The sequence below is a fragment of the Pteropus medius genome, unplaced genomic scaffold (assembly GCF_902729225.1).
Source record: "Pteropus medius unplaced genomic scaffold, Ma_sr-lr_union100, whole genome shotgun sequence".
Classification (NCBI taxonomy): domain Eukaryota; kingdom Metazoa; phylum Chordata; class Mammalia; order Chiroptera; family Pteropodidae; genus Pteropus; species Pteropus medius.
The window spans coordinates 1151069-1295247 of NW_024351731.1; the positions used below are offsets into that span (position 1 = coordinate 1151069).

Consider the following 144179-nt stretch of genomic DNA (forward strand, 5'->3'; position numbering starts at 1 on the left):
CATGCTTTCTCCAATTTAAATTGAACTTTGGGATCTTAAAGCTGCTTTCTTTAGTTGATCTGGACCCTTCCCAATGGGATTAGTTCTTAAACAAGCTCAGGACACATGGGCTGGCAGCATCAGTTTCTCGTTCTTTCCCTCACCCATTTTTAAAATGGCAGGAATCAGCAGACTATCTATTTACAGAAAAAAAGAAAGGATTGTTAGAAAGGAGATGTCATGAGTGAAAACTACACTACAAAGTTTGTTCCAGGCCACCACTTCATGTCTGGATCTGGCGTGCTGAAATCTGTCTTCCTTCTGTTCTCCATAGATCCTAGGATAAAGACCTAAAGACAGGGAGTCACACAGACTTGAACAATTTGGAAGAGCACGACGTGAGTGTGAGGCCAGGGAGAATTTATGCAGTCTCAGCAACTTCATCTGTAAAAAGACGAAATGTTGGTATGCACCTGCCAAGGTTGCTGGGAAGCTTAAAAATGTAAGTACACCTAAGAATGCAGGTAATTCCCTGAGCATCGTGTCTGGCTCCTTACAAAGTGTGTGATCAACGTTAGCTTTGATTATCGTCACGTTCAGGGCAATAATGGGAGCAATGCATTCTGCTTGGGGCCTGTGCCTTAAGAGGGACACAGCAAACTGTGGAACTACAAGAGGAGGAGAAAAAGAGGAAGGAGAAAGAAGCAGAAGTCAAAGAAAAGGAGAAGCTAGAGGAGGGAGAAGAAGGTGACCAGAACGATGAAGGGCTTTGAAATAACGTCAAATGAGAATTCTGCAGGAAACAAGACATCACACCTAGAGAATATAAAGCATAAAGGTTGTGAGAACCCAAATGCTTCGTGGTTAAGGAAACAGACATTGTTAATTCAATAATTACGTGTCGAATGCTTACCTGGTCCCAGCAAGCTGCTAAGCATTGGGGATACAGATGGGGTCCCTGCCCCATAGAATTTACAACATAGCAGAGCTGACAGCTCATTGAAAAGGCCCCTCTGTCCAGTATGTTATGGGACTGTGACACTGATTGGTGGCCGTGATGGAACACAGCAGGGACAGGTAAACAGCTTTCGGTGGCTAAGGGCGAGGAGGCAGGTGTCTGGAAGGACTTCTGCCTACCACGTAGGAGGAGTAAGGTACTGGAGAAATTAACCATTCAGTCTCAGATGCTCACCTGACCATGGGAATAACGGCAGGACTTACCTCACCGTGGCGCCATGAAGATTAAACATGACCATCTTTTACAAGGACTTCCCTCTGTCTAGCAAGGAACTCATCCTGGTGGCCTGGACAGCAAATTAACCCCAATAAATATTTAGTCAGTGACTCAAAAATCAAAAAAAAAATAAAAATGATGTGGCTATATTTAAAAATTGGGGAATTGGTATTTCCAGATTCTCATGAAAAATAGGCAAATCTGGCAGCTCTGCTTTCACGGTTCCATATGGCAACAGTTGGCTGGATCTGGGTAACAGCTGCCATTTTGGGCACAGTGTCCGCCCTTCAGCTGGCCAGCGCCACAACAGGCCCCTCCCCTCCCGCGTGTTACCTGCCTGGGCCTGCAGGCTTCTGCATTGGCCACTCTTGAGCTCGTAGATGCAACTTAAACTCCTCAGCTCAGTCTGTCTTCTCCCTTTTCAGTGCAGCAACCTAAATAACTTCACAATCCCCCGGGGCTCTCTACGCTTCAGTGCTCTTTTTACTATTGTTCTTTCTGCCTGGAAGAGGAAGAATAAATTAACTCTTGCTGGGGTGGACTCGAATTATATTTTCAGATGTGGAAGGATCTGCCTGGACAAAGCCATAAGACAAATGGCACACTATCCTCTGGGTAGTTTTAGCCTAGTCATTCAAAAGAAAAAATAGGGGGTGGCGCTTATTGTTATCGTTAAAGGGGGAACATTTCTGCTTTACACCTGTTGTTTCCTTCCAAGTGAAGGGAAATCCATTAGAGTCACACACCAGACTTCTCTCAGCTCCACTCACTTTCTTTGAGGCAAGAGTGTCTTTCAGCGAGTTTGGAAGAATTGGAAATGCACAGCCTAGCCCTTTTGTCTATCTTTTTACCAGTTTACCTATAAAAAGAGCATGTTTACTCTTGTGGTAAAAGGAACTTGCTTCCATAACAGAGAGTTGCAGGGGGTTCCAACTCCAGCTGTGTCTAGACGGGGAAGCCTGGGTGGTAGATTATTTGCAAAAATGGTCACAATTATCCCTTGAACCCAGCCCTGTTAAGGAGTTCATATAGCTGCTTCTGGGGGCAGCGACGGGGGCTGGGGAGGGAAAGTAGACCTGGGGGGCAGGAGAGGAATCCCAAGGTGACTAGACATCATCTTTCAGCTCTGACCGCCTTTCTTTTTCGGCCACTTTGCATTGTTAAATCCCTCATTCTGTAGTGGACGATCTTCAGTCTTCTCTGATTCGGCATCTGACCTCACCACATAGGAGGCAGAATTCACCTCCCCTGTGGAATCTGAAAGTCCAAACATTTATTTTCCTGGCCCCCTCCTGCAGCAAGAAATGCTCCCACTCCAGAAATGCTCTTTCTGGAGATTCACTGCAGAATCCGAAAATAAGTTCCCTTTAAGCGCAAATGTTCTGCCAGAAGATCCGTGAACGTTCTAAATGCCTCCGTCATCATCAGAGTATTACATTTAACATGACCTCTGAACAAGGATCTCATTCTACAGTGAAAAGAAAAAAGCTGTGAGCTCACAGGATTCACTAATCTTGTCATATACCCCATCACCCAAGGACTCCTGGCCTTCTAGAACAGTGGGAAGGCTTCTTGAAAACTTGGTTATGATGCCCAACGGCTGCTTTGCTGGGCTGAATTACAGTTATGCATACAGAATATCATATATGCTCTGAGCCCGTTAATAATATGTAGGCTATTTTTTCTATTACCAGAATACATTGCATTCCATTCCCACAATTGTAAACTTTAAAGGTTTAGAAAATTTAGTGCCCAAGCAAAGAATGTTTCCTTTGGGATACATAGCACTCCTTTTTTTTTTTTTTTTTTTGAATGGGGAACACTGTTTTCTTTGAATGGGGGCCTGCCTCTTCAGACTCCTCCATTAGAGTAACAGGGGAACCGGGCGCTGAAGTGTTGCTTAGGATGATGAATTCTTACCAGCTGGGAGAGGCTGGTTGCTTACTCCACAATGGCAGCATGGAAGGCTATATCTGAATCCCAGGAGAACTCCTGTGATGGCCTTTTACTATTATTGCCTCGTCGAGTGGCAAAAGTTAGTGGAAGATAACAGGAACCCCGTGCGGGCAGAACACAGAGTACTTCTGCTCAGGAACGGAAATATGGGTCACTCCACCAGGTAGAGGACCGCAAGATGGCTGAGGAGCTGGCTGAAGTCAAACGTGGCCAGAAATGGGTAGTAGAGAAGTCATAAATTCATAAATACCAACTGCAGCCTTAGGAATTAGCACTCAGCATCTACGGGCATGTTCTTCCTCATTGTCCTGCAGGTCCACAAATGTATTGACTAATCGTTTTTCTCTGGCCTGCTATGTTCCACAAGGTGTTTCGGTAGTAGTTAATGTCACAATTTATTTCTGTAGACTACAAAATACTGAGATGGGGTTGTGACTGCAGTAGAATAAGAATGGAAAACACTCAGATACCCTGAAACCTGGGGCTGGATTTAGTAACTCAAATGACTTTGTGTTGGATTCTTTAAGGGAGAATCCAAATATATAATATATATATATATATTTTTATTTTATGAGACATATTTGCATTATATTAGGTGAGGGTTTTATTGATTGTGTGTGTGTGTGTGTGTGTGTTTTGATCATGTAGATATGGGAAAAATACAGTGGCCATGCAGTTGTTGAACAGCCAAATGAGCATTTGCCATGATTTTTGGCTGCCCAGCATCTAAACCCCCTTCCTATGTGTGGAAAGTGTCCCCGGTAAGGCAAACCCACCTCCTGCTACTGTCTGAAAATTCCATCTGTTTTCCCACCCCTTCTTGCCGCTGGGTACCTGACTTGATCTTGCCTACCAGACACCAAACTTTGAATTGGAGGTTAGTGAAAAAGAGCAGGACCTCACTGAATCTATGTTTGGGAAGGGCAGCAGTGGTGGCAGCAGTAGGGGCAGCCCCCCCGAGTTGCCAGAGGCAAAAGTAGCAATGTCCAAAGTCATTGAGAAGTGCCAGTAACAACGGTGTATAAGAGTTGCAAACGGCAGCCCAGTGATGCTTCACTGACTGGGTTGGTGTGACGTGGCATGTTGTTCCTGGCTGTAACCTCTGAGCTGAAAACCTTAGGCTCCGTGATAACCCTGTGAGATACTTGGTTCTCTTTTAATGAATTTCTTTTCTCCTTAAATCAGTCAAGAGTTGATTTCCGTTGATTGAAACTGAAGCCTGACTGATATATCATTTATTCAATGAATATTAACTGAACTTTTACCATGTAAAAGATACTGAACTAAGTGCTATTAGGTACCATGGATACGATAGTAAGCAAATGCAGGTATGGTTTCTGCCTATATAGAGTTTACAGTCTAGAGAGAGAGAGACATTAATCAAATAATAGTGAAAATACATTTGATATTGATTCTGTTGTCTTTTTATCATTTATACTTTCTGAAGTCCACGACACGACTTTTTCCAGATACTAAAACAAAATGTTATTTCTGAGTAACAATTAGTCATAACTAAAATTTTCTTCTTCAGAGTTTTCCAGATTCTCTCTAATTGGCATGTATGTCTTTTAAAAACATATCTTTCCCATTAGACAGATTGTAATTAATTCTCCAGCTGGAATCATTGGAATCTGCAAAAATTTTTGGTTAACGCAATCAGAAATATTTTCTATTATTCTGCATCATTATAACAGCATTTAGAAAATATATTTGGTTTATGTGAGATATTACCAAATTTTATTAACATAACATGCCTCGATATGATTGGGAAGATGTGCTTTATTTTATTCTTAGCACAATTATAAAACAAGTAAAGCAGCCCAGATTATGTTAAGAACAATTTTATTGAATATTAGAATAAGTACTCATGGATAGAAACTATTCTTTAAAATCTTTCGGTTAAATTAGGCAATTTTAAAATTGACTCATAAAACATCTAAACTCCGGCACCTGCCTAGTTATGTAAAATCGTGTTCCTTTACCTTGCAGGTGAACGAGCAGTCATATCTGCAGAAGTTGATGACAGTTTTCCCCCTCTTCTTCCGCCACACCTCATTTTCATGCTGTGTTTGTTTACCTGAGTCGTGCGATGGTCTGCGTCATGCGATGGTTCAGAACTCTACATGCACCAAGCTTACCCGTTCAGGCACCGTTTAAAAGTGTACAAACTTCACGGTGGTTTTAGACAATTAGTCTGAAACTAAGTTTAATAGCAACGTGGGAAATTCTATTTGCCATATTTCATGAATCACTGGGTTTTCCTTTGGCCAACTAATCCCTTCTTTGGGAGAGTAGATTCCTCCTCATTTTACTCCTAAATGTCTATTCTTATAACCATCGCTCCTTCTCAGTTTGTTTCTTCTTCATTTCTTTATAAAATACATACTCAGTGAAACATACTCTCTCTACTATTGCTAGTTATCATTTATCACCAAACTCAAGAACTTATCTCTTTCCCCATTGAAGACCTCTGTAAATTAGTAAGATTGCCTTCTTCCTTAAACAAGCAAATTCCAAATCCTCTGAGATTGAAAATTGGCGGGGCAGGGGAGACTTCACCAGGAAAGGGAAGCTGGCTCCAGAAGCCCCCACCTTTGTCTCCCTGAAATTCACTTTCCTCTTTGAAAGGTTCTTGTTCATGACTCCTTGTCATAACCACCACAAAGCTGGCAGGATTGAGGGTACAGTAAAAGAGGGGGGATGTTACTCAGTTCTAAACTTTAATACACGTGCCTTCCCTTACATTTCTGTAATACTTCACATAGGCTATTAATTTCTGCTCCAACTTTTGGCTTTTTCCATATCTCCAACTTGAATTCTGGATGAAGAGCTACGCTGATCTAGGATATGGTGTCCCCAGTGTCCCTTTCAAGAGGTGTTGAACTGCCCACACAGAGACTCCTGTGTATTGACAATCTGGGTGGCTCTCAGCTGGGTTTTCATGCTGTTCTTGGCTAGACTCATTCTTGAATATTTGCAGAGCTGATGGGTCAGCTGGGCTGGCTTATCTGAGACGATTGGGATGATGAGACTCTCTCTCCAGGCTTCTTCACATTTCCTATGTCTCTGCTTGCATAATATTTGTCACCATGCCGGCGGTCAAAGCCAATCACAAGGCCAGCCCAGGTTTAGGAATGGAGAAAGCTTGTATCTCTTTCAGGCGTCGTAAAGTCAGCTGCAAGAGTGTGTATATGGCCAGGGAGAGAAATCAAGGCCGTTTTTCCAATCTACCACCTAAAGCCTCTTCCAACACTTTAATTTCCTCTCCCTCCCTGTCTTCCTCTCTCCCTATCTTCTGCAAAGGTTTACTAAGCACCTAATGTGTTCCAAGAACAGGGTATAATGCAATAAATAAGATTTGATTCCACCTGTCATAAAAGACTTGTAAAAGACCTCACTACCTAGAATGCCAGTATATTTAAAGGAGTTTTTCCCTCCCATTAGCAGCTCTACTACACCCTGAGATAAATGCTAAAGCCAGCTAGCGTTTTAGTAAATAACAATGAGAGATCGTGCTTTCCTTTAATTGTTTAAAATGATAGTGTTTCTAAAGAAGAGTTTCCTGCTGTTTTGTCTGATTCAATCAAGAACATTTAACCTTATTATCTCAGGATTTTGCTCCCTATCCATTTGTAATTTTCTTTATAAACCATGGATGACGGTGGCATTTGGCTCGCAGGGTGATAAGGAACGTGTGCCTTGTGCAGCGTCCTAGTTGGCACAAAAAGGGTTGGGTAATGACCTTCTGGATCAGAGGGCCTATTCTTTTCATTTGTTCACATGAGTGTTTCTAACTACTCTGGCTGGCGTGTGTGTGAAAAAATTACTGTGGAATTCAGAGTGCAGTGATGTCAAAATACAGGAGCTGAACTGGCAACAGAAATAGCATAATGAGGCATATGAGACTCTGAACTAGAGCCTCTTTCTGCTTCACCTCTTTCCTAAAGCAATGAAGCTTGACCTTGGCCGCACAGAGAAACAGCTGAGGAACTTTTAAAGCAAGTCCAAGGCCCAGGTCACACTGCAGACCAAATTACATCAGAATCTTGAGAGTTGCCTTGAGGTGACTCGGAAAATGTCACACTATAAGGAGAGGAGAGGTTTCTCGATTTTGAAATTGAGGAAAATTAAGTCCAGAGAGGTCAAAGATTGTCAAGAGGCCAGGTAAGGGAGAAAGCAGGATTCAAACGCAGGTTTTCTAAGTCCAAAGTGTGTGCTTTTTTTTATGCCTCAGAAGAACCGGAAAACCCCAAGTCACTATTAACCAATGGCAGAAATAAGATGGAATGAAATGACATAAGAAAGGCCTATTACAGATATAAATATTTAGTGGGAAAGAAAACTAAGCAATAAGAGCATCAAATCGCATTATTATGACTTTTTGGGAATAAACTTTTGGAGAAGTAAATATTCTTACAATTATTTCTTATCAACTGTAAGTTTGCTGGCAATTACCTTTAAACAATAAAATGTGTGATAATTTAAAGCGAATCTTCTCAGTGCCTGACTTAGAAATTGGAACAAATATTAGACTTAACTGGTAGCAGAGCTTTTTGGGGCAATTTGGGATAAAAGCTAATAATGCTCTAAGTCTAATAGGATGTTGACAATGATCTAATAACATTTTAATCAATATTTTCAGGCAGTCATTCTTTTTGGAAAAGGGATCTAGTGGCCCATCTCTGTGTGGCCACACACAGCGTACAAGGACAAGGGCTGGGCAGTGTGGGGACTGACAGAGATGGATAAAGCCCAATTCCTACCAGTCTAAATTGGACTTCAAGAGAGGAACACTAGTATAGAGGCGATGGGAAGGGTATTGGCAAGAGGGGACAGAGGGAGTGGTACAGGACAGGCAAACATTCTTAGATAAAATACAGAAGAAGGTGTGGAGGGAGAGAAAGAGGGAGAGGAAGTGGGAGGTGAGGGGAGGTGGAGGAGAAAAGAAAGAAGGGGAGGATGAAGAACCAAACTTATTATAGATCAAACTATTGTGAGCTCTTTGGAATTTGCATCTTTTTGACTAAAGTCATATCTTCTCTTGGCTTCTGGGGCACTAAGCCCTCTGGAACTATTTCTATTTCTTTGGCTCCACACCCTCTCCCTGCAGGCTTTCTCTGACTCCTGGCTTCAGCTTCTGTTCCTCTGCCAAAGATTCCCAAATCTTTCACCTTGAGTTCCCCCTGCCTGCCTTCAGCCTGATATGCCCAGCTGTCTTTGGATCTATTCACTCAGATGTCACCCTTGGGTGTCACCCTATGCTTAATATGTCAAAGACTTCCTCCCTCCTAAAACACATCACACTCCCTCCTAAAACAGCGTTCTTTCCAACTTGTCTGCTGCTCTCCCCATCGGTTTCCTTATGCCGACCTTGAGTTACATAACTAACAGATGCCATGTTTTTGCTCCCAAGTCAGCAGGCTACAAACCTCACTGATTCTTCTTCTGCAGTAACATTCAGCTCTTCGCTTTTCTACAGCCACCCTCAAGACTTGGCACTAACACTCCTCTCTGTAGCAGTATTGAGGCCTCCTCTCCTTGGTTTCTCTGCCACACTGTCCACTCTGCAGAGTCCTGCTTCTGATAATTTAATGCTAACTGTCCTGATAGAGAACCTGGAATGGTTTCTTAAAAAACTAATTCCAAGCTTGTATGTGAAGTTGTTAACTATTTATGTTACCTGTTTTGTTTTCCTATTCATTGAATAAATATGTACTTATTTATTTATATAGTTATTAAATTAAAATGCCCTAGTCCCTTACTATAGGCCAAACAGAGATACGTAAACATGAACAGAAAATGGCTTTCTGGAAAGTGTATAGTCCAGTGGTGGATTACAAATACTCGGGGCAGTTTAATTAAGATTCAAAGGGAAAAGTGCTACAGTAGAGGCAATTTGGAAGTCTTGAGGAGAAAACTGGGAGTGGTAAATATTTTATAGATAATAAAAATATGCAACAGTGTGTTAGAGAATAAGTGTTGGCCAACTACTTTACCACCAGCAAGAGACACTCACTCACACCAGCTTCTGTGACTAACTTACCCTCCACCCTCCACCTGCCTCCTTTAAGGGCTCCCTAGGACTTTGCTAATTCAAATTCTTTCTTCCAAGTACACCTTAAGAAGTGAATTTTCCCCAAGCTCTTCCTGGCTCTTACCTTCATCTTCTTTCTCTTCCCTGTTCAGTAATTCACAGTATATTTTTTAACCAGAATGTGAGTACTACTTTCTAGGACAAAGGTGCTCAAATTTAAATACTTATTTGAGTCATCAATTGTGATTCAGGTTTAGCTCAGGACCTGGCCCATCTGCTTTTTAACAGGTTCCCAGGTAATTCGGGCACAAAAGGATCCTGAGGTAGTTCGAGAAACAGTTTCAGACGTCTGTGGCTTCCTTCTATTTCTCGGTACGAGCTGTCCACAGCCCACAGTGCCTAGCAAAGTGCATGTGAGTTGCCATATGCTCTAGCCTCCAAGTGTCCGCTTAGCTGGGTGACTATTAGATACATCAATTATTAATGGCCGAGACAAATGGCTCAGCCAAGTGGAGGGCGCTCTCTGGAAGAAACTTAACTCCTGAGGTGTAAAATCTCTTTGAAAGTCACCAGTAAATCAAGAGGAAATGACACTTTGTCCTCTACAAAAATTCGCAGCCATCACCCCAAATGACCTCAGCGCGTCTCAAAAAAAAAAAAAAAAAAATATATATATATATATATATCATGCTATCAGAGAACACAGAAAGCACTGCACGTTCAATAGCTCATAAAAAGAAAAAGCCTACAGTAGGTCCTCAGTGCACTGAAAGCAGTCATGCTCATACTCATAAAGTGGTGCAAATGTAAGACACAAATATTGCTAATGCACTTCGAATAATGATTAATAAAATCAAATATTATTCAGATCACTAGGGTTTCATAACAAAACGAAGCCCGAAGTTGTTTTAGACGCTGCCCTCCCGCAGCCCCTCCGCCCCAGCCCCTCCGAGCCCCACGGCTCAGGCCCCTGGGCGGAGCTCCGCCACTGGTGGGGGCGGGGCCCGGACGTCGGCGACGTGTTGACGTCACGGCGTGGGGACGCCCAACGCGTCGTCCGGCGCGGAGCTGGGCAGACCCTGGCAGCTGTCTCCGGCTTGGTTGCGTGAGCCGCGGGGTTCGCGTCCATTCTCTCCGCCTTTCGCCCTTCGCCTCGTCCCAGCCTCCGGGCCCGGCGCCGGCGTGTCATGGTGCGGTCGGCGCGGCCTGCGCGGCCCCGCTGAGCCTCCGCGGCGGCGAGCGCGGCTCGGGGTCACCATGCCTACCCGTGAGTGGCCGGGCGGAGGTCGGGCCGGGTGGGGGGCGTTGGGAGGCGGCGGCCGGCTGGGCGCGCACTTCGGGGGGCGCCCGCCTGGGTGGCGGAGAGGCCAGCAGGGGCGGGGGGCAGCCTGGTAGGTTTCGTTTCCGCTCAGCCTTCCGGGGGGTGGGGCGGTGGCGTGAGCCCGTTGCACTGACGGCAAAACCGAGGCCCGAGCGTTAAGGACGCAGCGTTAGTCAAGCGGCAGAATTGCTAGTAACCTCTGCCGGGGGACTCCAAAGCCCAGGCTCCCTTTCCAGTCTTCTCCAGAGCAAAGTGGGACTTTACGGAAACGCTGAGAACGACTGCGGTCCCGTCGCCATTGCCTGCTCACTTCCTCGGGATCAGGGCTTTCCCGGTGGGACGCACCGGCTCGGGGGGTCCGGGCTCCACCCAGGGTGGTCCCCGCGTCCCTGAAGCCCCAGCAGGCTCGACTTGCTCGCCGTTTGTAACACGTCCGGAGTGGTGGGAGTAGGCGTTCTTTGGGGAACTCGTTAGGCTTAGATACCCTACAGTGTGGCTGTTGGATCACCCGTTTCAGTCACCTGGGCTCATTAAAAGTGTTGGTTTAGGGCTCTTCCCTAAGACTCTTCGAATAAGTTTCCAGACCTTGGCCGGAATCTGCGTATGTAATAAGTGTCCTGTGTATTATTGAAGGACCCTGAACTTTGAAAATCACTGGACATCGGAGGCATTTTGGACAAACGGGGTAGTAGAATACTACTAGTGACCCATTTTAAAACGACCCAGAGAATCGCAATGTGACTTGAAACTCAGAGGCCCATATGGATATGTGCAGACCACCTGATCTTGGACAGAGAGGAAGCATGATGATTATTGATTTGAGATAATTTTCCCGTAGGGCTCTTTTGAGTAAGTGTTCTGTAGAAGCTTTAAGCCCTCTTCACTATGTTCCTAATTAGCTCATATTTCTTAGAATTCATAGCTTTTCCTAATTGTCCTTATTTTGGTAGACATATGGGAGACTGGATTTCCAGGTCAGCTTCAGATGCATGTTTTGTCTAGTGGTGGATAAAGCGGAATTATTTCCCGATATTTGAAAGGTTTGTAATGCAGACAAGTCTTTAAATAATCTAAAAAAAAAAAAATCTTTAAATAATCTTGATATAAACATTACTTCTAACTCATATATGTGTGGGTGAGGAGGATTTTATTTTCTTAACACAGTACTGTGTATCCTTAAATCTTGTTCTTGGATTTTGTATCCAGGAAATATGTCGGCGGTTTATATTTTTAGTCCTCTTGATTGGAGGAATATCATCATCATCATCATCTTTGTCAGTTTATTATTTCTAAATTTATGTTGATGTTATTCTGTGAATATTTGAGATTAGCACTGTACTAACCTTTTACTTTCTGAGAAAGCAAAGGAGAAAGGATAAATGTCTTCTTGAAAGTTAAGGCTTCAAGTGGAATTTATTGGTAATCTGGTGATATAAAGATCCTTTGAAATTAAAATTTTAGTTATGTTCTAAGGTTATCTAGCTTCATAGAGTGCATATAGAAAACTAATTTCTTTTAAAAGGTATGATTTACAGCGTAAAATGATGTAAGGATGAGCCATGCTGTATTTTGCATAGTTCAGAATGCAGATTTCATGTGTCTGGAAGGCAAGTGAAATGTTTGAGTTATTATTATTATCGTTAATATTTATTATGGTACATTTTCTATAACTTTGTGGCCAAAACCATCAAAATTGCTGGGATAGTGCAGTGGACAGTGTAGTACTTCTCAGAAATTCTGAGTGTAGAGTGAATTCCCAGCCTGTTAGGTACATAAGCAGAGAGAGCAAAATTATTACTTTCTTAAGGGATGTTTTTAGGGAGAAAACTCTCTCCAAATATGTTTAGCTTGTTTTTTTTTTTTTCTCCAATGTCAAGTGAGTTAAGAGGCTCATTTACAGCCAGTTAATCTTTAAGGGTTTAGTGAGATAAACGCAATGCTTTTCTGTAAAGTGGAAGTGTTGGAGATGATCTTGGGGTTCTCTCGGACTCTATAATTAGGAGAGGGACCCTTGCTCCAAGTCAGAGAATTATTCAGCAATTGCTATTTTGTTACTTACTTGGAAGGTCAATATTCTCAGTGCCTGGAAACTGGTACTGATAAGTAAAGTCCAATGGAGCATGGAATATCCTTGAAGCCTAAGCAGTTGTGTATCTCATGACTTAATAGTAGCGTCACTGGGGTTTTTTTGGAAAGCCATAGACTTTTTCAGAAAGCAACTACCTGGAAGTATGCCTGACAGGAAGCTGCTGAGACAGAAGAATAATTCTGTGGTCCTGTCACTTACATTCATCTAGTAGTTTTCAACAATCACTAAGTATAGACTTCAAGACTTTCACTAAATAATCTTTCAGACCTATAATTTGACACAGCGTGTCTGTAAAACCCTTTTTTTCATCTTTCTCCCTTCAAAGGATCATTAAACATTTTGATCTTAAAGATTTTCAAAGCCTGAATCGGGATTCGAGTGGAAAAAATGTCAAAGCTTATTAATCCAATCATTTAATTTTATTTCATATATCAGGAAAATGAGTTTCAGTAACTTGACTAAGGTCACACATGAAGTAGAACCAGGACTTGAATACAAATCTGGGCCCTGTAATCTGTAGGGCATAGATAATGTTTATTTTTCCCTGGCATTCCACGAGTGTGCTTAACAGATGCTTAGTTATATAGGCATGGACTTAAACTGTTTAATAAACTACTTATATGAAAGGGCTCCTTAGTTGACAGATAATTTGCCTCAAAACAGGTCCAGTGAAATGTGCTCTTTTATTATATCTGAAAGATTACTGTACATTGGCTAGGGTATCCTGAAACTCTTAAACATTGTTTGCTGTTAAGCTGTGTTTTCAGTATAAGTATGATTTGTGGTTAATGCTTTCTTTTCTTGTTTAGATATTGGCATTGGTGGCTAGCCAGATTTGTTAGGCTGTGGTAGTGTGGTCACTCCATGTTTGGTTTTTTTTTCTATTGATGAAGCTATTATATTTGACTTATTTTTCAATCCATTCTTCTGAAAGAAGTGTAGTCTATAAATGAATTTCGAAGTAAAGGATGGATGCTGGTTGAAGTGTTTCTGTTTAGAAACACATTACAAGTAAACTTGACCTATTACTGACTGTTGCGCATTTGTGTTCATCCATCCTCTCTCCCCACCCCCCCCTTCCTCTTTCCCTCTCTCCCCCTCCCAGAATTATAGATGAAGACTTTTCTTTCTCACAGTGACCTTTGGCTTGACACTGTTTTGGTTACTACCAGATCTCATCTTTTAATATTATACATTTTAAAAGAAACAAGTTTTCTCTATCTGCTCATGGGGACATAGGTCTGCATTAAAGATGACATAGGTGGTGGGAGATAAGGCCAGAGAAGGGAAGAGGAGCCAGAATTTGAAGACTTTCTATACCATGAAATTTACTAAAATTGTGTTCCAGTTATCACAATGACAGTAGGCATATTAGCAGTTTCTAACTTAATGATTATTTTATAAAAACTTAAAATTTACACTTAGTAATAGGAATTATTAAATACTGATTGTATGGCAGGCTGTATACTTTGCGCTTTATATGAATTATCTTATTATTGCCCACTTTGAAAGAGGCCCCATTTGACCTACTATAGAAATGGAGAGATCGAAGTTCAGGGAAGTTAAGTAACTTGCCTAATGACAGTGGTAGCGCTGGGGTTGGAACTCGATGGAGCTGAGTTCAGAGTCCTAGTTCTGTTTCCATCCCACGCTGCTTGAGCCAGGCAGGAGTGGAACCTGCGGCCATCGCATACGACCAGGTTCTTTCAACACTGTCACTGTTGATTCGCACAGTGCCTAAGTACATAATGGGCGCTTGGAAAATGTCGAATAAATGATTGATTGAACCTTAACTAGAGGCAGAGAAGTTATTCTTTGGATATCACAATCTGAAATAATGTTTTTTTCCCATAAAAAAGTGTTATGAAATTTTTATAATATAAGAATAGGTTCTTTGTAGGCCTGCCTGTGGCATTTTCAGGGCATGAGAGACAACCGTACACACGGAGGCCTGCAAGTCATCGTCTAAATCAGGGTTTCTCAGCCTCTGCGTCCTCGATGTCTTGGACCAGACAACTTTTGGTTTGGCGTTTGGGGCCTGTCCTGTGCATTGGAGAATGTTTAGCAGCATCTTTGACCCCTACTCACTAGAAGCTAGCAGTAGTCCTCCCTGTCGTCCAGAGTTGTGACAACCAAAATATCAGACATTGCCAGATATCCCCTGGGGGGCAGAGTGGCCCCTGGATTGAGAATCACTGGTATAAACACTTTAATGTTATAGATGAAGCCGTGCCCACAGCCTGGCCTGCTGTTCCATCCAGGGTCCCCGCAGGCCACTCCTCAGAGCTCGCCTTCTCTGCCTGGAGGTGCAGGGAGCCTGCAGGCCTTATCCAGTCAGCAGTGACCCTGGACTCGCATGGACCCTGTCGATCTCCTTCAGGAAGCCAGAGCGGGCAGGTTCCCCTCCCCTTATTCCTTACTTTTTCATCTCAGGAGTTCCAGACAGTTCTAAGCCTCCCAAAACTGTGTCACCTGAGTGGAGGGATTGGCGTGAGGAGCAAGTCTGCTTCCCGGGGCACTCCCTCTGCCTCGACTCCCGCTGTGCGTGGTTCGCAGTGGGCAGCTTTAAACAGAACAGCTGCACACTTCTTTCTCTGGCTCTGGCTTGTGATTTCTACTGTCACCTCTCTGACCCCTCTCCAGCCCTTACATCCTTCTCAAGGGAAAAAAGCCCTTTTTTCCTGAGTCAGATAAAGGTACTAGTTCTTAGGAGAAAGCCATGTTTACCCATCACATAGCTCAACTTTGGTATGCACGATCGAGTTATTCAGTGTCTGTAGTAGCGGGATGGATGGCGGCGGACAGATCTGGCTCCGTGTAGTCTCCCTTTGGCATGTTTACTGCTCTCTGTCTTCAGGGATTCTTAGATAGCAGGATTCTGATTTTTATGAAAGAAGGGATCACTCCTCAGGTATTTTTATCATACCTCTGACTCTTACAGTGTTTGTTTCTGTATGAACACCGGTTCCATTACAAACTCCACTTTTACAGGTCAGTCGCTGTGTTCTCTAGAAGAGTCCCTATGTAGGAAGTGAGTACCCTATTCAGTAAAAAGATTTTATTGATATTGAAGGAAACCAGTCCCTGACATTCTCAGAAATGGAGAGGAGGGCACAGAAAATCCCAATATGCCCCCCGCCCTTCTGAAGGAGGAAAGGTTAGACCAGTAGCTAAGACGTGAGCTGTTTGTCTAGGCTGGAGGTTCTTAAATATTTGTGCAGAATGAACCCTGTTTAGAGTCCAGGGAAAGTCATGATTATTTTTCCCTGGAAGAATGCAGATTTTCACATGAAGTTTCATATGGAGTTTTAAGAGCTTCAAAGGCGCACTGAGATGTAGCCCCAGGAAAATGGAGAAGATCACCAGTGACGGTTGTTCTTTGACCAGAGCATTGTAAGTCAGGTCGTGGAAGAGTAATCATCATTTGCCAAATATATCATGCCATTCTAGATACGTCTTTCCTCTACTTTTTAATCAGCCCCCCCAATTTTTTACATTTTATTGTTTTTTTCTTACATCTTTGCTAGCCTACTGAAATCTTGGAATTACAATGTAGATGAATATTCAGTAAGGCTTTTCTAAAATCCGTATCCATGAAGAGAATTAATTTAAGAATCTTATGGTCACCACAGAAGGAACTTAAGAAAGGGAAAAATGAAATCAAATTGAATTTAGTGGCTGAAAAGACTGTTTATTCCAATCATTAAGAGGAGGACAAAACCAGGTGGGTTGCGTGCCATTCAGCTGGGCTGTGGTGTGGCACTGGAGTCCTGAGTGGGTGTTCTCTCCACTGCATACTTCAAACCGCCTTTATGGGGGATGAAAAGGGGGTGGGATAGAAGTATTATAAAAATCTGTGGCTGAAGACTTGAAGGATTCTAAATTAATGTCAAGTATAAAAAATATTCGCAGCATTTATACAAGTCAGAAAGCAAACCGCCACCAACCTGCTTGGTTAAAGTGCACTCCTACATCTTTAAAAGTCTTAAATACAAATGCTTAATAAAAGTTTAGGGGGAAATGGTTCAATTTCACTAATAAAGACATGCTAATTAAAAGCTGAGATCGTCCAGGGTTGTGCTACCATGCTACCCTGAACACGCTGATCCTGCCTGATCTCGGAAGCTAAGCAGGGTCGGGCCTGGTTAGTACTTGGATGGGAGACCACCTAGGAAGACCAGGTGCTGTGGGTGTAAAAAAAAAGCTGAAAATCATTTTTGGATTGTCAGGATTCAAAATTTTTTTTTTAGGTGAGGAAACCCTTGGTTTACCTCACAGATTGCAAGGACCTTGTCAGCTTACAGTCCCTTATTTTTTATGCCTACAGCACCTGGTGTTCCTAGGTGGTCTCCCATTCAAGTACTAACCAGGCCTGACCTTGCTTAGCTTCTGAGATCAGACAGGATCCGGCTTGTTCAGGGTGGCATGGCCGTAGATCCTAAAGACTTTTTAAAACAACAGACAAAGGCAGTGAGGTGAAGTTCAAACTGCAGAAGGTTAAATTGGTACAGCTTTTTTGGAAAATATTATGGCAATAGTTTATCAAGTGCTGTGGTAACGCTCCTACCCATTGACCCAGTAATTTCTCCTTGAGAATCTATTTTTGGGACAGATTAAAACAGTAGACCACCAAGATTTCTGTGCTGAGATGTCTATCACAGTAATGTTTATAAAATAGTGAAAACCCAGAAAATTCAATATCCAATAATGGGGAAGTGGTGCAGACTGAATATAGAACATCCTTACAACAAATTATCTTGTAACTATTAAAAATTATGAAGATGCTGGGATCATGAGTTTTTATTTTCTTCTCTATAACTGTGTTTTCCAAATTTTCTACAGTTAACATATATCCTACAACCAGATGCTTAAGATTTTCTATATAAATTTTTATTTTCTATATAAATTTTTCAAATTTTTCATAATTCTTTCAAAAACCTGAAGTGGAACATTAAAATATTACTCTGAACTGGTTCTTCCTTTAGCCCATAGAAAGGAATTTTGAGTAACTGATATAACAGTGTTGACCATTTACATGGCTTAGAAAAACAGTGCATATGCTGTCATTACTATTGCTGTCATGCCAGGAAATGTAAAATTCTGTGAATGGCTTTGAGCAGTAGTTGGTGAGTTATGTTGTTCCTGAATAGGAAGTAAAATAATGAGGCTTTTTTCTTACATTCATATTTTATTCTAAAAGTAGGAGGAAATAATTTCTGATTTATTAAGTGGTGGTTTCAGTCATAAAAACCTGAAAAGTTGAGATGAATCATTATGTGTGGGTTCAATTTATTGGGAGTTTGTAAGTTTTTTTTGAATGATTGTGTGTTGTAGAATGAACATAATTCTAGGAAGTATGACCACATGATCACAAATGAATGTTGGCAATTCCTTCTATGATTAATATGTCAAACCTGCCAAAATTCTTATCATTTGTGTTTACCAGCTTCATTCAGTTGTTGAAATGAGCCAACTCTCATGCTCTAAAGCAAACGAGAGCTACTGTTATTTTTCTTCTTTCCATATAGGCTTATTCTCTGTTTTGCGTATTTATTAAAAGCTCTCTAAGTTTAGGTATTATTAGATAGCAGGATTTTAATTTTTATTAACGAAGGAATCACTACTTAGGTTTTTTGTTGTTGTTGTTCCTCTAGATCAAAAGTTTGCTGTGTTATATATTTAGGCATTAAACTTTTTGTTCTACAGTCTTCAACAGGACTTCTGTCTCCCTATATGCCATTAATTTGTGTTTTTATTCTTAGTTGCTGAGTTATTTGGCTGTACATTTTTCTTTTCATTACCTGAACTCCAGGGTATTTCTGCTACAGTAATTTTCTGGATAATACTAAGTGTTCTTCACACCCCTGGTATTTAATTGGCTTTTTCAACAACCGTCTTGGCAATTTGCTGCAAAGTACTCTGCTGTGGTTGCACTTAACTTTAAATGGATCTCACTGCTGCTGGGCAGAGAAAATGAAATATAAGGCGTTCAGGTTTGCCATCGTCAATTGCTGGGTCCACCTAAGCTTTGCAAAAGGTCCTCTGCCAGGCTAACGGACTGGCCTGAAAGTTGAAAAGAGTGGCCCATTTATGACACCTGACTTAAATTGATTTATGAACTTAGTTATTTTTACTAGCTATTTGATCCATTAAATGAAAAATGATGATATCTCAGGGAAATTTAGATGCAGTAGAATTTATGTGCTTGGGCTTCAGAAGTGGAGATACTTTATAAACATGTTATTGGAATTAGCATGGTGTCAGGACAGGGTATTTGCTCCTTGGATTGTCGCCATCCGCTGCACCTAGTTCCCGAAGAGCACCTGCAGACAGGAGGGCACTCCAAGCAAATGCACAATAGCTGGGATTTGGGGTCTGAGTCCCTGTGGACTTTTCCTCTTAGCTGTTCTGGACTATGTGAACTTCAGAGGTCTAGTTTCTTTAGTTTACAGCCCAGGTTAGAAAGAGATTTAAGTGAATTATCGATCCATGCTGCCGTTTCCCTTGGTTCCAGCCTGGTTTTCTGCTTGGTCCTCCCAGGATGCAAACACCTTTGGGAAGCTGTGCGAGGTTTGTCTTACTGCACCAGCTTCACAAAGTGGAGCAGTTCAGGTCTACGAGAGAGAAGGGAGAAACATGGGCGTCTACCCAGGTCGGTTCTATTTCTGTTACCTGTGCAGAAGCTCCATTTCCTGGCACAGGATTCCCGTTGTTAGTTCCTGAGGATTCCATGTGGTCCTTGGTCCACCTGGAGGGTGGCACCAGGGATGCTTCAGCTCCCTTTAGAGCCAAAGTTTTAAAAATGTCTCCCATGGAAGCACAGCAGGGAGTGCCATGCAGAGAGGATGCTGGGAAGACGCGGTGGGCCCGTCCGTGTACCCGACTCGGCTTCAGCTGGAGTAGCGCTCCTATCTCTCTTATTGGTGGGATTCTGCATTCCATTTCAGTGGGCAGAGAACGGTGGGTACTTTTAAAAAGCTTGAAATTTATAGTCATAGTTATTAGGATATACCTTCTGACAAGAACCTAAGATGTTTTAGAAACAAACACCTAAGAACGTAGAGGCAAAACCCAAAGCCACCTATTTTGCTCTAATGGTCTCCAGAGGTGGAGTCATGTAATCTCTTTGTAGTCATCTCAGTTGTGATGGGCTCTGTCAGTACGCTCTTGGAGTCAGATGTTCTCTTTCAGCTTTTCTTTTTTCCTGTTGGATTTCTCTTAGGGATTCAGTCGTTCTGCAGATATTTTAGTGCCTACGTGTGCAAGGCACTGCAGGATACCGAATACAGAGGTGAAAAAAGCAGTCCCTAGCTTTGAAAATGGGCTGCAGTTTATAGAACCTTGTGCAGACGGCTGTGACACACATAAGTAAATGGCCAGCCCCCCAAGAATGGTGCTGCGGAGTTCAGAGGAGAGACTGCTGGGGGCGGATGAGTGGAAGACGATATCATAAGTGACCTAAAGATACTAAGTGATCAGAAATTGCGATCACTAGTATGGGACTGGTATGGGTTTGGGGAAAATGTTGGAAGTGAGTTGTACAGGTGAAACTAACCAGCAGCCACTTGAGTCTGTCAGTTGTGCTGGGGCAGGTGAAGACCTGGTATATGCGATAAAACTGTCTTTTAATCAGCAGATGCTTAGTGCACTGTCAGTTACTATGCTAGACACTGAGAATACCCAGCATCCTCCTACTGGACGTAATAGGTATCTGCATGGACATCGTTCCTGCTGTCATGCAGTTTAGTCTGGTGAGGAAGGCATGGCCCAGACGGGGAGCTTTGTGAGCACTGCGCCTGTTCTCTGGTTCTGTGTACGTAGCTTTTGATAGAGTGCTTGGCCCCTGGTGCACAGTTGGTGTATATTTGTAGCATCACTCAAATTACTGAAAGAGAAACAGAAATTGCTATGGAAAACATATGAGAGGTTGGAGGGAGAGGAGTTAGAGGTTATGAAAGGTCAGCTGTCTGAATGGCAGGCTTCGGACTTGGATGGGGGTAGCAGGGTGGATTGCTGTGGAGCCTGACTGCTGATGGGGAAGTGCAGTTGATGGGATTAACTGGATGAGGGTTTGGGGGAGAAGGAGGAGGTAGGATTCACTCCCAGGCTGCAGGCTTGATCATTTGGGTGAATCGCTCTTGTTTGATATACATGGACTTGTGTAGAGAGCAGTTTGGGGGACTTACGATGGAAGCGGAGTCCACCTTAGAGCATGGTAAGTGCGTAGTGCCTTAAGCACATTCAGGGTGCATTTTTCAGGAATAGCAGTGGATGAAATCACTGAAGGATAGCTTGTGAAGAGAGCAAAGAGGCTTATGGCAGATTCTAGGGGAACATGTTCATTTAAGCACTGAATAGTCAGGGGAACCAAAGAGGGAGCAGGTGGTGGGGCATTACTAAAACCAGTACCACTGCAACCGATGCTGGCGTGACAGGAATTATGTAAGGGTTCAAATGGCAGTGCATTCGTTTCTAATGTTTGAAACATTCTTATATGGCAAGTGAAAGAAAAGCCGGACAGTGTTACTGTTTGATGCTATGTCAATGATAATTTACGAAGTGTTAGGAAAAAATCTTATCTTAAAACTTTGGGACTTAAAGATGATCGCGTGTGTACTGTTCTGTACTTATGTCCTTAACTGTCTCATCACTGCTTCCTAGCACGGGAAGAAATTGTCAGATGATACTTGGTTGAGTGGATGTAAAGTGTTTTACAGCTCCTGGGTAGACACACTTAACTGTGCAGTTTGCAAGTAGAAATCAGGGCCGCTCCCCATGTGTAATCTAAAATATTTCAGTCAAAACTATGCTTATTAGTAACTTAGCATCTCTTTGCTGTCATAAACGTCGTCATTACGTGCGTCATTGAAAGAACTGAGCGATTTTCTGGCCGCAGGTACAATGCCTGTGTAAGCTCACTGAGGAACTGCTCTGTTTAAACAAACAACTGAGGAGCATTTAGAGACTCGACCTGAGAGCATCATTTAGCGCTGAGTTTTTAGCTCGACTTTCTCCCCTTACACAGCTCATGCTCCTCCTTTTGCTTTCCCTGTCCATTGGATTTTGTGTGTTTACCCAGCGTAATGCAGTAAATAGGCTCTGGTCTCTTTTTTCAACATTTCTTGTTGCTGCCCTGACAGTAGGGTACGGCGACATGCTGTGAAGGGCTGAGCAGCTTTAAAAGCTCCGCGTCCAGTGGTTCCAAGAACATTGGGGAGAGGTGAGTATGAGGAAGTTTGGTTCAGCTGCTGAGCTTTTGCTGGAATGGCAGTTGATTCCACCATTCTTAATTTTTTAAATTTAAAGTTGCACTGCTAACAACTTGAGTATTTGAATTAAAGCGAGATACTTTTTAAAATTGACCCTTTAATATTTTCAAGAGTAAATAAGTTTTTATAATTGTAATAATAACATGAATACTACAAATGTATACAGATTCCTAGGTTCTTTGTCTATAAAGCTGAAGAAAGTTGTGTTTTTTTTCCTTCCATGCATTAGTAGTAATAACTCTTAACTTTGAACTTGAGGGAAATTTAATAATACATTGAAATACGGTAGCATAAGATTTTGGTTTATGATTCATTTAACAATATTAGAAAAGATTCGATTGCCTTCCTAGACTCGATTAACGTAAAAATCAACAGTGTATACCATGACCGTAGTGTGTGTGATAGATAAAAGAATATCTGAAAATTGAAAGAATCCTTAGGCCTTTGATTTTTGTATCACCACAATCTCATGTATGATGTGAATACAAAATGTTTAGAGTCTTTGTGCTTTAGTTAGATATTTGGGGAAACTGTATCAAGCACTGAACCTCGAAGGCTTAAATCAGTAGCTTAATATTTTTTTAATTAAACTTTTTACGTAGCTAGGCTTACTCAAGTCCTATGTTATATTTTGCTATCTTCAAACTTTTGATAGAGAAATAATTTTAGAATATACATTCTGTTTAGATACATAGTTAGAATGCCACCTATCTTTTCCTTTACTCTTTGATCAGAAAACTTAATTATCTCTATTCAAATGAAAATCTCCAACATATGGTGTCAATACCGTGGGCGTTATGATATCTATAAGAAGAATCAATGCTGTTGGTACATTAAACATATTTGTTCTAAAAATAATTTTGGAAGTTACAGACACCCACACAGATTTAACACTTGTTACTTTGTGACTAATGAGATCAAAATTTGTTAAAATTTAAGTAATTGGGGAATTTTAAAGCTGTTTTAAATTTTTCCTGGAATAACTCATATCCTACTTGTGAAATATTCAGAGGATTTTAAAATAAAAACAACTCAAACCAACATAGGTAACTGAGAAAAGTCACAGTCATTGCTTATGCTCATAATGGTGACAAATTAACATCTTTTGATATCAGGGTTTATTTTCCCAGATTGTAGTGTCTTAGTTTGTTTAAGCGGGAATTTTGTTTGCTGGGCCTCATGTCCAGGTATCCATTTTGGACAATAGGGTTGCTTGTGGTCAGGTTTTAAACTTCGACCTTAGTTTTACAGCTACATATTAAGGTTACAATAAGCATAATGAAGGAAAAAAATGATTTTTAAAAACAGCTTTATTGAGATATTGTATACTATAAAATTTACCTGTTTTAAGTATATGGAAAGTACTTGCTTTTTATGTAAAACAAAAACTACCCTGGGAATTACCCAAGCAACAATTACAAATGTGAATTCTCAGATGCCTCATCTTTCTTTCCTCCCAGATTTTGATTCAGTGGGACTCACACTTCGATAACTATTAGGAGACTTTTCTAAAATTCTGAAATGCCAGTTCTTTTTAATTTCTTAATCGTTAGGAAGATATTTTTATGTTTGAATTTTCAGACTTACATGGTATTTTTTAAGTTTAAAAATCTGAAGTCATCTAGTACCAGGTTACCATAATCACAATACAAGTGTTTTAAGTTGTGGAGGGCAGAGTCCTTAAAGTATTTCAAACTCGCATTCTTTCCGTTGTTCACTCTGCCTTACATAGACCTAACAACAGCCTTTCAAAGGCATCTGGAATTTTTTTGTTTTTTTCACTTTCACAAATTGGAAATGCCACGTTCAGGCAACTTTTGGGGAGGAAGGAGGAATAAAAAGTTGTTACTGTGAGTCTAAGATTGAACTTTAAACGTTCATCTGATTTTAATATGAAGTGTTTTCTTTACCAAGAACTTTAGTAGACTTTCTTGTTACGTGCATGGCAGGTAAATTTGGAAGGGAAGTATCAAAGCATGAAAATGAGAAAAAATGGCAGCCTACATTAGCTAACCGAGGTCCAGGTTCCCTGCTTTACGTTCTTTGCCAGTGTGCAGTGTGGGAGGAACTGATGCCTTAAACCATCTGTACCTTCAGCTTTCCTTAGGAAGCAGCCTCCTTTGACTTATAAAGAAGTGGGAACAGTGGTAAGTGCAGATGAATGAAATTGACTTTCAAATAGTCATTGACAGATGTAGTAGGTGTATTCCTTCCTTGAGTAATTAAAAATCTTAAGCCTGCAGCACGATTTACATTTTGACGTTCAGCTTGTGTTCTGAGACCTTGTTGACTTACTTTGCTGCAGTTGGTGTGTCTTGCTAAGAGTTGTTATTCAGCTCCCCTTTCTTAGGCCATAAAAAGAATGTTTATTAGATTGTTTCTCATGAGAACTAAGGACCAATATAGAGGTTATTTAGTACCAAAGTATGATGATTAGCTTTTTATACCATAGGAATCATTTCCACAAACAGTCCCCAATAATTTTATAATACTCAGAAATAACATACATCTAATTAAATAAACTGAAACTATTTAATAGCAATATGAACATCTGATTATATTTTTTAAAACTTTATACTGTCTATACTGTCTTAAGTACATTAAATACTTTTAGGTACAGTCGTCTTAAGCCAGGTTTTAATTGAAAGATCTCCATCCTTTGTCCTTGATTCTGGATTTTCTCTCATAGCTATTAATATGATTATCTTACAGTTTTTCCCCCAAGTAATTTTTTAATCATTCGATGCAGTCAGCAGACTGAACTCATAATTGCATTATTTTCATCATGCTTCTGCCCTCCTTAAACATAAGTTGTTAACGTTGCCTACAAAGTGAAGTCAGAATTTCTCATCTGTGTATCTAAGATCTTCTAAAATTTTGAGGAAAGAGAACAATATATTTAATATATATGTCTTTACTCTACTGCTAATTTATCTTTCCAGTTGTTTTTTCCCCTTAGTCTCCAAAGCTATATTAGCTTGGCTAGTCATTTTACTCAGTTGTGCTTGGCTGAGCTCATTTTCACATCCCCTAATCAGTGGTTCCCAACCTTTTTGGCACCAGGGACCAGTGCTCCTATGAGAATCTCTTGAGGCAGGATGCTACTAGCTCTGGGGAGCGGCTGCAGATAAAGATGAAGCTTGGCTGGCTCTCTCGCTGCTCACCTCCTGCTGTGTGGCCAGGTTATAGACTGGTTCTGGTCCACAGCCCCAGGGGATGGGGTCCCAGGCGCTCAGTAGCTTTTCTAGACTTCTCTAGTTATGTGAATTCTCATTTTTCTTATGTTTTACTAATATTGCTTATGTGTGTGCCTTATTCCACCCTTTCAGACATATGAGTTCTTGTAAATAATATTTTCCATTGCTGGTCTTTTCTGTACCTTTCCTAGTACTTTGCATATTACTTTACATGGAGTTGATGTTCGTTAATGTTCCTTTGCTTTTGAATTGGAGTGTCATTTGCATTTAAAGTTAGAAGGAATCACGGAGAGATGACTTAATGTAACTTCTAGTCCGAGTCTTGACAGCAACTGGCAGATGATCCCGTTTGGATGCTCAGGGAATCCTCCATTCTGACTACCTGTATCTGAATTCTGTACTGTGAGGGCATCACAGACTAGGCTGTTTTGTATGTAACATCCTTTAAATATCTGGGCAATACCTGATATTTTAACATTTAATATGTGACACATGCTGTGCTAAGCATTTTTTAAAACTAAAAGAATGAAGATTTTTATTAAGCATTATGAATTGCATTTCGTAGCCTGCAAATATTCTCTACCACAATCCATCCACAGTTAGACCCATTAGCAATACATTTTTGAAGAATCCATGAAGTGGGGCAAAACTCCCTTCAATTGACAGTAAGGTACCTACTTAAAGGCAGGTAATGCATTGTACCTCATCTGTGACCGCCGATATGTGAAGAGCATCCAGAGAATTATATAAAAATGATTATGATGAAGTGATTTAGATTCGATTTCACAGTATGTAAAATATGAAAACACAAAAACATAAAAATGATATAAATATACCTGCCTATACAAAAATCTGAATGGAGAAGTTCTCAAGAATAAGTCGTTTCTTTCCTATGGCCAAAGGGAAGAAATAACTTAAAAAAAAAAACAAAAAACCAAAGTCCTCTTTCCTTAAATTTTGCTAACGATGCATAAAAAAGACAATAGTGATGTGCACTCCAGTGAACACACCAAGGTAATGCTGGTGTTCACCATGACTTAAAAAATATGCATGCTTCAAAAATTATGAAACATAGTAGGTCAGATACTAGCTCTGATGGCTGTTTTAGAGGCTTAGTTCATTGATCATGGATGCAACGCATTCACAAGGTTTCAGAAAGTATTGTGTTGATTTGAAAAGACCATTTGTATCTTCTATGCTTTCAGGTTTATTTAACTTAGTTGAACTATATATGATATACTATGTAGCTAAGGTGAACATACTGCAATATTACTTTTTTTAATGTTTAGCACATAGTAAACAAAAGGACCACATTAATGAAGAAAAAGTTAAGAAACTTGTACCTTATATTTATGTACGATCATGAAATCAAAGACTAAAATCTTTATTATGACAGTAGAACTTTCCTTTTGCTGTTGTCTCATTCTAATCAGTTATTTTAGCCTTCATTATTTATTCAAAATTATAAAACATACTAAATAGAAGACTTGTATCTTACTAAAAACTGATTAAAATAGTAGTGAAATATATTAGTAGATCCTTATAGGGATATTTGATATTATCCATTATTTTATTTTTAATAAGATCCTATAATCATTGTAAACTGTGTGACCAGTCTCTTTCTTTTTTTCCCCACATTAAATGTAGAGTCTGTAGAAGACTGATTTTCAATCTGGATTTTCTGAAACTGCCATTGCTTTGATTTATTTTGGGTCAATATAGTTAATCCATCTTGAAATTTTAATGTACCATAAAATCTGAGGTTTTCATGTTTTTGTTTTTTTTTAATGCTCTTAATTTCTTTTTCTGCTCTTTTCTCATTCTTGGAGTATTTTTCTTAAGTCCTTATTTCTTTTATCCACGTAAGTGGTTCTTTTGTAGAAGGCACAGGATTTGAAATACTCTTCTTCTTTTCTCTAACACTGTTCTTTTATAGTTTTCAGATCAGGGGTCTCCAACCCCAGGGCCATGAACCCATACTGGTCTGTGGCCTGTTAGGAACTGGGCCGCGCAGCAGGAGGTGAGCAGAGGGCAGAGGGCAAAGCTTCATCTGTGTCTGCAGCCGCTCCCCAGCACTAGCATCACCGCCTCAGCTCCGCCTCAGATCCTCGGGCCTCAGATTCTCATAGGCGCCCCTGTCCCTGCTGCATTAGATGTCTTCTCTTTCACTTCCTCCTCTACTGCTCATCCTGTAAATATTTGCTTTGCCCAAGATTTTCTCCCTAACTCCCTCCTGTTTTCCTTGGGTCACCTCAGCTACTCCAGTACCTGAATACACACACGCACCATATACGAGCAGTGGGAAGACCATCTTTTAAGACGATTGGAGCTTTAGTTCCAGTTCTTGCCGCCGTCCCCCTTCTCTCTCCCATGCTGTATGTGTGCTTGGGTATGAAGAGCAAGTAGTGACATTGAGAATGAAAGGAGAGGTGTAGAATTGCATGTGGAAAGAATCGTGTAATAAAATACTCCTAATGGATTAAACTCCTTTTAGAAGAAACACTTTCCTGAAGATAAGAATATTTTGTTCCCGTTTTTTGACCCCCTAATTAGTCACCAAACCCCTTTGATGCTGCCTTTGTGCCACTTACCACATTCCTTACTTTTTAAGCTCTGGGTCGTTAGAAAATGCATTTTGGTTTTTCCATGTGCCGTCCTCCATAGTGATGCTCACACTGTTCCATCTGACTGCAGTTGTCCTTCACTGTCCCCAGCTTATCCTTATAGTTCAGTCTGCTCGTTCTTCAGGGGAGCCCTTAACTCAAGTCCCACGTCCTCTCTAAAACCTCTCTTCACGTGAGTTTGAAGTGCTTTCTCTCCGAACTGCTGTGGCTCCTGCGACCGTGTGGTCTATTTGACATTGGACATCCCTTGTCTTCAAATGTTGTCCAAATATTATTTTAAAATTCAATTTTTAAATGTCTTTTCAAAAAATTCTTTTTAATATCCTGTAGGGGGTTTTTAGCACAGTGCCCTGTACATATGTGTCAGGTACAGGAATAACACCCATATAACAGGCTGTCTGTATAACACATGTATATGTGTATGGGGGGGGTGTGTGTATGTGTTTAGTATTTTGTAGTTGGGAGAATATGTGTGAGTGGAATTGATACTACTAAATCTTTTTTTAATTGTATGAAGCAAACATGTTATGACACTAACTATACGAATAACTTCACTTTTAATTTTAACCTTGATGGGAATATGTGATACAGACTCTTAAAGCTTTTTGGACACCACAGAGCTAGAATTCTTGAAGTGATGAATTCTTTAAAGTATTCTAATAGAAAAGCAGTCTGTCTCTTTTCACCTTGATGATTGAGGGCCTTCACTAGGCCTAAAAATAAACCACTAATTATTTAAAGCGATTCTGACGTCATCCATGTGTCAGAGAAACCGTCTTGTTCTGGCATTTATTTAGTGGACACTGTACTTCATCATTACTTTGATTCTTAAAGCACAGACTGAGCAGATATTAAATTCATTGTATCTGTTAGTGAACATTGCATCTACATTCATTTAGTGAAGGAACACTTTTTTAAATGTCTGCTTTATGCCAGGCATGCACATTAGTCCACTTAAAATTCAGCAGAATTCTCCCGGAACCTGTGTGCCCACGTGCCCGATCCAAACTGCTCTCAGTTCAGCTGTGAGGTTTCCTGGGCCTCTATTCAAGCTCTTCTGTGAATGAGTCAGGACTCGTTGGAAATTAATTCTAAACCTCATCATTGAAGAAAGGGACCGCTGGAGGTTGATCCGTCTCGCTCCTAGGTGAGGTGAGGACTAGGGGACTTCGGTGAGTCCACGTGAGAATGATGTCAGGGGAGCCAAGGAGGAGAATTTGTCTTGGGGTGTCTGTAAAGAAAAAAAATGGTGAATTTAGGAGTGTGCAAAACTTAGTGAAAATATGTAATGTTTTTAAGTGGCTTCTGCATCCAGGTGGTTTTTATGTTAATGTGATGCTCCTAACCCAGAGAGGGAGGGGAAGGATTTTCTTGGTTACTGAGCAGATGCCCCAGGAACCTGGCTTTTTTTTTTTTTTTTTTTGGCGCTAATTTTTCTCTTTCTAATTCTGCCCCAGTTTCATTTTCCCATAGTTGAGTTATCCCAGTCGAGACTTCACATCCCTCCTAAGTGTATCATAAGCACAGTTCTGAATTGCACATGCCACAGGAGTAGAGCAGTGGATTACCTTCCTTATGCGCTGGAATCATTTAAAGGAAGAGTTCACATTGCTCAGACTTGCCAGTTGTTTAAGGCTTTTGATGATACGCTTAGCCCTGTTTCTCTTTGGAGAAAAGAAGGTTGGGAATTAAAGGAATGCCTTGATGAAAAAAAGGTGTAAGTGGGTTTATTTTCTTATTTAAACTTCATGAAAATCTGCTTTTATTAAATTAGCAATACAGATACTGTAACAGTATCTTGTTTAAGCTCTTTGACCTTGCCAGCAGAATTCGATATCGACATTATCAAGTTCTTGATAGCTTTACATTTGATGTCAACAAGTTGGATAAGTTACAGTACATTAGTGCCCTCTGCTAATTAATTACAAGTAAAGTGAACCAGGCACGTCCTGAGCAATAGGTAAAAGGATGTAGGAGCAGGAAGACGAACTAGAAAACGGTCCTTGACAACATGAAGGAATATGTTCAAGTACCTGCAGCCGAATTCGAAAAGCCTTATGAATTGGCTTCGACAAGGGAGTCAGCCACGTTTCTCTGCCTAAGTAGGTCTGATGATGTCATTTTACTTGTTCTCGTGATGTTTATAAGTACAGTGTTCTCTTATTTAAAATAGTAGTTATTTCTTTTGTGATTACTATTGCCACAGTCGTTTTAACCTCGTATTATCTTCATATGTTCTTATTTTATAGAAACCTTAGTACATTGAGCTTTTTTAAACCTGGTTTCATGCATCTTCTCTGTAGTTGGTGGCTTTTCACATGTAGCAGGTGGTCAAGAAGGTGTTTTTGTTTTGTACCATTTCTGGCCTTCTGGGGAAACTCGCTGTGATCCTCTCTTTTTCCTGTACGACAGTGCCTTCCTCATTCATTAGACTCATTCCTGCTGCTGTCACGTTCGTTGGTCATGAGATGTGGAACGTGCAGATGTTTAAAGTGATTTAGAAATCGGCCGGTACTTGAATTTAGTGTGGCAGTTCCCCTTCGAAGTCATCAGATCTGGTTGGATTCTCAGCTCCTCTCCTCACCATTGATCGTTGAAGATGGGACCCGTGGGCCTCCCTGAGCCTCTGTCTCCTCATATACCAAACAGACGATCACAGCTGCCCCAGCGAGTTGCCACGGGACTAAATGAATAATGCTGCAAAGTGCTTAGGACAGTGCTGCGCGCCTCGTGTACAGGAAATGGCAGTCACCCCACTGGTACCGAGACTGTTATTGAAAGCTGCGAACCATCTCTAAAATTTGTTGTGTTTTTTAGATGATGAATTTACAGCAAAAGTTTTGCATTGTTGGGAACATGATCTCAAGGGCCTCAAGCACCTGCCTCCGTTAAAGTACTTCTCTCACTGCATTGCTAATAATAGATATCTTTTATTAAGTGTTTACTATATGTTACACCCTTAATAAGAATTTCGCATACAATTTTACTTAATTTTCCCAATAAATATGAAAAAGGCATGGTTATACCTATTTAACCGATCTGGAAACAGGTGAAGAGAAGGAGACCTGCCCGCCCAGCTGGACAGTGGGTAGGAAACCCCGAGTCCCCGGGGCCGACTCCGAGCCCGCGCCCCGCAGCACCGCCTGCCTGCTCCGCGTTGCGCTTTCTGCCTGGCTGTCTCCCCAGGAGACTTCCGCATTGGCAAAGTAGGAACTGAGATTGTGTGGATCCCGAGTTCAGAAAGTGTCGATGCAGACGAAACTTAATAGTTTTTTAAGAATCCTCTCAATTATTGAAAACAACATAATTTTGCATTCTGATGGGAAACTTCAGGCACCGAGACTTGTGTTTTAGTCCCTTCGCCAGTCTCTTTGCCATGACAGCAGTTTGGATTAGTCATGTGGCTCTGTGCTAGTGTCAGCAGAGTATATTCCTCTAAATCTTCTTATCCGGTCATCAGCTTCTTTCCCTCTGTCATTGCCGCAATGCCTAGCTCAGTGCCCCGCGTCCTTACTGATTTTTACTTATTTCAGTGTATTAACATTTATTCAAAGTATATTTATATGAGGTATAGTAGAAACAAATATGACTTTTGCTTATTTGACTGTTACTCTTGTTTTTCTTTCTAATAATCAGAACTGTTTCACTTTTGGACTCTGAGAAGTTCAGGTATTTTGGTGTTAGTATCTGATAAAAAATCTCCTAATGGACTCTGGAATTTTTTTCTTCTATTAAAGTAGAAAACATCCTGAATAATGGGTAGTATTTTATATTATCAGCATATAGTGCCTAAGTATATGCTGATGAATTATTCAGTGTTTTTTATAAGAGTTTATAAACACCTCATGGGTAAAGAACTTAAGTCTTTTATACTTTCCTGTATCTGTGGCATCCAGCACGATGCCACGTGGTAGGTGTAAATGAAATATTTGGATGTTGATCGATTTGACCACTCATACCTGTGGTGCTGTGGAACAAGCATGGGGTGTAGAGTGACACATTGGGGTCTCACCCAGCCGTTGCCGTTGAGTAATAAGTTCTATGGTCTGATCTGCTGCAATTCCCACTAGTTCGCAAGAGATGGTTAAATACTGTACGCGTTGTTTATGTATGTTTATAGATGTATGCATGTTTATGATCACTAAAGATGCTGTATAAATCTTGTCTTGTTTTTATCATTCCTTTAATGGCTCCACTCTACTGCAGATGTGGACTCAGTCTTACTTGCTTTGGCTTGTGCTGGGCACCTGGTTGGCATTTGGTGTATGATTGCATGTGGGAATGATGCATACTTCCTGAGCAAAGTGAGACCTGGAGCAGTTGTCTCTTGCATGACATTACTTGATAAGATAGTAGCAGATGTCTGCCTAGATCTGCGTTCTCTTAACTTCCTGCTCAAGTGTCCTCACATCCCATGTTTTTGTTTCTAAATACATACAAATGCACACTGAACAGAGATCCATATACCCTAGTTCCATAAACCATGAGAATAATTTTGTAATGGCTCAAGACCAACACACCTATTAAGTTATCACCCTGCAGCACAAGAAAACCTGTCCCTCTCACTAAACCTGGTTCTTTCCAGATAGCTGATGTGCCTCACCTAAGCTCATGGAGCCACTTACCTGAAAGAACTGGGATGAGCCCAGGTCTTTCTGGACCTAAATCCATTGTTCTTTCCAAAACACCAACAACTGAAAACATATAGACCAGCCTTGCAGCATTTTTTGAAATTCCTGAACTTTCCCCTGAGCTCATTTCCTCCTCTCTTGTGGTTCCTAGTATGATTATTGTGCTTTCACCGGCTGCACTAGGAACAGCTGTCATTTTAAGACCATTGTGACTGGAGCTGAGTGGATTGGGTCCGGCAGGGGGAGTTGGGGGAAGCAGGGTGGAGGGTGGAGAGTAGCACGAGATGGGGTGTTTGCTTTACAGGTGAATTCAGTAGGTTCGTATGTGTGCATGTGCATACACATGCCCTGGAACAGTTTGCTTTGGGACTTTGGGATAATTCATTGACCTAGTGTCTTTGGGTAGGGGGGAAGAAATTTAACGTTTTTATTTTTAATCGGTAATTGAATTTGCATGACTTTTTCTGTTTGTCAGTTTGAATTTTTTCCCTTTATTTTAAATAACCCATTAAAATTTAGAAACTTGAATTTCTAGGCGAGTTTGCAATATGAATAATCTCTGTACTTTGTGATTTTTTTTCTCTTTTGAACAGGAGTATGTTGCTGCTGTTCCGCTTTGCGTCCTCGCTACAAACGCCTGGTGGACAACATATTCCCTGAAGATCCCAAAGTAATTTGATCTACATCTCCTGATCCTTCTCTTTGCTGACCCATCCTTCCCCCCTGCTGACCTCCCCAAGGTTTCCCTAATTTCATTTCTCTACTTTACCCCTAAATCTCACCTGTACACGACTGATTTTATACTTTCTTTTACTTTTAAATGAGCCATGCTTGCTTGTGTAATCTTGAGACCCTTTTCAAATATTAGGCATAAATTTGGAATGATATTCTTTTGTCTGTATAGTTCCTAAATTTAAGTAATACTCATCAAACATTTATGAACCAGTGCCAGATTTTTTGTATGAAATACCAGGAATACAGCTGTGAACACAGACATGGTTTTCTGCTCTCACCGAGCTCATAGACAAGTAAATGGGCAATTGCAGTATTGTATTAAAGAGTGCCATGATAGAGAAGTGAGGTACGGGGTGCTACTAGAGTCGGAATGATACCTAATTTGGGTTCAGGAGAAGAAAGGCCTGAAGGAAGTGGAATCTAAGCTAAGATTCAAAGAATGAATAGGAGCACACAGCTTCTCCACGAGAATTGAGATATAAAATAAGAATACTCCAGGCAGAATTTATTCTCTTTTAACTTAAATTCTAAATTTTTTGTAAAAGTTACTTTTTTGTTGAAGATTACTGGTTTCAAAGCAGCTGAGTTTAAGTGGTTTTGATACTCAATTTTTCTAAGACTCCTTTAGTTTAATGTTACATGGATATAGACAAAAACTGCTACATGGGTTTGATTTCTAGAATTTGCTTTATTTTATAATGTAGCTAACTATGGAAACCTTTTGGTTATCTTAACATTAATTTATATATCTCATGACATATGAGATATATCTTATTCTTAATCAAATCTGATTTAAACATTCAGCTATTTAGAGGAGGCTAATCACTTAATTACTATTGGCTGCCAGATTCCTGTATAATTTGTGGCATGTAAAAATCCCTAAGGTACTGTTCTTGCCTTTAAGGAGCTTTTTATCCATTGACTGGTAAAAAGCAAAAGCATACAAATATTACATCAGTGCTTGAGTCAGTAAGTAGAATGTTAAGTAAAACAGGTGGTAAAGAGGTAGATCTCTGTGCGTTGGCAATTTCTGGGAAGCGTTCCTCAGAGGAAATGAGATTTGCCGAGCCTTGAAGGATGTGCACACCATCTGGAGAAGCAGAAATTAGCCTCTTTGTTGCAAATGAGGGGCCAAGCAAGAGAAAAGGCATGAGAGAGCACGAGATGCTTGTGAGATCAAGAACCTTCAAATTGGTAAAGTGTAATAGGTAGTAAACATGTTGGTAAACCACAATTTCTGATTTAAATTTCAGGAGTTTTATTTAATAGGCTGAATATTCAGATCATTATCCTAAGTAGTCTGGAGCATACAATGACTGAAGATAAAGTGGAGGCCAGATTATGGAGGAATGTGAATGGCAGACAGGGTGTCTGCTTTATCCACTTGAACTTGTAGGCAGTGAGGGAGCTTTGAAAACTTAATCATGGGACTGGTGACAGGTAAATTAGAGAATGGTTACAGAAAGAGTCTTTATTTTTACCAAGTATTTAGAATAGATGTATTTAAATAGCAGTCTGTAAAATAAGATTTTAAAAAAGGTTTACATGAACCTTGCAAACATGTGGCAACCACAACCCAGTTGACCGCATTGCTCATTTTTAACTTATTCAACAAAAAGAAAATCTTGTGTTATGTACAAAATTGATTGGACAGTAGGTGCCGATAGTGCAAAGGTCTGCGTGCCATAGTCCCTGCCTTCAAAGAGCTGCTTGGTGAGGTGACAAGCAGACAAACCATTTCTTAAGGTTACTAGTAATGTGATCCTGGGCAAGTCCCTCTGTTTCTCATTGTGAGACGGAAATTACAGATAGTACCTATTTCATAATCTCATGAGGACTCAGTGAGTTACTACGATTCTTTGCTGAAGTTGCATCTCGTGTCTGTTACAGTGCCTGACACGTGGTTAGCACTTGATTAGCATTTGCTTAATGATTGAAAAAACAGTATGGCAAAATACAACGGTAGACATAAATGCAGTGAGCTAAAAGAACACATAAGAACATCCCACCCAAACGCAGGAGGGGTGTTGCGAGGGCGCAGTGAAGGCTCCTTGGAAGACCTGAGACCTGCTGGATGAGTAGGGGTATCCAGGTAAACGAGAGAAGGTGAGCTGAGTGAGAGGAGTCATGCACAAGAGTCACACTGTGATTCCACCGACGCCTGCGGTTTACAGTGATGAAAGCAGAGCAGTGGTTGCCTGGAGAGGGAAGGACAGGAGGCCTCTTTTGCCAGTGAGGGATATATTCTGTTTCTTGTTTGTTCCTGGTGGTTTCACAGATATATACAACGGACACATTTCAAATGACATATACTTGGATGCAGTTTATCGTATAGAAATTATTCCTCAGTAAAATTAGGGCTAAAAAGCAGCGAGTGAGATGCAGTCATGTTTAGATGATGATGCAGAGAAAGCAAGACTAAGGAGGAACAGCTAACCGATGAAGCCAGATGAGGCCATGGGAAGCAGCAGGAGCCCAGCAGACCAGTGCCTGCCAGACAGAGATGGGGTCTTTCCTTTGCCTTGGGTAGTGTTTCTTAAGTTCTAGTGACATTTTGATTCAGTTAATTCTTTGCTATTGAGGCTGTCCTGTACATTGTGGGATGTTTATTAGCACCCCAGGTCTCTACCACTAGGTGCCAGTATACCCCCTTTCTCAGATGTGACAATCCAAATGTCTCTAGACATTTCTCTGGGCCTGAAGTCACCCCTGGTTGAGAACCACTGGCCTATAAGGCACTGAGAAAGCAGGGTTGTTTTTGCCAGTGAATTCTAATCTGATGGCTGCTGTCTTGTCTTCTCTGAGAAGGAGAAGAGCTCATTTGATGTCAGAGGGGAAGGAGGTGGCAGAGTAGTTCAAGGAACGTGGAGTAGTATGTGCAAAATAGGACGGCTCGACTCCGCTAGAGAAATGGCAGAATAGCCAGAGAACACTGAGGGGCCAGTCGAATTTGAAAAAAATTTATAAAACTTATTTGTAGATTCACCATCTCCATAGTTTTTCTGTCGCCCTTATCACCTTTTCCAACAATGCTAAGTTGGACTAAATGATGGACCAAGTATTTTAGAGTGATGATTGACTCACAGTCATGAGTGTGGGGAGAATCATTAGACCTGTTTGTATTGCATGCCACCTTTGAGAGGGCAGAAACAGATGACAGTTTGATAACCCATATCAGGGACCTGTTATCCTAGCTGCTTTTTTAATGCATTGGCTAAGCATAGATTTATACAGTTCTTAATACTTTCTCATTCATTAATTACAACATTGTAATGGTAACAGCAAATTCTGAAACACTAAAAAAAGCTAAATGTTCACTGTTGTGTATCTAAAGGAGTATAATAGGCTTAACAATATAACATTTAGATTTTTTAAATTGAAACAAATTTCATTTGAAATCTTTCAGTAAAATATACCCCACTCCCTATATACCGGAGTTAATTGAGCTATTTCTCTATATAGGTTGGACTAATTCATTGCTTATGAAGGTGTGTTTAAATGCTTTGCCTAAATAGAGCATTTGAACTTTTTGAAAATTTCATGTATCCAAAATAGTGACTGTTAGCACTAAGGGGGCTCTGTCCAGAAAGGTTCAGCATAAAAAGGGATTAATGACCAATCTAAAAAGGGGAAATGTGAAGCAAACAAAACTTAGAAATACAAAAAAAGAGAAAAGAAAAGAAAGCATGCAAATATAGATAGCCTGTTTACCTTGTTGTTATTATGTTTTAGGATGGGCTTGTTAAAGCTGATATGGAGAAATTGACATTTTATGCAGTATCTGCTCCAGAGAAACTGGATCGAATTGGTTCTTACCTGGCAGAAAGGTTGAGCAGGGATGTTGTCAGACACCGTTCTGGGTAAGGAAACTAATTGCTGCTAATATTGTATCATTGGGACATTCTTCATAAGCTAAATCATCTTATGAATTATTTTGCCATCTAGTTAGGCAAAAGTGATGTGTAGAGAATAAAACATTGTAAGATTTTACAGAGAAATGTGTAATGTCATATAGATGCTGCAGCTTCCATTACTTTCCCGGTGGTCAGATTTTAAGAATAGACTCATGTTAGTTAACGGAGTTGCCTTTAGCTCTTAAGCATCCCTTAAGTTTTGAATCTCCTCTAACGGAAATGGTGGAAATTGACTCCCTAAATTGAATCTCTTGAAAACAAAGAGGAAGATCCTTTTAAAATGATTTTTAACACAACTTATTAGAAGAGTAATAAAAGAGAACTATGTTAGGCTTGGATATTAAGGTTCAGAAGACATGAGCATGCTGATTTGGACTGGTGCCAGCTGTAAAAATGCCTATAAATAAAGCTCTGCCATCTTAATCCAGTCTCTGCACCTTGGATAATTTGGATTGCAAATGCTTTTCCATATTGCCATTTGATGATCCCAGTTTCTTGGAGTAATCCATTCTCCAAGTAATATTGGCTTTCTCTACTTGTGTTTTATTACCGCTTAGAACATTTTAGTGAGTTTGATACAAATAGTTTTATAGTTCATCTTGAAGCAGAGTTAGCCAAAGTTTTATTTTTAATTTTTAGTCTGTGCTTTAAAATTCGATACATAGTAAGGTAACACGTATGAGACACTTCCTTATTAACGTTCTCTTGTTGCCAATATTGTTTTACATATTCGTATTATAACAAATGGTTTATGTTGGAAATTTAGGCACATTGCTTGTATTAACTATTTTGGGTCAAATACAAAGAATGTGGTTAAAAGTCTAGAAAACAGAAAATGTCCATGTTTACAAAGGAAAATAGACACACAGGTAATGCTAAAGCTCCGAAAGAGTTTTTGATAAGGAGAAAATGGAATAGTATAGTGTTTGTATACTTCAATTTTAGGATTATTTTATAATCTAAGATCATTGTCCAGAAAATTAAGATTTCACTTAGAAACTACTAAATTTGCCTTTCTGTGTTTTGCGTATTTAAGTAAACTTAATTCTTCCAGTAAAAAACATTTAGAATTAAGAGAGTGAGAGATGTGTTGACATTATTCTCCTCTTACACTTAGGTATGTTTTAATTGCTATGGAGGCACTGGACCAGCTTCTTATGGCTTGCCATTCTCAAAGCATCAAGCCATTTGTAGAAAGCTTTCTTCATATGGTCGCAAAGCTGCTGGAATCAGGGGAACCAAAGCTTCAAGTTCTTGGAACAAATTCTGTGAGTAAAACTATTCTCTTAACTAATTTTAAGTTTTAATTAGCATATCCAGAATTAATCTCTTCCGAGAATGTCTTTACCTGGTAAAGGCAGATGCTCTGGTCAGGACATTTGGACAACCAGTACAGATGGAGGTGGTTAGAGCACTTTGTCTCTAGCTTTTTGTGCTACTCCAGTGCAATCTGGGCTATTAACCAATCGTAAGGAGCAACAGAAAGCCAACCGGCCATAAAAGTAAGAGTTTATTTCCCCAGGCCCTCTCATGACTTCTGAACTATTTCTGCTGGCCACATTCATCTTTTTCATCCTGAACCATATCTTGTTAAACATAAGTATCGGGCTTGGGGAAGGCAAATCTGAAAAGGAAAATAAAATACAGCGATAACTTTCCTTCTCTCGTCTTTAGTTTTATTATCCACAACTTCATCTCTTGAGGAAGTTTTCAGGCTTTCAGCCAGTCTGTACGTTCCCATCCAGACTTTTATCAACAACTAGCAGAATCGTGTATCACCTGCTGTCGTTATGGATAGTTATTGTGATGGTATAGGGAGAGGAAGCGTAGATGCTGACCGATGGCATGAATTCCAGGGTCCGACTGCCCTAGTTTGAATTATGCCTGCTCGCTTTCTGGCTGTGTATCTTGGGCAAATTAGTTAAACTCTCCTTGCCTCAGCTTTTCATCTGTGAGATGAGAATAACAATAGTACCAGTCCTATGGGATTGTTGTGTAATGTGAGTTAATGTATATGAAGCTCATATCATATAAGCGGTTATAATAGTACATGGCATTGTTAGTTATTATTGGTAATAGAATGTGAAAAAAAGCAAGAGCATCTATATAGAATCTTCATTAATATGATTTTGTCCATTTATTTAAGAGAGAAAATATTGCATATTTCCAAATGCAATTATTGGTATGATGGGCTCAGTTTCAGGCAACGTAGCTACATAGGCTTCTCCGATTTCCTTTACAATTAGTGAAGAAACTTTAGGGGACAGTTTTAGTGTACACACCCCAGAGGTTTCTCTGTTTGCAACCAGAAATGCCATTAGGAGGAAGTTCTTTAATGAGTTACTTGGACAAAAGACCAAATTCCTCAATTACCTACTTTTATTTGTGTGAATTGTATTAGATGAAGTGCTATATAATTTTTTAGACTTTTATTTAAGTAATGTATTCTTTATGTTCCCAATTGGACACCTCATTCTAGGCACTTACAAAAACTGCTGAGACATACGCTACAAGAAGAATTTAGGAGACAGAACATTTCACCACTATCCACACTCTCCTGAAACCAAGAAGTAATCAGACCGCCTTTTCCCTAACCAAGTACATTCTCCAAACAGGAGCCAAGGGTCAGCTTTCGAAGAGAGGGCGCCGGGAGGGGAAGGCAGCTAGGCTTCCACGGCGCTCTGCCCTGCCCTGCTCGGGAGGTTGCTGGGGAGCTGTTGGCTTCCCGCAAAGGATCCCTGAATCCATGTACCCACTATGCATCGTCTCTTCCTGATTTCGGAATCCACAGTTATCTGCCTTTTCTTTTGGGGAGGCAGTGGTGGACATTCCTCTCGGTCATGCTTTGCCGGGATTTGTTCCCTCGTGGTCACCATAGTTACCGTTTCCATTACAGTTGTCTGTGTCGGTGGTGGCTGAGTGGTGGTGACAGCCTGTGAAATCTGTGCTGAACTCTTTTCAGGTTTTTGGACTAAATTATCCCAGGGCTGGGTACAGTTGTCCGGCCGTGTTTCCGTCTTTTGGGTTACCGATGGATTTTTCAGTGTCAAAAGAAGGTCTTGGTTAAGTGAGCAGAGTTTGTCCACGATTTGCTTTTTCTTTTCTAGATCTAGGCGGCCAGTTTTCAGAGACTGGAAAACATTTCACTTTGATCCTTAAAGCCACTTGTGTGACTCTTGCTCACTGCATCTTCTTTTTCTGAAAGCCATGTACTAAAAAGGCTCTGTTCTTCAGGACGACGTGGCCATTTTAGAAGGGCGCATTGGACAAGAACCCAGCGACCCTCCATCCACCCTCGAGGTGTTTGCCCCTCGCCCTCCCTGGGCCTTAAGTCGTTCTTCCAGCCCCGTGGTTGCGTGACCCCCACTGGATTCATCAGCTGCCTCTACCGTGCTGGCGAGAGAGGACCCTGACTCGCTCCTGTCCCAGGCCTTCTTCAAGCACCTGTTGTTGTACTTGGCCTTTTAAGTCCTTAAGATCAAGTCCAGGGGGCTCTTTCTCCATTTTCCTTGTTTTCTGTTTTTTGTTAGGAGTCGCCTCTTTCAGTTGCTGATTCTGGAGATCCATTAAAACGTCTAGTAAATTGCTTTGCCTTTCCATACTAGCTACCCTGAGGCGTTCCCACCTGAATTTAGAAGGTTCATTTGTTGATCCATTTCAGTTTCTTCATCTTCCGATAAGTTCCCCGTTCCAATCAGTTGACTTTGCTGTTGTTGGACATTGCCTACCATCCCTGCCGAGATGTCAAATCCATCAGGAACCCCTCAAGAGTACGAAATTGTCTTCACTTTTACATCATTAGAAATCTCCCCCTGTGCTTGCCGCGTGTCCTCGGCTGAAAGCAGCCACGCGAGCACTTCTTCGAAAGCTGTTTGGTAGCTGTCCAGGTTTGCTTCGGTCCCCATCAGTGAACTGCCAGATGATTTGTCTTCAGGAGCTTCCGGATGCTGTTTAGAATAGTGCATTTGATGATGTCATTGCACATGTCCTTAGCTGGGAGCTCAGATAGCCTTGGCAGCACTTCCACTTCCTGGGTGGCGTCAGCGCCCACTCACTGAGGCAGAACTTGAAATGGTGATGCGACGTGCATTAAGATCTTAGGACTTCTTATCTGGATAAATGGTGACGACATCTTCAGGATCCAGTAGTTTCTCTGTGCCTCACTGATACTTGGTGATAAGGATGCGTGTTCCGGTTTTTGTGTGGCTGACTGCTGGCAGACAGGCCTGGCCTGTGACTGTGGATGAGAGCATTCCTATGTAATCTTGACCAATGTTATTTTCTAATATTCCCTGGAAATCTATACTGAATTTCTTAGGAGTGCCGAGTTTTCAAATATTGAAAATTGATACATTGAAAATTGAACATTGAAAAAATACGGTCAGACGTGGCTGGTACCGATATAATACTTTTGTATTTATTAAGGACTTGTACATTTTTTTAAAATTTGTTAACATTCTCTTTTTGCTGATGCTGACTCCGTATGACAGTGCATGATTTATTCAGTTGCTCCTTTGTTTTAGGAATTGTGCCAGATACCTTTCATTAGTACTTCCTTTTTGCTGTGAACTGTATCAAATACAGGAAAGTATAGAGCGTAATACACCATTCCTATATCTACACTGATTCAGGAAAGAAAATTATTAGGTAATATATCACTAAATTATAATGTAATTATCATCATAAGTAATACATAATGGTAATAAATATTAACACTGCCATTGGTTCAGATTTTTTTTAAGAAAATATAGCTACCCTTGAACATCACTTGTTTGAAATGCACAGGTCCACTTAGACATGGATTTTTTTCAATAAATATGAAAAGTACTATACATGTGTTTTCTCATGATTTTCTTATTTCTACCTTTATTATGAGAATACAGTATATAATATATACAAAATATGTGTTAATTGACTTGATGCTATCGGTACGGCTTTGGTGAGCAGCGGGCTGCTAGCAGCTAAGTTCTGAGGGATCCAGAGTTACACGCAGATTTTCCATCGTGTGGGGGTGAGTGCTGGCCCCGCCTTGTTTGGTGGTCAGCCGTAGTACAGCATGTGCTGGATACTTCATGTATGTTATGTCATTTAATTCTCTCAGATTACTTCAAGCTCAGAAATATTATTCCCATTTTATAGATGAAGAATCGAAGCTAAATGCCATGGCTGCAGACCCGCTGAAGTGAGGTCGCATCTGACGGGGACTTGGCGCCGGGTCTTCCCTCCTTCCAGAGCTTGGGTTTTGGCATGTAAATGCGCTGTCACCGTGGATTAATATCTAGGGAAAGCCTCGATTCCTTTCCTTTTTTCTTCCTCACGTATTGTTGATCCATCTCACTTTTTTCCAAGCTTCATTGCTATTCTTAACCTTTTTTTAAATACCGTTGCCAGCCGTCCGGAGGGACCAGCCATTGACACCATTCACTGTGCTACAGCGGTGACGCTCCACCAGGGCGCTGATGCCCGCTCTGTTCCTTTCCCGAACATGGAGCCGCTTTTGGTTTTTCACAGTGCGAGTGGGGAGCGGTAGTGGTATCCAGGATGCTGCTGAACACCTTGCATGTGATATATACAGGACTGTCCCCACAACAAAGAATTGATCAGGTCCAAAATTTGAATGGCGATTAGCGGGAGAAACTTGACATCTAAAGGATCGCATTGCTGCTGCCTTTTTCTGTACCTTATGAAACACACCTAATTCTCCACTTAAATTTTAAAATGAAAAAAAAAAGGACTTATTTTTTGTTGACTGTATACTGTGTACAAGGCACTGTGCTGTCTTCTATTTGGTTTCCATTTGAACCTGTCAACAACCCTGTAAGGTAAATGTTCCATTTCACAGGTTGTACGTTTTGTTTGCTAACCCAGGATCCACATCTGTATCACCCAGCGGAGTCCGTCCATAGTCTCTGCCCTGCGCTGTGTCTCATGCTCCAGTCCTGCCTGTGATAGGAAGGCCTCAATGACCATAGGTTTCTTTTTGTTGGATTATTTTAGCACAGAGTCTATGGGTTTCGAGTTTGTCAGAGCGGTCCAGAGTGCCGGCAATTAGAAGAGCTTTTCTGGAAAGTCGGGATGGAGGTCGCGCTGTGCGCACCCCGGCAGCCCCACTGCCCATTTTCTGTCCTGTCCTCTGTGCTCAAGGCCTCCAGCGCCGCTTCTGGAAGTGGTCGCTCTGCGGTGCTCTCACTCGTGATTCTTCAGGGATGAAAAGAGAACAGTTTCTCCTAAAAGTTTTCCCAGAACTTTTAGTATTTTAATGGCCAAATTTTTATTTGATTACTTTTTTCTAATTTTAAAATCCATGTTTATTGTAGCAAATTTGAAAAATGATAGAAAATATAAAAGTAAACAAGTTTAAGACATCTATAATTCAAACATTAGAAGTAATCCCTTAATATTTTTATTTCTTTTTAGTATATAAGCAAATAGGGAACATACTGTATATAGACTTTTCGTGTGTGTGTATTTGCAGTTTTGTTTTTTGAGCATTTTGCCATGTCATTCAAGATTTATTTTTATGAAAAGTATAAATAGTTTAGTATTTTCTGGTTAGTGTGTAATATGGGAATCTAGAAAATTGTAATCAAACCCCTGGACTATAATGCCAATTTCACCATTTACTAAGTGTCACTTTGGGCAAATGATTTAACCTCTGAATTCAGTGTTACTGTCTGTAAAATGGAGATAAACGATACATTCTTTACATGGTTATGGGAATGATTAAATAAGGACTCATGAAACACGTAGCACAGTGTATGGTGCAGAATGGGTAATGAATGTCAGTTTAAACTAGGAGTGGTTTTCGTGACCCTTTTCTAGATAATGTGAGTCATATGAAGTTTTTAAAACAGATTACTTAGCTCTGGCTGAATTAATTTAAAGTCTTTTTGGCATCATAATCTCATTTTTTTCCCAGATTTATTCTATGCTATTTCAGTTTTGTTTCCAGGAGAGTATCTGTAAATTTGGTTGAATAATATTTTGGGGTGTAGCCTTTAAAGCCATCAGTCTATATCCTGGCGATGGGTCTGTCTGTCTGCCTCTCTCCTCTCCTCTCCCCTCTCCCCTCCATTCCCCTCCCTCAGCTCCCCTCCCCTCCCCCCACCCTCCGTTCCTCCCCTCTCTCCTCTCCCTCCGGTCTCCTCCCCTCCCTCGGGTCCCCTCCCCTCTCCTCTCTTTCTTTTTTCTTTCTATTTATCAGTATTTTTCTTCTCTGCTGAGTTTGTTATGTTTCTTTTCAGTTTATGTCCCTTTTCTTGTCCCGTCTTATTTGTGGGAATGGTATTCATCCATGTGTTATGTAACAGCTGTCAAGGAAGAAATAAAACCCTTATAGGTCTGGGCTTGAGGTCATCAGTGAAGCCAGCACCGGGAAAGGTGGGCGGCGACCTTTAGAGTAAGACCTGTCTTTCTAGACAGTTGGCTCACTCACTCAAAAGGAACTGGATTACAAGTTGTAAAAATTTCTTTTGTATATACGTTGTATTTATGATATTTTATACCATTTCATTTGCTTCTTTGGATATTTCTTCTTAAGGTACCAAGTAATGAATGTAAGTAAATGTGTTTGGTCCTTACTTTCAAAAAGGTGATAACACATTTATGTTGTTTATCTTTTTAGTTTGTCAAATTTGCCAACATCGAGGAAGACACACCGTCCTATCACAGGCGTTATGACTTTTTTGTGTCTCGCTTCAGTGCCATGTGTCACTCCTGTCACAGTGATCCAGAAATACGAACAGAGTATGTAGTATTTGACATTATGATTTAAAGTTACAGAGTGGTTAATTGATGAATATCCTGTTTACATGTTCATAATGATTACCAAAGGAAATGTGAACTATGTGCTTTATTCCTGAAGTACAGCTTTCCACTGCTGTAAGAAGAGGTGACTGAAATAGCAAAATTGAGAGTGGTTTCCCAACTCACTGAGAAGTAAATTCAGCCTTTACTGTAACCCAGACCGCTCTGCCTGCTCCCGCCAGCCCAGTGTCAGGCCCTGTCATCCTGTCTGCTCTTCCTCCTTTCTCTCCGACCCAGCCACACGGTCTCCTTGCTGTTTCTTGAGCAGATCAGGCCTCCTCCTCCCCAGGGCCTTTGCACTGAATGGTCTCTGTGCCTGGACTAGCTCCCCAGATAGCCACCTGGCTTCTTACCTCACTTTGTTCAGATTTCCGCCAGTGTCACCTTATCACAAAAGTTCTCGCCCGGCCGCCTTTTATTTATTAAATATCAGTCCTCCCATCCCATCCCCAGTTACTCGGGTCTACTTCTTGTGGCTTTTATCTGTGCTTGCCCTTCTGTGGATGTGAACTCCAGGAGGGCAGGGGCTTGCTTCTCAGGACTGCTGTGTCACTAGCACTGTGAGTAGTGCTGGGCACATAGTAGGCTGTCAGTAAGTGCTTTTTGAAGGAATACACAGGTCAGTTGAATGAGTGGATGTATATTACTGAATCATTGTCAGTCTCAGGTTGTCATGACAACTAATTTGGGCATTTTAAAACATTTCTTCTAGATACATCATGCTGATAATCTGAAATCAGATACTTACCTGCAAACGATCTATAGGTCGATATCTACATGGAAACGAAAACTTTAAAGTTAAAAATTAAAGTCAAAATGACCTCGGTAAATATAGAAAGTAATTTAAGCTTTACCATAATACACTAAAAAGAAATTAACCTGAATTCAGAGTTATTTTGGGCAGCTTAGCAAGATTTAGCTTGTTTTATAATTTTTACTTTTAAAATAGATAAGGGAATGTGCAGAAATATAACTGACTAGCTTTTAGTAGGCAAGCTACAGTGTTGGTTTACACAAACAAAAACGTGTGTAAAAGTATCTTAACTTGGAGAAAGAAGCTGAGAGATGATTTAATAGTTGTTTTCAGATATGATTTGTTTCTGTCTGAGATGCTGTTAGTATAATTTTCCTCAAGGTCATTTAGATTCCTGATGTTACTCCTTTATTATGAGGGTAAAGCCTCATAAGATAAAGATAACTATCTCATAATAACTAATTTCCTGTTTCTCCCTGTTGCCACTGAAATCTCTTTTTTTCTCCCTAAAAGACATTTAAAAATGTTTTATAAAACTGTTCCCAGTTCTCAGGAGCTGACATTAACTTGTTAATGGGACAAACAAGTATGAAGATTAGCTAAAGAAAATAATTTTTTTTTTAAGATTATAACAATTTCTTTCTTTTAAAATAGAGAAAATATCCAGAATGTACTATATTTTTCAGTTTAGTTTTATAAGAATCAGTAAACTATACATGGACATTTCTCAAGTTTTGGTTTAGGAGTTTCACATATAAACCTAATTTAGGTGAAAAATGTTTATGGTATCCATAACATTTATGAAAGGGTGCATTTTAGAAATTCAAAAATTTATTACATAACTTATTTTTAGGTACTTAGCGCCCTCTAGTGAAAAGTCTTGCCTTTGAACGCACTTTCACGTAAATGTTTACAAAAAGAAACTTGAAATTTTCTGTACACAATTTAAAAGTTTTTGTACTACTTTTTCCTAATTCTAGGTCTTTATAATGTCATATAATATTTGAAATTCCAAAATAACATTTCATTTGAATCACTGTGGATCAAATGAGTTAACTAAAAAGATGGAAGATCCTTAGAAGGCTTGATACTTGTTCCTGCCTCGCCTTAAGTAAAAGTTCTTTTGATTTTCTTCAGGCATATTTATATTCTCTTCTGAGTTCTAACTTAGATGTTTATTATTAATCCCTTTATTTTTAGCAAAACTCTATTAAGTAGAGCTCAGGGCATGGTCAGTAAAGAATGGGATTAATAACTTAAAATTTCTAAAAATTATTTGCCTTGCAGAAATAGTTTCCACTTGCAAAGTCCTCCATAATAACATTAAGCTCTAACTCTAATTTCCTGAGCAATCATCATCATCATCATCATCATCATTATCATCTTCATCATAATGATTAACAACAGCAGCATATGAGCAACTAATACTTTCTGAGTCCTTACTTGGTGCCACATTGTTTAACACGTTGTTAGCTACACACTTTATATGAAGCGACTCAAAACCCTTACAACATTCCCATGCGTTAGGTCAGACAGTTGTTCTAGTTTACTGATAAGGAAACTGTAAAATTCCTTTGGGGTCTTGGCTAGAACATATTGGCTAGGCGGATATTAGATCTGAATTGGATGCCGCCTGTGTAGCTGCAGTAGCTCTCAGTTGTCCCCACGTCCCTGAACGAGGGCACCTGCTCTACTCCATGTAGGTGACTGCATCCCGAGGCATGAGCCACTGTTCTTGTGTCACCTCTGCAGTGACGTTAGGCTTGCCCCCTGTGGTAGTGGCACAGCGTCTCCCAACACTTGATGTTGTAGAAAGCAGCATGAGTAGACACAGCTTTGAAATAGGCAAACTTTGGTTCTGTGTCTCACTTTCTCACCTACTGAGCATCATTTTACCGACGCATCCCATTCTTTATGTGCCATTCCTGAATGTGTGCGCGTCATTGCCCCATGGGCTTGTGAGGCAGTATCATCCCCTTCCTTCCCCTCGTCTTCCCCATTCTCTAAACCCGTTTATAGGTTGGGGGAGACAGTGTTGGGTAAGCTGAATAAACCTTGAATGGTGAATATTTCCAGTAATAATGAAAAGGGAAGTAAATAACAAATTCGTCAGAGAGAACGTGTTTCAGGGTGAATGGACCGTCAGGTTACCTGCCCGTGAGATTGGTTTCCCCCAGCTTCTGTATGCTGTTTTCTAGTCACTTTTCTTCTCATTCTTGAACCTAATAGATTTCTTTTTTTAAGACGAGAGGAAGAGCTTGAGGAAATTGGGATGGGAGGATGGGGCAGCATTCTCTCACTATGTGGATAAATTTTAAGTCACAGATACACATGATAATGCATATATGTCACAGATGAATATATATGGCTGCGATTACCTGTACTCCATTCTGATTGCTCTCATCTGTCGTACCTTTGAAGGAACTAGCTTAGTCTTCCGTCTAGGTGGACTAAGGCAGGTAAGAGGCTCTCAGGAAGAAACAATGAAAGAAGTCTGAGGAAGCACTAAATGGTGTTCAGAAAGAATGAAGTTCTCTTTCGTTCAGCTTCTGTGACTTCTAGACAAGAAATGGAGAGAATCTAGTTCATATTAGATTGATATTATCATCCTCTTAGGAAAACCTATGCTTTTGACTGAATTTTATTGAAGAATAATATATGGACAAGATATTACTATATTTTGCAGTCCTTTGAAACTTTAAATGCTGATTTTAAAAAGATGATATGGAAAGTAATCCTCTTCTAGAATTGCCTTATTTCTTTGTCCATCTTAGTTTTTTGAGATTTTAATTTCTTAGATTTATTGTGTTATTTTTATCTTATTAACTTGAGATAATATTTATTTTACATTCATTCTCTTAGCTAAGCAAGCAGATTAGATTAAATAACATTTTTTCATGACTCAATTTCTTTTTTTATAGAATTCGAATTGCTGGAATCAGGGGTATTCAAGGCGTGGTTCGCAAAACAGTTAACGATGAACTTCGGGCCACCATTTGGGAACCCCAGCATATGGATAAAATTGTTCCATCCCTGCTCTTTAACATGCAGAAGATAGAAGAGGTTGACAGGTATTGAACGAAGGTGTTAGGGATGAGGCTGTGTTACGTTTGTGTATGTGTGTGATTGCTGGCTTCTCGGGTGAGAAAGTTTGGTCTCATAAACTTGAGTTTAAAGATGCGTCCTTTCTGAAAAATTATTTGTCTTTAGTGAGCACATTAGACCACATCCACTTAAGGTTTTGCTTCGGAATAATTTTATACTTTCCTTGCTGCTTATTATTGAGCCTCCAAATTGCTGTTTGAATTAATATTACTTAAAGTTGCAAGTGTAAGAAATAGAAATTACAGCCGAACTTCTGTTATTCTTTAGAGACCCAGTATGCTTTTTCATAGGGTGTTAGAACTAACTGAAATAATAAAAATAATAACTATTCACTTTATAACTTTTCAACAAAAAGGGTTAGACTGTGTTTATTTCTTATTTTTCTAAGATCTTTTAGGATAAATAGAAAGTGTCATTTTAACATTTCTGAGAAGCAACATCTGTTTAACTGTTATAACAAGTGCTAGAATTCTTGCATTCATTTTTCCCCTCTTTTCAGTCGTATAGGCCCTCCTTCCTCTCCTTCTGCAGCTGACAAAGAGGAGAATCCTGCTGTGCTGGCTGAAAACTGTTTCAGAGAGCTGTTGGGGCGAGCAACTTTCGGAAACATGAATAATGCTGTTAGACCAGTTTTTGCGTAAGTCGTTGGTATTTTCCTGGTTATTTGCGACTGTGCTTAATTCTGTGTTAATGTGCTTAGAGGATAATACTTTTTTTCTTGTATGAGTGAGTTATTAATGGGATCGTGCGGCATTGTGGGAAAAGCACAGGACTGAGTCAGGCAGCGCATGTTTGAGCCTTTTCCCCTTCAGAGTTAAGCTACTTACATACATTCATTCCTTTTCTTCTTCGTGCTACATTCTAGGACGTTTCTTTAGATTTAGTAGTAATGCTCTCTTTATGCCCGAGTTGTTGTTTAAACTGGTAGTGTTTCTAGTGAGAGTTGTATTTAGTTGTTTTTCAAATCTATGTGTCATCTTGGGTAGATTTTTATTCAGTTGTCAAATTTTAACACCTTTTTCCCTATCTTAACCATAAAAATAAACTTATTTTAAATTTTGAATCCTTTAACTCCAATAATATCTGCAGTGCTTGAGGATCAGATTCTGCTGCCTGTCATTCCTAGTGGCTCTTCACTTTGTGTGTGGTGTGAAGTTTGAGCTCACATTGATTGTAACTTCATTTGTGGGAATTCTTTGAGGTCTGGATTTATGGATGTCCTCTGTAGGAGGCTTTATGTTGCTTCTCCTGAAAGGCTTGGGCCCTGCAATGTTATTCAGGCATCACACTGAACTACATTCCTGTCTTCAGTTTTTTTGAGCCTCACAGATTCTATGAATTTTGTCAAATCATGGTGAGAATCTGGGTGCTGGGTATATGGTTGAATTCTCTGGACAGACCTCTGTTTTTTGTGGTTCCCCTCAGAGGCAATGCCAACACAGGCTAGCTTCTTGACAGTCCTACAAGAAAACATTCTCCCAGATTCTCTGAGGGTATCATCTTTTAGGGGTCCCGAACTGATGCAAGGATTTCTGATCTCACAGCCTCCCTTTCCTGGGTGGGCTCTAAGCTTTGTTTCCAGTCCCCTGCGTGTACAGCCCTGTAAACCACTACCTCTTGGCCACCAGAGATATGATGGTATCTGCTGGCTTTCGTGTGTACTTCTCCAGAAGCCTGCCTTCTTTTGAGTGGACCGGGGGACTGTTTTTTCTCAACAGCTCATCTAGAGATTTAAAAGTCTTAGACGTATTCTAGCCTTTTATTGTTGTTTTGTGAAAGGATCTGGCTATTGGAAATATGTATCATATTTCTGGAAATGAAAACATTGACTTTCTTTTAGATCATATTCTTTTGATTGCTAAGCTTTGCATATTGTCGAGGGTTCTAGAGGAAGAAAGTATAATAAAAATAGGGATTATTAAATAATTTTCTTATTACTAATTACAGGCATTTAGATCATCACAAACTCTGGGATCCTAATGAATTTGCAGTTCACTGCTTTAAAATTATAATGTATTCTATTCAGGTAAGTAATTTTGTGTCTATATTGATAAGTGTGTCATCAGAGACATAGAACACTGTAGGATATAAAACATATTCTTAATGTAGTTGTCTCATTTGTTTTCATTTACCACTTATTTTCTTATTTGCCAAGATGGAAGGATATCTAATAAAAAACTAAATGATTTTATGATGGTGCCGTTATTGTGTATTTTTTTAGTACATTTATCTTGTATTTATATTTCACTGATAAATTGGTATTGGAGTTGATATTTCTTATCACCAGCATATAGCTGATGATAATAACTCCCACTTATTGAGTATTTACGGTGTGATCAGGCGTGTTTAACTCCTTCAGTCTCGATGGAGCTGTGTGATGAGACACTTCTATCTGCCACTGAGGAGCATGCAGTTTACCTCAAACCTGGACAGACCCCGTTAGCTCCTAATTCAAGTGGGATTTTAGATCTTCTTTTTTTTTTTTAATACCATTTACATTTTTAATGCCCTAAAAAGCCATCATTACTTTAAAGAGGACCAGGTAGTAAGAAGGAGCACAGGTTTTAGTCGAGGTCAGACCAGGATTTGTATCCTGGATGTGGTGTTTACTAGTTGTATGAACTTGGGCAGATGATTCAGCCTCTCTGAGCTCCAGTTTCCTCGTTTCTGAAAAGAAAACTTTAATGCATGTGTCAAATGGTTCATTTATATATTGAAATATATACATACATATATATTTCCATTTATTAAGGCTGGCTGTGCTTGCGACTATGCTGATAACCTTATATACTCTATCTCATTTAATACCCCTTCTTTTATGTTATATGTCAGTTATACCTCAATAAAACCGGAAAAAAAATTCAATTAATCTTTCTACCTCTAAACCAGCTTTCCAATACTACTATTTATTGAAAACCTACATTATGCTAGGCATGCTACATTATGCTAGGCATGCTACATTAACCTTAGCTTAATGGTTAATTTAAACTGAAAGTTGTGGAACAGAATTACCAGAATTTGAATCCTCGACTTCACTTTCTACCTGTGTGCCCTTGAGTGAGGTACCTGACCTCTCTAAAGGGCATTTAGTTTTCTGAGGTGTAAAATGAGTAAAATTACAAAGTTAAGGAATCAGTAAATATTTTTTCATTAAATGTTTAAGAAACTACTTCTGGTCCATAGCATTGCTTTGGAAATAGCTTTAAGTGCAACATATGTTTTAAGTCCATAAAACAAAAATTAAATGGTAGTAAGTACCAGAATGGGAATTTCTGTTTAGACTCTCCTGATACAGTCAAAACTTCTGATAGATTTTAACTGTTTTAATTCCCATTTGCCATAAAATTGTTACAGAAATCACTGTTAGGTAGTATTTCAACCTCTCCATAAAACAGTAAGCTAGCTGGCCCTGACTAGGATTTTATTCCTAAGCGATTATGCAGATAGTGCTTCAGATGGTTTCAAACATAGTAGGGCATTTGTGGTAAAGGCAAAATATTTTGTTTAAAGCTTATTTTTTGTGCTAAATTGATTTGTTCAAGGTAATAAGATGTCATGCTTAAGAGCTGTGCTCCTGAGGTCAGACTAGAAATCAGAACTGGACCCTCAGAGTTTCTATATGACCGTGGGCGAGTAACCTCACCCTTTACCACCTGCCTCCTGAGCACCGGGAAGTGCACAGTGTGACTCAGTCTAGCCAACCTCCTAGGATTGTTTGGGTGGATAAAGTGCGATAACAACATGTAAAATGCTCAGAACAGTGCCCAACACCTGGTTACTTTTGAATAATTTTTTTTTTCGTCATCATCGTATGTTCAGTGTTACGATAGTAACATATTACCCCAGGAGTCACCAGTTAAAGATTAGTAATCATCGCTAATTATTGAGCATATTTCATATAATAGACACAATTTAGATGCTTTTCACAAATAAATTGCCACCACAATCCCGTGAAATAACTGTTGTTATTTTCTAAATGTTGTAGATGAAGAGAACTGAGGTACAGAGGGGTTAATTAAGTAACTCTCTTAAGCTATAAGCTAATAAGTGATGGAGCCAAAATTTGAATTTGGGCCAGTCTGACTCCAGGGCTCGCATACTTAACCACTATGTTATGTTGCTTCTTAAAGCTATTTATTCACCACCGTGGCTTCAAACTCAGTATAAGGGTGCATTTTACCTGAGGTAAATGATGCCTCAATCACCCTGAACTGAAAACGAGACAGTGTTAAAGTACAACATCTTTGCAGTTTCGTTCCTTTCCTTTTCCACACGTGGCATCGTCCTTGACTTGTGCGCACGCACTGTGGCTCGCTCAGGATAGTCCTGCTTTGTCATCATTAACAACACTCGTTCACTCCTTAGGTGTCCCGGTGTGGACAGTAAGTTACACTGTCGTTCTGTTCATAAACATCACACGTCAAAGGCTATAGCTTCCTGGGCAAGGTCAGTGTCAGGTTGTGTGAGTGTCTGTCTGACGTTCCTCTATTTTAACATAGCTTTAAATGAGTAAATGAAACAAAAAGTACAGACGAAAATGCAGACTTAGCGTTTACATTGAGTTATCATAAAAGTAGACGTGTGATGACAAATGCCGGAAATGACTGGAGATGGAATTGGGTTTGTTGACAGAAGTGTAGGGGAACCTTTTGCTTTTGAGCAGAGTGGCCCTTACGTGTGGGGCACTGCTCGTTCATATGACCCACCCGTTCCAGGGAGAGAGAGGCTCCCAGCCCGTTTTCAGGCTGTGTTCCAAAGGCAAACACAGACCCGGGGCTCAGGGCCACGGGCACTTTTTTTTTTCACTGGTTTATAAAAACAAAACTTTGCTACTCTGTAAAAAATGAAAATAAAATATTCACTGGAGTTAAACATTTTTCTAGTTATGCTTTTTAAGATTTAGGTCTCCGTATCATTCACTGATAATCAAATTTATTTATATATGATAAAATTGCCTTTGTAAATGGCACATCTCATATTTTCTAGGTTTAAATCCATCAAGTACACACTGATAAGATTTTCAGTGATCCTGGCTCTTGATTAGATTAGAAAGTTTTGACTGTTTACATTGTTAGGTATTCATAATAAAAAATAGTACCTAGTTTGGGTAGGAGAGAAGTACTATAAATATCATAATCTTTATTTTTTAACAACATTTATCCGATTATCAAATTATAAGAATGTATAAATTTTCTTTGTGAAATTACAGAAAAAGTATGAGGAAAATAAAAATTTCTCATGAATTCCCTCTCATAGATGACAAGTGTTAATATTTAGGTATATATAATTCTCATCTTTTATACTTTTAAAAAACAGGCTTGAATTTTATTAAACATAGTATTTTGTAACTTCCTTTTTTCACTCAGGGTATAATAAATATGTTCTAGTATCCCTAATTATTCCTTAAAAGAGTGATTTTTAATGGCCACGTATTGTTCCGTAACGTAAGTGCCAGTCTCCTGTGATAGGACATTTAAGTATCACGTGGTTTCTCGTCATGAATCTGCTGAGATGCGTATAATTGTTCCTACATCTTTGTACTCTTTGTTTTTTTTAGGCTCAGTATTCTCACCATGTGATCCAGGAGATTCTAGGACACCTTGATGCTCGTAAAAAAGATTCTCCACGGGTCAGAGCAGGTATTATTCAGGTTCTGTTAGAGGCTGTCGCCATTGCTGCTAAAGGTTCCATAGGTGAGTGCCAGGGAAAAAAATGAACGCTTTAATCTATTTCGTAATGTTTTTTTCAGTGGATATAGCAGTGTATGGAAAACTCTTTGAAAGTATTGCTGACATTTTTAAGTGTTCTGTAATTTCTCTTGAATTTTGGGTTCGCATGGTTATTCTCAGACTTCAGTGTATAGTTAAGCATTTTACTCCATATCAGTCTCTCCTTCCCTTCCTCCTTTTTTTTTAATACTTTTGAATAGCAGTTATATGCTAAACATTGGAAAGGTTACAGATCCAAGAAACTTAAAGTTGACTTGGAATTAGACAGCTCTATCTAAGACCGTAATACAAGGCAGAATTTGACCATACATTGGAAAAGGGAGGAAAAATGGAATAGCATGAGCAAAATATTGTGCAGCCCTCTGGCTATAGCATGTGGTAGTGATGTGGAGGAAGCCAGAGAAGCGGCTTTAAGGTTACAGTGGTGGCCAGAGCAGGGATGTAATGCCACAGCTGATTGGCACGTCAGAGTTTTACTGTGATCTTTATCGGAGATCTTTATCTTGCTGCAAGATACAGGACGCGATGGAAGTGACAGGTGGTTCATTGTGGTTGACATGAGGGAAGAAGCTTGACGGATGGCAGTGGTTGCAAAAGGAATGTAAAATCCGTAGGATTTGGTAACTGACTTACCGCAGGGGTCATACAGAGGGACAGGTCAGAGATCATGACTTTTTACTTACCTGTGATTAGAAGAACAGAAGGGTCCGTGACAATTACTCAGGTTAGGAGGAGAATCTGGTTATAGCTGTTTTGCTTCAAAATCAGAGTGGAAATATATTAGCTACCGAAATATTTTTGCATTCATTCAGTGTCAAATAAGAGTGGACATTTTGAATACAGACTTTGATTACTTATAACTTAAGGAGGTGGAAGCAGATTATATAATTGGAAAGTTCTTTAATTTGAAATATGAAATAAAACATGATAAATTGAATCATCACATTTACTAATTTAATATCTATTCTGTGTGAGGTACTGTGTGCAAGGCTCTGTACATTCCAGGAAGTATTTGAATGTGCCTGCTTGTCCTAGAGAAGGCTGTCGTCGAGAATAGGAGGCAGAAATAAAAAACACTGATTAAAATGTAGTGCGGTAGATGCTGTAACAGAAACAGAGTTTGTAGAACTAAAAGCAGAAAGCAAATTTAGTTTACTTGAATCTGTTACATTGACTTGTTTCTGTCTAATAATTGAGGCAGATTTTTCCTCTTCAGCCTCAAAAGGTGCAAAACAAACTTCCTATGCTAAAATGAGCTGTATTATGATAATCCTATGGATTCTGACCCAGCAGTCAAGTTAAACATTGTCCTAATACACATTATTTTGAGTAGACAAGATTAGGTAGGTGGAAAGGTTTAGGTAATCTTTACATGCACATATATACACATTTTGTGTGGTTTGGACCAGAAATTGGAACAGCGAGTTGCTCAAAGATGCCAGTAAATATTTAAATAATTAAGTATAAGGAGACTTTCTTATTCGAGTATTTCTCATTTCCTTTTTTTCCGAACTGGTTAGTTCATACATAAATTGTTATCTCCAAGTACTTAGAACATGGAGGAACATGAGGGTCGGGTGTGAGGGCACAGTACTGGGAAGCGCGTCGCTCACCCCGTGGCTGTTCGCAGGGCCCACCGTGCTGGAAGTCTTTAACACTCTGTTGAAGCATCTGCGTCTCAGTGTCGAGTCTGAAGCGAACGATTTGCAGGGGGGACCTGCAGGCAGTGCCGCCTTAAACACGGCTTCCAAAGACAATGACGAGAAGATTGTGCAGAACGCTATCATCCAGACAATAGGTGGGTACATTTCACTTTTCAAAGCCGTTACGTACACCAGTAGTTAAAAGCTTTCACAGAAGGTGCTCGACTCTTCTAGAACAACTTTCCAAAATGAGTGATAGCTTAGACTTTTGAAAAACTCTACATTTGGAAAATAAACATAATAGGACAAAGAACACTGTATACCCCTCATCCAGATTGAGCTGTTAATATTTTATGCCATTCACTTGATCATTTACTTTCCGTCTTTCTTCCTCCTTCTCTATTTCTGTGCGTGTATGCATGTATGTATGTATATGTGTCTGTGTACACATACACACATAGAGATAGATTGACGCGTACATACACAAATACATACATCTACACTTTTTTCCTAAACCATTGGCTAGTAAGTGCATATACATCATGACCCTTTAAGCACAGACTATTTTTCCAAAGGATAAAGACATTTTCATATATACCCAGAGTACAGTTATCAACATCGGTAAATTTAACACTGATAAAGGCCATTCATCAAATTTGCATATTTCATTTTTGTGTTTTGACTTAGTGATGTCTTTTATAGTATGTTTTCCCTGAGGTCCAGGACCCAGTCTAGGATCGTATATTGCTTTCAGTGGTAGTATTTCTTTAGTCCCCTTAGTCTGGAGCATTCTCTTATGATATGGGCATTTTTTAATAGTATAGCCTCCCCCACACCCTCACCTTTAAAAAAACTTCCTCGTTGGGTTAGTCTGGTGTTTGTTTCCTTATGAATAAATTCAGATTTTGCATTCCTGGCTGGGTACTACATAAGTGCTCATAATAGTATGGTTTCAGATTTTCCCCCTTGTAAATAAGAAGCAGCTTCTGAGAAGATTCTTTTAGGCCATGCAGTTATTCTGCTCTTCATCCAAACTTCCCCCTAGATTTAGCAAGCATTCAGTTCTTACCCGAACCAGCCTTTACCATGATGGTTGCAAAACGATGGTTTTCATACTCGGCATTTGCTCCCCAGCTGTCAGTTGGCACTCCGCGTTCTCTCCCTTCTGTATGTGAGTAAGGTTGCACGCTTTCACCTATTTGTTATTGGGATGAGCTCATGGATTTATACTTTTATACTTCATAATTCATTCTCTACTTACTGTGTTGTTGTTATTTTGGTGCTCAGATTGTCCCAGATTTGGCCCATGGGAGCCCCTTCAAGCTGTCTTCTGTGTCTTTGTAACATCCCCCCTTTTTAAGCACATAAGCACAGGCGTACTCACATGAGCTGTTCCATGTTCCAGGCTCACTTCACACTTCCTGCTCCAGCCCTGGAGTCAGTCACTTCTCTGAGGAGCTGTGCTCCTTTGACTGGGTCATTAACATTTGCATTCAGCAGTTCAAATACAAACAATGAGTATAGAGAGTGAGTTGCTTTCAGGACTGTCCTCCCAGCTGATCATGTTTTGTTCTTGTGGTGATGGCTGACTTGTTTGGAACAGAAAGTCAGTGTCTGGTTTTGTACAGTTGATTAGGAACACCGATAACTGGGTTCCTGAAAAGTTAAAAGTACCTTAGAGGGAGGGAGCAGAGAGTATTTACAATCAGCTTTGGAAATGAATAGCCTTCACCTCAGGCTCTCCTTTTAGCTGTGTAGTTCCCTGGATGCAGTTTAACCTCTCTTATCCTCACTTCTGCAAGAGGAAGCTGAGACTAATGATAGTACCTAGTCTCAAGGTTGTCGTAAGGTCCAAATACAAAGTAGTTTCTTACCCTAGAAAGGTATGCTCCTAAAATAATGCACTTTATGTGGATCGAGTAATATTAAGGTCATGAGATTTTTTTGTTGCTAATATGATGATGGAGAATGATTTTTAACCCCATGTCCAATCAAAATGATGGGTAGAACAATTCAGGTTTGTATAGATTATTAACTCCAATAATAGAAGCCTAAGAGTTAAATTGAAAAGTTAATTTATTCTTAAATATTAAAAGTCAGAAGGTTTCTGTAATGATTATTACATTTTAAGAAATGAACAAAAAAAGCCATGATTTGATATCTGTTCTGATATTTCAAAGAAAAAAGTTTGAAGTTTGAGTAGATGATAATTAAATATTGAAAATCTTTTATAATTAGGAGGTAAATTTTCTCAAAAGCTATAGCAGATAAATTTAAAATATCCATACCCAAGAATGCCTGAGAAAAATGACAAATAAGTTATTCTTTTTTTAACATAAGTTGAATTATGTATGTTGAATTAACTCAGAGGATTAAGCTATAAACATGGCTCATTATAAAATATTTGTCAATCCTAGGAAGCCAAAGTAGTGACTTAATTATAAACTTCTTTACCAAAGTGTGGCCTAATTACTGACTTCCTTACCAGAATAAGAATTTAGGCTTATAATATGTGGATAAGTGTCATCAGAAATACTACCAAAAAGTTTTTTTTTTTTCTTTTTTCTAAAACTCTAATCAACTCAAATTGATGATAGTTTGCTGCTGTTAACTCTATGCAAGACTGTTAGATGTTTATTATTTTATCTTTGTCCGTTGTATAAATCTTATATTTTGTGTGATTAAATGATGTTGGATAAATGAAATTATAATGTCGTCAGAGTTATACGTAGCTTAAAGACATTTTACCACACTGAAAACTTTGGTTAAAAATATTTAAAAAAAAAATTAAATTTGTTTATCTTAATATTTTCATAGGATTTTTTGGGAGTAACCTACCAGATTATCAGAGGTCAGAAATCATGATGTTCATTATGGGGAAAGTGCCTGTGTTTGGAACAACCACGCATACTTTGGATATCAGTCAGCTAGGGTATGCACATGTGGCTTTCACAAGCTTTTGGACCGTAAATTTGAATTCAATCTCGTGTTAAATTTCATTTTAAAGAAAATGTCTTTTAATCGCTAGTAATAGAAGTCCTATGGAAAGCAGTATTTTTATGGTACTAGATTGCTAAGCAATTAAATCAGCATTGCATGCTTTTAGAATCAGTGTAAGTTTATCGTAAATCCTCTAATTTTCTATGCTTTATATTGACTCGGTGTAAGTTTTGTTTAGTCTGGGCATTGTCTATGTACATATGTATTTAGAGTAAAGCTTCAGGTTTCCTATAAAAATTTAATAATGTCATATAACAGAAATGTTGACTTATTTCTAGAACTGAAAGCGATTTTAAAGATCATGTGTTTCGGTCCTCCTGTTTTATAGATTTGACTTAATTTTACATGTTAAAGCTTTAATCTGTGAATATTTTTGTGTTTTGGGTACTTTAGTAAGGAAACGATGGTCTTGTTTGATTTATATTTCTTTAGCCATTAATTAGATGACCCTTTTTCCACTGGTTAATTCTTTTTGAATCATGTTTTTGCCTGTTAAATAGATATTAGTCAATTATATTTACAATAAATATGTTTTTCACCTATAGTATCTTTTAATTTGTGTTGTTTTCTTGTATATTCATATGATTTAATTTTCATGTTATTACATGCCAGTAACAAGAGCCAGTAACTTGTTAATTTTTTGTTTGAGTTTGTTTTTTCACATGTAACTCTAATACATATGAAATTTAGAGTCTAAAGTGAGCCACGATTTTAGCTATTGTGAAAATCTGGTTAGCCAATATGAGTAGAGTTTTAAAATTAATAAATAATAAATAAATGAAGTAGTGTAAATGTTAATTACTATAAATAAAATAATACTGATATGTTATGTATTTTAGGGATTTGGGAACCAGGCGGATTCAGATAATGTTGCTGAGATCTTTACTTATGGTAAGACATTTAAGGCAGAACACACTTAACCATAAATGATTGACGAGGTTAAGAACAGCTTCACATTATGAGCTCCTTTTTCTTCTGTCAGATACTATTTAGTTTTTTCTTTTGGTTTATATACTTAAATATTATTTTTCATTTTCTTTTATTATACTTTTACTGCTTATTTCTTCTATCATCTTATTTGACGTTCACAATGGTGAAACATACAGCAGCAGAAAGTATTGCTGTTTTATAGATGAAGATGCTTAGGCTCAGAGACTTTCAACAGAAGAAATGAAAGAAGTTCAAGGTTGTGGCACTGAAGACTAGAACTTGGACTTGAAATCCAATGTTCTTTCTATATCGCATGCTGTTTTTTTCACATACTGACCAATTAATGGCTTCTTGTTTGAAAAATAATGCAGCTACAAATAGCTGAAAAGGAAAAGCATATCTGGAATGTGAGGTCCTGTGTTTACTGTATAGTAATTGTATTCATCTCAGATTCGACTGTACCTAACATAATGCCAAAACAAAGTAGGACTCGTTGTGTGGAATGTGTGTCCTTTCCAAGTCAATGTTTTTAGAATTTATGTTATTGTATATGATTCCATTTTTTAAAAGAAATGTTTTATACCTAGGGAGAAGTATAGAAAAGAAATACTTTGTGATTTCATATTCAATCCTGTTTATGCTGCTCGTCATAAAGAAATTTAAATTCTAGTGTAGCCATATTTATCAGTGCATTCCTATGTGGTTTTTTTTTAAAATTATTTGTATCTCATTTAAAAACTTCTTGCCTCCTCCAATGATATAAACACATTTGTTGATATTTATAAGTTTTTAAAATTTGGCTTTCTACATTTAGAACTTTGATCTGAAGATTATGGTTGCATGCGGTATGAGTCATGGATGTATTTTTAATTTTTAGGTGGGTAGCAATTATCCTACCAGTATCTCTGCTCACTTACAAAATCACCTCCATCCTATGATAAATGCCCAAATGTAAATATTATATGTTCCATTTGTGATTGCAGATATAAATATAAATCGAAATTACCCACCTGAAATTTCTTTTGGTTCTAAACTTCTTATTAAACAAATTCCTTGAGTAAATCTTCTTGCGTCTAATTCTGATTGTACCACACTGTCAGCGGAAAGAATGTCTGTGTGGCGGTAAAAATGTTTAGTAGCATTTAAGTATGTGCTCTTTAAAAGCTTTAAATTTAGAATATAGGGATGCACTCATAAATGTCAAATCAAGTACCTAATAAAGAGTAGCTTTCCAACTGAAAATGTATTCCTATTAAACCAAACTACTGAATTTAAAATAAAGAATAATTTACAAATTTAAATTAAACATTTTCAGCTCTTACTGTACTATTTGCTGCCTAATCTCCTTATATCTGTTTAGTACTGACTACTTATTCCATATATTCTTACCTTCTCTGAGCCTGTTTTCTTTTATAAAATGGGGTACACTAATGCCTACCTCACAGGGATGTGGTAAGGATGAAGCTTATACTCATATAGTCTTAGATTTGCGTCTGGCACGTGGGAAATGTGGGCTATTATAAGTATTCTCTTTCTAAATTAAAGTTTTGTAAATTCAGTAAAATTCTCATTACCTTACAAAATTCTTTCTTGTTTTTTCCTTCAAGTTTATGTCCACACTTTCTTTTTCCTTTAGTTTATGGTTCCTATGAAATGGTTAGAGAACTTTACCAAAGAAGGACACATGACAAAGGTTTTTTGTTGTTGTTTTTTGTTTGTTTTTCTTCCATATAATCAGGTCACCTCTGGATACAAAGCAAAGACGATTGTTACCGCACTGCCTGGGTCCTTTCTGGACCCTCTGTTATCACCGTCCCTCATGGAAGACTATGAGCTGAGACAGTTGGTCTTGGAAGTAATGCATAATCTCATGGATCGCCATGACAACAGGGCAAAGCTTCGAGGCATCAGGTAATGTGCCATTTTCAAATTGGCTTAATGTTTTTAAATTTCTACATTCATGTATTTAAGTATTGTGATTTTTGTAATATAGGACTTTCAGACTTTATTTCCAGAGTTTTATTTCATTGGTATTGAGACATTTTAATTATTAATATCGTTTAAGATGGTTGGAGGTCTTTTAATGTACTTTCGGAGGTCTCAACTACTAGTGATCACTAGTTAAATAAATTTTATTTTGGTTTTGTTTTAAGCTTAGGAATGACATTAGGAATAAAGATTTCTTTATGCAGTTCTTCTTAATTAAACGTGGGTATTCAGTAGTATTACGTATAGGCTTATTTTAAATGTTCATTGAAGAGAGTGTTACGTAGTTCAAACTCCGAAGTGTAACTATGATTTGCCATGTAAGATAGGATATTATAACTAAATATGCTATTCATTAAAAATGATATATTAATTATCTTTAGAATAATACCTGATGTAGCTGACCTAAAGATCAAAAGAGAAAAAATTTGTAGACAAGACACAAGTTTCATGAAAAAGGTAAGATTATCTTCTAAAAAATAATTCATGACATAAGTTATAGCCATTTGAGTTGTTAGGTACTTTTGTATTGATGTGTGACCTTGAAATGGAGCCATATTTTATTCATATACTAGATTGGTTTGGTTTGGGGGGAACCTCTGCACAATCCCTGGGGTGTTTCTATAACCTCTCCCCTGCATAAAGGCTGTAGACCTGCCTTGGGGGGCTTCGCGCCAGAGTCTAGCAGAACCTGCAGATGCCCTCCCCTGAGCAAGTCCCAGCCCGCCACCCAAGAGACTGTTCCCTGGGACCAGCAGGCGTAGGTGCATTTCTCCTCAGCCACGTGTTCTTTATTGTTGCCAAGGCTCCCGTTAGTCTGCCGTACGTTTTAATTTTTTCTCATATCAATCTGTAATTTGCTTTTGTCTTTTCACATTATTACTAAAAACATTTTCATTGTTGACACTAGAACTATTTCTTACTTGCTGTTTTTTTATTTAAGGTTTGTTCTTTAACGTTAGTTTGTAGTTGTATATTGGTATATTTGTTGATGTTAATAGTTAGTGTACAGTTTGATCATCTAATTATCAGTTTAAATTTATCTTCCACAGTAAGTTACGTAATAAGGTAGCTACTTTGTAGGAGGTTATATGCATGTGAAATCTCCCTTTATTACATTTTAAGCAAAATCCTCTTTTTCCTCTGTCATCACCCTTCTCAGAATGGGCAGCAGCTGTATCGGCACATATATTTGGGCTGTAAGGAGGAGGACAATGTTCAGAAAAACTACGAGCTGCTTTATACTTCTCTCGCACTTATAACTATTGAGTTGGCCAATGAAGAAGTGGTTATTGATCTCATTCGATTAGCCATTGCTTTGCAGGTATGCTTTCAAAACCTTTCATTGAAGAAAACCTTTCTGTATGAATTAGACACCATCTTTAAAGTGTTGTTGCTTTTATTCAGGTACATGAATTTTAAAAGAGAAGAATCTAGTTTTAAATCTGAAATACTCAAGACAATGATCACGGTCATTTTTTTCCTAACAGATATTGAATGAGTATGGACTGTGTGCTAAATATTGTTCAAGGCCATAGGAATACTGTGGTAGGAAAGACAACACGGTCCCCATGCCCATATTTGAGTTTAGTGGGGAACAATTAAATAATAATTACATATATGTAGTTGTTTGACTAGAATTTAAATGTTAAGTAATAAAAGGACAGTATGCGATGTGAATATATATATTACATCAGAGAGAGATATATATTTGTTACATGTAGATACTTTTTTGTCCTTAGGAAAGGCTTCCCTAAGGAAGAGCTATTTGAGTTGAGCGATTTAACTTGCCTATAAATGGGCATTTAGTCTCCTTTCAGAATTAAAAAAAAATACCTTCTTACAAGGCGACATTTTTGTTAGTATTCCAAACTACCCGCGGTTTTTGCAGTACAGTCATGGAGGAAAACGCTAGTGGAGCATAAGACCTTGTGCTGTGCTTGTTTTTTATCGAAGGACAGCGCGATTATCAACGAGGATAATTTGCCTATGTTCCACCGCTGTGGGATCATGGCGCTGGTTGCTGCGTACCTCAACTTTGTAAGTCAGATGATAGCTGTTCCTGCATTTTGCCAGCATGTTACGAAGGTAAGGTATTTAGAGAAGTTCTTCAACTTGATTTTGATACAGAAACGGCTGATTTTCTTTCAGTGATGTTTATGTATCAAATAAAAAAAAATTCTATAAAAATATGCAGTGACTAAATTGAAATAAGAGCTTAAGAGCTAGTGTTTACATTTTCTTTGATGCCTGTTGTTTTGTTAGAAATTTTTTATGTAGTGTTTGAGTAGAACACATGGTTTTCTTCTAGAATCATTCATGTGACTTCTTATATAATTTTTTTCCTTTTACACCTGAATCTTAGTATCTAAATTTTATGAAATTATACTGCTTGTGTGGTGGTGGTGGTGATTTTTTTTAAAACCAGTCTACTTGAGCCAGATCTCAAACGTTGAATAATTAATGTGCCTCAGAGATTTGTCCTGTGTCATTCAACTACACTGAGCTTTTTCAGCATTAGCTCCATAAATTAGTTACTTGTGTGATTTAATATACATTTCAGAACCCCTAACTTTCCTGGCAGAAAAAGTCTGCTGTACTTTTTATTCCTTTAAAGACATTTATCAGAGAGAACTTCCTTTTTATGGAATTGGAGGCACATCTCTCAGTCCTTGCCAAAATGTGGGGATTTAGTGCATTCTAAGAAATACTCATTGGCTAAAGGTACTTGAGTGAATATTTGTTGCCTGCCTTTAGAGATAGAAATGTTAAGCCAAGTACCCCCTATAAGGTGCTCAAAACTGAGTGGAGGGGCCAGACCTCACAAGTGCAGAGACCTCACGCCCATGCTGCAGGCTGCAGCACGGGAGGGGCTGGGAGGTCCCAGTGCTTCGTTAGGGGACTTCCACAACATGGCATTTGAGACCATGAGTGTCCTTATCCTTCTGAGGTCGGTTTACTCAAGTGTAATGTGTCATTGTTTTTTATTGTCGTGATTTTGTTACCTGCTGAATTTTGAAAATAACGAATTTGAAAATAAAACGAACTCTGTATTTGGGCTGTAAACTAGCTTAAATTCCAAAATAAAATGATAGTATTTCTTATAAATGTTTAGTTTTTGTTTCTGTGTTTTTAGTTTTCCCAATTTTCATAGCAAGGTTCAGAAAAGTGAGGTTTTGGTTTTTGCTCTGTTTTGGATCTTTTTCAGGTTATTGAAATTCGAACTATGGAAGCCCCGTATTTTCTGCCAGAGCATATTTTCAGAGATAAGTGCATGTATGTATGTTAATTCTTTACATTTTAAGGGGCACTGGCCAATCAGTAATGATTGTAAAGGCATAAACTATTGTTTCTGTTTTATCCTAATCTTGTTTTGTGTTTCTGTCATTTAATTCATCTGACTTCTTTCTCTTGCTTTAGAAGTTTTTGTTCATTATAACTATAGGCTTTTGCACACGTAGAGTCAATCTTTGATGAAAAAAATACTTATCTTTTTTTTAATATGGAGATACATCTCTTAAATATAGCATATTCTCATATATAAATGAACAGTCTAAGAGAATACAATATCCTGTTCAAGACTTAATAATAGATAACAATACTCATAAAATTTTGGGAGAAAGAATATATTAAAGAAAATTCATAAGTTATACCCTGCATTTTTCTTTGCTATCATAACAAAAAGATACATATGAACAGTATTTTATTCACACTTTTGGGCTTTAAAAGCAGCCTAATATTGACAGCATCAGCATGAGATAATATCGGACAGTGAACGGAAAGCGAAACCTGATGATTTTGGACAGGCGCTCCTGTCACTTAGCTGGCTAAGATGTTTTTCATTAACCGTCAGTGAGCTGCATTTTTATTTTTTTCTCTCAGTCGATTTTTAATTAGCATGAGATTAAAGCTGAACTTAACGTGTGAATACCAACAGAATAATGTAGGACTGACTTCACCATTGGAATGTCATCGGCAAAGAATCACAGCGGAATGGTTAATATAAGGGACCATGCACCGTGTGTTTTTAAAGAGCTCACATTAGTCCCCTAAAATATACGTGTGTTATTAATTACAGTTTGTTTTGTTTATATTTAGGCTTTGATCTAGAATGTTTGCATGTTAACTTAATTTTGCTCAATAATTTAAATAACACTGAATGACTTTTGTTTGTTCAACTTGACAGGCTTCCAAAATCTTTAGAGAAGCATGACAAAAATTTATACTTTTTGACCAACAAGATTACAGAGTCACTAGGTGGAAGCGGCTATAGTGTCGAGAGATTGTCCGTTCCATATGTACCACAAGTAACAGGTAAGGGGAGGGTAATTAGAGCTCTTACTCTAGACATGTGTTTCAGTAATTTTCCACACCCAATTAGCAATGAAAATTCTGTTGTATACTTATTATATCACATCTTCTTCAGATGTTCCAGGGGGTTTACTTCTACTTAAAAATTTTGCTCTTGAAAACTGTTATTAAATCTCTAAAGATACATATATGATTTTATCATGAACAAATCAAGTCCTTGAATGATTATTATTTTACTAAATAATATTGATGTACTTTAAAGAAAGAAGCAAAATGAGATCTTTCCTCATTGACCAATATTTCTCATGGACATTGGTGAAAATTATTTGAATAGTGATTTGTGTTTATTGAGCTTAATGAATTAGGCAGCTTCTGTCATTTGAGAGAGCACAGACCGTTTGCTGTGTAGAGAGATCTGCAGACTTTTTAAATTAAAGGCACGTTTGCTTTGTACAGTGTATGTTTCCTTCTGTTCTTTTCATTGACTGAAATAATTCTGTTGTGTTTCATGACAAAACTGCATGACATCTTGCATTCAATTTCTGTCTTTCACCTTCATTTTTACTTGATTGTATAAATATTAAATTTGGTGGAAGAACTAGTTCTTTTGGGGGGAATACCTCTGTTCTGTAAGAGAACTATTTGATTTCATTCGGGTGGTTTTTTAGATTAATCACAAAATAAGCGTAAGCATTGTAAACACCTGTCTTTATAACATGGATCTATAATAAGTACACATATTACAGTGATAGTTGTTCGTAATAGACTGAGATGTTAATGAATTTTTTACATTTTCTTTTAAATTCCATACTACCAAAGATTTTACTCCTTGTGAATTCCTTGGCAATAAATATGCTGAGAATAAAACATTAGTAGAGCTTTGTAATCTAAGAGAACTTTTTTTAAAAACCTGAAATATTTCATTCTTATAATTTGGATTTAGCTCTGTTTCCTTCAGGCAAAAAACCTCAAAAACCCAGGCACAAGTACAAAGGTAAATCCGACTGTCAGTTTGGCCTGCCCCTTCCCTCGCCTGTCCTCTAGGAACATAGCTTAATAAAATGCGCCTTGTAGAAAATGGAGCTGGCACCTGTATATCTTACATACTTACAAGTTTAGTTACTACTTTGCTCCACCTCCCCCATAGCTGTAGTTTAGTTTCACCCCTTGTCGCTTCCTTTGACCCTTTTCCTTTAATTCTTAACAATTTTAAATGGAAATCGGGACTTTTTTTTTAACAGGCAGTTTACTCTTCCTCATTTCCTCCCACCCCTGAAAAGGCTGTATTCTCTTTCTTAATACCTCTTGATCACTGACTGGGAGAATTCTGACTACTTCAGTATGTACTTGGTTATATAACTGCAGAGAAATCTCTTAGCTAGAAAAAAATTTTTCTGATTTATGAAGACTTGGGTGGTTTAGAACAGTCTCTCACGTGTCTTGCCTTAATGCAGAAAGAGTTGGAAGATGCACTGACTCTTCATGGGAAAATTGATTGGGTGTTGTTTTTTTTTGGCTGCATAACCATCAGGTTATTCAGGAATATAAGAACAACATATCAGAAGAAAACAAAACATTTAGTTTGTTGTGTATCACCTATATACTCATCATCATCAAAATAGTAGCTGTCACTTAAGCACTGACTGTGTGCCAGGCACTGTGATGAACGCTTTGTATTTATTTTCTCATTTAATCCTTAAATCGTTTGGTGAGGAAGGTAGCATCGTCTCTGTTTACAAATGAGGATAGTGAGCCTGGAATTAAATAATTTGGTTATTTTTATTCCATGGTAGCAGACATTTTGGTTTGTTTTTATTCTGTAAATATGCATTAACACTAGGTAGAATTTCATGTTTTTCTATAGGGCCAAAAATATATATCCTTCAGTAGTTATCAGCATTAAACTGTGACATTTTGAAATGTGTAGATTAATTATTTGTGATATTTTATTTTGTCCCATTAGCTTTTTAATGGAATCTGAGTGGTATGAAGCCCTAATCATATATATGTTTTTTTACATATGATTAAGTCATTTCCTATATCTCATTTTTATTAGCCATAGAAAATTATTTTGAGAGTAATTTAATATAGTTCTCTGCCATACTTGTATTCAGACTTTTTCTATTCCTTAGCTATCTGAATGCCGTTACATATAGTATGTACAGATATATACACCAGGTGGCAGTAAAATATCACTGAAGGAAGTTAGGCCTAGCTCTAAGTATTGCTTCTGAAATTCAGGTTCTAGTTAAAAACAGGAATGCGAACCGAGGACTGCCATTGTGAATAGCAGATACAGGAAGCAGATAGGGAGGAGGGATGGGAGATGGAAGGGCACAGGAAGTGGTGTCTGGGACTGCCCCAGCCCAGCCTCGGAAGAGCAGCAAGGATCTCCCCACAGGGAACACATATCAGACAGTGAGATGGTGACAGGGCAGTTCACTAGAGCCAGTGGGACAGTGTAGCCCACAGAGGCTACAGTGATGCTGCATTTCAGTGGACTTTGCAAAGCAGGCCGGGAACAGATGTCGACGGCCCATGGGAACAGGGGCATCATCTTCCATAAGCTCTACTTCAGAAGCTACATTTGTGTAGATGGGCAAGATACCCGATTATAGCCGTACCTCGGCCTCTGTGTGGTCACCTGTAAGCGGGTGATTATATAGGTCAAAAGAAAAAAAGTTCTAAGAATATAATGTTAGAGTTTCCCATTAAATTTCATTTTAAAATCTCAAATCTTCACTCTCTCCTCTATACCTCCCTTCTGTTCTCACTGATTTTTGCCACTGTGATCTCTTTCCTGTCCTGTACCTTCCTTTTCCTTTTTATTTTTACCTTAGTCTTCAGTTTGACTCTTCTCTGCAACCCTTTGTGTATTAGCCTAGAAATTCTTTTATGATGTTCTTTGCGAAACAGATAATTATTTATTCCTCGTGTTGAGTTTTGGCGAGACCTTCAAAGTTGGCCTGTTTGTAGGAGAAAGTCAAGTCAGCAGTGATGACTACACACTATTTTGTAGCAGGTCTATTAATGTCATTACTTTTGGCATTTTATATCAAAGCATATGATCATGAAGATAAAAAGAAAGAATACAGTTCTTAGATTAGCTCAATGATAGCCAAGTGCAGGAGGTAAAATATTTTCAGCCTGAAAACTGTGGCAAAACAATGTGTAGTAATTTGTCACAGTTATGTTTGTATGTTCTGCCCATCTAACTGTCATAGAGCAGAACCCAGTGACTCCTGTATGACAGATGCAAAGCACACACTGCCACCAAATTTCTAGTATGATTGGGGAGATAAGATCGAAAGGTAATAGTGATTGAATGGTGATAAGGGAAGATCAGTCATAACTGAGAATAAATTTTTGTCACTAGAAGAAAGTGGGATAAGTGGAAATAATTGGAGTAATATTTCAGATTTTTAAGGAAGCGATATAATATTCAGCTAGGCCTTGAAAGATAAGAATCTTTATAGTGGGAGGACGTAAAGAAGTGCAGGTAAGTAAAGTGTTTTCAGTAGGGGCTTCTGTTTGTAGAAACGCATAGAAGCCAGAGATGCCACAGCACGCTTGGAGATCGGGGGATGGGCACACTCGACTTGGACACTACATAAGTTAGGGAGCTGTCGAAGTTATGCTGGTAAGATCTAGCTAGGGAACCCAGAGTGCTTTTTTAATCCAACAGTGGGTAGAATTGCTTGGGAGAGTGATGTGGTCAGTGTTTTAAGAAGCTTATGACATGATGGTGGCATATAGGAAAAACTGTACAACAGTCTGTCATCAGTTGGGATGGTTCTCAGCTGACGGTGATTTTGCCCATCCCAGGGAACGTTTGTCAGTTTCAGAGACACCACTGGGGCAGGAGAGGTGGAGTAGGCCTACTGGCATCTGATAGAGATGCTGCTAGACATCCTACAACATACAACAGCTCCCCACAACGGGAATTACCTGGCCCAGGATGTCAGTAGTGCCATGGTTAAGAAACACTGGCTGAATTATACTGTGATAACAAACGCAGGCTCTCAGTGGTTGAAAACTTTCAAGATTTATTTGGTGCTCAAGCTAACTGCGTATCATCCATATCTGGAATCCACACTGCTGGAGCAGGCCCTCTCTGGAACACCGCTCATACTTGATTGGCCAGAACTAGTTACCTAGTCTCTCCTAACCACCGAGACGCCAGGCATTGCACTCCTACTCTGTGTCCAGAAGGAGGGTAAATTTCTACATTTGATTGACAGCATTAATTACTACCGTGGGAAGCTACTGTGGAGTAGAGGAGTAGTCAGTAAGAGAGAAACTGGTTTCTTTATGCTGGCCTTCTTTAAGTTCTTTATCCTTTACTCCTTCAGGAGAATAAAATCACAATATATGCAAAATGGGATTAGAAAGATGGAGTGTTGCCGGATTATGAAGTGACTCTTCATGAAGTTTAAAAGTCTGAGAACACAGTGCTTTGTACATTGGAAAAGAGCAAAGAAGAGCACAGTGTCTTAATTTTATGAAATTTTTTGAAATCCGAAATATGTAGTTTATAAATGATGTATCATTTCTAACTAGCATATAATGAGAAATTTTTTTATTTTAGATGAGGATCGACTTTCCAGGAGAAAGAGCATCGTGGACACTGTGTCGATTCAGGTGGATATTTTACCCAGCAACATCCCTTCCGATGACGTGGTAAGTTGCCGAAAGTTTGTGGTAGAGTGCTGTCTTGAGAGACATCAATTTAAAAGAATTTTTTTACCCTTTTATGCTTTCAAATAGGAGCAAATGCAACTCTGAATTATCACCAAATCAACAAAATTGTTAGTAGAAATTAATCTGATTTAGTCTTGAACTTCCTCATAATTTATTTTACGAAACTCATTTCAGCTATCTATAAAGAAACAGAAATTTAACATTAGATTTCACATTGTAATTTAGTAATAAAAGGAGTCATAAAGCAGAAACGGAAGATTTTTTGTAAGTAAGAAATGTTACATAAGGCCTGTTATTAAATTAGGAGGCCCTCTAGATCCTATTAAAGATTTATGAAACATGGATTAGGAGTCTAAATGGAATTATACACTCTAATGTGAAGGCAGATGCTCACAACTTTCAGAAAGTTCCAAAACTTCATCTGAGGGAAAATTTTTTTATCATTTTAGATAGTAAGTATAATGCATTTAAAGTAGGTTAAGCGGTATCAGTGATCTTTGTACTCTTTAAGGACTGTGACTTATTTGAAATATTGTAGATTTAATGCTCTCCTCCTGTTTCAATAGAGAACAAGAGTGTACCCTCCTGAGTTATAGGAAGAAAACGCAGCCAGTACTCTCTAGGACTTATTCCACACAAATCACCAGAGAATTTTTTGATAAGTCAAGTAAAAATGCCGAAATACCAGCATGTCAAGTCAGCCTCCTCCTTGTGGTTTATTCATTGCTTGCCTTCCTAGGTATTTCATTATTTCTCATTTGGTACAGTATAAATAATTAAAAGAATATCCATCTAAGAAAAGGGGAAGGAAGTTGTCTGAATTTATGCTTTCTCAGCCTCCTCTCTCCTCCCCTCTCCCAATCCCTGTCAATTAATTTATCTTCAAGAGTTAAAACTGTTTGGTGGCTAGGGCATAGCCGACTCACTCACATCTTATGTGCTATTCAGCCCCCTGTTATGCAGAACTAATCTACTTTATTAAGAAATGAACATCAGAGCATCAAGGGTAAAGAGGCAGTTAGTGGTTATTTTGAAACTGAGGGTGTTAAGGTTGGTTTAAAGTTTCTTACTAATTTAAGACTCAAGAAAAATCATCTTCCAAATATTCTCCTCTTCATATCCATTTGAATTTCTATACTCCCTACTAGTAAGGAGTTTGTAATGATTGTGAATTTGATACTGTTAATGTTTTGAGGGAAGAAATCTAATAAGTTTATACACTATTTTGTCAAGAGTGGAGTGTATTTTATTGACTGGTGTTATTCCATTCTCCTTTTGTTAATCATTTTTATTTCTTTTAAAGATACATATAAAACACTTCAAACTGTTGCAGACAATCAATCTATTTTGATAAAATGAATTGAAGAGACATTTGCATAAAGACAATATAGGAGGAAGATTCTTAAACATGAACTTTACATTAAAAGTCCATTAATACATTTGTTAACTTGCTAAAGATCTCGTTGTTTTTCTATTTGCCATAAATAAAGTCCTGAGTCAGAGATGGCTCACACTGAGCATTTGAAAATTTAAATAAACAGTTCAGTATAAGATTTCCTTGAGCACGTCGGAGTTCCAAACCCACTTATCGTTGTGGAATCTGATTTTGCTTATTAGGGGTGATTGTTCAGGTACCGGAAGACAGAATAATATTACCTTCTAGGCTGGAACTGATTGATTTCATGGTATGGACAGGAGGAATTCGTGTCAGTTAGGTGTTCACCAGTTAATGGTGTAACAAAATATCAAACTGTTTAAGTATATTAGCTAACAAGGAGTCAGATAAGAAAATTGTTCATTTAAAAAACAATACTTGTGTAACGTTGATCAAAATTAATTGAAATTTTATATACATAATCCCAGTTAGTCTTCAGATAAATCTGATATCTGCGTTCAGAGCTTATAACCAAAAAAAAAAAAAAAAAGCCAGAATATTGTTTAGATGGAGATATAGCAAACTTGTGTTTTCCTTGATTACAATTCAAATCGTTACTATAGTTTATTGAAATGCCTGGTCCACATGAGGTATGTCAGTTCCAACATTCGTAATTCATACCTTATCCCACTGTGAATCACTTAGTGAACTTTTTCTAAAAATCGCCCTATGTACATATAAAGATACCTAAATTAAATTAAGGTGTTCAAGAAGATAAATAGCTAAAATGGAGTAGAGGCTTCTCTGCTTCCTGAGATAGAACTGTCTGCTTGGTTCCTGGAGTCAGGCTCTGTAGGTGTGATTCCCGACCTCGGGGGCTCTCGGAGCATCCTGGGCGTGACCGCTGTGCAGGCGGACCTGCATGAGACAATCATTTGGGGAATTATTTGGGGAAATGGATGGCAGTTTATGTATATTCAAATTCGAATACATATTACATTATTCTTTGTACAAAATTAAGTCACTGATTGGCTGAAAAGGATTGTTGTTTATTCTGGGACAAATAATAGACCTTCATTTCATACATGTGTATCCTTGCCTTTTTCCCAAGCATGACTGAAGAAACCTGCATGTGTGCTAACAAAAGAATAATTCTAGCATCAAACCAGTATTAGTCAGAACCTGCTGCGCTAGATGCTGTAGAATTGCTAAGGTATCGTTGGAAGTGACATAGCAGCTAGTCTGATTGGGAAAAGATGAATAGCAGATTTCATGCAAGCCCAAGTGTGTTGTGGAGTCTAGGCTAGAACTGTAGATCACGCAGAAGGCAGAGAGAGTGTCGAGACCCCTCTCAGCTGGTGCCTCTGCGCCCTTTCTCCATAACTCCAGCACAGCCGGTGTTTCCTGTTGAGTTGAGACTGATTGTGGTCCAGTCGAGCACCAAATGAAGTAGGGGGCTTTGCATTTAGCAGCAACATTGTATGAAAAATATGAATCATTAAACACTAGTGTAAAGCAATGGCCTTTAAAAAAATTGAATTGACAAAAGGGAATCTTGGGAAATGAGAGTAAAACCAAATTACAGAAGGTTTTGTCACCAGCCCGAGGGCTCCGTGTGTAATGTGGTAGGAAGTGGGGAAACTCTGCAGTTGGGGTAATGTCATTATCAGAGCTGAGCCTTCAGAACATGAATGTCAGAAGTGTGACTGGGCTAAATTAGAACAGAGAGACTGGAGGTCGAGAGGTCAGCTAGGAGATCTTCGTAATAGCCTGCGCCTGGGTACTGAGAACCTGGAGTAGCCCGGCTGGGGATGGGGAGCAGGGACGGGAGAGTGGGAGTTCCCCATTCTGAGGACTTAAAGTGATTTAGAGAAAGGAGAGTAAAACAAAAGGACGGGGCAGAATGACCTGGTGGTTCTGATGCCAGGTGACAATCAGTGATCTGAATTAAGGAGAACGAGAACCAATGGAGAAGAAGAGTATTAGGTAGAGTACTTAGCTTTTCCCTTAGATTGAACAGGTAATAAGTAAAAAGTATATGTAACAAGAATACTGGCCTTCTGTCTTCTCCACTGTTCTTTCTCCTGTACTATGGTTGTTTCTCAAAAGTCTAAAAGTTCTTAACCAGTTGTAAAAACAACAGTGGATTTTTTCATTAAAGTACTAGTTTGTTTCTAGGTACAAATAAATGACCAGCCAGAGCCTAATCTTATATATCTGCTCCAAATATCTAGAACAAAGCAACTGAAGATTCCCAAGTTTAATCTGACTTCAACTAGAACTATGAACCCTCAGTAAAAAACTGAGGGAGTGGAACTCTTGCTGCTTGGTTTCCAGCTAAAGCCTTTCTGTTACAGAGAAGCCAAGGTGCAGAGCATGAAGTCTTTTGCTTTCATTAGTCTTGCCGCCTTAGACTTAGCAAAAGAAGCTCATGAGCTAAAATTAGGGATGACCAGAGCCCCAGGCAAGTACTCGTGCATCGTTTATTAATTTTTATTCAGAGATACTATAGTAACTGGATATATTATTCCTCGTGCAAATGTGCTGGTGCCAAAAAAAGTATGACTGACTTTTTTTTTTTATCATAACACAGTTAATTTCATAATTTTTACAAATCTCAAAGCAAGAGAGAGATCTGAAAACCCCAAGGGAAAGCGTATTTCTGAGAATAAGACTGGCGGCTGACCTCAGATGTTCCAGAATGTGATTGTTTTAAGCTGTCGATTAACTGTACTCATTGGACAGTTCCCAAAGTAGCGATTCCTTTAAACCATTTAAAGTTTTAGATTATTTCAAAATTTTCGATTTGTAAACTGTATGTGGTACTAGAATTAGAGAGGCCATAGAGTACTAGTTTGCATTTGTCACATGGCTGAAACTTTATTTATGTATAATCTCTGCCTTGAATATTTCCAAGCATTGTTGACCTGTGAAGCATAGTTCAGTGAGTGGGACTCAAATCTTACTGCACATCACATGACTGGAGGTTGAGATCTGTAATTCGGTGGTGGTTGGGTTGCCTAGGGGATGCTGATTCTGCCAGCCTGAACTTAACCCGTAGACTCGTTTGGGAACCACTGCAGTAGGCCATTGTCACAGCCAGTGAAAAAGTAGACATTATTTGTTACTGTGGCGTACAATCATAAATCAAACCAACACAAAGAAGAAAGAATTTGTAAAAGTTTTTAGTTGACTTGTAACTAGGTGAAAGTATTGTTCATATTGACCTTTCTTAACTATTTTACTTAAAATCACTTTTTTTAGGTTAGTAACACTGAAGAAATCACCTTTGAAGCATTAAAGAAAGCAATTGGTGAGATTTTTGTATTTGTTAACTCTCTTCATATTTTGCTAACTTATCTTTATCTTAGTACTTGTTTAGATGCCACATAAATAAATACAGGCAGCATGGCAAGAAATACATATTTACTGTTGATTTCTATATAAATATATATTGATTTATTTAGCTACTTTCTTTAGGCTTTTACAGTTGTCCTGTCTTGTCACAGATATTTCTTTTCCTTTGTATACATAGACTTTTCTAGAGTTATGCAGGCATATCACAGTGTATTTTAATGCCATTCTTATTTGGTGGGTAGCATGTAGGCTGCATGAACTTATAAGACACAGTCAGTGTATTTCCTTTCGTAGGAGATGTACAGGTGAAAATTGTGAGAAATTCTGAGCAAAGTAAATTGAGTGATTTTTTTTTGACAGGCATATAATATTATAATTAGAAGTGTGTTTGTAGTAGAGTTAGAGAAAGGAGCTGGCTGAGATTGTCCGCAGGCATGATCGGGTATCACGTTAATCCCTGCTATTTTATCAATGAAAATGTTGAGGCAGAAAAATGAACAAATTCTCCTGAGATCACGTGGCTAGTAGATGCTGGAGCCAGATTTCATACCCAGGTTGGTCTGACTCTGTAGTCTTCACTTATCTTTGTATAAAATATTACTCTGATTTTTTTTCTCCTTTGGCCTTTATGGAAATAAATTTTATCTTATGTAATTAGCTTCTTTTTTATTTTAAAATGGTTCTTTCAATTATGTATTAATATTAATTACTACTATACTAATGACCCTTGATCCCAATTCATTTTCTAATTGGTAAAGCAATATAGGGTAGAAATTGGCTTTCATTTTTTTAGAGATATTACAGTAAGAAAATTATTTTCAAGGGCAGTAAAGTGCTCCAGAATCCATCATACATGAAATAAAATTTGACCCCTTTTGGCTTAATCCATAGAGGATTTTTTTTTCCTCGCTGTAACTTAATAGCAAATTTGCCAAAATAAAATTAATTGAATTTAGTTAGCAATTTTCGAACACCCATTATGTGCAAGATACTTGGAGACGTTTAAAGATTAGTAAAACGTGTTGAGGAATTTGCAGCCTAGGGCAGTGGTTCTCACAGTCTGTCCTGGGGTTCTGGAGGGCCTGAAGGAAACTCTCAGAAGGGATCCAACAGGTCAGAAAGTATTTCTGTCATAATATTAAAGCACCGTAAGCCTTTTTGATTAACGTTAATGAAGGCAGTGGCATCAGACTGTACTAATGGTCATCGTATTCTTTAGCACCATATACCTACAGTTATTTTTAAAACAAGATTACTTAAGAATGCCCTTGGTTAATTGGTATAATTTATTGGTTCCATTAAATCTCAGCCTACGAGTGCATGCCTTTGGGGAGTAAACATAAACACTTTTTTGATTGCCTTGATTTGCAAGCTGAGCTAGTTATTTTTTACAAGAAATGCCATTTTTTACTTTGAGAAAAGACTGAGAGGAAACCTGTAGTATTTGGCAGACGTTTTCTGGAAAATAAAGGAAGTGAGTCTGTCACTTCAAGAGAAAGAAAAACAAAACAAAAGACACCAACCGTATTTGCTCCCAGTGACAAAATTAGCACTTTTGAACAAAATCAGAATCTTGAAACAGTCTGCCACTGTGAGTTTGACAGCCCTCCAGTATTTAAAGACTTTTCTAATGAGATCAGTGGTAATAACTAACAAATGTGGTTTTTAAAAATTATTTTATAGTTTTTTATGTTATTTTTTTATATTATTTTATAGACATAGAAATATGTCTACATTTAGAGGATCTATATGTCAGTGGACCGATAATTCTAAATGACCATTGCATGATGTTACAAAATCGTGCTCGAGCAAAATATAAAATAGATCAATAGATTTTAACGTAACCAATGACAAAAGTTTATTAATAAGTTTTAAATTCTGTTGTAATTAACTTTTAAGAAACCACTACTTGTCGAGTTTTGCTGTGGTGTCGAAGAAGGAGTATCATAATTCTGGGCAAACGTTTTTAAAACCCTCTTTTCACCACTATCTATGTGTAGGGCGGGGTTTTCTTTATATTCTACAACCAAAATAACATTGCGGACAGGATCGAATCCATTTGCAGACAGAATCCAGCTGCCGGCAATTAAGCTATACATTAATGAGATTTGCAGATATATCAAACAATGCCACTATCTTCACTGGTTTGGTTTATTTTGGAAAATATGGTTATTTTTTCATTAAACGTGTTATTTTTAAACGAGTTAATATCTTTAAAGTTTCTCCGTTTTATATGCTAATATGGAAAATATCAGTAGATATAAGACCGTTCTAAAAAGCTATTTGATTTTGTCAATATTTTTAAAAAATGTAAAGGAATCTTAAAACCAGAAAGTCAGACAACTACTGGGCTAGTGCGGAAAGCTAACCTGCTGCCTGCGGGCCAAGTTTAGGTGGAAACATTGTTTCTTTAAATCGAATCTGAGTACTTAAGACCAGGGATATACACTTGTCTTGCCCAAGTAGCTTATTTCCTCCTGCTTTGACCTGACCAGATTTAAAAATATCTCTTTCCTGCCTGGCCCCTGGCACATCTGAACCTGTGACTCTGGTCTGGTGAACAACAGAGAAACGATCATGACTTTGTATTATAGTTTCAGAAGGACATAAATTCTTTCACTTTGTTAACCTGCCATAATGTCAAAGGAAACAATAATTCGTAAAGATCTGTGTACCCCTATGTTCATGGCAGCACTATTCACAATAGCCAAGATATGGAAGCAGCCTAAATGCCCATCAACAGACGACCAGATAAAGAAGTCATGGTTCATATATACAATGGAATATCACTCGGCCATTAGAAAAATGAAATCCTACCATTGGCAACGACATGGATGGACCTAGAGGTTGTTATTCTGAGTAAAATAAGTCAGACAGAAAAGATAAATACCATGTGATTTCCCTTATATGTGGAATCTAAGGAACAAAAAGAACAAACTAATTAAAAACAGGCTCACAAATATAGAGGACAGTCTGGTGACGGCCTGAAGGGAGGGACGTTGCGGGGCTGGGAGAATGGGGTGAAGGGTTAAAGAAGTACAAGTTAGTTGATTGATGGTCACAGGGATGGGGAGCACGGCGTAGGGCATGCAGTCAGCAGTGATGTAATGGCGAGGTGGAGAGCCAGAGGGAAGAAAGAGCAATCAGGGGGATCGTTTGATAAACTATATAAATGTCTAACCAATGTACTGTATACTTGAAACTAATAAAAATAATGTAGTTCTGTCAATTACCATCATTTTTCGTTTAGAGATCATTTGCTCTTATGGTCATTGTCAAGGTTCTATGAAATTCTATATTCCTTTTAATGGGTCTTTATAAACATTTACATATAGATACCAGTGGAATGGAAGAACAGGAAAAGGAAAAGAGGCGTCTCGTGATAGAGAAATTCCAGAAAGCACCTTTTGAAGAAATCGCAGCACAGTGTGAATCCAAAGTGAGTGAGCAGATGGTGAAGGTTGTGGCGGGGGGTGTGATTTTTGTGAAAATCTTGGTAATTGGTTGGTAGGTTCTAAGCTTTCGGCAGATGAGCAGAATACGCGTAATGCATCAGGTAGGGACTGAAAGCTTTGATGGTACAAATAATTTCTTTGTGCAATAGAAACCGATTTAAATGGCGTATCCCAAACTGCATGTTAATGATGGTTGTTGCTTTGGTAATTTTTTCGCAGTGGTTTTCAGCAATTTTGCTGTATTTTGTTTTGTGTGTCTATCAGTTTGTTTTTACCACTGAGACTAGGAAAGGAATAAAAGAGAAGCTTCACATTAAATTCCAATTACAGGTAAAACCAAAACACTAAAACATTCTTTACTATCAGCTTAATAGTTACAGGTATGCTTTGTCCTTTAAGTGGCATTTGTATTATTATATATGGGTTTTGGGAAAATAAATCCATTCTTAACATTTTTTTTCTCCTTTGTAGGCAAATCTGCTCCATGATAGACTTGCTCAAATACTGGAACTCACCATCCGGTAAGGGTTTGTTACTCCAACACCAGTAAAACAAAGTAGAGACTATTAGACCCCTATACATTTGTGTCTGATCATACGTAATTGTGCTTTTCATTTGGGATAAACACAAGATCGTGCAGGTGCCTTAGTTATCACTTAGTTGTCACTCAGTTGTCACCCTGTTCCCTGGATAGAGTCTGTTACCCTTTCTTGTCTAGGTGTCTTCAGAGTGGTCCTACTAGGACCTCGGGTAACTTGGAAGCTTTGCAATCTAATGTTACGTTTAACCAGATGATTTCTCATATTTAACCAATTCGACTTGCAAAAACTAGTTTGTTATGGTTCAGCCTCGTAGTTCTTTCCAGAGCAGTAACAGTTCTACTATGCGGGTGGCTCACTTGAATTATTAAACTTTCCTTGAGCTTTCCTACGTCATACTCATTTGAGTCCCGTTATAATTCATTTAATGCTCTGAAATGTATGGTGTCTCACATACTTCCGTATTCTGTATTTATTGCTTATTAAGTAATGGAGCATGTGACAGGGTCAGAGCCCAGGTTCCATCTGTGGAAGGCACCTCCGCCTGTTCTTATGTCGACTGGTGCGGAGCTGGCCTTTGTGTGAGGCGGCTCAGTACAGGAGTCTTAGATAGAAGCTGTGCTTCTGGAGTTGTTTCCTATATCAGCTTTATCTTTTTATTTTTAACTTGACTAACAAGGTCCCTTTTGCTTCAACCCCAGCATCCTATGAATAGAAGAGGCGGGTGCATGCTCCTGTCCATTTTCTTTTTCATTCTATAGCCTTTCTTTTGCCTTTGTGTGCAAGGCATGTTTTTCATCAGTATCACATCTTATTCTAGACATTTGCCCCCCATTCCTGCCACCCCCCAGTAAGGTAAAAGTCACTTCTTTCCACAATTCAGAACAGAGAATTGCACCAAAGTACGCAATATGTGACATACCTTAAATTGAGAGGATATCATTGGCTGTGAGCATTTACTTCCTCGATGCCTGTTAGTCGTCATAGTACATGTCTGCTGTGTGCTTGATCTCATGCGGCTGGTTTAAATCTATTATATTTGCTAACCATCACCATAGCCCTGAAAGTGAGGTAGATACTATTTTTTTCATTTTCCAGGTAAAGACACTGAGGCTTAGAGAAGCAAAGTAACTTGCTGAAGGTCATCCAGCTAGTGAGTGGAAAAGTCAAATTCAAAATCATAACCCTTGTTCTTAAAAGGAATGTTGCTAGGGACCATCATGGTACATATAATCAGTCATAACTGGGTAGATTTAATATTTTAGAATGTGTTATGACTAATTCTGTGTTGTTGGTACTGCAACTACTACTAATAGCATCTGTTGAACACTTCTAATAGTTAACATTTAGTGAACTCTTACGGTGTTTTAGGTACTGTGCTAAGAGCATTATTTCATGTAATATTTACAAAAGACATAAAAAATAGGTAGTGATTATTTTTACTTTAGAAATGTAGAAACAGAGGCACATAGAAGTTAGGTGACTTATGAAGGTCACCTAGTTAGGAAGTAGTTCTGGATAGCTTACGTGATACAGAGAAATCAAACAGACTTCTTAGTGCATCTTCAGAGTTTTCCATTCTTGTTTGGTATATTCCTTCTTGTTATTTGCCTCACTGTAACTCTGGACAGAGGAAGGAATTTGTATTCTCAAGAAACAAAACGGTCTTATATTTCAGTCTCCATTGTTCTTGCATTTACTTTGATCCTAGTACAAAAAATAAATAAACAAATAAATGAAACGCAAAGAAGCAGAATACACTAAGAATAAGCAATCCTACAGATAATCCAGCTATTGAAATTAGCAGCAGACAAGGTCCTTAACACACACGCACACACACGCACACACACGCACACACACAGATTTAAAGGAAAAGATACACATATTTTAGGAGAGAAGCGGAAACTCTGAAAAAGAACCAAATTGTAAATCAAGAACTGAATGAGATAATACCTGAAAGAAAAAATGTTATTGGGTGGGCTAGGTGTTGTATTGGACTTCATAGAGGAACTCTCATTCATAGCTCACGGGAGTACACAGTGGCTCAAACTCTTTGTGAAACTTTAGCGGTTAAAGTTAAACATGTACCTGCTCTTGATCCTGTAATCTCATTTGTCAATATTTACCCAGAGAAAGGAAAACTTAACATTTACAAAAAGACATGTACATGATGCTTTAGCACCTTTTCTTACATTACTGAATGCTCATGAACAGAATGATAGACAGTAGACCAATAGCGATATTCTTACTATAGTGAAATACTATTCAGCAATAAAAAGGAACACATTTTAGGGGTAAATCTAAAAGAAACATATTGAGAAAAAGAAATCAGACATAAAGGAGTAAGTAGAGCTTGTATGGACCGTTCCTATAGGCTGCACAGACCATTCGTGTGAAATTCGAGAACAGGCCATGGTGAACTTTGTGATAGAGACCGGAACAGAGTTGCTGGGTGTGGGCATGTGTGTGTGGGGCGTGGGGGTAGGGAGAGATGGCTGGTTAGGGATACAAAGAACTTTTTTTTGAATGAAGAAAGTGTTGAGTACTTTTATTGGGGTATGATTTATATGAGTTTATGTATTTGTCAGTTCTTGTCAAACATTACACTTAATATCTGTGCATTTCACTCTATGAAAATTATCCCTCAATAAAAAAATAAAGGGATGTTATAAATACTGGAACAGTAATTGCTAAATAATTATTAGTTGCCAAAAATAGAATAATATATCAGGAAAATATAAGACAACCAGCTGAATAACTTAATCGAGAGCAATTTACAGTTAATTATATTTGTACATAATTAATGGAAATTCATTACTATATGAATTACATTATAACAAATACTAAAACTAAAGAACTTTATATGACATATACTATAACTGAAATATGCATAAGAATACTTAAATACATGGAAACTCAGACCTTCTTAGTAGATAGGAAGTTAATATCTTAAACACATCACTTCTCTGCAGATTAATCTACAGTTTTAGTCAAACTCTTCACAGTTATATTTTTTATATACGAACAAGTGATGCTATAGACAGTGTGGAAGAATCTACATATAAAGCAGTCAGGAAAATGCTGTGGGAGAAAAAAACGGGGGAGCATTTGCTCCGCCAGGTAGGAAAACATGACAAGTGTTTGACATTTACAGCACATTGGACTTGGGTACAGGTAAGTGGGAGAGAGTTCAGATTTTGGGGGAAAAGAACAAATGTTTAATAACTCTTATTTACTAAAGAATGTTGACCAGCAATAGGGACGGGAGAGGAGTCTCCTCTTACTTTACCAAAATGGAAAATTTTAACTCTATTTAGAAAAATACATAAAAATACTAGAATTTATACAGGAATGTTTTTTGTAATCTTGGTCTGGGGAAAGTTTCCCTTAGCGTAACACAAAAACTAGAAATTATAAGAAAATAATTGAATCTTTATAAGGTTTATAAGCATTTGTTTAAAAAAAAAAAAAGTACAAGGTTGATAATTGAATAATGAATTGTGGAAAAACATTTCTATTATATGACAAAAGATTAGTTTCCCAAATTGGTAAGAAAAAAACATCCAAGTAGAAATATAGGCAATGGACTCAAATATGCAATTCATTTTCAAAGAAGCATAAAGTCAGTACTAAGTCTACAAAGATACTTAGCATTAGTGGTAACCTAAAAATTGAAATAAGAGTAAGGATGAATTCCCTTTTGCTTGTCAGATTGGCAAAGATTTAAACAACAAAACGATTGATTATACCCAAGATTTATAATGGTATTAGAGAATAGGTACACTTAAATGTTGAAAATATAAATTACTACTATTCTGGCAATATGTACCAAAGTCAAAATTGTGAGTACACTTTGATCTAGAAATTCTACTGATAAAACTATAAACCAAAGAGACAGGATAAAGTTATATATGTATAAGAATAGACCTGTGAGCATTATTTATAATAATGAAAAATGGAAATGATCCTGCATTTATCCACTGAATTTAATTATGATATATTCATATGATGAAATACCATACTGTCATCAAAAAAGAATAATATATGTATGCATGAAAAAGTTTTTACTAGTGAAACAGAGCAAGCTTACAAGAATGGGTATATTTCAATCCCATTATAAAAATTATATATATATATATTCAAAGGAAAATATCTGGTTTAGACTTAAAAACCAGCCGATACCACCGTGACCTGTTCTCCGTGCAGCCGTCCAGCAGCACGTCTCGTCCATCACTGTCGGCAGGTAGCAGTTAGACAGCTTTGTGATGTGAGCGGCTCTGAAAACACCTGTTGACAATGCCTCGTTCTCCTTTTACAGTCCTCCTCCCAGTCCGTCAGGGACACTGACCGTCACTTCTGGGCATGCCCAATACCAGTCTGTCCCAGTCTATGAGATGAAGTTCCCAGATCTGTGTGTGTACTGAGTGGCTCGGGAAGACCTCGGCATCGGATTTTAAAGCCTAAAAATTAAGGTCAGGCTGTTTTCAGGGATTGCTTAATGCGTAGTAACGTCCTTCTTGAAGATAACGATGGACTTTATCTTTAACCAAATGCTTGGCATACCGTATTAGAAATTTTGAAACTATATATGATTTTAGAGTACTTTTGAAGATAGATTTATGCCATGTTAATTTCCTTTGTGGTTCCTGTTGGCTTTGAAGGTGAACATGTATTGGTATCACATTATTTCATTGTTAAACAGTGTATTTTAAACTTCTCACAATTATGTGATTTTTTTAAAAAAATTAAGCCTTCCAAGGATTGAAGATGTATGAAATGTCTAATGTATTTCTTAAACATCTATCTACACAACTGCTCAGAAGTAGAATTGCTTTTGTATTTGGTTGTCTGCAAAAGCAAAAACATACACGTGTATTCTAATCCTGGGACTGCAAAAGTGCTCTGTGGCTTTTTGTCCCTATGTTTTAGATGCTGCGAGAGGCATCCCTCGATTTGTTTACCGTGATAATGTGTGATAGACATTCCTCCGCTTGTTTATGGTATGACATTTACAGAATAATATTCCTAGAATATGACCCTAAAATCGCCATACTTTAAAGTGTCTAGTTCTTGTAATACTGTATTTTCTGCCAAGAGTTTAACAATTCTACTTGAGAGGCTTAGAGCTTACTCTTGGAATACTGAACTGTGCAATATTTTTTACATCGTAAGATGTATTAGTTTACAGACTTTGCTTTGAAATATTAGTAGTATTTTGCTGTGGCTCCATTAATTAAATGACTATATATTTAGTATAGAAAAAAGACATTTAAAACAGCCTCTAGTTCACCTGTGAAGAGTTTACATTTTGATTTTTATTAAAAGCACATTAGTTTGCCATTCTATGTTGTGCATCTTTTTAAATCTTCATAGTCAGAAAATTACAAAAATGGAATTTTTATTTGTAAAATTTGAACTGTCACTTGTATGCATCTCTGTTTAGGATTTCTTATATGACGTTCGAAAAGGGTGCCTGTGGTTTAGCGATCAGGTGTGCTAAAGATTGTTACTGTAAGTGTCTGTTGATTCAAGCCACCAAGATTACACGTACTGACACTCTACACGTGCCGACAGACCTGTAGTGTTTTCTTAAAATCATATACATCTTGGTGAATCCCGTCATATGGCAAAACAAGCAGCTTTCTTTGCAGCTCTTATTCTCTTGGGTGTTTTTATAAAATAACCTGTTTATCATTTTACCTTTCCAGATTTTATTTTTTTTACCGAAAAAATGTACATATCAAAAATTGTAGCTCAAAAAACAATTCAGTTCTTAGCTTTAGTTTTTGTTTAAAAAATTGCAGAAAAGAAAGGCATATTAATAGCTTTCTGTTTCTGGTTAGTTGGGCACCTGTAGTAGAAACAAAAAAGTAAGGAAGCATACTAGACATTTTTTGAGTATTTGAACCAAAGTACAGCATCTTGAAACATCTTGCAAAAGATCTTAGTTACTTAAACCTATGAAATGATACTCAAACATCCCGGGCGCTTTGTTAAATGTAGATGACGAAGACCTTGTTTTCAGAGTCATGGTGCAGTCGCCACTGGGGTCAGATGGCCCTGTTGCAGCTGTCACTGTAACTTTGTCTCGTGATCAGCTAAAATGTTTCACCATTTAATAGGCTAATGTTTATGATTTTTATTTTCCTTTTTTTTTTATCTATTTTTAAAGGATATTAATTTTTGACTGCGTTTAAAAAAACAGGGGGACATGCAAAAACAATCATCATCCACTTGGATGTCGTTTTATAGATTAACACTGTGTGCTTTTGTATGAAAAAATATCTAATTTAATAGAATAAGAAAAGATATATATTTGTTTGCACTCATGTGGAACAAACTTTGCTCTATAAAATTTCATGTTTTTCTCTGATTTATAAATGCATGTATTGCATGTAAAGGGAAATCATTTCAGTTAATGTTTATCACACCTTTTTTATTGGTCTCTTTGTAAACTGTTGATTTGGGTTTTGTGAGGTTTTCCTTGTTGCTGTGTTTAAGGCACAGTAGACTTCTGTATATTCTAGGTTACTAAAGTGGCCTTGTTAAAAGCGATGCCCAAGGAAAGGCTCTTTCCTTCGGCTTGTCCCTCCCCGGAGCCTGCAGGAGGGCCTGCAAGTGGTAAGTGTGCTGTGCTATAGCCAGTTGGCAGACGGAGAGTTTAGGATATGTCGAAGCTCACACTGTATTGCTATATTTTTGTAGATATTTAAAACTTGTAATAAACCGTTAATCACTCTCTTTTTGCTGTATGTAGTTGCTTATATCACTTTTTTTCTTGACATTGAATAGTTAACATTTAAATATTCCTCCTATACTTGCGTTGTCCTTGACTGCTTATATAGGGTTTAATTGTTGAGGGAGTTCGCCTGGACACACACACTCGCACACTCACACACTCACACACTTCCTTAATGCTTCCGAGCTCATTATCTTTTGGAATAATACTGCACTTTACCAGCAATTAACTTCTCCTCCTCAAAATATTTCTCTTCTTCTGTCTGAAAATGGAACTAACGTATCTAATTCATGCCGATATATGTAATAAATGTAATGAAATGAGCTTTTTGAAATGTAAAAATTCACTGTGCAGTTAATTCATATGTAAGCAATAAAACAAAATCAAAATACTTCTGTATAAGTACATTTTTATAATAGCAATTAGTTACCTTTATTAAATTTAATATCTTGCTCGAGTTAAAAATGGAAAGTTTTAGTGAAAATCAGGTTGCCTAGTGGATCTGCCCTCACGTACACTGACGTGTCAGAGGCGTGACTGCCAGTCATGCTGAGGGAGAGCTAAGACGAGGCCCCCGGGGCGAGCTCGTGAAGGCACAGGCGCCATCTGCCTCAGTCTTAATGTTTGCATCCAGCCCCATCTCCTGGCTGTAAAAATTACTCTGGTTCGCCTGTGACAGCACGCGTAGATTTGGGGCAGTGTAGCAAAGCAGTGAGGAGCACGGGCTCTGGGTTCAGGTCCAGCCCTACCCCTTCCTGGTCGAGTGGCCTCAGGCAAGTGACTAAACTTTGAGCTTTGTAGTCTTCATCTGTAACGTGTGGAGAGTAAATTCTGCCCTCAGAGGTGATCCATGGGGAATAAGCGAGTCACTTAGCAGAGGTCCACTGTGCCCTGCCTGCGTGGCACAGAGCAAGCATTTGACTTTTGTTCATAAGTGTTTGCGGTCCTCGAGGTCACGCTGCTGGGACCTGAGCAGCCTGGCGGCTGTCCCCGTTCAGGCCAGTCCCTCCACGGTTCTGAACCTGTTTCTTTAGGTATATAACGAGTAGTGTGTATGATTCACTGTCTCATGTTTTCTTTCTAACTCTTCACTTGTTGGATCATGTTACCTGGTCTCTCATCTGACAAATTACTGATCTCAAGTACCAAGTTCAGATGAATGAAAAAGCAGAAAAAGGAGCAGGACACTCTGCCTCTTACTTTTGCTGTGTTTGTCTTTTACCTACACTTTGAGTCAGGGGCAGCCCGTGACGAGGGCACCGTCGTAGCCCGGGTTCTCCTAAAGCAGAACCGAAGACAGGCTTACGTTCAGGATTACTCTGGGACGGGAGTGGAAGGAGCAGAAGCTTCTTACTAACTAATGGGACTTATTTATGAATCGGCCATCGCTGGCTGACTGGCGCTGCATTCCACTGGACAGTGTAGAGCGTCTCATGGGATAATCTGCGAGCCGTCCACCCAGTGAAGGAAGTCAGAGGAATGTGTACCCTTCAGCTTCTGCTCCTGCTCAAGGCCCTGTTGGCGTTAACTCCCGCACATGTGCGGATCGTGCGTGCTCGAGTGCTCAGCAGGCCTCTGTCAGAAGACGGGAAGTGTGGGAGCACAGAGGACAGGCCTCGTCTGATCCCACCTTCCTGAACGAGGCAGGTTGAGGTGTGCGTGGAGCTGGTCATCACAGCAGTGTGCAGAGGGAGACGGGACTAGACGACGTGGAGCCGGGCGAAGGACGTCCACTGTAGCACCGTCTGGTCAGATATTTAACGACACGACAATCTGGGAGCATCAGATTTACTTCAGGTTCCCCCGTCTTGTTTAGTGAGGCGGGGATTTGTAAAGATGGGAGATTTGAGGGCATCTGGTGGCATACTGCCTTCCACACGGTAAAATCTCAGCAACTAGTGGGCGGGAGGGTAGGTATCGTTGCGGGTTTTTACAGTTGCCATGATATTAATCTGCGTGTGTCACTGGGCATCTGCATTCCCTAGCCTGCCAGCCACTGGGATAAACCCTAATTTAAATAAAAAACAAGTCCAGGACCCAAGGCAGGGTAAGCAGTGACTGTTCATGCCGGGGGCCGTGGCACATGGCCACTCTCTGAATAGCTACAATGACCAGTGTGCTTCTAGGGCACACGCCCAAAGAGCGACCATCTCAGTCTTTGGCGCACATCTTTGGTGGGTGACTGGTGACCCATAGGTGATCTCGTCAAACTGACTGCATATGCTCCTTTTTTTTTTTTTTGGTAGAGGGAAATCAGCTTTCGGGGACGAGGGAGTGGAGCTGTTTTTCCCTCTGTCATCTCAGCTTTGCTCCTCGTGCGTGCGTGCGTGCGTGTCTACAACGTCCCTTCAAAACAAAAGCCAGGGAGTTAGTTGGAATGTTTATTGAACTTGCACAGTGCACACTACAGCGAGTGGAGGACCTCACCTCGGCTGCCTTCTCCAAGGGCACGTTGCAGCGTCACCTGACAAAACCCATCCCACTGCCCGCACGCGGGGCTCCCGCTGCCTCTCTTCCCTGTGCGCCCCTCTCCGATCCCACGACAGAGGGGGAGCGGTGACAGGAGCAACAGGAAAGCCGAGTGCTCGTCGTTTCCTCCGGGGATCTACCTGGGGCCATGTGGCCTGGTCGCCACAGGGCCAGGCGACCTCCCCAGAAATCTTCTGGTCCTCCTCAGGTGCACAGTGCGGGGCACGGCCTCCTCGCTCTCCTCTTCGGAGCTGGAGCCGCGGGAGGGAGCCGAAAGCCCTCCATCCTCGCTGTCCTCGCAGGGGAGCTGGCCGCCCTGGCACTCCGGCCCGCCCGATGACTTGAGGCTCTGGTTAAAGGAGGCCGAGGCCATGCACTCGGCCGCTGTCTGGTCACAGGCACAAAGCAGCTTCGCACACAGGCTCGGCCCCACGCCTGAGAGGGTGAGACAGAGTAGCAGACATGAGACGTGGGATGTCAAGTGAAGGCCCGAGTCCCCCTTCGGTTCTGCCCTTCCACACCCCACCCTGAACCTCTTGGCAGTGAGTGAGTGAGTGAGCGAATGAATGAATGAACGATGAGTGACATGTAAGCACAGAGCTCCCGGGAAGTGAGAGGCGCACAGGACCCTACCAGACAGGACGGCATGGCGGTGCACGCGCTGTGCTGGGGGTCGCAGAGGGAGGAAGGACCGGGCCCTGCCAGCGGCTTCCCCAGACGAGGATGAGAACAAAGCCTCGCGGGGCGCTTGTGAAACGCGATGTGGAGCGCTTCCTCTTAAACCGCAAAGCGCGATGGAAACGCATCCGCCCGTGTGGGTGAGGAAGCGGGGCCAGAGGCTGTGGATAAAGCCGGTGCGGCAGCAAGCCCCGGTTTGCTCTAAGAGATGCTCTAAAAGATGCTCATGGGCCGTGCCAGCTTCAGCTGTCCCCGCCTGAGGGCCTGAGAGGCCAGTGGTCCTGTCAGCCAGAGCCACTCTCCTTCATGCGGTCACTCGGAATATCTCGCGTTGGGGAGGGGTTCAGCTCCTTAGGAAAAGAGACCCGCCGGCATGGTGAAGACTCGGTTCTGGGTCTGAGGCAATGTGGTTTTGTGGTCCCGACCCCAGCTCCGTCACTGACTTCTACCTCTGTGACCTTGGACCTCGGCCACCGCCTCTGGACAATGGGGTAACTCCTAGTGCTACGTCCCAAGATGGCCGTGGGGATGAACTCTGCTAACACAGAGCAAGAGCTTAGAACGACACACAGCACCGAGGAAGCATGGCTCTCTAGATTGTTCCCGGGCCACTCCTAACCAGCTCTGTGATTGTAGGCAGCTGACTTAGCGCCTTGAACTTGAGTCTCCTCAGTGGAATAAGGGTACTTAAATGTGCCTCAGCGCTAAGAAGAGTATTAAGTCACATTACAGATGAAAACGTGCTGGGGAAAGCGTCTCTAGGCACGAGCTGTGGTCACGATGCTGGTGTGAATGAATGAAGAGCTCGCCGTGCAGGCCCTCGGCACTTACACTGGGGTATCCCGTCCACACACTCTGCCGGTGGCCGAGGAAGCCTCTCGAGCAGGCAGCCCAGCCTTCTCACCTGCTCCAGGCAGCAGTGATGGGAGAAACAGCACCTAAGACCGAGGAAAACCCTTTATTGCCCAGAGATCCAGCTGCCCCAGGAACTCCCTCAAGGCCTGCTTCTCCCACGCTCCCTACAGTAGTGCAAGAAGCCAGTGGCTGCCTTCCAGCGCACACAGGGCTGACTGATACGGGCCCCACGTGTGGTCGCTCAGGCCGTGTACTCCACCAAGACCTCACGCCAAGGGCAGTGTCAACGCACACTGTACATATCTTATTATTTTTTTAAAAAGTTTTTGTATTTGTATTATGATTCCGTTGACTGCAAAGATGAATGATTTTCATATTCATTACAATAATTTTCCAGCAGGTGGAAATAAACGACCTTGAGGACGGGGCACTGTTTTTAGTTTACAGAAGGGGTACCATATGGATTAGCTGTGACCCCAGTCCTTCCGGCCTTTTACCTAATGGAGCACCTCGCTTGGTCCCCAGCCTCGAGAGAGAGCAGAGTAACTGTCTTGAACATAAATAAGGAACTGTATCTGGAAATGTGTCCAACATGGAGCAAGACCTCAGAAAACACGGGAACGGGCCAGTGTCTTGCTTCGTGGACCCACCCATCTGGCCTCATGAAGCCTCACAATCTCCCGTGCCGCTCCTGCCAGATGGAGGGATCTCTTGATGGCTACGATCAGGGGCTACAAATGCCCCTAACTCCTCCCTTTTCCCCCGTCCTTAACTCTCAGTCCATCACGGAGACCGCAGCCGGAGCAGGGATCAGCCACACACTCTTGCATCTTTTTGGTAGAGCTTGTGCTCAGCCAAGCGTCAGCTTCACCAGCCTGTCCACGTTGCCAGCAATGGAGAGACCACCTACCTCAAGTGTCACGTTAGGCAGTGGCTGCTGGTTGCTGTCGGCTACGAATGGCAGCCCCCGTTTAGCTGTTATCCCAGCAAAGCCACGCTACCTTGTGTGCGCATTTGGCTGGGGTGGGCGGTGGTAGATAGTTACTATAATAGTTAAAATCTAAAGTCACTAAGTGAATCAGAAATCACATCTGATCAAAAATACCCTTGAAAAATCACTTAAATCACCCAGAATATAAGGTGTACATGGTTTTGAAAAGACACCCTTGCAGAAAGTGATACGTTTGACTAACTCTTCCTTAGTCAAGGCTATGGCTTTTATTTATTATTTTGTTGTTGTTGTTATTATTATTATTATTAATTATTATTATTTTAAGCTCTTGGGAAGGTATGCATATGGGGGTAGGGTGTTTGTTACTTTTGTCATAGGTGATTTACTTTTGTAGGTAATATGCCTTTTCTCTCTGGTTATTGGGCTCTTACAGAACAAATCAACCAGAAACCCCAGTTCTACAATTTGCTCATTGCAAAATGGGCAGATTTGGGCCCCTTGAAGTATCTGTGCAAATTAAACCTCTTAGAGCAGCTGGGAGGTATTTGTGGTAGAGCTTGACCCCCAAATCAAAAGATCTGGGTCCACCTGGCTCTGCCCCTTGGTAGCTGGATGATCTCAGACAAGTCTGAGCCTCAGCTACTTTTCGAGAAAATAGGTCCAGAATGGCGAGAGCCACCCCGAGTAAGATGATGCAAGCAACAAGCTCTTTGTGAAGCCCAAAACAGTGTCCAAGGTTGGGGACAGTTATGGCCTTTCGCTGCAGGCCGCATCAGCACCACCGGCTCACCACCCTCACCTGTCCGTACCTGTCCAGGGCGTCCCTTGGTTCACCTCGTCCTTCTTGCCCACAGTAACAGCCGTAAGATTCATACTCCTCCGGGCACCGGGACGTCAGACAAAAGAGCATCTCTCCAAGCTGTGGCATCACCTGTGTGTGGTCCCCACTTCCCACGTGCAGGAAGGTGAACCTGTCACAAGCTGATGAGAAACGGGGGCTCAGGAGAGCTTGGAATGTCAGGACGGCGTTCACAGAGGGAGAGCGGTGCTCCGCGTGTGCACCCATCGTCTTCGAGCCCGTGTGCCCCGCTTCCCATCACAACTTCTGGGAAACTTGTGGCTAGTCTGCAGTCGGGATGAGAGCAGGTCCTCCCCACCAGGCTGCTGTCCTGCCCAGACTCCTTGTTCAGTCCCCCAAGGCATGGATACTTGTCAAGACTGGAGATGCTCTTTGGGACACACGTTATTCCTGAGTGGAGTGACCGTGTCCCACCCAGGCCCCAGCGGGCCCGGCCTCCCGGGAGGCCTGCCTGGCTGTCCTCTCAGGCTTCTGCCTCCCTCGAGTCTTAGCCCTGGCAGGGTTGCCTTCCAGATCCTTGACTTTCTCTGCCTCTGTTTCTGTCTCTCTCTCCACCTCTATCCCACTGTTCTCCTCTGCCTAAAACTGGGTAAGTTGGCTGACGTCTGCTATGCAACCCCCCCGCTTCATAGGTTTGGTGGGAGGAGGACTAAGGAGCCAGAGGCCTTGCGGAGGCTCCTGGCCCAGCCTGCCTCTCAAACGCAGCTGCCTCCATAGTCTGCTTGTGTGCTGTGGAAGCCGCCCACATGTACCAACGTCCTCCTCCACGTCCAGCTGCCTGCAGGTCCTCGCAGGTGCAGCGCCTCTGGTAAGTCACCCCAGTGTGGCGGACCCGGGGGCAAGGTGACTGACACCCACATGTTTCGATCTTTCCAGGAAACGGTGGTGTGGACAATGCCAGGCTCTTTCCTTCTGGGCCAGTGAGAGGTGATGGCATTAGGTCAGAAGCTGCCTTTCCCTGGCCCAGCCTCCCAGCAGCTGTGTGCCTGCAGGCGAGTCACGTCCTCTCTCCGAGTCTCTCATCCGCAAAGGGGGCTGGCACCTTTTAGTGGCACCAGCGTGACAAGGTCACAGTGTCATACGGTGGCCTAAGGGGCTTTGTTAATGACCTAACCAAAGGATCTCAAGACTTGGAGAGGACAGACGCTCCTCGCTCCTCGGCCTGCCTGCCTCCGCTCACCTTTTCCGGTTGTCTCCTCGGGACCGTTTGCGATGGATGACACAGCCTCCCCCAGAGACTTAATGCCGGCAGGGACAGCGGTTACATCTCTAGCCGCAGCAACGATCTCTGCAGATCCTGAAAACGTACAACTTTGTGGTCCACATTCAAACAGCGGTTCAAGAGCAGATTCGCAGATGGGCACGTGAGCAAGGCCAAGTGCAGACAGACGTTTCAGAACAATAAAGCCTCAGGAGAGTGGCCTCCAGTGGGTTTGTAGGCATCAGGCCAGAGTCTCAGAGATGCATGAATGCCACATGGATCCCAAATGTTCTACAATAGCCTTAAAACTGTCAGGAGCCTGTGCTAGACCCTGTGGGTGACGTCTCCTAGATGAGAACCCTCAGGCCTACATTTGTGTCACGTTCACTGCCATGCACCTGCCAAGCGAAGGCGATGCTCACAAATGAGGTAGGAATGATGGAGGAATTAAGCCCACTCGTGGTCTGTAATAACGTAAGAAGCCAAATTCCTCAGAACACTGCAGCTGCTTCTCATCCCACTCAGCATGACCAGCAGGGCTGCTGGTGACCTGGCCCTGCCTCCCTGGCACTGTCCGGGTGTCCCTTTGCTCCTCACGTCACTCCCACCTGCCCTCATAGCTGGAGGCCAGCGGGCGAAGTCTCCAGCCCAGTCTGGTCCAGACAAACGGAGCGGCAGAAGGCTCCACCCCACCCATCTGCCGATCTAGGCTCAGTTCAGAGCTCACGAGGCCCAGACTAGAGCAAAGGATGCTCAGATATCAAAGTGGCTCTCTTTATCATGTGGAATAGCAGGTGATTGGCACAGAAAACAAAATACAGCTCTCTGTATTTTCTAAATGCATCTCTCTAGCTTCCATTTCTTCCTGCTAATGGATCTGTCTTTTAATTTCATTTGTCTGCTTTTAGGGGAGTGTAAAAGTAAACTGATTTCCTCCATTATGAGTTTGGTGTCTTTTCCCCAAGGCTCCTTCGGAACACACCCGATTTCATAAATGGGTAGGGGACAAGGATATGTATACAAAGCCGGGACAGGCCAAATGTGCTGACCTGGAGGGGTTGTGGTCCTCGTGGCTTCTGTGCCTTCCTGGTCTTGGCCTGGTTCTGCACCCCCTAAAAAGTGAGACAGGGTGAATATTAACCCCAGCCTGGTCCACCTTGCTGTCCAGAGGCCGCTCCCTTCCCACTGGGCACAGGAAGCAACATGGTCTTCACTCTGCCCCTGGTCGCCTCCTAGGAGAGCCGGTGACGGCAGGGTCACTCCTGAGCCAAAAAGTGGATCCCCTCTTTCCCCACACACAGAGGCTTGATGGCAAACTCAGCTGCATGCAGGTGAGTCTGTTAAAATGTTTGGGAAAGCACACTCCTCCAGAACTTGAATGAAGAAATATTTCCTTTAATCATATTTCTTTGAATAGAGGAGATCAAGGCAGCAGAATGGCGTGATTCCAGTCACTGGCCTTGTGGCTCCATGTCCCTGAAGTGACTCCATTGTCACTGTTTACCAGTAATGAAGTTCGTGCTATGCCCTGAACTAATAATTTGTGCCTTCGCAGATTCACAGGTTGCAGTTCTAACCCCTGATGTGATGCTGTCAGGAGGTGGGCCTTTGGGAGGTGATGAGGTCGTGAGGGTGCAGCCCCCGTGAATGGGGTTCGTGCCCACCGTGCGAGGACACAGCGAGAAGATGGCCGTCAGCCAGGAGCTGGGCCCTCACCAGACACCACATCTGCTGGCACCTTGATCTCGGACCTCCAGCCTCCAGAACTGTGAGGAAATAAATTTCTGTTGTTTATAAGCCACCTGGTCTGTGCTACTTCATTACAGCAGCCTGAAAAGACCAAGGCTTACTGCATGCCAGCTACAGCACTAAGTGCTTTGCTTGTGTTACAACCCAGTGAGCTAGTACTATGCTCACTCTTACTCGGAGATGCGAAAGGTGACACACCTTAGGTTAGTTGTTAATGGTCATAGAGCTAGAAAGTGACAGAATGAAAATCCAAGTCACCTGGCTCAGGTTGACCCTCTGAACCGCTGAGCTAGGTACTATCTTACTTCTGGCGGTGCCACCGAGAGCTGGAGATGACAGCTCCGGAATGCATTGGGAAGGAAGGGACCGCCTTAAATTCAGTGTGAAAAATCAGACTTTGGCATTTCCTGGTGGGGGCACAAATGCTCCAGCAAAGAGAGAATCCGAACAGTCCCAAGCCGGGTCCCATGCTTCTCTTCAAAGGCCAAAAGTATAGATTCAGAAGTAAAGGAGTACTAAGCTCTACTACCCCAGATACATGACCCCATTTCTCCATTATCTGCAAACTGGAGACACTAATCAGCCTCCCAGGACCAGGGAGGAACAAGCCAGACAACATGGTGTGTAGGGGCTTAGAAACATATCGACTCATCCAGGTCCTCAACAACGTCACTGCCCGTTAACCGTTCTTAGTAATTGGTACATAGTTATCACCAGTGATTTACACTTATTCATAAAGGATCCATGGTTATTAGACTTTAAAGTCCAAGCCAGGCCAGTGTTTAAGAAATTCTTCGACGACTTGGCCTAGAGACTTTCAGGTAGTGAGTGGTTCTCTGCGAGTCGCTGCTGAGTAATGGAACGAAAACGAACGAGTCTTAGAGCCTCACGTCAGGTGAGACACCCGTCCGACAAGCCACGCGCTGAATGGCTTGGGACTTTTAACCTCTCGGAGCCTCAGTTTCCCACATAATCTTCAAAATAGATATAATAGTATGTCCTCTGAACCCTGTCAGAGAATGGTCACCAGACGGAGCACAGATATTTAGGTGGCATTTCTCTGCTGGGTTCCATGCTTCCTCCAAAGTCCCCTCTGCTTACTTGTCCTGGAGAGAGTTGTCAGTTGCTCATCTCTGGTCTCAGCAGCCACTGTGAAGAAAAACCACCCAGCGTCACTTACCAGTTCAGCTCAACCCCTTCACCAGGCCAGACTCCCTACAGAGAAGACAGGTTTGGGAGCAGAGGGACTGAGGAGGGGGGTTGAGGAGAGGGCGCCCCTGGCAGTCTGAGCGGGGAATGTGTCTGCACGTTGGTGCCCACGTAGGCCCCGATTCAGTGGACAAGGGGCTAGATTAGGGTTAGTCCTTCGTTCAGGCAAAGAACCCAGCAAATGGGAGAAAGCGCCGTCATTCCCCCTGGTTGGGTCAGGTCCTGTGGGAAGGGCAGCTTAGTCTAGAAGTAAGAACAGACCCATCAGAGGCCTCAAACCCCAACCCACCACTCAGCTCTGTGTCTGGGACGACCTCTCTCTCCATCCAAACTTACCATCTCAATGCGGAGGCTAGAGCAGTTATTTCATAGGGTTGTGTATATAAGCAGTAAACGAGATTATGTATTTTAAGCAAGTTGTCCCATATCCTGTCTGTGTGATTTGCTGGTATGTTCTGTTTTTTTACAGTCACACTAGAATTTGTGGAAGGTGCCGATCCAGAATCCTCCATGCTCTTTCTGATTTAATCCTTCCAGTACAGGTGTAATCGTCTCTTTCTGGGGGCCAGCACCCTACGGCCCGGCCCTTGGCCTGTTCGTAAAAGATGTCTTGCTGGCACATGGCCACTCCTGTCCAGTTACGGGTCGGTTACAGCTGCTTTTCTGCTGCAATGGCAGAGCTGAGTCATTGCGACAGAGGTCCTGTGTCCAAAATATTTGCCCTCTGGCTCTTTACGGAAAGTTTGCCAATCCCTGCTTGATGCAGATAGAGACGTTGACACTTGGAGAGGTTAAACCACTGTCCCAAAGTCACACAACTGAAAAGTGGGAGCACCCGGATTCCACCCCAAATCTGTCTGACCCCAAAACGCAATTGCGTGGCGGCGACCTGCACTCACACGCCCTGTGCTTTTCCTCACTGACTGTCCCACTGCACCCGTGTGCTTGGTTTTCGACTTTGCATTCAGGCAGCCACTTCCTTTGGAGGGCATCCGTGTGCACTGCCTGGGTCATGGGTGTGAGTGTGCGTGTGCTGGGGGACGGAGGTGTGAGTGTACCCGCTCTCTCCAGTTAGACTCTACACTCCTTGGGGGAACCTTATTTCCTTTGCATGTTTCCCACAGTCACGCCACAGGTTCAGACTGAGGACAGTAGAAAATGTACCAATTCGGGGTCATTTGGGGATCGTCTGACGGGGCTGTGAAATCTGCAGCATATCCCCAATTTAGAATGGAAGTGACAGCTGCCAGTCACCCTGGGAGTGGTAGCTGCCTGGGCATTTGGTGGGCTTTGGTTTGGCGTAGGTGCCATTTCCTGTTTTCTGTGGACCTGGACGCCCAGGCACGGGCTGTTGACAGTGAGATGCCCTTAGACATGGACACGACTGTGGTGAGCCATACCATGAGCCTTTGCTTCTCCCTTAATAGCAGCGGCGGTGGCAGTGGCGGTGGCAGCGGCAGAGGAGAGAAATAAACTTCTAGGGAGACAGTTGTTCGTGGTGACCCCGCCAAGGGGTGGGGTTACCAGAAATGGAGGATGCCCAGTTAAATGTGGGTTTCAGGTAAACAACAAATACTTTTTTAGAATTGGCACGGGACATACTTATACTCAAAGGTTATTTGTTGTTCGTCCGAAGTTCAACTTCAGATGGTTGAGGGCGGGCGTCCTGCATTGTGTCCGACAGCTCTACCCAGGTGTGAGAAGGGCTGTGGGGGAATGCGGAGCCAGTGGAGAAGAGATTGGGGTGTGGGGGATCTAGGAGCGGATCTGCAAAGTGCTTGAGGCAGTCTCACCATGGGCCTAGGCAGGGGGCCTTGTAGGGGGCTAATTCCAGCACATAGGTGATGGTACAATTGAAATGTGGGCTTTTGGGTCACACGCCAGTCCCCCTGTGCTCACCTTCTCCTGAGAGGGCCATCAGGCTGGTGTCTGTGGGCTCCACAGGATCCACTGGAAAAAGAGAGGCCCCGACAGCACTGTCAGCACCAGGCACCAGGGTCTCAAATGAGAACAGGCTGGGGACTGTGGGACCAAGGGCAGAGGGGGTGAGCTACACGGTGCCCATGGAGAAGGGCTGTTCCTTCTGTCTTAGGGTCCCCCGCCTCTCAGACACCTCCCGTAGTGCATGGGGGCCCAGCAAGGCCCCAGCTCAGGAGGGGCTCCAGCTGGCTCTGGGTTCCGGTGGAGGAGGGGACAGTATTTGACACAGGCTGTGACGATGAAAGGGCTGCCAACCCCCAAGGTTGGTGGCTGTGGGGTGTGGCATCCCAGCCTGAGAAGACCTGGTTCAAAGGGGAGGCAGGATGGCAGAGAGTGCTGGACTCGGAAGGTCTACAGACAAACACGCACGCACACCCCTATACACGCGTGCACACGCCCACATCCACGCACAAGCACACACCCATGCACGGACTCACACACGCCTGCACACTCCCAGAAACCCATGCACATACATCCACACCCTGCAGGACTACTGAGGAAGAGGTCCCCGTCCCAGGAAAGGAGGGGTGCTCTGCTAAGGTGCCCCTCGAATTCCGCACCCGCGCTTTTGGGACTGAGAGACCGTGGGAACCTTGGCGAACAAGCAGTGACAGCATAAACTGCGTGTCCACCGGCTCCCATCAGTCGTCCGCCCCCCAGGTCTGAGGAAGAGCAGCTTCCTCGGGACTTACCTCCGAGCAGGAGGGTCGTGGGCTCCTCCCTGCTGGTCGTCTCTGCAAAAACGACGACAAAAAGACATGGAAAAGCCTGTTTAGATCAGCGGCTTGGGGGATGTTAGGAGATACACCGCACCCACGCCAGGGCCCCTCACCAGCTCCCTCCCTGACCGTCACCCATGCAGGGCCCAACTCTGCCTACCTGGAGGCTGAGCCAGACAGAAGGAGCTGTCCAGGAGGTTCAGGGAGGAGTTGATCCTGGACCGGGCCAAGCACTCTATGGCAGCCTTGTCACAGGCACACAGCAGGCGCTCACATGGGTCCCTGGACTCTGTGCACAGAGCGAGGGCAGAGCCAGTCGGAAGACCTCACAGGCGGGGCCCTGACCTGCCTACCCAATCCCTGGGCCTCACCGAGCCACCTGGCCCCATGTGTCAGCTCCACCCTTCGGCCACGTGGGGCCAGGCTGGGGGCCATGCTCACTCTCTCGCACCCACACCAAACCTTCAAGCTATCTTATTGACTCTGCTTTCGACCCCTGTAGAGTCTGACCACATGTCGTCACTCCATGGCGCTGCCCCGGGCCATGGCCCCGTCACTTGCCTGGCTGTGAGCGTGGCCCCCGACCAGCCCCGCTGCCTCCCGCCTGCTGCCCAGTGTATTCTCATCCAGGAGCCGGAACAGCCCTTCGAAAACCCAGGTCACACCATCACACCATGTCATTTCTGTGTTCACAACCCCCCAACAACTTTCCAACTGAAAGTAAAAACCACTGCCTCCGCTCCTCCCCCCTCGCACCCCTATGTCTGCCTCACAGGCCCCCTGTTTCTCGACCACACCAGGCACCTCGAGCCTCGGGGTCCGCCACGTGCCGTTCCCTGCCTCTGCACTGTGCTTCTCCCGGACGTGCCTTGTCTGTCACCTTCTCAGAGCGGCCCTCTTGAACTTCCTATTAAATAGGCTCCCGCATCCCAGCCTCCCTGTGCCTTTTCCCTGATTTGTTGTCCATCACAGCTCTTGCCATTATCTGATGTACTGTGTCATTTGTTTTTAATATTTTCAGTGTTGGACAGCCATGAGGAAACCCCAGAAGGACAGGACATCCCCACTACCCTGATGCTCGTTCTGCACTTGTTGTAGGTGCTCAGTATGTATCTGTGGAATGAATGAATGAATGAATGAATGCATGCATGCACAGTGCTCTTAGCAGTCACTGTGTATCTCACCTAGTGATTTAACACCCATGCCTCTCCTCACGCTATTCCCGATGCTCCAAACTCCAACCAATCCATGTCACCTGGACTGTGGAGTCGGTGTCACCTGGGTTCAAACTCTGGCTCTGCCACTTAGCAGCTAACATGCCTTTGGGAGAATTATCTAATTTCCCTGAGCTTTCTCCTCCTGGTCTGAAAACTGGAACTCATGACCCCAATGTAACGGGGTTGTCCGGAAGATCGGAGTTGCTTTGTATAAAGCCTACAGCCCATGGCGAACACTAAAATAGGGCGGCTCTAGCATGACACCGCCAACGTGCCATGCTCTTCTTCCCTCAATGCCTTTGCCTAGTCTACTCCTTCTGCCACGATTGCCCAGACGCCTGGGATAAAATTCCTAGAGTCGCACAGCAAGGAAGGCGGGCAGCTGAGGTTCGAAGCTCCATGGGTCTGATTCTTCCGGATGACGCCTACAGCCTCATCATCCATCACCGCGGCTGCCTCCACTCCCATCGCTGAGTTCTTAACATATCCCGGTCACTATGTTCCCTGTTTTATGCGCATTGTTTAATTATCACGACAAATCTCTGAAGCAGGTGTTCTTCTCCCCAGTTTGTGGTTCAGAGGAAGTAATTGCCCCAATGTCACATGATATACAAGCAGCAAGCTATTGGCCTTCCCAGGCTCCCAAGGTTACTACAAGTATACAATTATAAATCGAATAATCTGATAACTAATTATTGTTTCAATTCGAAAAGAATTTGTTGTTCATCTACCACGCAAAGTAGAGATGCCATAGATGACGATGCTGCCAGTGGCGATGACAGTGAGCACGACACACCTGAGAGCCCTTGGCCTGGGCCGGCCAGGGGGCTCTGAACTGTCATGTCTCTGCCCAGCCCCTGGGACACCTGGAGATGCTCACCACACGTGATCTCCTTGCTGGCGCATCGGACGTCTGTGCTGAGCTTGGCAGGGTTCTGGAGACAGTCCATCTCGGCGGCCTCCTCGTAGCACCTGCGGTGCTGGAAGCAGCAGCTGTGGCAGGGGTGACAGTGTGGGTGAGGGTCAGAAGAGAGGCAGCTGTGGTCACATTGCATCTCTGGATGGTTCCCGGCAGTGGTCTGTTTCATATACTCGATGTGCGCGCACACACACGCGTGCACACACACTACATATATATAGATATATTACCTACACAGCAGGTGCTATTATTATTATGAGCCATCACATATGTGGGGACTGAGACACATAGGTCGCTGTAACTTGCCAAGTTCAAGGCTGATCACAGAGCGTGGCTGACACTGAATATGGGAGGTCAGTGAAGACCAAGGTGAAGAAGAAATATACAGGCACCCAATGACCTTAGGTAAGCTACTCAACTTCTCACACTATGTAGCTTATAAGAATTTTTGGTATTTGAAGAAAATGTCTATTCTAGATGTTGCTATGAGGTGGGTACTTGATAAATGATAGCAATTATTTTTGCAGTCTGGTGTGCAAGCTCTAGGTGGCAATAATCTGTCCTTCAGGAACTTGGAACTCCCCATGCCCATTGACCGAATTACGAAAATAGTTGAAATTGGGTGTGACCTACGATTCTGCCAGTTTCTCGCCATTGGTGCTTTAATCATTCTTTTTGGGTCACAGACAGTGATGAATTACTGCTTCATTTCTTTGACTTCTAGGTGTGCAAGGTTTTAATAATTAAAGGAGGTGGCAAGGGAGGACCTGAACACAAAACAGGTTCCCAGAGGTGGCCCCAGCACCAGGCCCCATTTAGAACCAGCCTCTCCTTTTCCGATTGTCAGTGAGCAGGCTCCAGGTGTCGCTTTGCTTATGGTCCCAGAAGTGGGCAGCTGCCCTTTTGGTCCAGAGGTGACGTACACTTGCTCTTGGAGATTTGGAGATGGGACAGATCTGTTGTTTAATTCCAAAGCCGTTATTCCTTATTAATCAGGACATATACCACTTTTTAATTCATTCATTTATTTAGTTTTAGTGTCTGAAAAGCAAGTGGAGGTTGACCACCTACCTAGTCAGTCAGTTAATTTATTGAGCTCTGTGTGCCAGGTGCTGGGTCTGTGTGGGGGATACAAAGAAATACCCCCGTGTGGATCTTCCTTAGAGGATGCCGCGTGGAGTGGGAGACAGGCCTGGTGCCCACTCTCCCATGTGATGAGTGCAAGAAAGGGGAGTACAGGTGTCCGGGGAGCACGGTTTGCCCGGGTGCCCAGGGGGCGAGGCATTCACAGAGGGTGTCCTGGAGGAGAAAAGCCAGGGGACGACGGGCCACCCGCTGCCATTCCAAAGCGAGTCCTTCCCTTCCTCCTGTGGGTTCGTGTAGATGCGAGCGCGCACTCCATCACACCGGATTCAGGCACCAGCGGGGTAGGGACATGCGTCCTGGAGCAGAGCTGAGACCTGGGTTCAATGTCCTGCTGTTGCTATGGTTACAACGACTGTTACTACTCGTAGTAGCACCGGTACTACTAATACTAGTACTGCTGCTGTGTTGCTATTACTATTACTACTAGTACTGTTGCTATGACTACTGTTACTGCTAGTACTGTTACTACCACCACCACCAACACCACCACTACAGCCCTGTTAATACTGCTCGTACTACTCTATTATTACTACCATTACTCCTACTATAGCCCTACTACAATTGTTAACTACCACTTAATCACTAATGCTCTTGAATGCTTAATAAGCCAGGCAGAATCCCAACCACTCTCCCTTGTATTTGGCCATTTAATCCTAAGTAATTATAAGGCAGGCATTATTATTACCTCCAATGTACAGATGAAGAAATTGGAGCACAAAGAAGTTAGATAATGTGCCCAAGGTCACAGAGCCCATAGGAACAGAGAATTGGAGTTACTGGATCGTAGGTGATAGGCCTTAAAACTCTTAACAGATCACACCAGATTTTCCTAAGTGACCCTCCTGCCGCCAGCATCTGTTTGGCATATCCTTGCTAACACGCGATGCTTCTGAGATTCTATTGCCATTCTGAGGGGTAAAAGTTGACATCTGGTTTTCATTTATTTTCCTTGTCCGTAGGGAGGGCGCTCATCTCAATCGGCCACTGATATTTTCTCTGTATTCCCCACTGGGCATTTACCTCTTCGGAACAGGGTTCGTGTTCCTTTTGCGTTAAGCACATGTTTATATATGATTGGTATTTGGTGCATGTTTGCTGAACATTGAATAGAAACCTTCATGGTTGCTTTACCCCTGGTGTCCAGGACAATTCAAATTAAAAAATAATTCTCAAACTTGATTGTGCTTAAGAGTCACCCACAGAGCTTGTTTAACACCCAGACTTCCAGGTTCCACCTAAGGGCATTCTGAGTCAGTGGGTCTGAGATGAGCGTCTGGAGTCTGCATTTTAGCAAACGTGCAGGTGGTTCTGATGCCACTGCACTCGAACTCTGAGAAGCTGAAGTGAAGGTTTGCATGCCAGACATAACCTAGGACTTGATAACTTTCTAGGACACGAGCAGATCACAGATTACACCACAATTTAAAAGTGAGGAGAGCAGTCCCCCGGTGAGTAAGTCATAGAACTGTCACCTCCCAAGTTCCCAGTCCAGGCAGCTTTCCGTGACCGCGCTCTGCACAAGTGCCGGCCAGGCCGCCATGGACCCCCGTTTGGTCTCGCTCACCTGTCAGACTCGTCCACGGGCAGCCCTTCCATCTCAAACCTGCAGGCGCAGCCGTAGTCGTCCAAGTCTCGGGGGCAGAGACCAGCCACACACCTCATACCACTCACGAACTGGAGCAGCGCAGGGAAGCTGGTGAAGACGGCCTGCAGCCAGGTGAAGCGGGGACCCAGGCAGTCTGCGGGAGGGAGAGCGGGGTGGGCGCTGGGAGCCGGCGGCGAGGAGGCAGCCCTCGATCCCAGGAGCTCCTATACCTCGGGCCGATGGTGCCTCGTTAACCTACTAAGCACCTACTGTGTGCTCAGGACTGTTAGAATGTTTAAGTGAGGTAGGTTTATGAGCCGGGGTCCCTGTTAGTTGCCCATCTAACAGCCATTATCCCTTCTTCCTTACCAATCAAACTGGAAAGTGCTCAAGAAAGGTGAGTGTTTCCCTCACATCCCTGGGGATGTCACATGATCATTGTCAGCTGGTCATGGTAATTCCATGCTCCCATGATGGCCTAGAACGGAGCATGGGACCCAGATCCGGCCAAAACAACTTCAAAGGAAGTCTGTTAGAGGCTTTGGGGAAATATTTATTTCCTAATAAAGAAATACATGTAAGAAGATCCTTTTGATCTACACCAGTTTCCTTCCTTGAATGTGGATGAGGATACACTGGCCAGAACTGCAGCAACCACCTTGCAGCCATGAAGCCCCAAGCCTAAAGATGAAAAACCAAAATGTCCAGTGGGGCAAGATAGAGAGAGCCCACCGGGTCTCGGATACTCGCGTTGGACCGCCGCACCAACCCTGGTGCCTTCAGATAGCTCACGTGAGACAATGAAATGTCTATTATTTAAGTCACTGTTGTCCCACTGAGCGGATCCCAGATGATACAGCCCCGGCACTAAAGAACTATAAATCACTATGGGAAGAGAAAGGGTTCAGACACTGATAACTTGAGGGCACGTACTGTGTGCCAGAAACTGCTAAGTGCTTGAAATAGCACAATAATTATAATTGATACAGTGACTAATGCTTTAGAAAGCGTTCACTTTGTCCCTTATCCCATAAACCTCATCTACGAGGCAAACGCCCTTCTTTCTGTCACCTTTATTTTATAGGTAAAGAAACTGAAGGTCAGTGACAATGACTTGCCCTAAATAAAAATGCTCTTGCACACAAAATTAGCAAGAAAACAGCATCCAGGTTTGAGATCTAAACCTCTTGTCTGCCCCTCTCCACTCTCTGCCTTTCTGACTTGAGTGCCAAGCGAGGTGACCCCACAACACTGATTTAAATGCATAGTGTCACAAGAGGGAGCTCGGGGCAATCTAAAGTTACCTATGGGGACCTGTCCCTCAGAATCACGAAAAAATGATTCTATGCTGATGGTAAAAGCCACTCTGAGGTGTGTGTGTGCGCGCGCACGTGTGCATGTGTGTGTGCATGCGTGTGTGTTTGTGCGTGTGCGTGTGCGTGTGTAAACATGCATTTCATTCAGAAACCTACAGGGCACTTGGCCTTAGTCATATCTACATGGTACATATACATTTAAGTTCAGTCTCATGCCCAGCATTGTCTAATCCAATGCAATTCAGAATCTCCTTGCTCATGTCCATTATATTATAAACATATTTGAGGGGCACTTATAGTAATCGGTGATAGGAATTATGATGGTGTCCTGTGATCGATAATTGCATAATAAGTATATAACTGATAAAGGGGATACTCCGAAATTCTTAAGCTTTACGTATATTTACTAGTCAAAGAGGAGAAATAAAATTACTTTGGTATCGGGGGACTAAGCTCCCACCAACTCAGAGGAGAACATCTCCCTTCTGGTTGTGTAGCTCTGGGCAAGTCACTTAACTCCCTTAGGCTCGATTTTCTCACCTGGAAATGGGGATCCCATTCCCCTCCTGGCCAGGTGTGCTCAGGGCCAATAGAGTTGGGACGTGCGGTCACCAGGCAACTCGGTGACTCGCCCGCAACAGAAGCAGCACTATCCTAATCAGAGCCTGCATCGCGTTGTTTGGGGCTTGCTGGGAGGCCGGGGCAGCTCTGAGGGCAGAGGGGCCCTGGCCGCTTCCTTAGACCTCCCACACAGGCTCTCCATGCCCTGACACCGGGCGGATGAAAGCCGTTTCAGATTCGACTTACCCAAAATCTCCGTCGCACTTTCCATATTTTTAAACATCCCATTGAAGAATGTGCTATCTATGGAAGGAGAGAAAGTGAATTACAGAGCTGTGGTTCCCCTCCTTCCCCTTCCCCATCCATCCTCCGGGTAAAGAGTAAGTAAAACCCTTTCAAACCCTTTCTCTTTCTCTAAGGACAGATTTGACCTTGGTTTAACTTTCTAATAACACAGGTTACCATGGAGACCTGATAAGATGAAACAGGACCAGTGTTACCAGGCAACAATGCTCAATGATGAAAAAGGCCCCTGGGCGGTGAGATGTATCTAGACTGGCAGGAACTGTGGATGAACTATAAATACCAGGTGGGGAATCACCGTTTTGGGTCTCCCCCAGTGTGATGACTCCTGCACCTGGGCATGTCCCTTCTGGGCAGCCTAGAAACTGCAGCTACGAAGTCGTTACTGGGGACACTGATCCCTGTGAAGAGTGGTGACGCTTCTAGGCCAGGGCGGGTCCTGTGGCTGCTCCACATGAGCCCTATTCCCTGCACCTGAGCTGTTACCTAGGCCTCCTGGACTGCTGTGTCCTCGTCACCAAGGCTACCGTCGCTGAGGAGGAATGGCCTACTGGCATGCTGTGTTTTCTGGCCTTGACCCTTCTAAGTGCCAGGTGTGTCCTGTGAGTCTAAACATCCAACTAAGACCTCCAGGGGGGCATTGAACTTCCGTGGGGATTATACCATTTGGAGGGAGGTCGCTTGTCGTTTGGGCCTGGGTGGGACTGATCACTTTGCGTACATGGGCTCATGCACAAATAATTCAGTTGACTCAGCTCCCCTCCCTGAAAGGTCTGGCATTCAGGGCTGGCATCACCAACGAGTTCACTAAGCATAAGTTCCTCAGTGAGACCCATGTAAGAACCCGCCTGAGAAATCTTTATCATTCATCACTAAGAAAACATTCCCTTCCCAAGGAGCATTACGCATCTTCATTTCCAATAACTAGAGCCCTGCAAACATCATTTCTCTCTTTTTGTTCTGCCTTAGGAAGCTCAGAGATCAGTTCGAAGCTGAAATGCAGTTACTGTGTAACCCTCACAATCAACCCATTTACTCCCTTTTCCCCTTCCAGCTGACATTTTATCTTTTGATGGGAATTTTTAGTGCTTCGTCTCAAAGGCGAGACCAATGGTGGGTCAGACGGCAGGGGAGACTGTCAAGGGAGAGGCTTTCGAATCCCACTTGAATCCCTTTACCTACAAATGCCACAGCAGTCAGTGCCTCTGGGGTCTCTTCAGAAGGGGTCATTTTCTCTGCCAATATCCTAGACGACTTTCTACCCAGCTAGGTCTCCTGAGAAAGATGCAAAGGGTACATACTGATACTGTGGGAGAGTCCTGCAGGCAGCTCCTGTGCACGGTGCGGGGTGTCCAGAGGGTGGCCCCCTGTCGGGAGGAGAGCAGGGCTAGTCTGAGCACTGCCACCACCCACCTCCTGGGCTAAGGCGGCAGGGAGTGTCAGGGGAGGGGGGCGCAGCCAGGACGGAAGTGGGATGCACAGCAATTCAGTCCTACACATAATTTTCTAGCGCCTGGTATGTGCTCAGTCTCTGTGGCAGCTCTTAGAGAGTAACACAGACTTTGAGAGCAGGAGGAAGACTCCGGACTCCAGGTCCATGTGAGACCTTAGGACAGAGCCCATGGAATTGCTCCAGCATGTTTTACATTTGGCATAACCGGAGGCAGGGGTCGGGGGGAGGGTGGGAGGAGAGATGGGAGGTCAGAGGAAACGTCGGGACAAAGTTCACCAGAAGAAAACTGATTCTGATTCAGTAAGAGCGTCGTTATGAGCCGAAGATGGCTGGAGTGTGTACTGTTCCAGGCTCCGTGTCACATGCATCACCTCATCTAAGTCTCTGCTCAGTGCTGCGAGGCTCACATTGTCATTACCGTTGAGTAGCAATGAAACCAAGACTCATCCGATGAAGCTCTGGCATTTTCTGACCAGACACACCTAGGCTTTCCTTGGTCTGGCCCCTGCTTAGCTCTGACGAACCATCTCCTGCCTTGAACCTCACGTTCTCCTGTGATGCTGGGAAGTTTATCACTTTCTAGTCACCAAACTATTTCTTACCATCCTGCTTTTGCTGGTGCTGTGCCCTAGGCCTGGGGGGCGCTCCCTTTCATCTGCACCCCTTTGCATCGCTGACTCTTACTTACGTTTTAGGGTACCACTCAAGGTTCAAGGAGTCCTACGTGACACTCAGCCCGGGCTGCTTTAGGGACAACCCCCCTGTGCTCCCCTAATGCCAGGCAGCCGTTATTAGCCGATGTACTTATGACCCCATGTAACTATTTCTGTAACTATTTCTCCAGCTAAACTCGGAACTCATTGAGCGGAAGCACTGTGACAAATTGAAGCACAAGTTCAATCGATATCTGTTTAATGAATGAATGAGCATTAACGTGGTTGTGAACTACACCATCAAATGGCCAACTTATCAGCCAATGAGAGATACCCACTAGAATCACTGAATCCCGGTCTAGTAGACTTGAAGCAAATTTAGGGGATAAGGTCCATTAGCGGTTATGAGTGAGATTTCACAGTATTAAGTGTTCTACCTAGGAGATCAACCAGGAATGCACGCAACCTGCCTTTTCCCAGCCCCCTTCCCAGAGGTTCTGGAAAGAGATGACATGCAGAGGACAATGGGAGGTGGGAACCAATATCGCTGTATGATGTGGGGCAGTGCAGAGGTCCCTGACGGGGAGCATCTGGTGGAGGTGGAGGTCCAAGCGCATCTCTTTCTCCTAACGTAGATCTGACCAGCATTCCGCCTCCTAACTCCTGCCCTTCGAAGCCATAGGCCAGCTCTAAGCAGAGAGAAGAGGATGGGCAGCCCCCACCCCAACTGTGTGGGGTGCAAACACGGAGGCTGCATCCAGTCCTGCCACAAGAATGGAAAACACCCCACGGAGAGACCCTGTAATGCACAGAGACCTTCCTCACTGTCTACATGCCCAAAGCATTGTCTCGAAATCTGATGTGGATTGTACTAGGGCAGCCACGAGAAGGCTCTGAAGAAATGTAGAATATTTCACAATTTTGTCACCAAGAATAAGACAAGTCAAGATCAGAACTGGAATCTGATCCAGTTGAGTTGCGGTCTTGGTAACGGTTAAGTGGCTGGCATACCAGCCCCAGTCACACTAATAATGGGGACCCAAGTCATAACAACAGCATTTTAATAAGGAAAAAAATCATATACGAACGAAGAAATTAATCAACAGAAGCCCAGGAACCTCTGCCTTGGGAAGAAGGTCTAGGATGGTGTTTGGAAGGGTCCGGCCTTCTGTAAAGTGGTTACACTGTCATTTCAACTTATAGGCTTCCAGGTAACAGAAAAACCTCTTGTACTGTCCACTAATTTGGGTCATGGTCAAGATAAATTATCAGTGATGTGTGTGGATTCACATTGCCTCATTTTTACTGTTGTGTTTGGGAGAGGAGCTTGGGGACGAGAGGCCCAGCGTGTCGGTCCAGAGTTTACCTGACTGAGCCTAGATAACTGAGCCATAGTGATCACTGTGCTGCCCAACCCGCTGTAGAAAGAAGTGAGTCGGCGCGTTGGAGAGCTGCACAAATCCGCGAACGAGAAAGAAAACCGGATGGGGCCGGAAGTCTCAGATTTGAGACTCAGACTCCAAGTGGACTTGAAATCAGTATTCCAGGCTGCCAAGGAATTGGCTTCACTGACCAGGTTTTGGTGGCATGGGACCCAACTCGAAGATGTCGGGGTGGAACAGTGGTTGTTGCCCTTTACACTGGTCATGCCTACAGAAGGAGAAAGGGAGTGGCTGCGTATGAGGAAGGGAGACGCTCTCCAAGGACACCAGCAGAACAAGGGACAGCGGCTCTGAGTAAGCAAAGGAGGAGGCATGCACCGTCTGGTGGAGAGAAGGCTGCTCATTGGCCATCTTGCCCCCCCTGGCTGTCCACTGCCTCCCCCTGGCCACTTCCGTGCACTAAGTGTGCTCAAAACTGTCAGTCGAATTAAACCTATAGCTTATCATTAAGGTTTGCTGTCCATCGCTCATCAGGCAAAGGGATAAAGGAGTAATAAGCAAATCCAATGGCGTTTGGCAACGCGTCCCAGCGTTCCCGTTAAATGATCATACACCAAGACAGATGCGGTGTGAGACCCCGGCACTCACCAACACGTGGGATCATCAACACGCCGACGAGGAGAAGCGCCGCCATAGCCGGGGAGCACAGGGCGACACTGCAGCGTCGACCGGCACAGCCTCCTGCAGCAGAAGTCAGAAATCAGAACCCGCAGCAGCCTTTCGGCCCAGGAGGCAGCGAGCCGACAGGAGAGAGAGGGTGTCGGTCCCAGCTTCGCCACTCACTAGCAGCGCGACCTTAAAGAGATCCCGCTCCCTCTGGGACGCTCAGTTTATCCACCTGTAGAAGGGAACGTCGACCCCGCGCTCCTCGAGGACGTACGTGTCCGTGGTCCCCTTTCTTTACTCATTAATTCCATGGTCATCGGTTGTGTGCCAGGCACGTTGCCGGGGTCCGGGAACTCGATGTCAGGAGAACGCACCCCTTCCCTGTGAGGTGTTCACAGACTAACGGTGAAGGGAGATGATCTCACAGGCGCTCTAGTCCGACTTTCGCAAGTTGAATTTGAAAGAACCCACACGTTATGATCCACCAGCATTCCAAATACCTGTTTGGCAGGCTGACCTTGAACCTTCGCGCCAATGTCATTTGGCATGAATAAATTTTGGGGTCCCTAGAAACTGTGCTTTTCCTGCAACAGCTCCCTCTTTCCTCCTTTTCTTAGCTTTTGAGCCATTTGAAGCCTTCGTTGGGGGTGAGGGTTATGGCAAGGTGGGCGGGGGCCAGGAACCTACCACATTTCCGAGGAGCAAACATTTAACTTCAGTAGGCACTTCCTGCACTCAAGCAGGTCAACCATGCATGTCATAGGGAAGGAAAACACTTGAAGACCAGAGGGATTTAGAGTAATTTTAGTTCCCTGGGAATATAAATCCCTAAGGAATGTTAGAAGGATGGCTGGCTCATGCCTATTCTGCTGTAGAACATGTTTTTAGGACAACGTATCGAGGCTAAGCCGGTGCGATGGTGCCATCCCGTGGCACACGCGGCTCCGCCGGATAGGGTTGCACACGTCGTGCACTGTGCAGAGGGGTTGCACTGAGGGGCTGAGATGCAGCCGGCGCTCCGCTCCCGAGCTCGCCCTCTGCAGGGCTGGAGGAAGGAGTGCTCTCTGCCGTTTGTCTTCCCAGAGGCAAATGCTACCCCATGTTGACAGCCTGGGCCACGGTGGGCCGCTCTGCTTGTGGGTCGGGCTCGATACTGGGGAGAGCATCCCAGGGGAACAGACACCTGGAGGCTGTAGGGCCATTGTTTTATGAACTTGCCCCAGGGCCTAGCACAGCCTCTGGTGGCTGTAAAGCAAATGTTTGTTGAGAATGCCAAAGGGCAGGGTGTGAGTTCTTTGGGATTCTCACTTAGCTTAAGCGTTCGCTAAGGCTCTGCTTATTTTCCGGTTTTGCTCAGGCTCGAGGCTCCGCTTATACCTGTCTTAGCCACACAGATTCCTAGAGCAGGTTAGCTTTCAAAGTTAGACAGGCTCCGCGATTGTCCTGCGGAGATTCGGCTCTGAGTGACTACTTGTCGAGGTCATGAAACCAGACAGAAAATTAAGTATGAAGCCTGGGACGTCTCCAGATGGCATGCTCTGGAGACCCCATGGGGGAGCAGGTGCCATTTCAGAGGACCCCGCCGAGGTCATCACACCCATACGACCGAGGCCAGCATCACTACCCGGTACTTACGAAGTCAGGGTTTTATTGTTAAGATCACATAAGAGAGGGTGCCAGAATGTTCAAACTCAGAAGCAGCATCTAAGTCCAAACTGTCACATCACAAGTGAGGTCACTGAGACTCAGAGACTGGCAACGTATGGTAAAAATGTCCCACCTCCCAAGTCCGGTGCTCGTTATAACGGCGGGACTTGTCTGTGAAACTGTCCTGAGGCTTGAATGAGTTAATCCGTGCCGGCCATTTGCAACAGAGCCTGGCGGAGAGAAATGGCTCAAAACCACTCATTACAGCCTCTGCGTACGGCACTCAGCGAAGGCTCAACACAGGGCAGCTGTTACGAGCAAGGCCCCGATTCCCTGTTTGGGTGGAAGCCCCTGTTTGCTGAAAGGAAGGAAGGTGGTCACTCGAGCTCAGCGGATGCTGTTCTTGTTCTGTGTCAATCACACCAGGGAGACATTCCTCCGGGTTGTCCTGACGCTCAGAGCAGAGAGGCTGGCCGTGAGGTTTGTTCGAATCGCAAATATGCGTATTGGATTTTCAAGCATGTAGCTATGAGAATTCAAATGGGCAAAAGTGACCTTATTACAGACAGAATCTTGACTCAGCTGTAATGTACATGTAATTTTGAGTAGGTGACAGGGAGGAGGAGTGGGGATTGGCGTTTCAGCTGGGCAGGAAGCAGACGCTGAGGAGGTGGATGGCAGCGATGGCCACACAATCACGGAAACATGAATGTGCTTAATGCCGCTGAACTGCACACTTAACACTTAAAATGGCAAATTTTATGTTACATGTATTTTACCACAATTAGAAATAAAGTAAGTTCAGAAGCTTATTCCTTGAAACCCTCCCTTCTTTTTTACTGGGTTATTCTTCGTGTCAGGTGCGACAGTGAGTATTCTTCACATACCGACTTGTAAAGAAATCTAGGACTTGGACTGTCACAGGCGGGGACCGGAGGCTCAGGGAGGTCCAGCAGCTTGCCTAGGCCATCTCATGGGACTGAGGGCCCCAGGCCCCCTTGGTCTGCATATGCCGGAGTCTTGTCTCCCCAGGCTGCGTCCTGACGCCTGATTCTGTGCAGCGTGGGGGCCGTCCACAGTGAGGCCTTTCTCGCTGGGCAGAGGGCCAGGCGGGGGTGCGGGTTCTGCCCTGAGCCTGGCACCGAAGCTGCCTGGAACTCGTTTGCGGGCAGGGAAAATGCCCATCTAGACATCTGGACGTTCCTCACCAGCACTTCATGAGCATTTAGTGGATAGTTTTTGAGAGCGTGGGCACTGTGCCTGCCACGTACTAAGTGCTCAGGAAGGTCGGCCCAGAAGGATTGATTATTACATTTTCACACCATGTGCCCCGGGGCGTGTCACCGGCCCACACAGGTGTGCAGGCCCCTCGCAACGTGGTGTGCCAGATTGTTTCCCCAGGTAAATGTCCCTTTGGCGTGGCACCTCCCCCTACAAAGGCCCTGTGTGCCTTGGATTCCTGGCTACCTCCTGGAGTGGCAGCCAGGTCTCAGACACCCCTTGAGAGCAACCCCTCTCCCTCCCTCCCATCTTTCATCCATTTTCCTCCATCCCTTCAGATCCTTCCTCCCCTCCTTCTTTTCCTCCTCCTCCTGCCCCCATTCTTACCTAGCTCTCTCCACCCCTTCCCTAACCCTCTTTGGCTCCCCACCCCATCAGGGAAAGGGGGTACCTACCGTGCAGCACCCCCTCGAAGCAGCTGGTTGAACGATGGCTCTGAACGAGATGGGGACTGAGTCCTTTATACCCCAAGGAAGGACCCTTGGTCATGTGACCCCTCCTGTCCTCGCATTGAGAGGACAGTCTCTTAGGAATTCTGGCAGGTGGGCTGCCCTGTAATGCTATGGCTCAAAGCAGGTGGCTGCCCATAATCAGAGTCCCCCTCTGCAGCCCCAGAGGGGACCCAGGCTCTAATTAGAGAACAAAGGCTCCCCAGTTCCACACGCCCGCCCCGCCTCGAAGGCTTAGAGGCCCAGGGATTATGTCTCCGGGTGGGTCGTCAGGGGTGGGTTGTCAGGAGAACTCTGAGGGATGAAAGACGAATGAGAGTCACCCCGGCTCCCTGCGAGGAAGAGAGCTGGCTTTGTCTGCTCCAGTTCATTCTTCAGCAAGAAATGTCGGGGGTGAGTCTGCTTATGTGTTCCTGGCCTCAGGCCTGGGCATTTGATGCCTGTTTCCCTTAGGGGTTTTCTGCCCAAGCTGTGGAGTAGGGCGAGATGGAGCTTTACAGTGAGACATCTTAGGTTCCAGTGCCAGCCCTGCTTACTCATTACCTATGGGACACTGGGCCTGTCACTGCCTAGTCTTGGCTCCCACATCCATTCAATGGGAATAATCCCACTCGGACCGTGAGCACAAGGTGAGCCACGGAAAGAGTGTGGGCTGGGACTAGGGCTCATTAGATCCTAGTTCCTCCCGTGCTCTCTGTAGCCCCTGGCGAACTGTGTCCTTTCTAGCTTTTACCAAGGAGAGCTAACATTTATTGAGTGCCCGTTGTGTGCCTTGAATATTTTTACAGGATTTTGTCTTTACTGTTCCCACAGCAGGGGGATGGAACATTAGCTCCATTTTACAGACGGGACAGATGGTGTCGTCAAGGTTGAAGCATTTGTCCCAGCTCGCGTGCGATGGGACCGTTCTTGGCTCACAGGTTAGCCTGTCTGCAAACTCTGTGGGCTGTTCGCTGGCCACCATGTTCTGGAGCACGAGGGCTTGTCCAGTGCTTATATCTGGGAGAGTCGAGCCTTTCCTGAATCTGCTAACGGCTTTCTTCAGATGCTTAGTTGTCCTGCGTTGGCGCTTCTGTCTATAGTTTGTGAATCACTGGTCAGTATCTCGTGCATGTCGAGGAATGAAGCTACGCTGCTCCAGCCTTTCTGACGAGCTCAGAGATGCTCCAGCTGTAAAGCTATTCAGTTAACGTGGGCGTACAGCTCAGCGGAGAGGAATTCATCCTTTGAGTGTCTCCAGAGCAAACTACTCCTCTGTGCTAAGGCGAAATAATGCCCTGCACAGGGAGGTCGTTCTAGACTTTTCTCAGGGTTTGAGAACCTGTGTATTCTCTCCATAGCACACGACGGGGCATCTCGACCTTCACTCTCGACATTTTGGGCCAAATGATGTTTTCGTCGTGGAAGTGTCCTGTGCCTTGTGGATGTTTAATGGCATCCTGAGCCTTTACCTACTACATACCAGTAGCAGCTCCTGTCCCCAAGTTGTGACAAACAAAAATGTCTCTCTGCATTGCCAAATGCCCCTTGTGGGGAAGGTTCCAAATCACCTCTGATTGAGAACCACTGGCCCTACAACACCCCTGGAACCTTGGCTTTCTACTTCTCTGTTGGTGGAACAGGGTGAGAGCAGAGTGTTTTTTACAAGAACTCGGACGTAGGAGAAAAATAGCTATTGTGTTAGAGTTTAAAAATGGCAGGTCGTGTTATGTCGGCACCTGATTTCCTCGCTCACGCAAACCCACAACACAAGTGCCCCTCTTCAGAAACAGGGAGACGTAGCCACACGCACACACAGACTTGTCGCAGACACAGCGGGAGTAAGAAACACATAATACCTCCTCCTCTTCCTCCCCTCCCTCTCCCTCCCCGCCCCCTCCCTCCCTCCCCCTCTTCCTCCTGCTCCCTCTCTTTCTCTTGCCAAATAGACGGAAATGCACCTGTGCCTTTATCTTCAGGAAGAATCCTGCTTAATGATGCTGCACCTGTAACTGAACAGTCACCTTCATCAGCTGGAGGACAATAACTATCTCCTCAGTGAAGCACTGGTGGCCACAAATTAGTAGGGACTCCAATGGGATAGCACCTCAAGGCCTCCTCGCTGCCTAAGCATCCCCCCGGTCAGGACTTAGCCAGCTCGGGGTGGGACAAAACGCCTTTTAAAGTCCGGGAAACCTTGGGCTCCAGGCTTTGGTCAGTTTGTGCTTGGGCCCGTTTTCTTCCTGTGATGGCTGCGGTTGTGACAGTGGTGTGACCCTGGAAAACAGTCCCATAAGGTCCCCTGAGCCTCTGTCCTTGCTGTGGGGTCAGAGCATGGGCCTCAGGAGCCCTCCACGCTTGGGTTTTTACAAGTGATCGTCATGCTCAGTCACTCTCCCTAAGCAGGGCATGGCGGGGTCCACACGGGCTTTCCCACAAGCGGATAGCCAAGTGTCAGGACCGAGTCACCTGACCATCCTCCGCACGCCCTGGTGACAAATTACTCTTTGGGGAGCCTCCAGGACCCTTCCTGCCAACGTCTTCGGTTAACCTCAACTTCATCAGAGGGGGTCTGGTCAGATTAACCCGCACCTGAAGAATGGCCCTGTTTTTTTGATTTCTGTTCAGATACGTGTCCCTTCGCCCCAGCAAATGTACTGTGCCCTTCTCAGCTCTGCAAACTAGAGGGCCTTTTGCAGGCCCTTAAATCATGACAACAGGTATTTATGTGCTTGACATTTGCATAGCTTTGAGGGTCTCTCAAGTTCTGGAGATTAAAAAGAAATCTTCCTGGGTTTGACCAGATGGGGAAGCATCTGGCTGCTTCTCTCCCCAAAGTTCAAACTTCGCTTCCGTAACAACAATGTTCACAGGTAGTTCAAAGGCACTCAGGTGTCTTCGGCTGGGGAATACTGTTTCTACCTGCATGCCAAATGGACAGTGACTTTTCTCACCAAAGGGTGGGCAAAGGTCACAAAGGGGTAGAAAACGGATGGCTGGGCAGCGTGCTAAGGTGAGAGACTGAAGCCAGAACTCAGCACGTCGGGAGGAGAGCTGTCCCCGTGCTGAGGAACTGGGGGTCCTTGCAGGGCCCTTGGAGGGAGCAGACCTGCTTAGCAATGCTGTGCATAGAGACTCAGCCTTTATGGGGACATCGGAGCCACTGCAGACCTGGGAACAGTATAAAGGGGCCTGGTACGATCAAGGGAACAGACACCTCAGTGTGGGGCTGTGCAGTCAGGGGCTGACTCAGCATTGCTAGGCATTCAAGCCCCGTGTCGTCCAAAGGAAGGGCTGGCCTTGGACAGCTCCTGGGAGGTATCCTCTAAACCACGAGCATGGCCGCCTGGCAGGAGCACCCCTGTACCCGAAGCTTTGGGCCACGCCAGACGGCCTGAGCAAACAACGTGCTCTGCAGCAAGGGCCTTGGAGCACGCAGAGGAGCCTGACCTCTGGAGCAGCTGGACGTGGACTAACCAAGGCCATCCAAGCCGTACTTCATACCTACATGGCCGACCCCAATAAAAACCCCAGACACCGCGGCTCAGATCAGTTTTCTGGTCGACGATACTCCATGCATGTTGTCACCCACCATGGCCGGGAGGATAAGTGCTGACTTTACTTAGCGAGGACAACCAAAAGCTCGTGCTTGGGTCTCCTGGACCCTCCCTCTGCACCTTTTACCTCTGCTGATTTTAATCTGTATCCTTTTGCTGTGATAAATGGTGAATGGGAATATAGCAACTTTTCCGAGTTCTGTGAGTCCTGTTAGTGAATCATTGAACCGGAAGAGGCTCTTAGGGGCTGCACCCCCCACCCCCACCCCAAATACAGTGGGACACACCGACAAGGAATCCAGACAAGACATCAACACAAACAGCTTTCTCCACCTCCTCCCGAGGAAAGATTCTCATCACCTCCGACCCTGGGCTTGGACGATCACCTGGATGCCATAGTACCACGGTCTGGCTAGTTGTACAGACCAAGTTTGAGTTAACTGCATAGAGAAACCATGTGTGAATGTCCCCCGAGGGTGGGTTCAGGTTTCCTCATGTGTCCTTCCGTTATCTTCCTGAAGTCCCAAGTTCAAGTCACTTCAAGTACTGTGTCAGCCCCAGTGTCCAGACCGGTTTGTTCAAACTAGCATGTCCCCCTCCCCCGCCCATTCTCCAGTCTCAGGATTGCTACGAGCATCACAGAAGTTTCCTGGGCCTAAATACTAGGCTTCTGTGACCTTGGAGAAGGAAGGGGAATTGGCGTTACTGCGTTAACTGGGAAGCTTCTAACGTGCGACCTTCCACCTTCGATGTCTCGCACAGATTCACAGGAGAGAAAGAAATGCTACTTCCAGAAAGAACCGCTTGCAATTAACCAACGGTCTGGTGGGGCCAAGGTGAAGTCTGTAAAGGCAGCCAGCTGGGGCCGGGGGGCCAGGGCCACGAGAGGTCACCCCATGTATTGTCAGGTCCCATTGTTTTTTCCAGGCCTCACACAGACTTGCATATATTCTCAAGGCATCTTTGTTTCAAGGCTGGAAAAAAAAAAAAAAAAAAAAAAAGAGTGGAAACTCATGTCCTGAGAAGGAAACGCAACAGAGACGGATTCTGACAGCGCGCCAGGGATGGGCGAGGGTGTGCGTCCCCGGCAGCGAGCCACCCATCAGCCCTTTCCACTTGCACGACTACAGAGGACGTGCGTGAGGCCCCCTTGCTAGGTCGCAGCTCAGTCGAGTGGAAAGCAGCCCTTGTTTCTCTACTTTCTGCCCGGCGACGTTTTTCTAAGACCTGGCTGCGTCTACCTCATCTCTCCGATTTGCATAAAGCTAATCTAAACTCATTACGTCGTGCAGAGAATCTAATATGTTGTCCGCGTGGCGATTTTAATGTGGCAAGGACAGAGGAAGAGCTATTCAATTATGAGTAGTTTGCTATTGTGAGAGTCATTGTTCCTCCTCGCCACACCTGGGAAGGGGATTTCTGCGTTGGATGCTGAGCCCCCGACGCCCCGCCCCCAGGGGCTGGCTTCCCCGCTGCAGAGTCAAGATGCGGATGGAAAGAGCAGACAGAAGTGGGGTGAGGGATGTGCGTAGGGAAGAAGGGAATGTATTCGAGAGAGAAGAAAGTGTGGACACGAAGGGAAATGAAAATAAACGGAGCGGGTACACGGAAACCAAGAGGGAGCCAGGAAGCTTGATTTTAGGAGAGTTATTGAGTGATAAGTTGGAAAATAAAGCCCAGAGAGAGGCTTTGAGATGGTAGCTTGTGGGGAGCGAGACATAAATAAGGGCGACAGAGAAGCGATCTCATGGTTCCCTGTTGCCGTTTTCAAGAGTCGGTTGGCTAAACGTTTCTTTCTTTCTTTTTTTTTTTTTAATGTAAAACGTTGCCAAGGCTAGGCCGTACAAGCGCCCACCTTATATTTATTTGGGTTACATTAAGAAGGGATTTTTCACAGAGTACATGATTTTTTAGAAAGCCAGAGTCCGTTGACCGGAGAGTGCAGGTAGATGGCAAATAAAATGGCCAAACAACTGGGTTGGGGACGAGATGAGCCACTCTTGTTACAGGAATTGGAGAGAAACAAAGATGCTGGGCATCTCTGAGAGCGAATGGGGCTTTGAAGCCGCCGGGACGAGGAGCGAGGAGCCATACACCCCCCCGCAACCCCGCCTCCGGCACCTCATGCTGCCTACTTTTCCTTGCATTATCTGTATACATTTGCTTTGGTCAGGAATTTGGGTATATACGTACGTGGGGGCTGTCTTCCGTTTTGATTTTTTGTTTGTTTGTATTTTTAGCTTACGTGGGGACTCAGGGAAGATAAGGTCACACAGAAAGCATCAGTGCTTGTCTGGCTCACTCCTGCTTTATTTTTTTAAATACACACGCACACACACACACACACACACACATACACATATATATATCTTATTGCAAACATCAAACTGACAGGTGAACGGGAGTCAGAAATATCCTAAACTTTTTGTCTAGAATTAGTGATGACTAAGTGCATGACTGGCTCCCTGTGAAGGCAAGAAGATAACTCGGCATTCTAGAACCCTTCCCAGAATGCATTTGTTGCCGAGTTAAAGCACAGTCAACCCGCATACTTACTGTGTGAGTGTGACACCCTCTTCGCCTTCCAACAGATGTATGTCGCATTCTTCAGAAACCAGGAATAGTATTCAAGACAGGACCTAAACATTCAAATCACAGTTGAGAGCAATCACCATCTTTTGTGGTTGTTAGAAGACAACCAGAATTTAAAAAAGTGATAATGGCCATTTATTCACAGCAAAGAATCCCCTCTCCATCATTATAGAGTGTGGGAGGAAAGGTACAGAATGAGGATGAGTCAGAAAATGCTTAGACTTTGGAGACAGAAAGACTTATTTTTAGTCCTAGCATCATTACTTACTAGAGTGTGTGACTTCAGGCTGATTACTTAATTCTCTGGGCCTTGGCTTTTTCATCTATAAAGGAGAGGCAGTAGTAGAACCTACAATAACTCATAGGTTATCATGAGGATTAAATGAGGTAGCATTTGCAAATTTCCTGAACAGCACCTGGCTTATAATAGGTGCTCAATAAACGATGATGTCCATTTATCTATTTTGTGTGTGTGAGATGGAGAGAGAGTACAGTGCTGTTATAATTAACAATGCAGCCGATACTTTGCAGAATAACACCCTGCCCTCGGCTGGTGGCTGCACAGATTGCTTCAAGGGGCTGCAGCACAGAGAGCACTGGGCACATTATCAGAGAGAAGAGTTTTCAGGGCTGGCTGTGTCACCAGCTCACTGTAGGACTCCAGGAATTCACTTCCTTTTTCACCCACGCCTGCTGTATAAGGAGGTTAGGCTCAGCTTCCCCTAATTTCTCTTCCATCGCTATCATTCTGTGATTCTAGAATACTAGAATAACTAGTTAGTTGTCCTCGTTAGTTACTAGTTGCTCTAGTTACTAGAGCAACTAACACTTCAAGGAAAGCTTGCTATAAGGATTTCCCAGGTTCTATCACTTTCGATTTATAAGCCACTGTAAACTCGAGGAGACTAGAGCACAGAGAGGAACGAATTTGCCCAAGGACATGCGCTTTCAAGTGGTAGTGCTGGATTTTAAACGCAGGTAATCCACCCCAAGCCAGAACCACTGCCATTATAATAGGCAATAAGACCAACATGAGTCAGGACCCAGCTAAGACAACAGAACCCAGGTGGTTCTGAAGAGGGAATTTAATACTGGAAATTAGCTACAAAAGGGTTTGAAGAACTTTAACCTATAAAGAGGTTAGAAAGAACCAACGGGAAATATTATTTGAAGTAGAAATCGAGGAGGAGAAACCCCCTCTCTCCTCCCCTCTCCTGCCCTATGATCTCCTGCTGGTTTTTTTTTTATCTATTGGATAAACTTACAGGAAGCTGGCCAGCAAGGGATTCTGGGAAATGTAGACTGTACCAGCCAGCCCCCCGCATTGCAGAGCAGACTAGAAAAAGAGCAGGGAGTGGATCTGAGAGCTGAGCGGAATGATAAACACCACCAGGGCTACTTCTGTTGTCAGCCTGTGATCTCCTACCCTCAAGGTGACATCTTAAAACTTTGGTCAATAACTGACATGTCAAGCTTAGTCAACAGCCGACATGCCCACTGGGTATTCGGTTGCCTCAGCAACAACACATCAAGGATGCTGGAGATGGGCTTCCAGTCTGGCTATGAAAGTGGGCAAGAGAACAAGGCACCAACAACCACAAACCTATTTTCATCAAACAGCAACCACTGAGTGTCGCTGTCCGGGCACTGTGCAGGAGCGATCGAGTATATTATTTCATTTCATTTCCATTTGTTTTGACAACAATCTGGAAATACAGGCAAGAATGCCACTACCCTCGTATGTGAAAGGGACCCTCCCACCCTGCTGGGTCTATGGCTCTTGCTTATTTCCCTCTCTGTGTGGAGGGATCATCCATACTCATTGAGGGATGCAACACCAGGGCCAGAAAGGGGTGATGCATAGAGGCCGAAAACCTAAACTTGGCGTTCCGAACCAGTGGATAACGGAGATCTGAAAAGCTGAAGGATCTCACGAGAACACTTTGAAAATAACATCAAAGTTCTGAGAGGCCAGCCTCAGTCCCCTGGAGCAGAGGTTTTCACCTATTTTTTTTATTTTGGTTTTCTGTTTATAGTCAAGGATAAATTCCAGGAGAAAAGATAGCTTGTCAGCGTCCCAGAGCAGGAAAATGTCCACACCTAGACTTTCTTAATATAATTTTCTAATTTTCTTTTTACAACCTTCTCATTTGGCCCGCAAATGACTGTTAAGGGTTTATGAAAGAACTGGAATTTAGAGGGACACATTCTCTGCTTATTATCTTCTAGCAAATCTCAACGGGCTGAGGGCATTTGAGTTTAGGGACCACTCAATATCCTCTGTAATCATTCCATCAGATGTGACGCAGTTCAATTCAACCCGACTTGATTCAATTGGACTCGACCCAGCTTGACTCAATGGCACTGATGTCGGGCTCTGTACTCGGTTCTGGGGACCTAGAAATGAATGAGGTTCCATCCTGGCTCTCAAGGAAGTGACAGTCTAGTGGAGGACTCACTGGAAAGTCCATTCTTTGAGGTACCCTTGTCACCTCCCTGTGGATTATTTAATGCCTGACACCTGTGGCCTGCAGAGAAGCCATGCAGAAGAAGAAGCCTATAAATACGGGAAAAACAGCAACTGGCCCCGGTTACCTCGTGGCCTCCATCCTGGGGTCCCTCCTCTGACTTGGGCAGAGGCATTGCTGGAAAAAGCGGCATAGCTCCATCAGGCAAGGGCTGAGCTTCTGGAAGGCCAGGGTGAGAGGAGCTGCCGGCATGGCCCCCTCTTTGAGGAGCCACTGAGGACACCCTAGAAGACACAGTGTCAGACCATTCGAATCAATAAGAATTTTAAAAGTATCTTCCCTTTGTTAGGGACCGTGCTAGGTGAATATAATCTGGCCCCTGAACTCAGGTGGCTCTGAGACAGATGTGCAAACATGGCTGCTGCTTGACCACTGCCCAGTAAAGCTGCTGTGAGAGTTTTGAGAGGTAGGTGGAGGGAAGTGGGGGTCCAGGTCCTGGAGGAAATTAGAGATGGTTTTGCTGAGGAGGAAATATTAAACGAGGATCTAAAACATGGAACAGGCTTTGGAGTTAGACAGATCTGGGTCCAAAACTTATCTGTAGGACTAAAATTGCTTAATGAGGATACATTACCTACCTTGCAGAATTATTACAATGAAAAGTTTAAAATAGGCATGGCACAGTGCTTGGCACTGAGTAGGAGCTCAATAAGTATTTGTTGGGTGGACAAATGAGTGAATGTTGCAGGCCTTGTGGCATACTTTTTCTGCGGATGGGCAGAATCGTTTACTAGAAGGTGCCAGAACCCTGTTAATTTATACTGACATTTCTCATTACATGGATAGATAGATGGATGGATGGATAGATGGGTTGACAGATGATGATAGATAGAGGATGGATGGATAGATAGATAGATAGATAGATAGATAGATAGATAGATAGATAGATAGATAGAGCTACACAGGTAGATATATAGATAGAGATACAGATAAAGATACAGACACAGGTAGATACAGAAGATGGGGTTCTTTGGAAAAGACGATAATGCTGGGAAAAATTGAATTCGGCAGGAAAAGAGGAAAACCAAATCTGAGATGGAATGACTCCATAAAAGAAGCCTACAGCAGGGCCGTGGGACAGGACATTGTGGACGTCACTCACGGGGCGGCCAGGAGTTGGAGCAGGCTTAAGGACACTTAAACAAAGAAATATAGTCCACTTGTTTTCTAAAACTCAGTCTGACAGCTACCGCCATCTGCACCCTAGTGTATTTCTCCTGAACCTGAGGAAGAAAAGGGGTTATAATTTTCTGCGGTAGCATAATCACATCTTTGTGTCTAAATGGCCCATTCACCATTCACTGCAGGTCGAAAGTGGGGCCGAGGCAGAGCAGGGGTGATGTGACAAAGGACACTGTGCAGGTTCCAGGCGCTTAATAATGCCCCGTTGACATACAAAAGGATGGTCCGGACATTCGGGAAACTAGTATAGAAAGGCATCCAAGACTGGGAGGGGCTCGAGGGCTCAACCAGCTTTGAAGGACTCACTTTGTATCAATTTCTCCCTTTTACAGAAACTGGCTCAACCGAAAAGAGGAGAGAGAGACAGCCACAAGCTGGGAAAATGCAGCACAAACCACAAGCCCTGAGCTCCCGTCAGGACTCCCGAAAACCCAGGCCCAAGCGCAGGAAAGCTTCCTCTAGAATGCAGGGTGCAGGGACGGGAAAGGCCGGGTATCCTCTAAAACAGAGCACAAGGAACTCGCACCCAGTGAGTGGGGACCGAATTTTGGAGTCATCCTTCACGCCTTCTTCTCCCTCTGCTAATGTCATCCTCATTTTAAGAACAGCTTCCATTTGCCAAGCGAAGGGCATATTCTCAACAGGCGTTCGCTCAATAAAAGTTGACTGAATTAAGTTATAGAGATCACTTCCACACACACTTTCTTACTTAGTACAAAACCTTGTGGGGAAAAAAAGGACATTTTTAGTGCCCATAATAATTGTTATTACCCTCACGTTATAGCCAAGGACATTGAATTCTGGAAGTTGAGTGCCGGAGGCCACCTCACCAGTAAATGGTTGAGCTAAGATTTGAATCCCGGCAGTGCGAATCTAAATTTTTCAAACGAACGTCTTTTTATTATATTGTACAACCTCGTCCAAAACAAACAAAAGCAACAGAGTGATAGGGTGCTGGTACATACTTGAAACTTGAACTTGGTGGGGTCCTGGGTCCAGGGCTGGCTCTTCTCCAGGGGTAAATGGCCACGCTGCAGAGAGACCACCTGTAAAGAGCAAGAATGGCCTCCAAAAAATCAGAACGAAGTGGCCTTGGGTTATACAGACAATCAGAGAATCGTAACACCTTGAAGATAAAGAGTTCTCAAAGTCTACAGGGAAACAGTGGCCAAGAAAGAGGAAGTGATTTATCCAAGATCACAGGGCAATTTAACAGCACAGCAAGGCCTAGTTTTCCTGCTGGAACCAATAAAGCACGATAACCAGCTTAGTCTGCCTTCTGGCACCCCCATCCCACCGCGGCCCTGCCCCTAAAGCTACGTTTCCTGCCTGCGGTATTGGGTTTCTCTTTCCAACGCACCTTCTTACCTGTCTGTGGATATTTGGGGGCCGGGGCCTTGGTTGGACTCGGAGTCTGTGTGCCCGGCGTGACTGTTCCTGGGGTGAGATGAGACAGAGGTGAGCCTGCGTTTTTTGTTTTTTGTTGTTTTTTTTTCCAGGATGCCTGATGGGAAGCAGAGTCCCCATGCCACCCACCAGTCCTGCCCTAGTCACCCCACGCTGGTTATTAAGCCAAGTACCAGGCAGGGCGTGGAGGATTCAGAAACGAGTAAGAAATAGAACCCACAGTGGAGGCACTCCCTGGGCGGAGGAAGAAACAGGCAAGTCCCATCGGTACTGTGACACAGTGTGTTGGTGCTACTGGAAACCAGCTGACACTGGGAACTGCACGAGGGTGTGATTCTGTTTCTGGGCAGGGTCCAAGCCCGGGTGCTCCTGGGCACAGAGAAAACGGTATGCTTTTCATTCCTTTGGGTCTTAGTACACACATTGACGCCATCCTCAGTCCAATAAATCGCCTGCCCTTTTCGTGCTAGAGCATGGGTTCATCCCGACAATTCTTTTGATCACGTTCCTAAGTCCTAGTTTGAGGGCCACTTCAGGATGTGATTGTGGCTGTCAAGATTCTGGCCTCTGGCAAACCAGCAAAGCACCCTCTTACGGCCAATGAGGGAGAGGACGATGAAACAGGCGATTTTACTTGTGTGGCTAAGTGGAAGGAAGGGGGCGAGGTGACCTAGAAGGCAGCACCTATTTCAGATGGGGCGGGGCCTGGGGGACAGGTGACCTTGTCTCTGAGATAGAGAAACACAGGGATTGGAGAGGAGAATAGGCCTTCGGGGCAGAGAAAAGAATGTAAGCGAAGATCTGGAGGCGTGAGCGGCAGGCAGTTTGCCACGGCTGGAGTCGAGGATGATGCGGAGGGGTGAGGCGAGCTGAGAAGCCGGCAGGGTCCCAGGGCGGGGGCCTCACCCCACCTGGCAGTGTAATGCTGCTTTTACTCATTATCCTCCTCTGCTGGGCCCGCGGGCATGCTGGCATTGACCCTAACGGAGCTCCCGCTCCACGCGGACCCAGCGCCGAGAGATGGCACGTAACCCATTTACAGACAGGCGACCACGGCCGCCTCTTGCTGTGCTCTTAGAGTGAGTCAGTATCTTCTTTCGTTCCCTTTTCAGGCACCGGACTGGAAGCCCACAAACGCAGACGGCATCAGTCAATGCTTGCTGCCTGGGTGTGCTTCTGCAAACCGAGCAGCCTTAACCACAACCCAAACGCAGAGTCGACTTGTCTGTGATGGTCATTTACAGTTTAACTTCGTGACTACGGAATTGCAGACAACCAGAGCTGAAAGGGATGCAGGCAGAAGCAGACCTGTGCTCTGCTCTGGCGGGTGTCCCGTTTGTCGCTACCCTTTGCGAGGTGTGTTCCGTGAAGCTGGCCACAAGGCTGCTGCTCTGAGTGTAGTGGCACAGGTCGGCGGCAGCTGCCTGACTGGCTCCAGGTTGCTCTGAGCTGAGCCAAGTATCTTACAGGTATCACCTATTGTAATCATCACAGCTACTCGGAAAAGCAGGTATCAGCGCCCCCGTTTTTAAAGATGAGAAAACTGGGATTCAGAGAGATCAGGAAAACAGCCTACGGACACACAGCCGTGGTTGAGTCAGGATTTCCGCTCAAAGTCTCAGGGCTGTGCCACCAAACCCAAGCGGGAACTTCCGGTGTCCCCCATGTGATTATTTATGCCAGGTGTTTTGCTGATTAAAGCCATCGACATCGTATTTCCAGATCTGTCTGTGCAATTGAGATTTTGAGCCTAAAGTCAAGACTTGACATTTATGCCCATTAAGATTCATCTCCTCCTTGCCCTCTATTTCTTGAGAAATTCAGGTAATTCAACAAACTTTTACGGAAAGCCTACAGGTTCCCGGGAATTGGAGATTAAAGATGCAGCCCTTGAGGAGAGCATAGCCCACAGGAAAGGAAGGTCAAGTTCATGAACACTAACAGCCTAACAAGGATGAGCGTTATGATCCATTGACTGTGGCGAGCGTGGAAGAAGGGCCTCTGGCTGCAGGTTTCAGAGGAAGCAATTTTTAAAACAAATAAACATTTTTTGGGGAGGAGGGGTCTGATTTTAAGAGTAGAAAATATGGAAAATTCATAACGCTAGAGTGAAGAAAAATAAAAATCATATCTACTTCTCAGATATAGTCAAAGTTATTATGTTGCGAATTTCGTTTCAGTCTTATTTTATAATGTTTTGCTTGTGCATATTTATCACGCACATGCATACACGCATACATACATATACGTACATAGAGGTGGAATCACACTTGGTAATTTTTCAAGTGTCTCGTAGAGCTTAGGCCTTCCTCATATTACATGACTACAAATTAATACTCTATATTTGTTCATGTAAATAATGTTATATTACATTGCACATATATCATATATATGTGACTTCTGTAACATTAATATATATGAATACTAGGCCAAGCAGTTGAGTCATTTGGAGCAAACAAGGTCAACTTCTTGCAGTCACTTGTTTAACGGACAGGGAAAAACGGGAAAAACCATCAGGAAGGTACATAAAAGAGAGAGGAGGTGGGACATTCCTGTGAAGAGGGAGTTTTCATTCATTCATTTCAAGATGGGAAAATAACTGGGTTAAAAACAAGGAAGAGAAAGAATTTGCTTTATGGTTTTTAATTATGCTGCTAACTTACGCTTCTACATGTGTACTATATTTCAAAAATTCAGAAAATGTTTTAAAAGCAGACAATGCTGTATTCAGTTTAAACATGGGGGAGGCTGGAGGGAACATCCTCTCCTACCTGTGGCTGGGCTGGTCTGGGACGGGCTGCCACGGGTGGCCACTGTCCTAGCAGGAGGCCTGGCAGGGCCCCGCGTGGTCACGGCCTCCTCGGCCTCAGCAGCTGATGTCCTCGTAGAGGAAAGCATTTCCCACGGGGGTCCGGCTGGTGTTTTCTCACGGACGGTCTGAGCCCCGTGCACAGGTGGTGTGGGAGCCCAGGCCTGCCCGTTGGCTGTCACCCATGGAGTTCCGGCCACCTTCCTGGTAGCTGCACAAGTGACAATAACAGGGCTTTTTTCAGCTTGACCACTTCGATTCAGATATATAAGGACAAGACATCGAAATGTAATTAAAGGGTAAATGCAACGTGCATGCATAATACAGATAATCCAGGAGCTTAAACTCTACCCCGAACTGGAATAACGCTGCCTGATGTGGCCCAAACTAAACTTTATTTTTCTTACTACCAATTAAAAAAAAAAAAATCTCCAAATCCCCTAGACACCCAAACAATCAGCTGGGATCAGCTGTGTGTGTACTTGGGGGATGGTGGGCTCCCTCAATATTAAGAAATACATTTCTAACCATGTGACACAGTAGAAAGGTTTTGGGGTTTGAGGTGAGGGGACCTGGAGGGGTGAGCTCTGCTCCTGCTTCCTCAAGGCTGTGGACTTTGGGGCAAGTTACTAAACTCTTTTTAGTTTCATCATTAAAATAGAGATGATAATGCTAATAATAATACCTTACAACATCCCAAGATTGTTATTAAGACAAATCTTCTCTCATTGGTTTTTTAAACCAGGGGTCTCCAACCCCTGGGCCGTGGACCGAACCGGTCTGTGGCCTTTTAGGAACCGGGCCACACAGCAGGAGGTGAGCGGCTGGCCAGTGAGCAAAGCTTCATCTGTATTTGCAGCCGCTCCCCAGAATTAGCATCACCGCCTCAGCTCCGCCTCAGATCATCAAGCATCAGAGTCTCATAGGGGCACTGGGTCCTGGTGCCAAAAAGGTTGGGGACTGCTGCTTTAAACAGTTGCTAAATGTTCTCACTTGTTTATCCCCATGGTAGGAATTAAAATCATTTTTCCAAGTTCTTCAAAATGAGTCCCTTTGGAGGTTTTTACATCTCTGAGTTAAGTTGGGAACCGTTACCATCTTTAAAAGTATTCAGATTTCTCACCCAGAGCACAGTATTTCACTTCATTCATTTACATGCGGTTTTATTACTTTCATTAAAGTTTTGTAGTTTTTCTTACATAAAACCAGCACTTCTTCTGTTAGGAATATAGCTAGATGTCTTATTATTTTTCTTGCCACTAGCAACCACATCCTTTTTTTCATATTATACCGGAAAACTTTCTAATTTGGCATAATTGTCACGATGCTGGCTCTTTTTCTAAGGACTTTTCCAGTTAACGAAGTTGACTCCTTTTGCCCGTTCTTGCCTCCCCTGCCCCCTGTCACTTCCGCCCGCTCGGGGCAGCCCCTCCTCCAGGCTCACCAGGACTCCGGGACAATGACCCTTTGTAGGCTGGATCACAACCACCAATTTACTTGCCTATGTCTCCCTCCCTGGTCTGTGAGCTCAGGAAAGACAGGGAGCGTTGACAGAGCTGCGTTGTTCGCAGCTGGCCTGGGGTCTGGTATTTACTTATCTTGATGAGTGAAGAATAAATGAATGAATGAATGAATTCCGGTGACTCTGTCCACTGTTGGAACTCACCGAGACACTGCTGACTCTTAATGACAGAGTTATCTCAGTTGTATCGTATTTCCAAATAGGCTAAGGATGCTTTTTGCATCTTCGGTGGCAACGCCACTGATTGCGGGAAGGGCAACCTCTTGGCAAGCCACCAGCTTTGCACGCAGGCATCGAGTCATTAACATATTTGTGGCATCGCCATCCAGCCAGCTACCCATTAACCTGACCCTGCCCTAAAATGACTGCGTTTCACCATTTAGCCTGAATTTCAAGAGAGAGATTGCTAAATGCTTCGCTGAAATAAAATCCCTTATGCTATACTATACTTCACGTCTGTAAGATATCCTCATCGGGGGATGCTGGGTGCAAAGGACCAGGGAACGCTCTGTACTATGTTTGCAACTTCTTATGAGTCTGAAACTATTTCAAAATAAAAAATTCTACATATGTCAGAAGAATATATATCAGCGACACGTGCTGTCTTTGTTTGTCCGTTTCGAGCCTGCGCTGGCTCCCACTGATCTCTTACCTGAGGGAGGCCGAGGAGGGAAAGGGGTCGGTGGAGAAAGGAAGAAGGGAAGGACTGCACTGATTCACATGAGCCTAGAGGGAGCAGGAGGGAGAAACAGGGCAGGAGAGGAAGGGGGGAGAAAGCTCCTCACCCCAGGCTGGGAAGGTGGGGATGTCACTGCCTGGCGTCCCCGTGAGAAGCTCAGGTCGCCTGTCTGTGTTCACCACCCGCGCTGGCTCTGTGCCGGGAGAGGCTGTCAGAGCAGACGTGCTGGTCGTCTGTGCTGGGCGCGGAGGGCTGGTTCCCGGTGGTGCCTCCTGGCTTGTGGGCCAGAGCTCTGAAGTCGCCGGCATGTCCCTGGTGGCTGCACGTTCAGGGGGACATCGGGGCAGCTTTAACATGCAGAACGGCACTTTGGACACAAACAACCCTTGTGCCACTGAAAGGTCATTGCACAGCAAACATTCAGAATGAGGACATCCAAGCCTGACTCGGACCAGGACCATATGTCCCCAGAGTAAGCTTTCTCCTCGAATGACAGATTAATCTAAAATATCGGTGTCTGAGAAAGCCACTCAAAGTGCAGTGAACAGACACGGAGCCGTCAGACCCAAAAGTATCAGGCATTCGATGCGTTTCTTGATCGGAACCTGAAACCCGCCAGGTCTCGGGCCCACCGTGCAGCCCTCAGCTCCTCCGTGGCTCTGGCCTTGTCCCCGGAAGGGGGACTGTGCTTGCTCCGTGTGCCCTGTGGGTGTGACTGCAGACCAAAGGTGGAATTGGGGGCTGTGAGGAGGAAACTACTTCAAAGACAGGCCCCCACAGAGACGGCAGGGAGGCTTGATTCAGAGGGAGATGCACCCAGGGCCACTGGATGCTCCGTGAAGAAAGAAATGGAGGAAGAGGCCCACGCGTTCATATTCCCTGTTTCCCCCGGGAAGGCTTAAGCCATGGGGGCTGGATGCTAGGGTGACAGGCTCCCACTAGCCCACAGTGTCCCTTCCTCCGGGTGGACGAATGCTGGCCCACGGAATGGTGTGATTTCGGTCCCCACCTGCCCTTTCGGCGGATAATTGTGTGGAGAGCAGGACCTTGAAATTGTAGACGGCGGCCCGGCAGCCTCGTCTCCTCTCCCCTGCTTTACTTCTGGGCTCGACAACACCCCCACATGTAGCAGCAACCTGGGCCTCGCTCCCAGATTAATTGGACATGGGACTAAGTGCCTCCTGATCACACTGTCACTCAGCCAGGTGACTGCGTGTCAGCACACCAACTCAGTGTCAACTTGTCAATATGTCCTCTCTTCCCAAGCATCTGTTGCTTGGAGAACTTTATTGAAGGAGAAACAAAAGGGAGACATAATTGAGATTGGGGTTAGGAAGGTCGTGGAAGGAATCTCCAAAGAAGTGAGATTGATTCAACCCTCAGATATGTTCTCAGAATTTCAGGGGCAAAGAGGACCCTCCAAATGCCCATTCCATCACCTTATCAAGCAGCCTCATTCCACACACGCTGAGGTCCTTTTTCGGCACAGCTAAGAGATGCCCTACAATAAATACAAATCGAGGTAGCCCACCGAAATGGAATTGGAGATTTATTGTTAATTTCATTTCGCTCCAAACATTGCTAAAGAACCTACTCTTTATAGGGTACTGGGCAAAGCACTGAGCGGGGAGGCAGACTTGGCCTCCGCCTTCGAGTGCCAGTCAGCGAAGAGACACACGTATGTCAACTGAGGTACGACCTGGGGTAACGGAGAGTTCCAATGACGTACAAGTGCTATGCTGTAGGATCAGATCCAATGACGTACAAGTGCTATGCTGTAGGATCAGATCCAATGACGTACAAGTGCTATGCTCTAGGATCAGAGAGGGTAGAAGACTCATCTCGTTGGGGAGATTTTTTAGGAAGGAGGAGGCAGCAGCTGATCTGGAGACCGACAGACAATTTGGGTTCTGAAATACGGAAAAGCAGAGAAGGGGTTCTAGACCGAGGTAAAAGCATGAGCGAAGTTGCAGGAGCGTGAGGTGTACGCCAGCTGCAAGGAGAGGTAGGAACTTCAATGTCATTTTAACAGAAGACTCATGGGAAAAGAGCAGGAGGTGACGTAGGCTTGGTGACAGAGAAAGGTATATGCCATGTGAAGTACCGCAGACCCTCAGCTGCTGACCCGGGGGTTCTGAGCAGTCAAGAGACATGACCCAATAATTTTAAGACTATCACTCTTATGGCGGTGGATGGATAACTTAGAGAAATAAGAGACCGGGTCAAGGGGGCTATTACAGTCCAAAGGCAGACGACAGTGACTTGGACTAAGATAATCGCAGCAGCAGCAGGTAATCGTGGAGGACACCCAGATTCGGGACACTTTATTCAGCTACAAATGACAGTTAAGTGTAGGGGAGAGAGAGGGCTTAAATATGGTTCCCAAAACGCTACCTGGTCAGGAGAAAGACAGGTGTGTGTGTGGATGGGTGGAGGATGATTGGGTAGGGGCTGAATGCTATAGAGTGGCGATGTCTACAGCAAAGTCACACCTTCAGATACACACAAAACCAGGTAGTTAATATGAGAAAAGAAGTTCGAGGCAACAGGGAACCGAGATGACTGTGGAGAACAAAGTGTCCCTCTTAGTGGGGGGATGGGGACAGCTGCTACTCTATTCCAGCTACTCAACGCCATGGGGATGTCCAGGTTTGCCAGATTTTCTTTTGCAAAAAAAACAAAAAAAAACAAAAAAAAAAAACCTAGAAAGTCAAGAACTTTTAAAAACTGACCAAATCCTCTGAATTCAGCACAATATAGTTGAATAAAATACCCGTGGGGGGCATTCAGAGTCTCCAGCTTGCCAGATAGAACCCTGGTCTGGAGACTCCAGAGCAGGAGTTTGGGGGGTTCACACTCACCCAGAACGCCAGACAGGCTGCTGGTAAACGTGTAATTGATAACAGGAGATTTCTCTGCCATCTCCCAGAAATCAGAAAGGTTCCTTCCTGCAAAAGTGTGACCAACAGGATCAAATCTTGGGCTCGCCTGCTGGAGGGCTGCATTTAATTCTCAGCTCAGAGAGCTTGTCAGAGAACGGCTGAAGCCTCACCTGACTTTCCCGTCATCACACAGATGAAGATGCAGTCGGATGCGTTCGTTTGACTCACTGTAAGACAAAGCAGCACGCAAGACTTAGCAATGGGTCTGAAGCTGTGAAGGTTTTGGTCAAAATGAAAATTAAGCTGGAAATTCCTAGCTTAGGACACTGTAGGAAAATAGGCTGCTTCCTTACTTTTGATGCAGCCTTGATTTTCTGTGTCTTTTTTTGGGGGGAGGGGGTTGGGATGCAGTGTAACGTGATGGCTAAAGGCACAGCCCCTGGAGTCAGCTTCTTCCACTATGACACCAGCTCCACCACTAACTAGCGACGTGACTGTAAGAGGGTGGTTCAACCTCTCTAAGACCCAATTAATTATCCATTTTAGAATGGTGAAAATTCAAATCCCATAGTCCCTTATTTGCAATGTCCAAATCCCCAAATCTCTGTGAGGTGGAAGGTTTTGCGTAAGTTTGGTACCCAAACTCCTTTGGTGGCCAAACCTGACTTGACAGAGGTCAGGCTGTTTGCAGTCTTCATCTATTCCGCTTAGCGTAAAGGGCCAACCCTTCTGCTAAATGAATGTGCGTGTGTTTGATGCGGGCTGTCCTGGATGCTGCTGGAGGTGTTATGTCATGTACGGGGCACACACCCTAACGGACCTTCAAAAGTCTGAAAGCTTCTGAATTCCTAAACATACTTGTCCCCAAAGACGCTGCCCAAAGGACTGTGGACATGTGGCACATCCCTGATAGGATGCTGTGACGATCCGATGAGACAGTGTGCGTGAAGCACGGAGTGAGGTGCCTGGCAGATAGAAGAGCTCAGTCAACAGTCATGATAATTATTATTGTCACTGCTAATGTGCTACTGTTATTATATGTATTAGCGTAGTGACCGAGAGCCTGGACTTCAGACCCAGATCGCCTGGGTTAGAATTCGAGCTCTGCAGAATGATCTTGGGCAGGTTACTTAACATCTGTGTGCCACAGTTTCTGCACCTGTACAGTGGGGATAAATACGGTAGCAACCCAGTAAGGTGGCAGTGAGGACCCAGTGAGAGAATATGGGGGGAGGGTGGGGATGGCGGGAAGACGAGTTCCCGCCATGTAATGGCGTCTATTCTTAATCCTTTCTCCCCGTCTCCCTGTTTCTAAAACAATAGCTCCTCCCTAGGGGAGCACACCATCTTTCAGATGAGACCGAGTGTTGGGCTGTTGATTAGATCTCCGCTTTGCAAAGTGAGTCCCTGAGGGGAAGTGAATTGTCTGGAGGTTCTACGAAGCTGCCTTTTACATGAGCCGGTCTTTCTCAGTTGTACGTCAGACATTAGGCCCCATGTGGATCAGAATTTGAATTCTGAACAACCCTGAGCAAAACATTCAACCTCTCTGAAGCTCAGTGTTCTCATCTTTAAAGTGGGAGCATAGCTGTCTAACAGAAGCCGGTTTTTTGAGCCTGCCTACATTTCCCCCAACTTCAGGCCTTGGAATCTTCCTCAAATATTTTGGACGCCAGGAATAGCTCTGATGGGAAGATGGAAACTTCAGATGCTGGTGGTCGAAACTGGACCACACTGATTGTCTGAATAAAACGTACACTAAAGTTCCCAGCAGCCTGGCCTATGGCAGGAGTTGGAGTGGAGAGGTCTACTAGATTTGATGACATTCCCTGACGGATGCTAAATCACAGATTTGCCAAGCATTTTCAAGATAAACATACCTGAGAGGATGGAGGTGGACTTAAAAATCTCTGTGAGGTAGCTGGTAGAATTTCCGATGACATCCACTAGCAGGGCTGTGAAATCTGCAAGATGGATTGACAAGGTTTAAATTCCTAAGACTTGGAATAAAGCTCAGAGACTTAAGGGAAATCATATATTGTATTTGGATTTTTCGGAGTAGATTTTATAAATCTACTTGATTCAGTTCCATGAATTGAAGAATATTAACAATCATTCAGAGAAAGATGACTAATTATATATATAAAAAAAGTCTTAGCTTCAGGCAGGCAGAAAACTTATGGACCCATTACTATAATCTCCATCCCTTTCCATTGCCCTCACCCCCAGACCTCTTCTGCCAACACAAATAGCTGTGCAAGGCCATATTGTTGAATAATGGTTTTCCGATCCACCTCCCCCGTTGTATCTGTCTTACATGCTCTGCTGGACCTTTTCCCTCCTTGCTCAACCAGTTCTGGCGCTGCCCTGCCAATCTGCCTGCTACAGCTCACTGCCTCTCCAGTTCTCACTCTGCTGCCTGGGCTTTTGTCTGGAACGCTCCATCTCCAGCTACCACAGGGCTGTCTCCCCACTTCCTGCAGGTCACCCCTCAGTCACCACCTCATTAAGACTTCCCTGACCGCCCTGCACACAGCGGCCGTCCCTATTATCACTTTCCTCCTCACCCTTCCCCCCCCGGTTTATTGTTCTCACCATCACGCTATTAGCCAACGCACTGTGTTTTCACTTTATTTATTTATTTTCTGTCCCTTCCCACAGTATCTGAGTTCCATGAAAGTGGGGAGGTGGGTTTGTCCGCTTTGCTCAGTGTGGTACCTCCACAGGAAGAGGCAATAGTATGTGTTCAGTAAAGAATTGTTGAATGAATGAATCAGTCGTGGAAGAGTAATTTTCATTTTTATTTTTCAGGCTTCCCTAAATATAAGGAACATGTAATACTTTTAATTTTTAATTATAAAAGTAATACATGAATATACTCTTATTGAAAAAAAAATCAGTTAATACAGGTCCCCTTAATCGACACTCTTCTACTCCAAAATGAGCATTCTGATTTTCTTTTCAGAGGTAACCATCCATCTGGTGCCCACATCTGTATATAGTTTGTCATCAAGAACAGTGTATTCTATATATTATTTCGTAACTTTCTTTTTCTAATTAAAAATGTCAGGGAAATTTTTCCAAATATAGGCCAATTCCGGCCACACCTATTCACCTGTATTGTCTATGGTTGTCTTCTGAAGTTTGTTTATACGGTAGACTATTTAACCATTTTCCTTAGATTTTGCTATTAAAATAATGCCGCATGAACATTTTGTTCTTGTCTCTCTCGTGCAGACATACCTATTTCTTTAGAGTAAAACTCAAGAAGAGAACTTTCTGGCACAATGAACGTGCACATATTTAAGCATGATTCTGTATTTTCTTACCTCACTCTGAGGAGAAAAAATTAATTTGGCCTTATCTGAAAGAGCACAAGCAAAATCTGGAGAGTGTCAAGGTCATGGTTAGTCCCACCCACCTGATAAGCCATTGGTCCGGTTGCTCAAACAGTAGCAGTACCGCGTGGGGAATTTGGTTGGGTCCACGGTCTTCAGGTTGGAAACTGGGAAGAGAAATGGTCCACACAGCAGCCCTGGCGACTCAGCCAGGCCCGGCCGGCCCATCGCTCCCATCATCGCTCACGTAGAAGCGCCGGGCAGCACTTACTGTTGTAAACGGCCACAGAAAACTTGTGGAAGGCGAAGGAACTGTAGGAAGTAATGCTCAGCAAGGAGAGGAATTGCTTGCTACCTGCCAGCGACATCAAGATAAAGAGACCGTCGGGCAAATTTGTCTTATGTGATGAACGAGAATGGCCATGAGTAGACAGATAACAGAAATTACTAATACGATGAATAAATAATAAAAATAGATAAAGAAAATAAACAATAAAATAATAGAAGCCGAAACCAATAATCAAAAACAAAACAAAAACATGCAAAAACACATGTCACTTGGCTGTATTTCCCGATGGGTCCTTAAGCCCTGGCAATTCTCTTACCATATAGTTACGATTAGAAATGCCAGCACATTTCTATGCTGCGTTTGGAATATAGCTTGCTCTGGAAATGGTGGCAAACCTCCTATTTTGGATGTTTTCAATTGTCTTGAGTTAGGTAGGACAACGCCTTCTCCACTCCGAGCAGGGAGAAGCTGGGACACGGGTGTGACGTACCTCGCCCAGGTCACAGAGAATCCGGGAGTGAAGATGCTACATACAGGACGAAAATGGGCCTGGTTGTGCTTTTAAGAAAAGCCTACCTTTCAAAGCTCTGCCCAGCATCCCATTCACCAGCTCTGTCAGGTTAAGTTCGGACAGATCCACCGACCTTGCAGGCAGCTCTGGAAGAGATTCGAAGACAACGCTACCGGCAGGCTTCTGCTGGCATCGGAAAAAGTGCCTCATTTCCGGTATTCAGGCAGATGTGCCTCCTCTTTGGACATTTACTGAAGTCACAGCCTGTGCCAGGCACAAGGAGTTCAAAGACAAAAGGCAGTCCCTGTCCTCAGCAGGGGACAGCCAATGGCATGTGTCATGATAAGGAACACTCATTTAGGGACTATTTTATCTCTGCATTGGACAGAGTAGCGATTGGTGGGGAACGCTCAAACACAGTGAGAGCCCCAGGAAATGGACATGCCGCACTTGGACAGAACCTCCCGTCTGACAGAGACATGGCTGGGCATGAGTATCACCGCAAAGATTGTTTTAATTCCAGTGCTTGGGCTCCAACTGCAGAGATTCAGATTTAATAGGTCTGGGATGTGGCCCAGACATCAGGACCAAAGTCAATCAATCAACTAACCAATCCTTGTCCAGATATTGTGCAGCTGAGTAGAGAGACGCCGCTGAGTTCAATCCCTCCCGCCTCCCAGCTGTTTCCTGAAGCTTTGGAAACAGTTGACCAGGTGGAAATAGCAGTGGACGCCCTTCTTTCTATTTTTATAAACACTGGCTTTTTCAACTTTTACTTGATTTCAGGTACCTGTATGGCTAAAGCACTCTGAAGACTGGAGAGATGCCGTTACCTCGCATGGGGGTCGGGAGCGGGGTCTGGAGAAGTGGGAGGGTTTGCTCAGCGGCCCAGGCCACCCACAGAGACCTGCAGGGTTGGGGACTCACCTGTGGTGTCCAGAAACGCCACCCCCTTTTCCTTCCTCTCCGCTCCTCCGAGGTCAGACACTGGGAAGAGAAAAGGCTTCAGGGGAGAAATGGGAGCTTCCATCCCCAGCCCCAGGGTGCTGCAGAGGCCTCAGGCCAATGACTGTGAGAGTCAATGAGGACACTGTGAAGAGGAGGAGCCCAGGTCCCACCCCAAGATTCTAGTCTCCTTGGGCTGCGTGTGGCCTAGAAATGCACAATTTAATAAATAAGCAAAGCGATTCTGGTGCAGAGGGGCTGATCTACCTCACCCGCTTCCTGGGTAGGGCAGCTGAGGCTCCGAGTGGGAAGGAAATCTGCCTAACTTTTTGCACAGCTGAGCCCCATTAGGAAGGAATCGAATCTGCTTGCTGGAGGTACAGACCACTGACCTCTGCAAAATATCAGGCTACTTGCCCGCTTGGCAAAATTCACGCTATTGAAGAAGAAAACGTCAAAGGAAAATTTGAAATGCTACAGACATTCGTTTATCTTTTATTCATTCAACAAACACTCACTGAGGGCCGAACGGTCTGCTCGGAGTTGCGGGTAAAGAGGTCAAGGGGAAAGGACCAGGTGTCCGCCTCTGTGCAGCTCATTGTCTGTGGCTCAGGTGGGAGGAGGGAGAGTCACCTGGAATCACACCTGAGGAGCATCAAACAGGGAGCAGTGGGATGCTGTGAGCACCTCCCTCGGGGCACCCAGCCTGGTCCGAGGCGTGGACAAGGCCCCTGTGGAAGGGATGTAAGGCCGAGGCCTAAAAGATCTATTGCTTGGGATGAGATGCCACTGAATCACACAGCGTTTGTTACTATTATTGTTGCAACGATTGTTTTCCATGTTGCATTCCAATGGAGAAGGTGCTTTATGCCCATTTTATAGATGGAAGAAACCAAGGCACAGGGAAGCTGAACAGTGCACCCCCGAGTCACAGTGTCACAGAGTCAGCCGGGATTTAAGATCGGGCTGTGGCACCAAGCGAAGACCCAGCATTTTCCTTCTTAACTTCCTAACTTCTTTCCAGACACTGAAATACAAGTCTTCTTGAGTAAAATAGTCTTGTGGAAACACAGCCTCACACGATTTATAACATCCTTACGAGTCATCTCAGGCTACACTCCCTAAGAAGCATGAGGAAATCGAGGCCCAGAAAGGGAAGTGAAGGATTGAAATCTCGCTTCCGGCGAGCAGCCCTGTTTCGCCTTGCCCCCGGGCCCTTGCTTCCATGAGTCGGACTATTTTAGATCCCTCGCAGAAGTGGTGTCACGCAGTACTTGTCCTTCGGCGTCTGGATTATTTCACTCGGCGCGATGTCCTCCAGGCTCGTCCATGTCGTCACAAATAGCAGGATTGTCTTCTTTTTGAAGGCTGAATAATATTCCACGGTATGTGAATACCTTACTCTCTTTATCCATTCACCTGCGGATGGACACTTAGATTGTTCCCCAGCTTTTCGAGTACCCTATTGGAACCCAAGTCCAGTCAACTGTTGTCGGCCAATTTGTCCTTTCACCGATTGTCAAGCTTTCTGGTTAAGTATCAGAGCTCTGGGGTTAGCGGTAGGTGGGGACTCTGGGGCCCCATCCCTTTAGCATGGGTATGGGGGGCGGTGTTATAATTACAAATCAGTGGGTGGATTGGGATAACAACATTTGAAGTGTGAACTAAATATACCTGAAGCAGGGATTTCTGAATAGAGGGCTAAACAGAAGCATTTTTTTTTTTTCCCCAGATAAATCGCCAGACAGATAATATAAAACTATTGTCCTCTTTCTGGATTAAAAAAACCACCATCGCAGTATCTTTAAAATATAAGATACTGGTACTTTTCATACTTAATCATCCTTAGTATTTTGTCAGCTTCTATCCTTTATAATTACCCGTTCAGCAGGAATTGTTATTCCCATTCAAGGGGAAAAAATTGGTGGCTCAAGTATGAGAAATATTTATTGAAAAATCACTCTGCTTAGACACAAGAAACTGACACAACTGGTCCTCTGGGGAATGGGGGTGGCTGCCTGGGGGAGCATTTTAAGTTTATACACTTTTGTACCGTTCGCATTTTGAACCACATGTACCAACTAAATGCGCCAATTAAAAACAAATAAACATTTAAAAATAACGAGTAATCCTCATCTCCCTTCCCCAAACCAAAACCATACCCCCAAATTATCCTGCATATTTACCCAAAAGCTAGGAACAGAAACTCTGCCCCTGACTCCTACGTGCCCTTCATGTTACAGTGCGTTCACCATCTTGCTGCACAGCCAATCAAAACAGAACCATCAGAACAGGGCCAAGATGAAATTCTTACAGAGGCGACGATGGCCCATAACAATACCCTCCGTTATGAAATCTTCTGTTGCTAATAGAATGTCTCGGCCTCTGCGAGTTTAATAAGATTATGAGAGTCCAGGTGCTCCGTGAACCGTAAAGCAACGAGAAACCAGTAAGAACTGTAACTGGGACCGTAAGAGGTTGAGATAGACACACGCTTCACTTTACAGATTGGGAAAGTGAGGCTCAGAGAAGACAAGAAATCAGCCCAAAGCAGAGTGAGCTAGGAAGGAGCCCCTGCCCATTTACCTGTCGTAGGTAGGAAGGTCATGACCTTTTCCTCTTTGGCTTCTCCTTTAACAGCAGACACAAAAATGGAAAAGTTTTCATCAGAAAAATTATAACCCAGAGATGACCTCAGAAAGAATTAATGTGAAATACTCATTTAAAAATGAGAACATTATCATTTGGAATGGCAAAGTGCCTTGCTAAAAATCTCACGCATAGTTTGTTCATTCATTCAGTTATTTAAGCAGCGAATATGTATTGACCAATTATAATAATACTAATGATTGATAATGTTATTCAGCACCTGGCCTTTAAAAGGCTTTGTGTGTGTTAGATGACGTGGGATAGTATGATGAATAAATGGGTACAGATGCCACCTTTTTGGAGCCGATGGCCTTTTTGGGAAGGCAGACATCGAGGAAGTGAAGACTCAGGATATTATTACGAAGAACAGGCAGTCTGAGGGTATGTAATAGAGAACTTGATCTAACCTCAGTGACCTGAAAGCTTTCCTGGGAGGTAGCGTTCGGCTGAGATCTGAAGAGTAAGCAGCACTGGAGTAGGTTGACTGGCTGAGGGGTTATTCAGTGTACAGCTAACAGGACGTGCCCAGGCTCTCAGATGGGCATGAGTATTACTTTAAAGAACCAAAAGAAGCCAACGATGATGGAACATAGAGAAGGAAGGAGATGGATGATTGCAGGAACCAGCGACAGTGGGCAGGGTCATCTAGATCATGTAGAGGACTTGGGACACTATTCCAAAAGAAGTAGAGTCGTTGAACAATTTTGAAGGAGGAGGAAATGAGAGAGAAACTTGGAAGGTGACAGAATGCGATTTGCAGAAAAAATCACTCGGGCTGATGAGTGGATCATGAAAATACAAGAGAAGCGGGAGCTGATTTAGAGGTCTAGGAAAGAGCAGATAATGGTTTGGACAAGAGTTGATACAGTGGAGGAGAATATAATTCTGTTGCAAAAATGAGACTCAAACCCAGAAAGTCAAAGGACAAAACCGGAAATTGGGAATTTATTATAGCCATTTCTGTTTTGGCCTGAAACGTTGGCTGCCGCCAGCCTGTGAAGCACAGTGAATACCCAGACTTCCAACAGCCAGACCCACCTGTGTTCCAAACAGACAGGACACATGCGAGGCCCATGCACAGCTTCACCGGAGGTCCGTGCACCAGGAAGCCTGGCATGCTTGTGATGTTCTAGACCACCTGGAAGCAAGCGAGGGAGCATTTTGGAGGAAGCAGGCTGGATGACTATCCACAGTGATGTGCAATCTCCCTGAGAACGCTGTGTGGGAGGTCATTAGAAATACGATCTGTAAAAGGCTTTGTGTAATTAGGGCCGGTTAGGTTATGCTGAGGTAACAAACTAACTCCACAATCCCATTGGCTTAATGCAGCAACAAAAGTCGATGTCTCGTTTGCGGTCCATTGCTGGTGCAAATTAGTGAGGAATACTGCTCCACACAGTCCCTCAGGGACCCCGGTTAATGGAGGCTCCACTGTCTTGTAGTTCTCCATCTGGTCCGTGCAGCCTCCTGAGTCATTGATTCATCATGCAGTGGAAGGGAGAGAGCTGGCGGATTATGCGCCACTCTTAAATGTTCTGGCAAGAAGTGACATGCTTGCTTTTATTTACAGCCCATGTCAGAATGACTCATGTAGCTCTACATAGCTGCAGGAGACCTTGGAATATGACAGGGGCCTGCATGCATATTCAGAGAAAATCAGTGTCTCTTCCATGGTTTTTCCATGTCGTTTCCATGGGAAATACCCTCCAAATACAACATCACTGCTGCTTATAAATAGGAAAAAATTTAATATTCGCATGTATGTTCACACTTTCTTTCCTCCTCGGCAGCACTGTGTCCCAGCAATTCTCCTGGGAATTTGCTGTGCAGAATCAGCGTGACAGTTAAAGCCGCAGAGCAGAGACTCATAAGAATAATGGTGACAATTTACTGAGTGCTTTCTGCGTGCCAGACACCACACAGAACGCTTACAAAATCTCTGTGCCGGTATTAACGTAATACCTATTTAACATGCGGGCTGTACAGACTCGATTTGAAAAAAGAAATTTCACATTGGCGGAGAATAAAATACACTTGGAAGGTGAATGTGGGAGGGGGAGAAAAATCAAAAGAAAGTAGGGTCAAAAATAATGACTTAGGAACTGAGCGTCTTCATGGCAAATTCTATTTCAAGAACTTCTGCTGTCCGTTTGAGCTGGACTCACCTCTGGAATTTTATCGAAAGATGCTAGTAAACATTGACATTACTTTTTAATTTTTCGTAGATAGCGAGTGGTTTTCTTCCAGATGCTACCCTGGACAGAGACAGGCCTTACGAAGGAGCAAGATTCTTAAACATTTTCTTCCGTAAACCTGTCTTTTGTCAATTGAATCTGCAGAGCCCCAGTCCTTGAACCTAAGAGGGTAGAGGAAACACATTTTTTCCCCCTCTCCAAGAGTATAATTTGTAGCCTTCGCTTTTGGGCTTCATCTCTGTTATTTTACCTTCTCAGTCACCCTATGAGAGAGACACTGATCTTCTGATCACACAAGAGAAGGACCTGGGGCTCAGAAGCAAAGCCCTCTGCTCATGGTCCATGGCTCCTAAGGGGAACGACTGGGACTTGAACTGTGGTCCCTCAGATACTAAAGTCTGTGTCTCTTTTCACCATGTCCCACTCTACTCCTCTGCCCTTCACAGTATCATCCTGGACTGCCACGGATGGCTCTGATGTTGAAAGCAAACAGAATTGATGATTTTAAAGCATTTCAGTGGATGGAAGGGGTTAGAAACCAGTCACACTCCCGGAAGAAGGGCTGAGAAGTGCCACTGTGACCGATGAGCCAGGAATCTGCCTCAGAGTCTTGTGAAATGAATTCATGATATGTCCATGTTTTATGGACAGCGGCCCCAGAGGTAGAAAGGTAGATGCTAAGAACAAAGCTGCCAGAGCCTTAATTAAACATTGTGTTACTTCCAAGTGATAAGGATCACCACTCAGCCGAGGTTAGCTTAGCCTGCCGAGTGACCCTGCTTTTTTCACTGTACTCTGCAGCCGAAGGACACCCACCCAGACAGGCGGACGCTGACGCTGAAGCTCCTGGACCAGCGCAGAGAGACCGCATGATGCGTTCTCAGCACATTCTGGTGGTCCATTCTCTCAGCAGCCTTTAGCGTAAGGATCAGCTCCCTCTTCCTGAGGGATGACAGACAACTTGCCCAAGGTCCTTAAGCAGGTGAGTGGCAGCTCTGGGCTTCACACTTATGCAGTCAGCCCCAAGGCCAATGAGACAACCCTAAAAGGGTCTGCCATTTCAAAGAAAGTTAATACAGAAAAAAGGGTAAAGAATCTAATATTTGTTGACCATCTGATGTGCAAAGAATTTTCCCTGTGGAAATCTATTGGTCCCCAAAGCAACCCTACTTAGTTGTGATTATTCTCATTTTATAGTTTGAGCCCCAGACAAGCAACTGGCCCAAGGGAATGCAGCTGAAAAGCCAGGACTGGGGTCTCTGTCTGTTTGCCACCCAAATCCCTGATTGGCTGGCCACTAAGAAAGTATGATTTTTTAGCTGTTCCCTTGCTGCCAGACATTTTTTAGGACACTCTTTTATCCTCATTCTGAGTCTTTGGATCATGTTTCCTTCATCACGAATGTGAGTACATCCTCCCAGCTGATGACTGCATTAAGATTCTAATCAATAGC

General features: G+C 43.0%; 3 protein-coding genes and 1 pseudogene across 5 annotated transcripts in view; 1 reads left to right on the forward strand and 3 right to left on the reverse strand.

Moving 5' to 3' along the window:
• Window positions 1-10244: 10244 nt before the first annotated feature.
• On the forward strand, window positions 10245-86804 carry EFR3A (EFR3 homolog A). 3 transcript variants are annotated; one of them, XM_039845883.1, is made up of 23 exons: window positions 10245-10470; window positions 32928-33004; window positions 36802-36929; window positions 38101-38251; window positions 44608-44729; window positions 48465-48614; window positions 49148-49285; window positions 50596-50674; window positions 54206-54341; window positions 56008-56175; window positions 58838-58952; window positions 59860-59911; window positions 61689-61861; window positions 62320-62395; window positions 63099-63260; window positions 63893-64024; window positions 65145-65212; window positions 66123-66250; window positions 70836-70927; window positions 75588-75636; window positions 79016-79119; window positions 79607-79656; window positions 83993-86804. In XM_039845883.1, the coding sequence occupies exons 1-23, from the start codon at window positions 10461-10463 to the stop codon at window positions 84096-84098; spliced, it is 2466 nt and encodes an 821-aa protein (XP_039701817.1). In that variant the 5' UTR covers window positions 10245-10460; the 3' UTR covers window positions 84099-86804. The 3 variants fall into 3 exon arrangements, with proteins under 3 accessions (XP_039701817.1, XP_039701819.1, XP_039701818.1); XM_039845885.1 differs by lacking the exon at window positions 10245-10470 and having other exon boundaries at window positions 32928-33074; XM_039845884.1 differs by lacking the exons at window positions 10245-10470; window positions 32928-33004 and adding an exon at window positions 35577-35595.
• On the reverse strand, window positions 16932-17050 carry LOC120588902 (uncharacterized; annotated as a pseudogene).
• A 2138-nt stretch (window positions 86805-88942) lies between the features above and the next one.
• On the reverse strand, window positions 88943-110030 carry OC90 (otoconin 90). Its single transcript, XM_039846208.1, has 12 exons — window positions 109811-110030; window positions 107545-107552; window positions 103931-104175; window positions 101182-101294; window positions 99245-99373; window positions 99058-99099; window positions 98285-98335; window positions 94477-94530; window positions 93407-93523; window positions 92177-92348; window positions 90392-90498; window positions 88943-89317 (listed from the first exon to the last, which is right to left on the reverse strand). The coding sequence occupies exons 1-12, from the start codon at window positions 110028-110030 to the stop codon at window positions 89019-89021; spliced, it is 1557 nt and encodes a 518-aa protein (XP_039702142.1). The 3' UTR covers window positions 88943-89018.
• Window positions 110031-118128: 8098 nt separating this feature from the next.
• Window positions 118129-144179, reverse strand: part of HHLA1 (HHLA1 neighbor of OC90) — a 26332-nt gene continuing 281 nt past the window's right edge. Inside the window, exons 2-17 of the mRNA XM_039846209.1 lie at window positions 141572-141669; window positions 140469-140530; window positions 137865-137924; window positions 137003-137083; window positions 136409-136492; window positions 136221-136304; window positions 134680-134763; window positions 132970-133026; window positions 132779-132865; window positions 130024-130236; window positions 127679-127927; window positions 124869-124937; window positions 124466-124546; window positions 122386-122542; window positions 119755-119837; window positions 118129-118172 (exon numbers count right to left, since the gene is read on the reverse strand). Of these exons, the coding sequence (XP_039702143.1) occupies window positions 118129-118172; window positions 119755-119837; window positions 122386-122542; window positions 124466-124546; window positions 124869-124937; window positions 127679-127927; window positions 130024-130236; window positions 132779-132865; window positions 132970-133026; window positions 134680-134763; window positions 136221-136304; window positions 136409-136492; window positions 137003-137083; window positions 137865-137924; window positions 140469-140530; window positions 141572-141648 (1572 nt within the window). The 5' untranslated portion in view covers window positions 141649-141669. The remainder of the gene's footprint in view (window positions 118173-119754; window positions 119838-122385; window positions 122543-124465; window positions 124547-124868; window positions 124938-127678; window positions 127928-130023; window positions 130237-132778; window positions 132866-132969; window positions 133027-134679; window positions 134764-136220; window positions 136305-136408; window positions 136493-137002; window positions 137084-137864; window positions 137925-140468; window positions 140531-141571; window positions 141670-144179) is intronic.

Bases quoted from the DNA above. Each gene is read 5' to 3' on its own strand.
- EFR3A (XM_039845883.1), top strand. The intron at 70,928-75,587 runs GTAAGTTGCCGA...CACTTTTTTTAG, and splicing joins ACATCCCTTCCGATGACGTG to GTTAGTAACACTGAAGAAAT. The intron at 75,637-79,015 runs GTGAGATTTTTG...ATTTACATATAG, and splicing joins AGCATTAAAGAAAGCAATTG to ATACCAGTGGAATGGAAGAA.
- OC90 (XM_039846208.1), bottom strand. From the start codon at position 110,030: ATGGCCAATGAGCAGCCTTCTCTCCACCAGACGGTGCATGCCTCCTCC. The intron at 101,295-103,930 runs GTGAGCGAGACC...CCCCTGCCACAG, and splicing joins CCCGTGGACGAGTCTGACAG to CTGCTGCTTCCAGCACCGCA. The intron at 89,318-90,391 runs GTAAGTGCCGAG...TCACCCTCTCAG, and splicing joins TGTGGACGGGATACCCCAGT to GCGTGGGGCCGAGCCTGTGT.